Source organism: Neofelis nebulosa, chromosome 6 (genome assembly GCF_028018385.1).
Source record: "Neofelis nebulosa isolate mNeoNeb1 chromosome 6, mNeoNeb1.pri, whole genome shotgun sequence".
Taxonomy (NCBI): Eukaryota; Metazoa; Chordata; class Mammalia; order Carnivora; family Felidae; genus Neofelis; species Neofelis nebulosa.
The window spans coordinates 110,745,699-110,867,594 of NC_080787.1; the positions used below are offsets into that span (position 1 = coordinate 110,745,699).

Here is a 121,896-nt window from a genome sequence, read left to right on the forward strand (position 1 = left end):
AGAGAGAGACAGAGAGATAGAGAGTGAGAATCTTAACCAGGCTCCATGCTCAGTGTGGAGTCCACTATGGGGCTCAATACCATGACTCTGGGATCATGATCTGAGCTGAAATCAAGAGTTGGATGCTCAACCAACTGGGCCACCTAGGCGTCCTTGGATATTTTTAAAATAGAGAGTCCATAGGATTTTCTGCCAGATGGGGTATGAGATACAAGAGACAATAAATTGTCAAGGATGACTCAAATGTTTGCCCCAAGCACTGGAAGGATAGAGTATCCATTTAATTTGCCAAGATGGATAAATCTGGGAAAGGAGCAAATTTAGGGGGACAAAATCAGGAGTATGATTTGGAATATGTTGAGGTTCAGATGTCTTTTAGATAACCAAGGAGATACATTGAATAGGAGTTTGATACCAGTGCCTAGAGATCAGGAATCATCAGCTAACAGGTAGGTTCTGTGAACCCTAAGATTTCGTGAAAATCACGGGGATAGAAAAGAGCCTGGGCCACGCAAACATTAAAGGTCTACAAGAGGAAGAGAAACTAGGTAAGTTGCAAAAAGACTGAGGAAGCCAGAAGAAGTTAGTAAGGAAAACCACAGGCATGTGTTGTCCTGGAGGACAAGTGAGGAAGGATTTCAGGGAGGAGACAGTAAGCAGGTCTATCAAATCAAGTAAGATCAGGGCTTAGAATGAGCAATGAAGGTCACCTTGATAAGGCTTCTCAGAAGCAGCATTAAGGCCAAAAACTTCCACTGGAGTGGGCCAGCAGAAGGGACGAGAACTGGAGATGGGTATAGACAACTCTCCAAAAAAGTTTTGCTAAGAGGGGAAACAGACATAGTGAGGGAAGTAGAGTCAAGCAAGGTGTTTTTATTGTTTTGAATCCGTGGTGGAAATGATACAGAGGGGAGGGGGACTGCTAAGGGGTGAGGGGAGGATGCTGGGGCCATGTTCCGAAGAGGCAGGAGGGGCGCGATCCAGCCCAGGTGGAAGGGCTTTCTTTGCATAGGAGTGTGGATAGTCCCCTCTGTCACAGGACAGAAGGCAGGGCACAGAGGGGCAGGTGCTAGCAAAGGTGTGCAGGGGGTGTGAGGTGGACTAAGAGCATGACAAAGTGAGGGGTTTCTTCTGGGTAATACCTTCCTCTCTCATTTTAGGAATTAATACAGGCATCACATTGCTAACTCTTGTAGGGGATCTCGGTCTACAGCAGAAGGGAGGGTATGAAACGGAGAATCTCATTCAAGCGCCTCAGAAGGACAGAACTTAAGTACTGAGAGCCTGACTTCCTGGAAATGCCTAATTTACAGAAGACAGAGCCTTCCCTCCTGACCAGTGAACATATGCCAAGAATCTCTCCCCATCCTCAAGCCCATGACCTTGCTTTTTGAACTCTGGCTTTTACTCTTTGCCCATAAATACCCCAAACCCTCAACGGACTCCCTGGAGCTTGCAATAGCATGCATTTTCCAAACTGCAATTCCTCAGCTTTTCCCCCATAAACTAGATTTCTGGAAATTCAAGCTTGCCTCAGTTTACCTTTTTATTTAGGTTGACACTAATGATGTAACTTTGGTCAGGTTATTTAGTGTCTCTAGGCTATAGCTACCTAATTTGTAAAACCAGGATAACAATACTACCTATGTTATAGATTGCTGGGAGGATAGAATGAGTTAATACCTTCATCTAAATATTGAAAAGTGCCTAAAAAATAAGCACATAGTAAGAAATATAAATAGATAATTTTTACCCTCGATCAATAGATATTATTTTTAATGGAGCAATAAAAAGTAAGGGGAGTTGAGAAATATGTTCCAGAAACTAATCTTTCAAATAAGGAATGTTAAAGACATTAAAAAAAAAATCACTTAGGGGTGGGTGCCTGGCTGGCTCAGTTTGAAGAGCATGAGACTGTTGATCTTGGGGTTGTGAGTTTGAGCCCCATGTTGGCTGTAGAGATTACTTAAATAAACTTAAAAAAAAAAAAAAGAAAGAAAAGAAAAAGAACACTCTTAAAAAAAAAAAAACCCAAACATCTCTTCTTTAAAAAAAATTACTTAAATGTCTGAGGTTTCCCCCATTTGTAAAAGTATCACCTTCATTATGAATAGTATTGATGTGAAAATCAAATGCCATGTGTTGTGTTTTGAAGAGTAAGTACTAATATTATGATGATTGTCATGTTGTAATTAAAATCTCATTGAAATAAATAAGCACTTAAAACCAATTTAGAGAAGTTTCAGTTGCTATGAATTTAAAATTTAACTTTGGCTCAAGGTTTCTTTGAAACTCAGTTTATTTTAGCATTTTTTGAGAAAACAATTATAACATCCATATATCTAATTATAATGAAATTAAAATTTCTTGGTTTTTGTAACCTTCATGAACACATAATGATATTGGGAAGCGAAATGACTGGACTGTGTCTGGCAGGTAACTTCCCATTCAAGGATAGGTTGTGTTACACTATTTTGTTCATCTTTACCAGTTCTTAGGGGCAGAGTATATAAATGGTGAGTGGGGGGGAGGGGGGGTGGTCTCCAGGGGTTTACCATACTCCAGGCAACTTGTCATTCCCCATCACATGGAGGCCTCTCAAAGGCAGAAAATCAAAGGTCTCCAATATGCTGGATCCTTCAAGGCAGCTTTGGGCTCCCCTTCTTACAAAGTAGTTTAATTTCCCAACAATGGTAAAATAAGATTAGAGATCAGTATATGTATGAATCCTCAATTTAAAATTATCCTGGACTATGTAATTCTAAAAGGACCAAAGTAGGCCTGAGACACATGTATCTTCCTCTCTTCACAGTGGATCTAGTCCCTGCTTTGTTGGCAATTATAAAGTTGAAAATTTGGAAAATGTTAAAATATATCTTAACTGCAGACATTATTTCTAAAGTATATTTCAGATGTCTTTTAATGCTCCTATATATTTTGATTTTCATCCAAGTATTTCTAAACCCTATAACGGAGTTATGATGAGAAATTTATGCGCAGAAAAATGGAAACTTAATAACCAGTGACAAAACAAACAGCGCCCTCGGTGGCCGGTAGCCTGAACTGCACTTCCAACAAGCCCAAAGTGGCTCGCAATCCTTGAAAAACACCTAGTTGCTGTCGGGCAGGAATTTACAAGGCTCCCTTAGGAAAGATGATCCAACTACCTTTAGAGGCATGCTGTCTCAACTCAGTAACTGTAACAGAAACAAAAAAGGTTACAGAATTATAAAACTTACAACCCAAAAACCCTGTGAAGACAGAAGTTTGATAGACTGGCCAATCACGGCCTCTCACCGCATTGTTGGGGATGGACTCCACCCACGGCTCCGGATGCTGTTTGTACCATGTGGCCACTCACTCCCTCACCCCCCACATCCTCTTGAACCAAGTGAACACTGAGCCTGAATCTGTAAGATGAAGATAGGTGAGTCCTCCGGAAAGATCAGAGAAAGGAACAGCAGGGAGCCAGGCCTCAAGGTAGATCAAAAGCTGCAAGGCACCAGAGAAACCCCAAGTTAGCACAGAGAACAGGGCTGCAGAGAGGGACAGTACTTGGGAGCACGCTCACCACGAGAAGTGGCGATAAGGGACCTTGAGAACCCCAGAGAGGCTGAGAGAACTTTTCAGTTCCAGGGTCATGTAGGCTGGTTAAACTTTGTTTCCTGCCCTTAATGAGATTCCCCGCCATACCCTTGCAGTGAACCTTTTATTTCAGCTAGCCTCTGAAGTTTTCCTGTTTTGTAACTCAGTAGTACCTGATTCAGAAATGCTTAATCCTCTTTTATGGACAAGAGCCTTGTAGACAGCAAGGTCATACTGCTGGCTACTGATCACTCGGTTCTAGAAACGAATTCGCCTGATTCTCAATTTGCTAGGCTTCCTGGTCTTCTTTATGTACCAGTAGGTACTGAAGAAGTCAGATCAGATGTGTTAAGTAGTATTACCATACTGGCTTGGTTTATTATGAAAGTCCTAAATTAAACCATGTTTGCCCCCACATAAAAATGCACCTGATTCAAACGTTTGCTTTCTGGTGGTTCAACTTGGCCAACGCTTAAGGTTCTGACCAAACTTAGAGAAGAGTGGCCTAAAAAGCATTTGTGCCCGGAAGATAAATAACTTATACCCTACTTCCTGGGGGAGATCAGGCCCAGTGTATAAATCCTATTTCCCTTCTGAGACTTTATTTTGAATCAGAGTATTTACATAGACACATCAACAATTTAGTTAAGCCTAACTTGACAGAAATGTCAAGTTTCAAATATGAAATACAATATTTAATACATTAACAGTAATGTTAATATTTAATAAAAATTTAATACAAATATTAAATTTAGATGCATTTTTAAGCCTTTAAGAAGGGAACTGATATAAGAACAACAGAAAAGTGTATCACAGGGAGCAATTTCTACAGCTTCCTGTGCATGTCTTCTGAGAAACAGTGAAGGGGGTATGTGGGTAATGGCTCCCCATATACCTGGGGGGGCTATGGCACTTGTTGCATGGGACATAGATGGCAAAACCCCTATGGGAGTACTAACGTGAGCCAGGAGCCTTCTTTTATCTTCTTGAATGTTAACAATGGGAGATATTGGGGCGCCTGGGTGGCTCAGTCGGTTAAGCGTCCGACTTCGGCTCAGGTCACGATCTCACAGTCCGTGAGTTCGAGCCCCGCATCGGGCTCTGGGCTGACAGCCCAGAGCCTGGAGCCTGCTTCGGATTCTGTGTCTCCCTCTCTCTCTGGCCCTCCCCTGCTCACACTCTGTCTCACTCTCTCTCTTAAAAATAAACATTAAAAAATTAAAAACAAACAAACAAACAAAAAAAACAATGGGAGATATTATTCTGAACACTGAGGAATTTGCACTGGCCTCGTCTGCCACCCTGTGAGTTCGTTAGATTTGGAAGGAGGCCGTCTGGAAGGTTAACCTGGCTGGCAGGTAGGCCCTAGTGACCCAGACTTTCAGTGTGGGTTGGTTCTGAATTCCCAAATGCTGTGGACTGGCTAAAAGTGACCTCAAGGTATCCTTGACGTATCCTCAAGGTATCCTGGTTGACCCGCGATTTTCCCTACAATTGTTCTTGCAATAAGTCTACCAGCTAGGCAGCTTTAGCACTTGAAGAAAGCATAGAAATCAGGTACAGTGTTTGTGGGAATTCAAATTTTGCAACCAAGAGGAGATCTCTATTATTAAAGTTTTGGTATAGCTTCTGAAAAAGTTTAAAGCTTAAGCCGAACAGTTAAAGATATCAGAATAATAAGCTTATTCTGTCTGCATTTCTGAGAAACACTAAAAATTATAATAAAATCCCTACTAGAAATTTTAGACTACCACATATACACTGAAGACATTATCTTTTACAGGTTCAGAAAACTCCTCTCTTTTACATAATTATAAGAGAGTTAAAATTCTGGTTTGGTCTCACAAATTAGGTGTAATTCTACATTACTAAAATGTTTTAAAGGAGTTCACTGGCCTGAAATAAAAGTATTCTGACATGTTGATGCAGAATTAAGGGTTATTTTTATACTTTCCCTTATTGACCAGAAATATGATTTTTGAGACTGTACATACTCCCCCAAGATGCCCATGTGCTTCTTTGGTACACGCTAAATACCATATAAGAGAAAGTCTTGTGAAATCACATAGTGTAAGAAAAACAGGACACAGCAGGATAGAATGTGACCTCACGACATTAGACATTTTCAGCTCTAAACTACTACAGGGAGCAAACAGCAGTGGTAGTACTTTTGACCCTGCATACCCTTAAGACCATGAGTTTGGCCTGTAATACCATCGGCCTATAAAGGGAATACACTGCCTTAGGGGGTAGCTGATTCTAAGACTAGAGGCAGGAAAAAAATCAAAATGTGTCTGGAACGTGCTGTTATTTTCAGATACTACGGATACTTTTAGAATGTCAGAGTCCTAGGGGCGCCTGGGTGGCGCAGTCGGTTAAGCGTCCGACTTCAGCCAGGTCATGATCTCGCGGTCCGTGAGTTCGAGCCCCGCGTCGGGCTCTGGGCCGATGGCTCGGAGCCTGGAGCCTGTTTCCGATTCTGTGTCTCCCTCTCTCTCTGCCCCTCCCCCGTTCATGCTCTGTCTCTCTCTGTCCCAAAAAAAAACAAAAAAAACAAAAAAAACAAAAAAAAAAAACGTTAAAAAGAATGTCAGAGTCCTAAAAGGACATCGGCATCAACATAATGGGACTTCCTATTGACCAAGTTGTCAGATTTTGACCATCAAACACAAGCACAGCAAGGTAGTCGTAACCCGAAAGCAGGCTGTGATACAAGTTTAATTTTTTAGTAAGTAGGGGAATGTTCATATTGAACATATTTTATTCCTTCTAATAAGTTTGTCTATTTACAATATTTACAAAGTTATTTCTAACTGGGTAAGCATCAAAGAAATACATGGAACCTGTAATTTAGCCAAATGATCCTGACAGAAGAAGGTGCTAAAATAAAAAATAGGGTGGATTTATTAGCATAAATAATAGGATGCATGATGGGTACAAAGAATAACCAGGTAGCAGGTGGCACAGGTGGTCATATACAATAATTAAGGAAGAGAGACAATTTAACACTGTATTTTAAAACATGAATTATTCAATGTCCTGAAGAGATAAGTACATAAATCCCTCATTACCAAGAAGTGCAAGCTCTAGAATCAAGATTCCCAATAAGGAACACAATCATTTTAAATAATGAAAACAGAACATATCAAAATACCCTAGTGACAAAGCCAACAGGTTACGTACTGCCAGCCATGCAAAGCTTTAATACATCGTTACTGCAAGAGATACCAAGTTTCAAAGACAAACATTTATAAGAGGAAGACTTAAAAGTTTACCACAAAACCAAAAACCAAACCCAAAACAACAGCTCGGCATGGTGACTCAGTTTCAATTGTCCCAGTCTACACAATCAGACTAGACTGTGTCTAGACCAAGATTCAACCTGTCGATAACCCGGATCCTCTCTCTTTCCCTCATTTCTAGTCAGACTATTGAAACTCAGGAAAGTACTAACACTGAGACATTAGGGACAGATCACATTAAGAATCATACTACACTGGGAAGTTATTAAGTACAGAAGGAAGAAGAAATTACCTAAACTATAATCTTAATGTTTCGGAATAAGTTGAGGTGAATGAGCAATAGTACATTTTACAATCACTGCTTATTTATGTCTCTCGCCAGCTGTTTAAGGTGTTATTTCAAAAGACTCATCAATTTGTACTCACAGTTTAACATTTTTCAGAAAATGTAATTAGTCAATTTTGAAATTAATGTTTAAATGCTCAAGAAAATTTGAGGTTCCTTAATATTTTGGTATGAACTTAATGAAACAATCCTTAAACAAAGTACAGGTAGTTTTGGGTACTCTTTACATCTAAAAGCCCCTCAGACAATGGAAGCCTCTATTAATTATTGTTTTAAAAATTCATAATTCAGAAGAGAAAGTCTGTAATTAAGAAATCCTAACAGCTCCTGCTAGAATCCAAAGGAAAAAGTGATTTTAAAAGGACTTAAGAAAGACAAAGCTTGAGATGTCTATTCCTACCAAACACAGCCATCATTTGCTTGGTTCTAAAGACAAATGAATCATAACTTAGTAGGAATCATATTTCCATATTAACCACTTGGGTAGATGCCACGATACATGATTGAGATTACTACACGCTCTCCTAACCACAGGATTTAAGTTGTGTTGAAGGTAGCCACCCCCGCCAATGATACAAAGAATCTGAAGCACAAAATGTTAGCTCAAGACAACAGGGAAAACTCAAAAGGTCAATACTTCAGAAAGCTACTGTTTGACCAGTTGCCAGATCTTTAAGAATACCATGGAACTGTAAGGATGCCTCCTAAAGAAGGAAAAGCATTAGCACATCTAATTTGACACATGAGAATAAACACAAAAATTTAAGAAAAATCACATCATTTTGGCAAATTACAATATTCATCACACTCAGCACATCTTGAGTGAAGGAAAAAAAAAAAGAATATTGTTCACCTAACCTGTTAACTTTATGAGGGCTACCTTCCTGGCATTTGTTCCTAAGTAAATGAAAGAAATGATCTCCCGAAGACCCAACCCCCATTAAAACAAAACAAAACAAAACAAAACAAAACAAAACAAAACAAAACAAAAAAAACAACAGAACAAAACCAACAAAAAACCAACCCAAAGGAAACAGAAACATCTTTGGGAATACAAGTATTACATTTGCAAAATTAAGCACAATTTCAATTAATTCAAGTGCTGGTATGACACTGCCCGACTCTGCCAGACACTGATTATATGACTTTTCAAGTCATGAAGGTAAAGCTGAAATTATAAAACCTGTCGGGGGTGCTGGTATTCTAAATGGAACTCATTATGGCCAAGAGTTTTTGTTCACATATAAACACCACGTCAATATCCCAGAGGTGCCGTGTTGAGCTGGGGAGGCTGAAATTTGACCTGAAAGTTTTTCATGATTATGGTTTTTTTCTCATTTCTTCATCCCAATCAAAATCCAATGCTTCGTCATCTAGTTCTGATAAAGTAAAGAGAGATTTTTTGGAAAGAGCCAATCTCTCAGTGGACCCGTCTAGCTGGAAAGTTCTCCTCTTCTTGCCAGGCACTGGAGCTGCAGTCCCAGGAGGAGGGCTTGGGCCTCTCTCTCCCTGGTTCACACTTTCAGGAGAAGGAAGGGATTCCCGTTTGGATTCAGAGGGGCAAGTAAAGGAGAAGTTTGCCAATTTGGCTAATGTGCAGGAGTGAACCTTGCTGCTTTTGTTACTGCTTGAGACCTCTTCCTTTCTGTCTCTTTGACAAGTAAGATGAGAATGCTCAGTCTTGTTCCCAAGCTCTACTTCAGGCTGGATGGTTCTCCTTTCAGGGACATGTTTGCTCTCCTCTCTTGACCTGTCTTCCTCTGGTGGCTTCCGGGACACCTGCTTTGCCTCATTCTGTGGCTGGTTTGAGTTCCTGCCTCCTGAGGGAGAGCCCAACTTTTGGGGACCCTTCACAGGCGAGGTTGAGTCTCTGCTTGCAACGTGGGGAGTTTCAGGACCTGGGATGGCTACTTCAGTTGTGCCCAGAGACACATGACTGTGGTCTTCAGGGGAATGGATCAGTTTCGACTTTGGTTTGAAAGTAAATTTTGCTAGTTTGGCCAACGGGGGACCTGGACTCTCGGCATGTTCAAGTTCAGGCTCTTCCCTCTGAGCAAGGGATTTCTGTCTCGTTCTTTTGGGAGTTTCCCACGCTCCCTGTGGGCTGTGTACAGGACCAGAGTGAGGATGAGGAGAACCTGTGGGCCGTGAAGGCGCCCTGGAGGGATTCCTGTACAGCTCCTGGGCCCTCACCTTGTGCAGCGTGTGCAGTTTCCTGGAGACGTGATGCATCAGTACCGAGTCCGGCTCACCAGCAGGCACTGCCATTTCAGAAACCATTGCTGCCTTTTTTGCCTCTTTACCTTCCACATTATCTGGCCTTGATGGAGCTTCTGCCTCTCCTGGTGCTAGAAGCTGTCCAGTTTCCAATTTGCTCCTTTGGCCTGGCTCATTCCTTTCCTTACCCTGAGATTTGTTCCGGAAGATTTTCAAAGCCATTTTCCCCCCAGTTGTTTTGGGAGACACAGGAACAGTGTTTTTGGGCTCAATCTGATGAGCTGCTATGCAGTCAAACCAGTCCAAACTCTCATCTTTGCTGTATTTGTGCTCAGGTAAATGTTTTCTATTTGTTGATGTATTAGGCCCCAGGGGGGAGAGGGGACCGGGAAGTGGGCTTCCCTCAGGACTGCCTCCAGCAGAGGACGTCAGCATGCTACAGTTCACTTCCTGCCGTGCTGACCAGATTCTGGACTTGCATTCTTCTCCTGGATCATTTTTCAAGGATCCTGGGTTAGTCTCTGCCTCCACTGCCTGGGGCTGGGATTGGTATGCACTCTGATTCTGTAACCTGTGGCAGAGATAAATAAGGAAAACATGTATTGAAGAGAAGAGAATTTTTAACCTTTCCATTTCTTTAGTCTCTGAGATGCCATCTAAAGGCTTCAGTCCAACATAATTCCAAGTTAATACCAAATACAGTCTCTTAGAGCAGCAGAAGGAAATTATCCTTTCTCAGCAGTACAGAATTTAAGTGCTTTGATCATCATTTTAAAACTGAAATGAAATAAAGGAAATGAAGTAACAGGTTTGTCTACATCTTTAGATCTCTCTGAAAGTCCATTTAATTCATTTAAGATTGCTTGAAGGTCAGTGTAAAATGCTTGTTCTTATCTCTCCTGTTACATGTTCCACTACAACACAGGCTTCTAACTATCTGCACAGTGGACGGCTGCTGATCGGGTGGTTCTTTCGTAGGCAGTCTGCAGGTCAGAAACAGAGTGGAAGCCCAGAGATTATGATCTCCTCACATCTCTTCACCTGAGTACTGAATTTTAGTGCACCTAAAAGTCCCCTTCCTTGGGAGTAGAGACTGTGATCCCGCTGGCCCTGTGGCATCACATTCATGGCACACCTCCCCCAAGCAAGTGTGACATCTTTCCTGCAAAGTGTAGCCATTTCAACACATGTTCTGGGCAGCTACTCTCTATCCAGCTGACACAGAGGTGAAACCTACTGACCTTCCAGAATGAAGGATCTGATCAGTGATAGTCATTTTCAATCTTGGGCATGCCAGAGATGGAAATAATGCCAGAGGATCAACTTCCAACAGAGATGACAGTTTCTCAAAAGGAATAGCTTCGCAGTATAAGGGGCAACATGATCCCACTTCCATGTGTTAAATATGAAAAGAACTAAGCCAAAGAGCAGACGAGTAAGTTATTCTAAAAATCATGTGTAATCACAGAAAAAGGTATAGAAGAAAATACATTATATTTAAATGAATTTTAGATTTAAATATATTTAAATACATTAAAATGTTAATGGTAGGCCTCTCTGGGAAATAAGATTATATGTGATTTTTATCTTTTTAATTTATTACTGTTACTTTTCAAAATACTCTATCAAGAACATGTATTACCTCTTATGATCAGGAAAAAAACCCACAAAAAATTATGATAAAAATACTGGGTTATATTCACTCACTATAGATTTGGACACATCAATACAGCAAAATCCATATTCACCACAGTCACAGCCAAACAAAAAAAACCCAAAATAGCTTGCAAAATTACTGCTATCAAATATACATCAAATTGGGGTCAGAGATATTCATAATTGTTAAAGCTCCATAAAAAATGTTCTAAAAGACAGTGAATTTAAGGCTAGAATAATTTGGCCCTACCATTTTAGTCTTATTCTGACTTTGGGAATTAAATTCTCCCCTACATAAAATGTTTCCAGTTTTACTATACCTTCCTAAAAGACAATCTCTTTTCATATGAATAGAATGACCACCATTTGAGGCCGGCTGTCACTGGTAGGCATTTTCCAGAAGAAAAGTGTGATAAAAGTACAATAGTTTGATGAGTCATATATGACCACTTTAAGGAATAGACAAGTCTTTCCTGAGGGGATAAACCTATATGCTACGTGGGCTTTTCTCGCTTAACAAAATTAGCCTTAGACGTGCCTTGGAGGTCATGCACTGTCATTTGCAGGGCAACCTGGTTTTGTTACTTTGAGGATCAACACCGGGACATGCCCCTGCATTACAAAGATGTATCAGAAGAAAAGGATATTTTAAGGCAGAATCCTATTTTTTTAGATCATTACCTACCCTTCTTCTTCTTTCCCTCCAGGAGGGTCATTTTGAATTTGGTAAGTTCAACCACTGTTTTTCTATCACATAACACTGATTCTGAGCTTCACATTCCTTTCCTTCCTGAATCCAGCATATGACAGCTTTTGGTAGTCCAAATGTCCAGTTTCTGCTCAGTCAAAATGAGCAGCCTTTCCAAAAGCCAAGCCGGGCCCAGGGCAGGTCTAAAAAGGATCAGCTACATCAGACCATAAAAGAACCAAAGGAATATCTTTCATCTTAACACTAGGCTCTGGATCATTAAAAAACCAGACCAAGAGAAAAGGGGGTTGATTTTATACAAGGGCACTAGGTATTAGCAACACAAAGCCAGTCCCCAAACTTCCCCCAGGAAGGCTGTGCTGGGGTTTTATGAATTTGAGAGAGAATGCTACTACATGAAGGCAGTGAGTGAAAGGAGAAAAGCCAGGGAAATAATTCTCAAGGTTATACTTGTTCGGTCAACAATCCATCTCAGTCTCTAAATTCTCCTTCAGCAGCCGCTGTGCTTCCACGGGAACTCCTTTCACCAGCTCCCAGCTTTGAGGTCAACGCCAGCTGCCAGACTCAGGGCAATTATTGAGCCACTCACGCTGATCATGAAGATACCCAAATGGATACCTCTGCCATCTCTCACTCATGTGTCACAGGTACACCCTCAAAGTCTAGCTTTTTAGAAGCTCATGTATGCAGGGAGCATGCAAACATTGAAGTCTGGGCAAAAATTCTCTAGGTAATGCACATGACATGTTCCTTCCCACATTTTAACAAATCATTACAAAGCTGAGTTTTGAAACATTGCTTTTGTCATTCTTGAGTTGTTACCCTGTTGGAGGAGAAACAGGTTTCCCTCTTTAACAAAATACATCATTCTCACTGGAGACTTTTTGTCTGTTAAATATGTGAAATTTTAAAGGTCATGAATCTGCGCATGTAGGGAAGGAAAATGATGATGCTGAAGGGAGGGTCAGAGCTGTTGCTAATGGACCAGGAGGGCCTTTCACAGGTAAAGGTCACTACTAGTTATCTCCACTTCTCAAACTTTCAAAACATCCTATTCAGCTGGCTCGAAAGCAATCTGGGCCTCAGTCTTCTACCTGATTTTCTTTCACCAGGGTTACATAAAGATCAAACATTTATTATGCTTGGAAGAGAGCTTTAAAACCATTAAGAATAAAATTAAAATATTAATAAACACTATGATTCTTCATGTAAACTCCCTTGCACATGGTCCTTTCCTGGCAAGGAAAAATGATAAAGCCAAATTACGATAATATTTTGTGGCTGGGTCTAGCCTGGGGTAGACTGACCTCCTGGAGTTCAACTTCCTCTTTCTTAACAGCATTCCCAGCCACCTTTCTAAATGGTACCACTCTACCTATATCGACCCAAAGAAAGAGAAGAGGATGAAGTAGTGGTAGTGAACAGAATAAATCCCATTTACCAAGGCTTCTTGATTCCATGGAAACTGCATGTCTTGGGTGTGAACTGTGAGTAGCCAACCTTGGTGCTTCGCATGTAATTGGGAACCGGTGGTATAAATTCAGTAAATTAATACACAGTTTACCATATATAGTAAAGAACCTGCCAGTGTTCTCCATGAGGCTCACCAAACCAGCAAGCCAAGGAAATGTAGCTACGGAAGGTGGTCTCCAAAGATGGCAGCCATCAATTCCCCCATTCCTGTATGTTTATGTCACTCCTCCCATCAAGAGGTGGTGTCTATTTTCCCCTACCTTGCATGGGGGCTGACTCTGTGTCTTGCTCTGACCTATAAAATGTGGCAGAAATGATGCTGTATCAGTTCTGGCCCAGCTCATAAGAGGCCTGCTGGCTTCCATTTTTGCTCTGTTGGAGCATTAAGCTACCATGTCAGAATTCTGACTCCCCTGTGGTAAAGAGAGCCCCTGGCCATTTAAGCCACCTCCACTAAGGCACAACACATGTGAGGGAAACCATTCTGGATGTTCCAGTTCCACCTGCACTCCCAGCTAAATTCAAGTATATGAGTGATCCCAGCCGACACTATGTGGAGTAGAGATAAACGAATTTACGACTCTCAGAAAAGTGAGCAATAAAATGGTGGTAGTGGTGGTTTTCTTTTTGTTTCTTTAAGCCACCAAGCTTTGGGGTAGTTGATTATACAGCAACAGACAACTGAAACAATCCCCTACAGATAGTACAGACAGATTTTCCACTTAATTTCCACTTCCTTCATTTCACTAAGTGTCAAACAAGGATTTTCCATTATAAGCCTTTTCTTGGATTTCTCTTCTCACCTTTCAAGTCTTCTTAGCTCTTCACTCAAGAGGTTGTGCAGCTCCAGCTTTTCCAGAATGAGTTCACACTGCCTCTGGTACTGCTGCAGAGGGTTTTCAGGAAAGGAAGTGTGAAGTGCATTCACACCTCCTAGCAGTGCACCTCCCTGAAGGGGTATCGAGAAAATGGAAAATACCAGAGAGTCAACCAGTCAGCCTGCATAGAGGAAGCATACGCTGGAGGCCACTGATCCCAGATCAGCCCTCTCTACTCCCATCTTGACTGTCAGTCAACTGGGCCTTTTGCAAATTTCAACAGTTCTCTCCCTCCAGTTCCTGGTGGCAAGAACTGCTCCAGGAAGCACACTGTCACTAGTGGGACCATGAGCGACCCTCAGACGTGTTGAGGAAAAAAGAGTGACACCCACTGCTGCACACTAGTTGGCAAAAGCAATGCTACTGACACAAAGAATGCTTCCACGACCATGTTTTCCCCTTCTTTTAAATGGTTTCCTTTGGATATATTTCCTGAAATTATTAGATCTAGATTATGATCACTTTTACAACTCCTGATATGCTATAAATTGTCTTTTTTTTTTTTTTTTTTTTTTTTACATGCTTATAGTTAGAGTTCAAATATTAGGTGCAAAATACCCTTACCTGCATCGAGGATTCCATTACTGACACTGCTGTAATAGCATCTTCCAGAGTCACAATGTCACGAAACATCAGGCGAGCATGAGCTAAGAAAATTATGAAGACAGAAATTTTTTGATGCACATCTGAGATGATAAATGTAATACTTTACCTGACCCCCTGAAAAATTACATTTTATGAATGAGCTACTAGTACCAAATTCATTTTACTAAAACAAGCACAAAAGTCTAATTTATTTCCTTCCTCCCTTCTTCCCTTCCTTCAGTAGGCTCCACACCCAGCCTGGAGCCCTATGTGGGGCTTTAATCACAACCCTGAGATCAAGACCTAAGCCAAAATCAAGAGTCAGACTCTTAACCAAATGAGCCACCCAGGCACCCCACAGAAGTCTAATTTCAATTAGTTTTAAAGTTGTTTCTCTAATGATGGGCCTAATCTTTCACAGCCCATGTCAATTCTGGGTATTTACATGAAAGTACTCTGGGCTCCAACAAAGAAAGGGGTTATATAAGCATATAGCTAATATTCAACAACTTTTAATCTCCATTTAAAAAAATGTTTATTTACTTATTTTACAGACAGAGAGGGAGAGAGAGAATCCCAGGCGTTGTCAGCATAGAGCCCAACGCGGGGCTCAATCCCACAAACCGTGAGGTCATGACCTGAGCTGAAACCAAGACTCAGACACTTAACTGACTGAGCCACCCAGGTGCCCCATTAATCTTCATTTTCTAGTCTATTATAGAAATACACAATATTAAAGTCATTTCTCATCTCTGGCACTTCTCTTTATCTGTGAGCTTTTCAAAACTACCAAACTCACAAGCCTGCGTTTGGGATACTTGTCTGAATATTAGCTATAAATCCTTGACACAGTGAAGTGTATTTGTTTTATAAAACTTTTTATTAAGTATATATTCTGTCATCATATGATACAGCCAGTTCACACAGAAATTTTTTTAGAATTATTTTAACAAGGGCTAAATATAAAAGCTAGTATTAGAAAAAAAGTCTTGATGTTTGTTTATTTATTTATTTTGAGAGAGACAGAGTGTGAATGAGGGAGAGGCAGAGGGAGACACAGAATCTGAAGCAGGCTCCAGGCTCTGAGCTGTCAGCACAGAGCCCAACACTGGCTCAAACTCACGAACCGTGAGATCATGACCTGAGCTGAAGTTGGATGTTTAACCGACTGAGCCACCCAGGTGCCCCTAGAAAAAAAGTCTTGAGATACATGTTAGTTGTATGTATGCATGTAAGTCTCATGCCTTAGGGTTGGGGTCATCTGTTATGTTATGGTAGCCTGTGAATGGCAATTAATGAGAAAAAACCAGATATGCTTCACCGGAAACAACTCTAAACAAGGAAGTATTCCACCAAAAATGCTAACAGACCACCACTGAGAAACAAACGTTAGTAAATAAGACTTTCTAAATGAATCATGTCACCAAGAGTCCTCTTAATGATTCTACACTCTACTCAATACTTATAATCTGTCCTCAGAAGAATGCAGGTTTCATAGCTCAGAGACTTTACTTTTCAAGCAACTATGAACACCTTAGAAAATCTTCTTATTCATCTTTGAATCATGGTGCCAAGCTCCATGCCTTGCACGTATTGGGCACCCAATAGAAGTATTATTTGTTGAAAGAAATAAACCTTCTGCCAATCGGATCAAGCTTTCCAGCAGGCGGATGGTGGTCCGGGCAGCGTTTCGGGAATCACTCTGCCTCTGCATCTGGTAGTACCGGAGAAGAACCTGATTACCCACGTCAGACAGTGTGGGCTGTAGATTTCGAATCAGGCAGAAATAGGTTTTCATCTTTTCCATGCTCCAGAGCTTTTCTGATTTGCTTGGGTAACCTGTAAATATTAGGTGCTAGGTCAGCAATTTCTAAGAACAGGCAAACATCTCACTTAAAGGGTTTTGATAATGTTCTTGTGCTCATCTTTAAAAAAGATAACCTTCAGGTTTGTGGCCACTGAAACCTAGACCTGATTCTGCATGGCATATAGTTCAAGAACAAGCAGCCTTAGGATCTAAGCTTAATTGAAGGTAAACTTCCTACAGGCGCTAAAATTATCCAGAATAATTCTGGTCTGTCCTATAGTAATACACAGTATTTGAATAAATCTAATTTAATTTAAAGAGAAACACACATTTAGAGATTTCTGTTTCATAATTCAGTCCAGTTTTCTTTGCGTGCAAGAGGTGAGTGGTAACTATTTACCATAAGGTGGCCCTCTTTTAATCACAAAGAACATATTTACCAACTATAAGATCATCAGCAGACCCCCTTCTTTCTGCTCATTATTCTGGGCACACTCAATGGCTCCTCTTGCTGCCTTCGGTCTAAGCATCTCTCTGTTGCCGGTTAGGTAGGTACCTTGAGTATTTACTTAATTTTCTTCAAAGAGAATTTCATTTGGTTATGTCTACTTTTTCTCCACCAATGTGAATGATTTATCTCCACATACCTTTGTTTTCTAAGATAAAGGAGGAAATTATACGATCCCAGTCTTCATTCTTGGTATCAAGCAAAACCAGGATCAGATCAAATCGACTTAAGAGTGGGCTGCCAAGGGCAATGTTCACGGACACGGACTCGTGGGGGTCATACTGGCCTTTGGGGTTAGTTGCTGCCAGAATGGTGGTCCTTGTGTTCAGCTTGCACACGAGGCTATTAAAAGAGAGGGTACAATTCACTGACTGCTGAGATTCAAATAAATAGCAAAATTAAACTTGTTAATAAAAAGAAAACCTTGTTCCTTGAAAATCTAGAGAAACTGTGTGGAAGAGAATATGGAATGATACAAGGAGGTATCACAAATGCCAAGTTCAAAGGAAGTATATTAAAGCAGCGTATGCTGAAGGAAGTTATTGTTAAATAAATATTTCTTATGCCCCTACTATGAGCATATCCCTCTGCTGGGTGCTAAGAGGTGTACAAAATTAAATTAAACACAGATACTATTTTTAAGGAGCTTGTAATCTACCAGCTATAATGGTAAGACAGGGCAGACTATGATACGTTCTGGAAGGATAAAGTTCCCAGGGGAAGTAAAGATGATGTGTATCCATTTCTATGGTTGGAAGAGATGATTAGAGAAACAATGCAAAGTAGCTTTTGAACTGGGCCCTTCACAACATCTGGACTTTTAAAGTGGAGATTATATATATATATATATATATATATATATATATATATATATATTGTGAGGGAGTGAAAGTAAGGGGTAAGGGTGACTTTGGAGAATGCTGAGTGGTTAAAGCAAAAACTTCCTGTGTGCTCACTTCTTTTGATTTTTCTAAAAGTGAAAGAAACAAGAGTCAGAGACACAGAGAGAGGGATGGAGGGAAAGAGGAGAAAGGAGGAAGGGGAAGAGAGGGAGGGAAAGGAAATTAGGAAAAATAAGGATTGATCAGCATTACTGTTTGTTCTGAGCATAGGTGACACACAATGTTACATTAATTTCAGGTGCATAACTTAGTGATTTGACGAGTTTATACATTATGCTATGTTCATCACAAGTGTAGCTACCATCTGTTCCATTACATCACTATTACAATATCAATGACTGTATTCCTTCTGCTCTGCTTTTTATTTGCATAGCTTACTCATTCCATAACTGAACTGTGATTTACTCATTCCAAACTGAACTTATTCCCTCTCCCTTTCACATATTTTCCCCAAACTCCCATTCCCCTCCCCTCTGGCAACCATCAGTTTGTTCTCTACATTTATAGTTATGATTCTGCTTTTTTTTAATTTATTTTTTTAGATTTAATTTATGAGTAGAATCATACAGTGTTTGTCTTTCTCAGTCTGACTTATTTTACTCAGCATAATACCCTCGAGGTCCATCCATGTTGTCTCAAATGGCATGATCTCATCCTTTCTTTATGACTGTGTAATATTCCAGTGTGTGTGTGCGCACGTGTGTATCTGTGTGCGTGCACACACACGTGCACATGTGCACAGACAATTTTTCTTATCCATATGTATACTGGTGGACACTTAGGTTGCTTACATGTCTTGGCTATTGTAAATAATGCTGCAATGAACACGGGGGTACATATTTTTTTTGAATTAGTGTTTTTGTTTTCTAACAGTGGAATTACTAGACCTTATGGTATTTCTATTGTTAATTTTTTGAGGAACCTCCATACTGTTTTCCATAGTGGCTGTACCAATTTACATTCCCACCAACAGTGCACAGCTGTTCCTTTTTCTCCATATACTCACCAACAGTTGTTGTTTTTTGTCTTTTTGATTTTAGCCATTCTAACAGGTAATATCTCATTGTGGTTTTGATATGCATTTCCCTGATGATTGGCGATGCTGAGCATCTTTTTATGTGTCTGTTGGCCATCTGTGTATCTTCTTTGGAAAAATGTCTATTCAGTAAACTGAGGGTTGATGGGGGGTGGGAGGGAGGGGAGGGTGGGTGATGGGCATTGAGGAGGGCATCTGTTGGGATGAGCGCTGGGTGTTGTATGGAAACTAATTTGACAATAAATTTCATATTAAAAAAATGTCTATTCAGGTCCATAAAATCCTAAATAATTCACCAAAAAACTACTAGAAGTAATAAACAAATTCAGTAAGGTGGCAGTCTACAAAATTAGTACCAAGAAACTTATGGCTTTTCCATACACTCGCAATGAAGTTGCAGAAAGCGAAATTTTAAAAACAACAGTATTTACAGTTGCAGTAAAAAGAATAAAATACCTGCGAATAAACTTAACCAAAGAGGTAAAAGACCTATATTCTGAAAACTATAAAAAAAACTGAAGATGACACAAACAAATGAAAAGATATTCCATGCTCATGGAATGGAAGAACAAATATTGTTAAAATGTCCATACTACCCAAAGCAATCTACAAATTCAATGCAATCTCTATCAAAATACCAACAGTATTTTTCACAGAACTAGAATGAATAATACTAAAATTTATATGTAATCACAGAAGACCCCAAATAGTCAAAGCAATCTTGAGGAAGAAGACCAAGCTGGAGGTATCACAATTCTAGATTTCAAGATATACTACACAAAGCTGTAGTAATCAAAACAACATAGTACCGGCACAAAAATAGACACATAGATCAGTGGAACAGAATAGAGACTCCAGAAATAAACCCACGATTATATGGTCAATTAGTCTATGACAAAGCAGGCAAGAATATACAATGGGGAAAAAAAAAACACTTTTTCAATAAACGGTGCTGGGAAAACTGGACAGCTACATGTAAAAGAATGAAACCGGACTACTTTTCTAGTATTATGCACAAAAGTAAAATGCATTAAAGACCTAAACAAGAGACCTGAAATCACAAGAATCCTAGAAGAGAACACAGGCAGTAACTTCTCTGACATCAGCCATAGCAATAATTTTCTAGATAAGTCTCCTAAGAGCAGGGAGATGAAAACAAAAATAAACTATTGGGACTACATCAAAATAAAAAGCTTTTGCACAGTGAAGGAAATCATCAACAAAACAAAAAGACAACCTACTGAATGAGAAAAGATATTTATAAATGATAAATCTGATCAGGGGTTAATATCCAAAATATATAAAGAACTTATACAAATGAACACCCAAAATACCAAACAATCCAATTTAAAAATGGGCAGAGGATCTGAATACTTATTTTTCTGAAGAAGACATATAGATAGCCAACAAATATATGAAAAGGAGCAGATATATGTTGAGGATCAACAGTAAAGGGAAGACTGAGGAGGTCTGGGCACAGTGGGCAGGTTAGATGGACAGGACACATGGAGAAGATCAGAGCCATGGTCCAGGAAGAGGCACACAAGTCCTGAACAGAGCAGTGGCGCCATGGGTGTGTGGATATGACATAACTTAGATATTGTTGTTAAATTTATCATTGATGGGCAAGTCCTCAAATAGCATGGCATATTCATTAATAACAAATATAGATTCTTTTTTTCTCTGTAAATTTGTATGCTCTCCATTCAATGACTATTTTTAGTTATAGTGGCATATCTGCCTCCGAGTAGTCACAGCCCTGTGACATCAGCAAACATGTGCTACATTTGTTAATCTCTAATCTATTTCCAGTTGGCTCCAGTGACCAGCTCATGAGACTGAAAAAGTTTAAGAGTCTTTATTTGTAGTAAATGGCACAAGAAGACACTCATTAAGGAGAAACACAAACAAGGCACTAAATCCCCCTTTAAAATGAAATCCCTTTTGAAATTTTACTGAAAGGGGAGCACTTGGGTGGCTCAGTTGGTTAAGCATCCCATTCTTGATTTCGGTTCAGGTCATGAGGTAGCAGTTCGTGAGTTCAAGCCCTCCGTCGGGCTCTGTGCTGACAGTGCACAGCCTGCTTGGGATTCCCTCTCTGCCCCTCCACTGCTCACTTGCTCTTTCTCAAAATAAATATTTAAAAAAAATTATTGAAAGGGGAAAATTCTGAATAGTCTACATCTTATAATTTATGTGCCAAAATGGCTTTGTGAAGGCAGTTGTTTAGGCCATGGAATCCAGTTTGCCAAAAAAAAAGGTAGTAAATTGTTCCTAACTAATCTCACAAAGCACATTTAATCCATACTGAAGTGAGGCTGTTTGCATTTATCATAGAAAAGGAATATTACTGAAATACTGGCAATGAAACAAAGTACAATTGCATCGAAGTGATTTTTTAAAAAATATTTTCAATATGAGATAAAACAGACTGTTCATCCTCTCTCTGATCTACAAATATTTATAATACATTTCCTGTGTGCAGAGGACTATAATGACAATTCAGGAAGGTATACAGTGGTCCCTGCCTTCAGTTAGTTTCCAACAGAACTGATGGAGGAGGGGGAGGTTCTACACAGTGCCTGCCAGACAATACGTGAGCCATGGATGATGGCGTCCCTGTCAGCATTAGCATCAGCAAGGAGACACTTCTGTGGAGACTCCTGCGTATCTGTAGGTACATAATCTTAAAACTACCCATGATGTGAGAAGGGAAATGAACAAGCAAAGACAGAAAGAAGGAGGTGAATTATTCCTGAGGTAACTGGGGGGGAGGGGGAACAAATAAGTTTAAGGAAGGGGGCTAAGGACAATTTACATGTGAAGAAAAAAGGCTGTCTAATGGACAGTTAGTGAAAATGTGAGCAATGAGAAACAGAAGAGTCGTTTCTGGTCATTTGAAACAGGGGAAGGCTATATGCACACCTGGTGGTTGCAGATCTGTGACACAAACATTGCTGCATTAAAAACCAAATGAGGTTTTGGTAAAACACACACACACACACACACACACACACACACAGAGAGAGAGAGAGAGAGAGAGAGAGAGGCTAATCCTAAGTACTTTGTGCATAGTGATGGCTCACTAAATATCTACCGAATGAATGAACTCATGGATTAGTGTAGGGTAATAATCATTTTTCCAATCTAGTATGACCTCCACCTTCTTCAATAACAATAATACCGTATTTGTAATACCAAGCATTGTGCTAGGTTTTATGTATATACACTGTTCCTAATATTCACAAAAACTTAACAGGTAAGATAACATATCACCAACTTAGAAATAAGGAAAATAGAAGTTGAAGGTGACAGAGAGCGGCAGAGCTGAGCTCCCATTCAAACCCAAACCTGCTTAGCTCCAAAACCAGTGCTCTTTTACCTGAAGACTGCCACTGTAGTGTGACATCTTAAACAGTTCCTGTGTGGTCTTTAAATGTTTCTGTGTGTGTGTGTGTGTGTGTGTGTGTGTGTGTGTGTGTGTGTGTGTTTATGTTTATTCATTTATTTTTGAGAGACAGCACGTGTGCACACAGGGAGGAGAGAGAGACAGAGAATCCAAAGCAGGCTTCATGCTATCAGCATGGAGCCCAACGTGAGGCTTGAGCTCATGAACCACAAGATCATGACCTGAGCCGAAACCAAGAGTCAGACGCTTAACGGATTGGGCCACCCAGGCGCCCCATCCTGTGTGGTCTTAAAGAATCTGCCTGAATAGTTTAGACATTCATTGACTTACCTTATCTTTTTCCTACTTGATTTGATCTCCTTGAAGGGCCATGACTTATTGTTACCATGCTCACATGCCTGTCACATATTAAATGCTCAATAAACATTCACAAAATACATGACAAAAAAATCTTCACTTAGTTCAGTATTTCTAAAATTCAGAGCCATTTTATACTTACAGGCTTCAACAGTCATAAAATAATCATGCTAATATGTGGAGTTTTTTCTACATTAATCCCAAGGAGTGAAAACATTCCAGTTTTTGAAAAAGCTACTTTTCCATTTTTAATCCACATTTTCACTTTCCTAAAAACACAGTGGTAACTTTTCTATTCTAAAGTTAGGTTACACAAATTATTTGTACTATTACAGGCCCTCCAGATAGTGCCCTTGATTTTGCAATGCTCTCCCAGTAATCCCATTACATCCTTTACGGGGTGATCCCCATCTCCACTCATGGCTTTAATCACCACCTATGTGCTGATATCCATAAATTCAGTTCTCACCTGTGGCACTGGCTGCTATGTGCTCACCAAACCTTGTTTCCCCTTCGCCCCAGGCACAGACCAGACCACGTTTCCCATTCTCTTTTATGGGTGAGTAGAACTGTGGTAAATAAGTTTTGTCAATGGAATGGGGGTGGAGGAACGTATGCCATTTCCAGGTTGGGCACCTACGTCCCTATGCAACCCTCCTCATCCTCTCCCTCTGCCAGCATAGACCAGGATAAGGCCCAGAGTCAGAGAGCCACCTGAGGGACGAAGCCTGGGCCCTGGATGAGTGTGTGGAGCAGAGCACCCCACCCTCAACCCACATGAGACTGTGACATAAGCAAGAAAAACTTCCTTTGGCAAAATATTGCAGGAAAGAGATGAGCACAGGAGAGAACTGATGAATTTTCAAGGAGTAATGAAGAGAATACACAGCTCAGAAATGTGAAGTTTTGAAAGGCTGGAAAATGCAACTGCTTCTAGACCTCAGAGAGTAAAAGCAAGAAAGGGCTTTGAACAACAGAGCCCCAGTAAATTTTCCTAGGTGTACAAAATGACCCAGGTTAAGAGTGAAACCTTCAGTTTAGATGCCCTGAAAGCAGCCAACATTAGGGTGAATAAAAGAGAAATGGAAGCCACACTCATGCTCACAGTAATACTGTTCTCAAAGGCCCAGAGGTAGAAGCAACCCCAGGGAACATGGATGCACAAATAAACAAAAGTGATGTACGTATAGCTATATATACATGCACAATGAAATATTACTCAATCTGGAAAAGAAAGGAAATCTGCTACTCACTACAACAGGGACGAACCTTGAGGACACTATACTAAGTGAAATAAGTCAGTCACAAAAGATAAATGCAATATGAATCTACTTATATGGGATTCCTAGAGTAGTCAAACTTATAGCCACAGAAAGTAAAATGGTGCTTTCCGGGGATGGGGGAGAAGGGAAAATGGGGAGTTGTTTAGCGGGTACAGAGTTCTAGTTCTGCAAGATGAAAAGGGTTCTGAAGATTAGTTGTATAACAAGGTGATATGGATATACTTAACATCACTGAACTGTACAATTAGAAATAATTAGGATGGTAAATTTTATGTTATGATTTTTATTTACCCCAATAAAAAAAAAAGGAGACTACAATGGACTGAATGTTTGCGATTCCCCCAAATCCATATGTTGAAGCCCTAACCAGCAATGTGATAATATTATGAGTTGGGGCCTTAAGGAGGTAATTAGGTAAGATGAGCTCATGAAGGTAGTGCTCCCATAAGGGAATTAATGTCCTCGTGTGAAGAACAGGAGCTCTCTTCATGCTCTCTCTCGTGCTCTCTCTCTCTCTCTCCCACAGACACATACCTGAACACGCACACACACACACCAAGGAAAGACCTTGTGAGCACACAGCAAGAAGGCAGCTGTTTACAAGCTAAGAAGACGGTCCTCACTGGGAACTGAATCTGTCAGCATTTGATCTTGAACCTTCCAGTTTCCAGAACTGTGAGAAATAAATGTCTGCTGTGTAAGCCACCAGTAAATGGTATTTTGTTATAGCAGCCCACACTAAGACAAAGGCAAAGAAGGAAAGAAAACAAAAACCCAGCAAACCAGACTTGAGATATCCATGAAGAAAAGAACTCTGGATACCAGCACAGGCATTTGACTGGAAGCAAAGGGATGAGAGGCCTATGATTCCAGGAGATCCATGCTGCCAAAGAAACATAACCTCGCTCTAAAGAAAGCCTTTGTTGCTTTCAAGTTGTAAAACAACCTGTGGCGGTCATGACACCAAAAGCACAAGCAAAAAAAGACAGATAAAATGGACTTCATCAAAATTAACAACTTTGTCCTTCAAAGAATGCCATCAAAGAAGTGAAAAAAAACCTCACAGAATGAAATTATTTGCCTATCATATAGCTGAGAAAGGACTTTATCCAAAAAATATAAATAACTCTTAAAACTCAACAATAAAAAGGCACATAATCCAGTTAAAAAATGGGCAAAGGATTTGAATAGATGTTGCTCCAATGATGATACACAGATGACCAATAAGCACATGAAAAGATGCTCAATATCATCAGTCATTAAGGAAATGCGAATCAAGACCACAGGCAAGATACTAAAGACACACTAGAACTGTTATCATCACAGACAACTACAAGTATTGGCAAGGATATAGAGACATTAGAACCCACCTACACTGCTTGAGGGACTGTACAATGGTACAGTGGCATTGCAAAGGTTTGACGGTTCCTTAAAAAGTTAAATACTGTTAACATATGACCAAGTGATCTCTCCTATTACATACCCAAGAGCAATGAAAACATATATCCACACAAAAACTTGTATGTGAATCTTCTTAATAGCATTGTTCATAATAACCAAAAAGTGGAAAGCCCAAATTTCTATCAATTGATAAATGGATAAACAAACTGTGGTATATTCATATAATGGAACACTATTTGGCCATGAATAGAAAGCTATTGGTGGTACATGCCACAGCGTGGATGAAACTTGGGAACATTATGCCAGTGAGAACACTTGAGGACCAGTCCCGAAGGCTAAAGAGCTCTGTGATGGAAGGGGCTGTTGTCCTTGAATGATTTCATGGGCTAGAACAACTCCTCTTCCACACATTGATGAGCAAGACACAACCTTAGATTGTGTTAAGCCACTGTTTGCTATAGCAGTTAGCCTCCCCTGAGTGATATCCGGCAAATCTCTCTAATGAGCTCTAGATCCTTTGGCTATAGCAAAGACTACTCCAATGTTTGAGTGGTTTCCTCATGCAAAGAATCAGGCCAAAAAATAGCCTGTGATGTCATACTCACATATCTGTTTCTAGATTATCTAACACTTTCAGAATAGGGCCCCAATTAAAAACAACAACAACTATTTAGCACCCAAAAAGTGGGGCAAAAAGCCTCACAAAACTATACAAAATAAAAATATATTAATGATATTCTCACAATCCATGAATACATATTACAAAACTATTAAAAAATAAGACTGATAAAGTTGACAAATCACCTTTTACTGCAGACTGACTCAATGAAGGGTAACAAGAGACAAGACACAGGCCAGGGCAGCCCATATGGAACATCTAGAAAGAACAGAAACTCTCAGAGTGCATGGCATGAACTTACATTTTCACACCCTGGTGGCATACTTGGATGGCTGTAAGGGATATGTCTCATCCTGTTCCAGAGCCTCCTCAGCACCCCCAGGAGTCAGAGCCATCTCAGTGGGGTTGGGGAGAAGGATTTGTTCCCTGTCTCCTCGCCTTAACCTGAGGCTAATCTGAGGAGGATGTCACCAGAGATGCAGCTTCACAAGATCTGGAGGAAGGGACAGACAGGTTGTCTGGTGTGCAGAGAATCTTACCTGGGAGCAGTGGTTCCTAAGTCTGGCTCATCAATGAGGGCCACGGTTGGTTGTAATAACAGAGATTCCCAGGTCCCACCTCTGAGATTCTGACTGGTAGGCCTGGTGTGGGCTAGAAAACTGAACATCAGTCGAGTGACTGGTGCTGTGGCTCTTCTATGGCTGTTAGAATCACATGGACAATAAATGACTACTTGTCTGTCTCACTGCAAAGTCTGAGTATCTTGGGACGCCTGGGTGGCTTAGTCGGTTAAGCATCCAACTTCATTCAGCTCAGGTCATGATCTCGTGGTTTGTGAGTTCGAGCCCAGTGTCGGGCTCTGTGCTAACAGCTCAGAGCCTGGAGCCTGCTTCCGATTCTGTGTTTCCCTCTCTCTCTGCCCCTCCCCCTGCTTGTGCTCTGTCTCTGTCTCTCAAAAATAAATAAACATAAAAAAAAAAAGTTCTGAGCATCTTGAGAACAAATGCCTTGCCTTTTCATCTTTGTGGTGTGAGTAGCAGACAGCAAGACGTTGTTTAGTGCTCAAGACAGGTTTATTGAGCAAAATGATAAATTGCCATCATGCTTGTTTTTACTTTTTAATTATTTTTTATTTCTTTAAAGATTTTTAAAAATATTTTTTATTTATTTTGAGAGAGCGAGAGCATAAGTGGGAGAGGGGCAGAGAGAGCCCAATGTGGGACTCAGACTTATAAACCACAAGATCATGACTTGAGCCAAAATTAAGAGTCAGATGCTCAAGTGACTAACCACCCAGGTGCCCCCATCGTGCTTGTTTTTGAAATTTAGATTGTGCTTCCTACCTAGACTTCTGAGTATAATTTAGTAGCACCAAATATATAATTGCAACATCAAATTTTCTCCTACAATGCTATTTCTCAGCAAATAGCAAAAGTATCCTTTATTACTTAAGAGTCAACTGATACCCTGCCTTTGAACTCTAACTCTGTGCAGTGTATACAAAGTGACATGTTTCTTATTTTTTTTTAACGTTTATTTTATTTTTGAGAGAGAGACAGAGCACAAGCAGAGGGAAGGGCAGAGAGAGAGGGAGACACAGAATCCAAAGCAGGCTCCGGGCTCTGAGCTGTAAGCACAGAGCCTGACACGGGGCTTGAACTCATGAACTGTGACATCATGACCTGAGCCAAAGTCAGATGCTTAACTGACAGAGCCAGCCAGGTGCCCCCAGAGTGACACATTTAAAAAGACACACACAAACTCTGAGAAATTCCCTGCAGCCTTGGAGGCCAGCCAGATATTGTGATTCAATGATTCATACTATATCCTTAAGCTATAATTCAAATTAAAAAATCCTTCACAAAGCAATCAGACTTTAGTCACTTGAAATGAGAGAGAAAACAAAAGAACACACATTTAAGAATTCCTAAAAATGACACTGTAAAGTGTCAAACACCTTAAAGAAAAACTTGAAGTGTTCTTAGAGAAAGAGCCCAGAACGTCTGGATGATGACGGCCTTTGTATTGCTGGCCAAATTTAGATGGCTTTGAAATGAGGAGTGAGGAATAGGTAAGGCGTTTTAAGGGTAAAATTCAGAGTATTTTTATTTTACTTTGGTAGAATACATGATTAAGTATTTCCTTTTCATACTTAACCCTTCTGATCTGCTTACTGATTAACAACCGATGTGCTTTATGTCTCTGGAGACATTTTCTCAAGAGTTCTGAATTTGGCAAATAACTGTATACTTTGCATTAGGAAGATTAACAGCCTCCTAATTAGGGACAGAATGAACTTAGGATTCTGAAAACTGTTACCCAAAAAATTTGATGAGCTACTGTTGGAGACAGACCCAACTCTTTCTTGAACAGTAGAGTGACACACAGAGAAAGTGCCATGAAAAATGAACATGAGCTATGGTGGAACTTAAAGATGTTTTTGTTGTTCCCACTACCAAGCAGATGATCTGTAAAAACTGTGCCCTGAAGGCACACTGAACAGCCATCCCAAGAGCAAAACCAACGTGTATTATTCTTGCACTGTTCTACAAGTGATACTATGTCAAAATAAAAATTTTTTAAATGTAAAAGGACAACTCCTCCAGATGGAGGGAGAAAAATATCACAGAATTGGTGGTAGATGTGGTCTGGGGAGAAACCGTAAAAACTACTGCAGAGCCTGACCAGGAGTGACTCAGTGCTGTCTTGATAAACCCCTGCCATCCTTTTTGTTCATCTCTTTGAAACCCACTGAGCTCAAGACTTTTCTCATCAAGAGCCACCTGCTATTTAGATTGATTCATCAGGCTATTCTGTCTGTCTAAACTATTGCTCCTCAGCACTGACAAATCCACAAGCACGGACGACTGTTATATTGCTTACGTGATTCTTTCGTCCTTGTTATAGTGCCAGGCAGGCCAACCACTGGAATATCCACCAAGCAGGTAACTCCACAATCTCCTCTTTGTAAACTGCCACGTGGGAACAGCAGACTGGACTAGAGATTGGAAACTGACGAAGGGCAGTCACTCATAAACCAGCCAGAGACATCTGAGCTGCTGTTGCATAAATCTACTTGGGACAATCTAATTGGCCCTCCTTTAAGGGTATATCTGAAATGGACACAAGAGGGAGAACTGAACTACTTCTACAGAGAGCTGCACGAATCTGAAGGCCCACAAATACATATTCACACAAACAATCACAGGAAAGCACCTGAGTCGTAATAATGGGAGAGCAGGAGTGGCTGCTATTTTATATCTACTTGAAGCAAACTTCGATTCTCCAAATTATGTTCCAGTCACCAAAAGAAGCAACTTCTTTTTTTCTGTTCCTCAGTTTCTGCATTTGTAAAAATGGGGTTATAATAAGTGCGGTCTGCTATCAACTATTCTGAGAAATAAATGGGTTATTACATGTGCAAGATTTAGAACAGAACCTGGCACCTAGTAAGTACTAGATAAATACAGATAGCCCTTATTATCTAAACTCCTGTTTTCTGTAAGGAAATTTGAATATATCAAGATATATGTTCCTAGGAACTTGAATATATTAAGATGAATTTTCTGATACATTCCTTGCTATCCAAATTCAGGAACAAAATAGATTTAGCTAGAGAGAGATACTTGCGTTACTTGTTATAGTTAAGTACCTCATCATGTGCAGGATACTACGCTGTGTAATTTACATGTAAGAGTAAACTAACCTTTTTTTTTTTTTTTTTTTTTTTTACAAATTAATTTTTTTTTTAACCTTTATTTATTTTTGAGACAGAGAGAGACAGAGCATGAACAGGGGAGGGGCAGACAGAGAGGGAGACACAAAATCTGAAACAGGCTCCAGGCTCTGAGCAGTCAGCACAGAGCCCGACTTGGGGCTCAAACTCACGGACCGTGAGATCATGACGTGAGCCAAAGTCGAACGCTTAACCGACCAAGCCACCTAGGCGCCCCAAACTAACCCTTTTTTAACTGAATTATATTTAACATGTAACATTGTATAAACCTAAGGTATATAACATGTTGATTGGATACATTTATATATATGGTAATATGGTTGCCATCGAAGTGAAAACTAACACTTGTATCATGTTACAGAATTACCACTTCTTTTTTATAGTGGGAATGATTAGTCTTTTAGCATGTTTGATTATAATATTGTTGTCTACATTCACTATGCAATCATCAGATCTCCAGGTCTAGTCTACTAGCTGCATGTTTGTACCCTTAAAAAATATCTTTTCCTTCTCCCTCAACCTCCAGGCCCTGGCAACCACTATTTTACTCTCTGTTTTTATAAGAGTTTGACTCTTTAAAAAATTTTTTTCTTTAGTGTTTATTTATTTTTTTTAGAGGGAGGGACAGAACATGAGCAAGGGAGGGGCAGAGAGAGACAGAGAGAGAGAGAGACACACACACACACAGAATCCGGAACAGGCTCCAGGCTCTGAGCTGTCAGCACAGAGCCCAACGCGGGGCTCGAACTTAGGAACAGCGAGATCATGACCTGAGCTAAAGTCAGACACTTAATCGACTGAGCCACCCAGGTGCTCCTGAGTTTGGCTCTTTTAGGTGCTATATATAAGTGATATCATACAGCATTTGCCTTTCTGTCTGACTTATTTTACTTAGCATAATGTCCTCACAAGGTCTGTCCTTGTTATAAATGGCTGGTTTTCTTCTTTCTCAGCCTGAATGTACTCCATTGTATATACACATACCACATCTTCTTTATTAATTCATTTGTTGACAGGCACTTAGGTTGTTGCCATATCTTGGCTGTTGTGACTAATGCTGCAGTAAACATGGGAGTACAGGATATCTTGATATCCTGTTTTCATTTCCTCTGGTGTATACCCAGAAATGGGATTGCTGAATCACATGGCAGTTCTTTTTTAATTGTTTGAGCAATCTCCATGCTATTTTCCATAGTGGCTGAACGAATAATACATTCCTGTCAACAGTGCACAAGGGTTTCCTTTTTTCCACATCTTTATCAGCACTTGTTATCTCGTCTTCATGATGGTGGTCATTTTAAAAGATGTGAGATGGTATCTCACTGTGGTTTTGATTTGTATTTCCCTGATGATTAGTGATGTTGAGCATCTTTTCATGTGTCTGTTGGCCATCTGTATGTCTTCTTCGGGAAAATGTCCATTTAGTTCTCTACCCATTTGTTAATCAGATTTTGTTGTATGAGTTCTGTATATATTTTGGATATTAACCCCTTATCCAACATATGGTTGGCAAACATTTTCTATTATGCAGGCTGCCTTTTTAAAATTAAATAAGTTATTATTTTAGAAAGAGAGAGTGCACAAGCAGGGGAGAGGGGCAGAGGCAGAGAGAGAGAATCCCAAGCAGTCTCCATGCTCAGTGCAGAGCCACATGTGGCGCTTGAACCCATGACCCAGGCATCATGACCTGAGCCAAAATCAAGAGTCGGCCACTCAGGCACCCCTCTAGGACCGCCTTTTGAAGACACTGTTGCAGCAAGACACATTCTACATGGTTGAGCCGGAGGCAGGCATGCAATCCCAGACCAAGTAGAAGCACGTGCTCCTCTTTGAGCAAACTGTCACCTTTAGCAAACTACTCAGGAAGGGGTCCTTCACCCTGAACTTCATGTTCAAAAGGAGCATGAAGATGAATTACTTGGCCCTGGAGGAGAACACAGACAACGACCCCAGCAACTCTTCACTCATGAACAGGGAGACTTCTGAGCAGATCATTCTGCAAGCCGCCAACACGGACATCCAGCAAGCCCGGACACAGGACACCAATCAAGTCTTAGAAACACAGTGAGACTCCTTAAATGCTGCAGTGGGACCTCATTCATCAAAGATTACTAAAGGAGAATGAACCAAGGTGAGGTGGTCCAGGTCCTCACGGTCAACAAGCAGGACATGTGTCTCATGTTATCAGCCTGCCAGCAACCATCCTCCCACAGCTGAGGGCTGGGTTCTAGGCAGCAGGCTGGTGTCCCTCACCAAAGCCAGGCTGGAAGCAGAAAATAGTGACAGGAGCATTAAATAAATGCCTCATTGGGGCGCCTGGGTGGTGCAGTCGGTTAAGCGTCCGACTTCAGCCAGGTCACGATCTCGCGGTCCGTGAGTTCGAGCCCCGTGTCAGGCTCTGGGCTGATGGCTTGGAGCCTGGAGCCTGTTTCCGATTCTGTGTCTCCCTCTCTCTCTCTGCCCCTCCCCCGTTCATGCTCTGTCTCTCTCTGTCCCAAAAATAAATAAAAAAACGTTGAAAAAAAAAATGCCTCATTGGCTTCCCCAGAAGAGGAGTGTGTGGATTTAGAAAAGTGAAAAACAAACAACATGAAAGCATAAACACGTGGTAAGGAATTACTGCTGCCTAATCTCAATGGTGCCACTGGAACCGATGTTTTGAGTGTTGGAACCACATGCAGCACGTCATCCAGGGTGGACCTTTCCGATTTTGTGGTTGTTGGTAGTGGTGGTTTCTCCTTCCTCTTTTTCCCCCTACCTCTTTAAGAAACCTCCTGAAACCCTAGGTGATGCAAGGCCTGCCTTCTGTTGTTCTACTGACTGACCGCAGGATTCACTGAACTGGACTTCTATTTTTATTGTTAACATAAATGTGTAAGTTACACATACACACACACACACACACACACACACACACACACACGAAGATGATTTTTTCCCCCTTCAAAACAAAGAGTTTAGACAACAACTAAAGAAGTAAAATGAATCATACAGCATTAAGCATCAGCATGAGCATTTACATGGGAGAATTAAATTAAGTGAAACCACTAAGGAGAGCTGAACAAGTCTGAAAGACCCACAGACACACACACACAAATCAGTCAGAGAAAGTATCTGAGTCACAATGATGGGAGAGCAAGTTTGAAGGTGAATACACTTCTGATGCTGAGGCGGAAATGAAACAATACAGCTGCTATTTTAGATCTACTTTGAACAAACACCCATTTTCCAAATTATGCTCCAGTCATCAAAAGATGCAGCTTTTGCCATCCCGGGCACCCTAGCAGGCCTAGCTTAAGGTGCCCTTCAGGTAACGTGAGCTTTTCTCATTATAGCTTTAAAAGGCCTTTACAGTTATCATCCACCCTGCAGCAATCGAGGTTTCATCCTGGAGCACAATCATGTTCTGGCTCACTGATCAAAGTCCCTGGACACATGCAGGAGCCAGGTGATGATGGTGACAACAGTCCATATTCATTTATCACAACTTCAAAATCCAAAAAGTTCTGAAAAAGCGAGTTAATTGTTAATTAAATTCTTAATAGTTAATTTGGCAGGAAAATCTGACCTGAATTGATGTGTCTTTATTCCATTTAGTGTGAAGTTTTATAGCTTCACTGCAATACGATTAAAATGTTTGATTACAGGTGCTGTCGCAGGCACTGCTGGTAGCTTTCATAATATAGGACATATGCACTGTATTACTTTCCTAAAATGAAAACCAAAAAATCTGCATTCCAACATGTATTTGGCCTCAGGGGTTTCTAAAAAGAATTGTAGGCCTATAACAGTAACACTTAACTAGCATTTATTATATGTCAGGTTATATCATAAGCACTTTATATGGATTAACTCATTCATTTTCATAGTAGCCCTATGAAATGGAGTGATTCTCACCATCTTACCAGTGAGAAAGCCAAGGCACAGAAAAGTCCCGTAAAATGCCAGTAATTAGCTAGTAGGTATTGGAGCTAGAACCTCAACCCAGCCAGATTAGCTGTGGAACTCTTTTCTTATTATAATTCTTTCAATACCCAATGCATTCTTGTGGTCACTAAAAAAAAAAAAAAAAAAAGGTGGAGCTCTTGATGCAGTTTCCTGAACTTGTTCCACGTCTAGCACAGATCATGTTCAATATTCCATGATATAACGTGAAGCCATATTTTATACATGTACACATTCTGCAACAAACCAGCCAGCAGATGAATTCATTTGTTGGCTTAGGTTTACAGTACCTCATAGGTGGTACCTTGAACATTATCCGTTTACTCATTAGATGCTTGAATTCCTTACACAAATGTTTCCTCGTCTACTTTGAAGGCCCCCATAACCATGCAGGCAGTCTGCCTGACAGTTGAAACCTCTAAGAAGTCTTCCTTGTACTGATTCTAAATATGCTTCCCTGAACTTTCTAGCCATTGATTCTAAAGGATACAGAAAAATTTAATTCCATTTCTATATATTTGATCCTTTAAAAATAATTGTAGGTAACTATTTCTCCAATTACTCTTTCTAGAAATGGTTCAAAGAAAACATGGGTAATGTTTTAAAAATACAGAGAAGTTGGTATGGTAAGTTAAACAACAAGAAAGAATAACTTAAAAGTAAAACGTTGATGGCATGCCTAGGTGGCTCAGTCAATTAAGCGTCCAACTCTTGGTTTCAGCTCAGGTCATGATCTCATGGTTCCTGGGTTTGGCCCTGCATTGGGCTCTGAGCTGACAGTGTGGAGCCTGCTTGGAATTCTCTCTCTCCTTTTCTCTCTGTCCCTCCTCTGCTCATGCTTTCTCTCTCTCTCTCTCTCTCTCTCAAAATAAACATAAAATAAAATAAAATAAAATAAAATAAAATAAAATAAAATAAAATAAAATAAAATAAAATGTTGATATCTAGGTTTCCAGAGGATAATGGCAGCTGCTTATATCCACATCTCTCCACATATCCTTCAGAGATGTTACAGATAAACAAGGAGAGCAAATAAACCCATAAAACAAAACTAAAAAATAAAAGTGAGAGAGAATAGTACAAACTTCAATTTACATGGAAATCAACAAATAGACATTAGGAACCAGCAAAACTGATCTAGAGCCCACAATGGAATGGAAAGATCAGTGGAGACTAAGTGAAAAGGAGAAGAGACCAATGGGTTCCTCACGATGGTAGAACATAGACAAAATCACCCTTAGAAGGGGAGAGTCCCACATGGAGTGGGGAAACATTGAGAAAAGGTTTGAGACCTTGTGGATCAAAACACTCACTACGGGGAACAGAAAGAGGGACTTGAAAGTTCTTGAGACCTTCTTGGGAAGGGTCCTGGACTAGATGAAGGTGACCAGCAAGGGGCGGGAGTCCCTTGGAGTCTTGGTGATCAGAGTAAGGGGGAGACAAGCAGTGGATATTAAAGATCCTACTAAACAACTAAGAAACACAAAATCAGAAGACACAGCAACCACCCTCCCCTTAACCTTTAGAAAAAACACTATCTGTTAAGTAATATGCACTCAGCTAACATTACTCTGAACTAAAAACTAGTACACCATCCAAGCTTCTCACTATCACAACAGAGTAACTATTATTGATTTAGTGAAGGATAAGATATTTTATTTTCTTCTTCTTCTTCTTTTTAATTTAAATTCAAGTTAGTTAACATACAGTGTAGTCTTGGTTTCAGGAGTAGAACCCAGTGGTTCATCTCTTACATATGACACCCAGCACTCATCCCTAAAAGTGCCCTCCTTAATGCCCATCATTCCCCACCCAACACCCCACCAGCAACCCTCAGTTTGTTCTCTGTATTTAAGAGTACCTTAGGGTTTGCCTCCCTCTGTTTTTTTTTTTTGTCTTATTTTTCCTTCCCTTCCCCTATGTTCATCTCTTGTGTTTCTTAAATTCCACATATGTGTGAAATCATACATTTGTCTTTGTTTGACTGACTTGCATCACTTAGCATAATACATTCTGCTTCCATCCACGTTGTTGCAAATGGCAAGATTTCATTTTTTTTTTTTTTTGACTGTCAAGTAGTATTCTATTGTATGTTTATAAATCACATCTTCTTTATCCATTCATCAGTTGATGGACATTTGGGATCGTTCCATAATTTGGCTATTGTTGATAGTGCTGCTATAAACATTGGGGTGCATGTGCCCCTTCGAATCAGCACTCCTATATCCTCTGAATAAATACCTAACAGTGCAATTGCTGGGTTTCAGGGTAGTTCTATTTTTAATTTTTTGAGGAACCTCCATTCTCGTTTCCAGAGTAGCTACACCAGCTTGCATTCCCACCAGCAGTGCAAAAATGTTCCCCTCTCTCTGCATCCTTGTCAACATCTGTTGTTTCCTGAGTTGTTAATTTTAGCCATTCTGAGAGGTCTGAGGTGGCATCTCATTGTGATTTTGATTTGTACTTCCCTGATTATGAGTGATGTTGAGCAAAAGATAAGACATTTTAAGAGTAGTGGAAACATATGCAACATCCATACAAAACTACAATAAAATCCTTTATCCAATCTCTTGCCATAAAACCCACAAAGCAAAATAAATCTGTATATAATATGCTCACTTGAATTAAATATCCTTAAACAAATATTTGCATATATAAAAAACTCTCCAAATCAGAAATTCAAAACATAATTCAAAAACTCAAAACATAAACATACAAAAAAGAAGATGTATATCCAGAGATAACTCAGGGAAGAAAAGGAGGAGAGAGAGGAAAACAAAATAATTTTTGAAATGAACATTCAAACAGACAACAACATTCAAACAGACAAGACACGGGGCTAGAAATATAAATAAGGGTGCTAAGAAGAGGAATAAAAACACCATGAGAATAAAAACAAAATACAAAACCGCTAAAAAAGTTTAAGACAAAAACTGGTTGCTACAGAATCTAGGCAAAGAAGACCTAAACTACATGTAGCTAGAATTTCTGAAAAATAAAAACAAAGGACAGATATATAAAACTATCATTCAGGAAAAGTTTTCAGAAAGAAAAGAATTCTATATTTCAAAGGACTCACTAACATCTAGACAAATGGACTAGGAATAATCAAATGAGACACAGCCTAGTAAAACTATTGCAATTAAAACAAAAGAAAAAACATCCTTCTGGGCCTTTAGGTGAGAAAATCAAATTGCCTATAAAGTAAAAGATACCAAAATGGCATCAAATTTGTTAACAGCAACACACAAAGCAAAACTGTAGGAAAGAAAGTGTAAAGCTAGGTCTTTATATCCAGCCAATCTGTTTTCAAGTATTAAAGCTATGAAAAATAGTTTGAAACCTGCATAGATTCAGTACAGCACTCGGGAGCCCTTTCCAAGAAATCTGTTAAGGGGATGAGTTTCATTCAAGCAAGAAATGTTGGTGATGCTCTGGCAAAAGGACTGATGGTTAAGCAATAAATACATTTAATATTAGATCAAAGACAAAAGCATTGGGAGTGATAAAAGTAGAAAATAATGTGTTATCTGTACTGTACAAAGTATTCTGTACAAAGTATAAATAATACAACCATTTTTTTTTTAATAGTAAAGAGAAGGGAGTGGGGGGGGGGAGTAGAATAAGCTCATTGGTTACCACATGGGTAATAGAGTAGAGTCAAAGGTATTACTTACACCTCCCAACCGAAAATAAAGGAGCTATAGGCATTATAAAAGGTATTTTTTATTTATTTTTTATTTTTTTTAATTTTTTAATATTTATTTTTGAGAGAGAGAGAGAGAGAGAGTGAGTGAGTGAGCAGGGGAGGGGCAGAGAGAAAGGGAGACACAGAATCTGAAGCAGGCTCCGGGCTCTGAGCTGTCAGCACAGCACCCGACGTGGGGCTCAAACCCACAAACTGTGAGGTCATGACCTGAGCCGAAGTTGGATGCTTAACTGACTGAGCCACCCAGGCGCCCCAAAAAGGTATTTTTTAAAGGTAAGTCCTACAACAGGTGTTGGCAAACTTTAGGCGACAGGTCAAGTCCAATTCACCTGCTTTTGTAAATAAAGTTTCAATGGGACACAGCCACATACATCCAGTTACATATTGTCTATGACTTTTGTCATGTCTACATCATAGACAGTAATGTAGCCAAATTATCCAAATCAACAGAAGTGAGTAGTTGTAAGAGATAGTATGGCCCTTAAAGTCTTAAATATTTATATCTGGGTCTTTATAGAAAAGTTTGCCAATGCCTACTATATAACAAAAATACAAACCTTCCTAAATGCCAAACATATAGAAAAGGAAACATAGTAAAATTTTAAAAAATGAAACAGTTGACACCATTCATATAGGTAATACCAATAAATATAAATGTGCTTAATTCACACATTAAAAGAAAGAGATTTTTCAGGTCATTCATAAAGCAAAATAAAATAAAACCAACTGTATGCTCTATCTAAAAGAACAAACTGAGGCACCTTTTTTTGCCCACAGGTCCTGTTCCTATGATATAATGAAAGCATTTTATTTTATTTTATTTTATTTTATTTTATTTTATTTTATTTTATTTTATTATTTTATTTATTTATTTTTAATGTTTATTTATTTTTGAGAGGCAGAAAGAGATCGAGTGCAAGTGGGAGAAGGACATAGAGAGAGAGGGAGACATAGAATCCCAAGCAGGCTCCAGGCTCTGAGCTGTCAGCATAGAGCCCGACAGAGGGCCCAAACCCACAAACCGTGAGATCATGACCTGAGCTGAAGTCAGATGCTCACACAACTGAGCCACCCAGGCGCCCCAAAAGCATTTGAAAAATAAAAATACTAGGGGGTTGCTGGATGGTTTAGTCAGTTGAGTATCCAACCCTTGATTTCGGTTCAGATCATGATCTCATGGGTCATTAGATCAAGGCCCACATCAGGCTCTCCACAGAGCCTGCTTAGGATTTTCTGTCTCCCTTTTTCTCTGACCCTCCCTGCTCCCATGCACTTGCGTTTTCTCTCTCTCTCTCTCTCAAAACAAAACAAAACAAAAAAAAACAAAAAAACTTTAAAAATGTAAAAAAAAAAACCCTGAAATCTTAAGATTAAACATGAAGGAATGAAGAAAGATGTATTAGGCAAATACAAATAATATGAAATCAGGAGTTATGATCTGGATACCAGGCAAGGCAACATTCAGACCAGAAAGCTTTAAGACAGAGAAATATAAATGCCAAACCCACAGCAACTATGACCACACAAAGAAAGGAATTAATTCAAATAACCTCTGAATATGCACTCTGACCATATATGGCCTTAGTGAAATATATTCTAAGCACACACACACACAACCACAAAATACAAACCAAACAAACTGCAGAGAAGGCTTGAATATCACTAAGTTTTTTGGTTGTTTTTTTTTCTTTCTTTCTTTTTTTTTTTTTTTTTTTTGGTGGTTGTTACTGGCAACAGTGTTGGTATTGTAATTCTGAAACTATTTTTGCAGACTCAACTGAGTTCAGGAATACAAGGAGATTTGTGAACACTTTCATATACATAGGAAATAAAATAATTTTGGAAAGTCACAAGTATCTTCTAGGCCTGGCCTAACAGGAGTGGCTAGAAAACACAGTTTTTTTAAAAAGTACACAAATAGTTGCACAGTAATTTGAATCTACTTAATATTGAACTGTATGCTTAAAAATGGTTAAGATGGAAAGTTTCATGTTATGTATATTTTACTATGTGGCAGGCACTAAGTCAGGATATTGACATACATCAGCCCTAACTTGAGACTATCCCTGAAAGAAGGGTATTGTTATTCGCCTTTCAGAGATGACTAAACTGAGGCCCAGAGATGGGAATAATGTCACACAAGATCAAAAAGAAGTAACAGAGACTAGACTTGACTATGGGTCTCTTTAATCCCAAAGCTTATATGCTCTTTCCACCATAACCAACTGACTTTTCAAAAAGAATATTAACAATTAAGTTTTACTTTATTTTAAATGCAGGGACATATACTAATTTTGTAATTGTTGCATATTTGTTGTTACTGAGTAGTGACAGTGGTAGTTTTAAGTAGTTTTACCAAGAATTCACCAGACAGGAAATAATTCCAGAGGAAAGGTGTTTGGTCTCTTAGATAGTAACATCTGTCCTTACTAAGGATTATTATTACAGGTCATATCCTCTGCATGAAAAATATAGAACCTAACAACTCAAGGTGGAAGAGATTCAAATCCAAGTTATATGTCTAATCTGTGTTTAAATACAGTTTTAGGGACACCTGACTGGCTCAGTCAGTAGAGTATGCAACACTTGATCTCAGAGTTGTGAGTTTAAGACCCACATTGGGTTTAGAGATTACTTAAAAATAAAATCTTAAACAAATAAATAAAATTTAAAATTTTTAAATAGTGTAAAAAAATGTTAAGTCTAATTGAAATATATTTTTGGGCCAGCATGCATTAGCAACATTATGTTCAGAAGCAAAAGCAGTGACTCCTAAGTGCTCATCAGCATGTGGTGGCCCTGTTATCCCTGGGAATTGCCGTTTAGTAAATTCAGAGACCACAAGAACCTAAGTTCTGTTAGTACAAGGTAATTAAAAAACATCTTCACAATTACATTGCTCAAGAAACCCTTTCAAGAAGATGGAGAAATTAAAAAAGCAAACCACTGAATATCATTACATAATAATACTGTTATACAGTATTTACAAACTATGTCTTAAAATGCATGATAAATATTAAATAGTATAAATGTCTTTATGAATCTAGAAATAGTTATGTAGGGTGTGAAATACATCATAATGCCACCAACATCCAAACCTGACAGTCCATGGATAAGAACTAGTGTAGTGATAATAACTAGAAGAGAACAAAGAGCCTTTTAATTCCTGGAATGTGATAAATTATAGTAATCTTTAAATATACATGGCAAAGTGCTTCCATAAGTAAAAATCCTTACGTAAATGTAAAGAAGCTGAAAGACAAAAATATCAGTCATGATCCATACCACAGTTCAAAGAGGTATTAAAGTCTGGATAGTAGCCAAGACAAAAGAGAAACATTTGAAGAATTTTATTTCAAAAAGATAATCATACAAATACTTAGCATAATAATAACTTATATTAATGCCTACTATGGTATAATGGTCAAAAAAGTAAGCCCTTGAGAAGTTTCCTTGTTTTGTTTTGTTTTGTTTTTGAGAAAGAGGAGCAAGTGAGTGAGGGGCAGAGAGAGAGAGAGAGAGAGGGAGAGAGAGAGAGAGAGAGAGAGAGAGAGAGAGAGAGAGAGAGAAAGAGAGACAGAAGAGAGAAGCAGGGCTCACTTGCGGCTAATGGTTTACCCGAAGCAAGGTTCAAGCTCACCAGATGTAGGACTTGAACTCACAGACTGTGAGATCATGAACTGATGATCTCATCAGATGCTTAAAAACTGAGCCGAAGTCAGATGCTTAACAACTGAGCCACCTAGGCACCCAAGAAAAGTTCATTATATCAGAGCATTCAGAGGTGCTTCTCATGCAAAACTCCTTTCAGCATATATGACATATTTGACAAGTGATTTAAAGGAGAAACAATTAAAAACTGACAGTAAATATGAGTAGCATGTCTTCTAGCTGTAAATTGTGTCCTTTCCCAACAAATAAAAGAAATCCAATCTGTAAATTATTCATTAAAATTATTTCCTTTATATGTCACTACAAATTAAAAAGGGTTTTACTGATAAATGTATTCTCTTTCCTGGCAGAGTTGTTCCTTTCCATCCCCTTCCCACCTATCCTTATGTGGTAGCTTTACTATTCAAGTCCACCATCAGCAGTCAAAGCTTGGGCCTTGAATTTGTACCTGTTCATATATTGTTACCAATCAGGGAAGAGATAAGTAAAGAAAGACTAAGTTTTAGAAGTTTCGACAGCAATTTGACAGGGTAATTTCATGTATGTTGAATCTAAAAATAAGATATTTAGAAAAAATATATAGTACATAGTATAGTATAAGTACATATAGATTTATATATTTTTAAAATTAAGGATTACTGTGGTATAATTTACATACAGTAAAATTCAACTTTTTTGGATGCCCCTCTAAAGTTATCCCTTCTCCTAATGCCCAGTCCCTGGCAACCACAGATTTGATTTCTCTTCTTCCAATTTTGCCTTTTCTATTATTTCACATAAATGGATAATAAACTATGTAGTCATTTGTGTCTGGCATCTTCCACTTCACATAGTGCTTTTAAGATTCAGTCATGTTGTTGCATATATCAATAATCTGTTCCTTTATATTGCTAGTAGTATTCTGTCTGAATTTATCAAAATGTTTACCCATTCACCAGTTGGTAGATTTCTGGGTTATTTTCAATCTTGGGTGACTATGAATAAAGTTGCTATAAGCATTTATGTACAAGTCATTTTTTGGAAATGAATATCCAAATGTTCTAGCACCATTTTTTTGAAATGACTATCCTTTTTCCATTGAATTATCTTGGCACTGTTCTTAAAAATCAACTGACTTTATATCTGTGGGTCTATGTCTAGACCTGTATTCTCTTCCACTGATATATGTCTACCTTTACACAGTGTTACCTTATCTTGATTCCTATGCCTTTACAGTAAATCTTGAAGTGAAGCAACTCCTCCAAATTTGTTCTTTTTCAAAACTGTTTTGGCTATTATACTTCTTGCGCCTTTCCATAAAAAATTTAAAATCACCTGTCAATTCTGCAAAAAGCCTCCTGGGATTTTAATTGAAATTGCATGGATTCTATAGATTGCTTTGAGGAAAACAGGTATTTTAACATTGTCTTCTGATGAGTGAAATTTAGTCTATGTCTCTACTTCCTTAGGTCTTCTTTAATTTCTTTCACCAATGTCTGCAATTTTCACTGTAAAAATATGGAATATATTTTGCTAGATTTATCCTTAAACATTTCATATTTGTGGATACTATTATAAGTAGTATGTTTTATTCTAGTTTTTAATTGCTCATTGGTAGCATACAGAAATACAGTTAGTTTTTATACGCCAACCTTGCATCCTATAACCTTTTAAAACTTATTAGTTCTAACACCATTTTCATTGATTCTTTAAGATCCTCTATGTAAACACACATTTATATAGAGAGTTATAACTTCTTCCTTTCTAAACTGAATGTCTTTCATTTCTTTTTCTTGTATTACTAAATTGACTAAGACTTCCACTACAAACTGATTAGAAGTAGACTGGACATCCTTGACTTGCTCCCATGCTTAAATGGAAGACATTCAGTCTTTCATCATTAAGCATGAAATGTTTCTTGTAGGTTTTTCATAGATAACATATAAATAGGCAGATGGACTTCTCTTCCTGTTTGCTGACAATTTTTATCATTATTTTGTCCAATATGTTTTATGCATCTATTGAGATGTTTTCTCATTTATTCCTTAATACTGTGAATTACATTAATTGATTTTCAAATGTTATAATAACTTTGCACTCCTGGATGATCTCCAATTGGTTATAATGTATAATCTTTTTAATATACTGCTGGATTTAATTTACTAAAGTATTGCTAAGAATTTTCATGTCTGGCTGGCTCAGTTGGTAGAACATGCGACTCTTGGTCTTAGGGTTATGAGTTCAAGTCCTACATTGGGCACAGAGCCTACTTAAAAAAAAAAAAGAATTTTCATGTCTTATGTTCGTGGGGGATATCGTTCTGTATTTTCCTATAACGTCTTGGTCAAGGTTTGGTGTTTCCATGGAATATTTTGTTCCTATCCTTTTCACTTACTTATATGTTTGAATTTAAAGTCAGTTTCTGGAGTTAAGATGGCAGACATGCAGGGGGACCAGGATTTCCTTCAAACACAGTTGTATTGAGGTCAGAACACTTGGAACACCTAAGAAATCTATCTGCAGAATGACAGAAAAATCTCCATAGGTGGAGAGAGACAGCCTGGTGGGACAGAGGTGTGTGTATGCAAATTGGGGGAGATAAAACAGCATATCAGAGGCACACCGGAAGAGAACAGTCCCCTCCGTTGAGTACTGTGGAAAGAGAGTATACTGCACCCCCCCACCCTGCCCTGCAAGGACAAAAGACCCTGCAGGCACCAGCCATATTAGCAGGGTAGAGTGGCACCATCCCAGAACTTGGTCCCCACAGTGCGGGATCCTTTAAGACATCGGGTCTTGAATCCCAGCCAAGTGCCTAGGAGGCACAGGAAACTGTGGAGCAGGGCAAGCTGACTGCCCACACCACTCTGTGAGGAACAGTGTGGTTTGAGACACCTGGTCTAGGGAGGGAGACTGCGGTGTCACCATTTTTCTCCCCATCACCAACACTGTGGGGCTTTAGGGAACAGCACAGTGGCCCCCAGTGGGGGCAGTACCAGCCTACCCCAAACGCCACCCCTCTGTGCCTGGCACTTGCTTATCTGCTGGAGCGGGACTGACACTGAGGGAACAGACAGCCTCTCCTCCCAACCAGGACAGCCACCAGTCCCAGGCACCAACAGACAACTGTCCTGTGGTTTTGTATGTTAGTCTGTTCTCTCTCTCTCTCTCTCTCTCTCTTTTGCCCTCTTTCTTTCCTTCTCTTTTCTCTTTTTCTTTCTACCCTCTTCTTTTTTTCCCTTTGGGATCAGGCATAGTTTCTGATTTGATTTTTAGTCAATTCTTATTAAATACATAAATATTTTTTTTCTTTCTTTCTCTGTTTTGTCTGTTTAATTGGGCATTTTTACTTTATTCTTTTACCCCTTTTCTATATTTCCTTCTTCTTATTTTCCATTCCCTCTCTCTCTGGATTAAGCCTTATAGTTTCTTTGATTCTCTGCTTGGTCTTTTTTGTTGCCCCTTTCATTCTTCTCTTTGTGTGGGATCATGTCCCCTGCCCTTTCCTTTCTTCCAGGGTTACTTCAATGAACAAATCAAAGCACACCTGGTGGAAGATCTAAACAATCCATCACTACAAGTAAGGAGAAGCTTTGTAGAAGACTGACCAGTGGGATAAAGCAGTAAAATATGCAACAAAAGAGTGCAAGAAACACACTCTAAAAACACTTGCTGGGGGCGCCTGGGTGGCTCAGTTGGTTGAGCATCCGACTTCAGCTCAGGTCACAATCTCGCGATCTCGCGGTCCATGAGTTGGAGCCCCGCGTCAGGCTCTGGGCTGATGGCTCAGAGCCTGGAGCCTGCTTCCGATTCTGTGTCTCCCTCTCTCTCTGCTCCTCCCCCGTTCATGCTCTGTCTCTCTCTCTGTGTCTCAAAAATAAATAAACGTTAAAAAAAATTTTTTTAAAAACACTTGCTGAAGTGCCAGGCCCTGGAGAGTCTATGACCCCTTTTTAATATAGTAGTTCTCACAGGTGCAGGACACACAACAAGCTATTAAAACAAGACAGAAACCTAGCCAAAATGACAAAACGGTAGAATTCTCCTCAAAATAAATTCCAAGAAGAAATGTTAACGAATTGCTCAAAACAGATATAAACAATATGTCTGAATAAGAATTTAGAATAACAGTCATAAGACTAATAGCCAGGCTTGAAAAAAGCACAAAAGACAGCAGAGAATCTACTGCTGCAGAGATCAAAGACCTAAAAAATAGTCACAATGAATTAAGAAATGTTATAAAAGAGATGCAAAATAAACCAGAGGCACTGACAAGGAGGATGGGAGAAGCAGTGGAGAGAACAGGTGAAACAGAAGATAAACTTATGGAAAAAGATAAACTTCCTTTTCCTTCCTGAAAAAGGAAGAGAAAGGAAATTACTAGACCATGAGGGGAGAATTAGAGACCTAAGTGATTCAATGAAATGAAATGATATTCGTATCATAGGAATTCCAGAAGAAGAAGAAGAGAGAGAAAGGGGAAGAAGGTTTATTTGAACAAATTATAGCTGAGAACTTCCCTAATCTGGGGAAGGAAACAGGCATCCAAGTCCAAGAGGCACAGAGAACTCCCTTCCAAATCCACAAAAGCAGGTCAACACCATGACATATCATAGTGAAACTGGCAAGTTACAAAGAGAAAGAGAGAATTCTGAAAGCAGCAAGGGACAAACGGTCCTTAACCTACAAGGGTAGACACATAAGGGTAGTGGCAGAACTGTCCACTGAAACTTAGCAGGCCAGAAGGGAGTGGCAGAAAATAGTCAATATGCTGAATAGGAAATATATGCAGCCAAGCATCCTTTATCCAGCAAGGTTGTCATTCAGAATAGGAGAGATAAAGGCTTCTCAGACAAATAAAAACTGAAGGAGTTCACGACCACTAAACCAGCCCGCAGGAGATCCTAAGGGGGAATCTGTGAGTGGAATGCTGCTAAGACTACAAAGGGCCAGAGACATCACCACAAGCACAAAACCTACAGATAACACAATGACACTAAATCCATGTCTTTCAATAGTCACTCTGAATGAAAATGGACTAAATGCCCCAATCAAAAGACATAGGGTATCAGAATGGATTAAAAAAACCAAGATCCATCTCTATGCTGCCTATAAGAGACTAATTTTAGACCTGAGGACACCTGTAGATTGAAAGTGAGTGGACAGAGAACCATCTATCATGCTACTGGATGGCAAAAGAAAGCTGGAGTAGCCATACCTATATCAGACAAACTTGATTTTAAAACAAAGACTGTTAACAGGAAATAAAAAGGGCATTATATTATAATTAAAGGGTTTATCCATCAAGAAGAGCTAACAATTGTAAATGTTTATGCCCCCAATGTGAAAGAAGCCAAATATATAAATCAATTAATCACAAACATAAATAAATGTATAGATAACAATACTGTGATTGCAGGTGACTTTAATACTCCACTTAGAGCAATGGACAGATAATCTAGGCAGAAAATCAATAAGGAAACAACGGCTCTGAATGACACATTGGACCAGATGGACTTAACAGATATATTCAGAACTTTTCATCCAAAAGCAGCAGAATACACATTCTTCTCGAGTACAAATGGAACATTCTCCAAAATAGATTACATACTGGGTCACAAAACAGCCCTCAACAAATATAAAAGGATTGAGATCATACCATACATATTTTCAGATCACACCGCTATGAAACTTGAAATCAACCACAAGAAAAATTTGGAAAGCTCCCAAATTCATGGAAGTTAAAGAACATCCTACTAAAGAATGAATGGGTCAACCATGAAATTAAAGAAGAAATTAAAAAATATATGGAAGCAAATGAAAATGAAAACACAACAGTCTAAACCCTTTAGGATGCAGCAAAGGTGGTCCTAAGAGGAAAATACGTTGCAATTCAGGCCTATCTCAAGAAGCAAGAAAGGTCCCAAATACATAACCTAACCTCACACCTAAAGAAACAAGAAAGGCCGCAGCAAAGAAAGCCCAAAGCCAGCAGAAGAAGACAAATAATAAAGATTAGAACAGAAATAAACAATGTAGAATCCAAAACAAAAACAAAAACAAAAACAAAACAAACAGTAGAGCACATCAATGAATCTAAGAGCTGGTTTTCTGCAAGAATAAACAAAATTGATAAACCACTAGCCAGACTTCTAAAAAAGAAAAGAGAAAGGACCCAAATAAATATAATCATGAATAAAAGAGATCACAACCAACACTAGAGAAATACAATTATCAGAGAATACTATGAAAAATTATATGCCAACAAACTGGACAATCTGGAAGAAATGGACAAATTCCTGACTCTCACACACTACCAATACTCAAATGGGAAGAAATAGAAAACTTGAACACACCCATAACCAGAAAAGAAATTGAATCAGTTATCAAAAATCTGCCAACAAATAAGAGTCCTGGGCCAGATGGCTTCCCAGGGACTTTCTACCAGACATTTAAAGCAGAGTTAATACCTATTCTTCTCAAGCTGTTCCAAAAAATAAAAATGGAAGAAAAGCTTCCAGACTCATTCTATGAAGCCAGCGTTACCTTGATTTCCAAACCAGAAAAAGACCCCACACTAAAAAGGAGAATTATAGGCCAATAGCCCTGATGAACATGGATGCAAAAATTCTCAATAAGATACTAGCAAATCAAATCCAACAGTATATTAAAAGAATTATTCACCAAGATCAAGTGGGATTCATTCTTGGGCTACAGGTTCAATGTTTATAAATCAATAAACGTGACACATCACATTAGAAGAAAGAATACGAACCATACGATCCTGTCAATAGATGCAGAAAAAGCAGTTGACAAAACATAGCATCCTTTCTTAATAAAAACCTCAAGAAAGTTGGGATAGAAGGAACATATCTTGATGTCATAAATGCCATATATGAAAGGCCCACAGCTAACATCATCCTCAATGGGGAAAACCAAGAGCTTCCCCCCTGAGATCAGGAACATGACAGGGATGTCTACTCTCACCACTGTTGTTTAACATAGTGTTGGAAGTCCTAGCATCAGCAATCAGACAACAAAATGCAATAAGAGGCATTCCAAGCAGGCAGGGAAGTCAAATTTTCACTCTTCGCAGGTGACATGATACTCTACACGGGAACCCTGAAAGACTCCAACAAAAAGCTGCTAGAGCTGATACATGAATTCAGCAAAGTCACAGGATATGAAATCAATGTACAGAAACTGGCTGCATTTCTATACACCAATAATGAAGCAACAAAAGAGGTATCATGGAATCAATCCCATTTACAATTGCACCAAGAACCATAAAATACCTAGGAATAAATCTAACCAAAGAGGTAAAAGATCTATACGCTGAAAACTATGAAAGTTTATGAAAGAAACTGAAGAAGACACAAAGAAATGGAAAAACATTCCATGTGCATGGATTGGAAGAACAAATATTGTTAAAATGTTGGTACTGCCCAAAGCAATCTATGCATTCAATACAATCTCATTCAAAATAGCACTAGCATTCCTCACAGAGCTAGAGCAAACAATCCTAAAACTTGTATGGAACCACAAAAGGCCCCAAATAGCCAAAGTAATGTCGAAAAAGAAAACCAAAGCTGGAGGCATCACAGTCCTTGGCTTTATAAAGCTGTAATCAACAAGACTGTATGGTACTGGCACAAAAAAAGACACACAGACCAATGGAACAGAATACAGAACCGAGAAATGGACCCACAAATATATGGCCAACTAATCTTAGACAAAGTAGGAAAGAATATCCATGGAAAAAAGACAGCACTGGGTGTTGTATTAGTAATGAATCACAGGAATCTACTCCTGAAGCCAAGACTATACTGTAAGTTAGCTAACCTGACAATATAAATCAATCAGTCAGTCAGTCAGTCAGTTTCTTGAAGAGAGCATTTAGTTGAGTCTTACTTTTCTATCAAATGTGACAATCACTGCCTTTTAATTGTTTACATAGCTCTTAATGTAATTATTGATATGGTTGAATTTGGATCTACCATCTTGCTAACTGCATTCTGTTTGTCCCATCTACTATTCTGTTTCCTTTTTCTTCTCTTCCTGCCTCCTTTTGTATTATTTCTTATAATTCCATTTTATCTCTACACCTGGTTTATTAGTTATGCACTCTTATTTTCTAGGGGCTGTTCTAGAGTTTACATCTTCAAATAATATTATACCATTTCATGTGTAGAGATGGCCTTCAGTGTCTGTAAGGCCATGACAGTTGATCTGGGTAGTGGCCTTGTTGTTATCTTTACCTTCAATGCACCAGAGATTTCAAATTTGGTCATTGTTGAGTCGCCACAATTTTGTGCATCTAGATGGGGGTTGTAGTGCAATGCTGGAAGATCATTCTCAGTGTGTTTACTCTACCTTCAGCTTTCAGCAGTCACTGCACACCCACACCACAGGGGGTGTCTCTTTCCATACTCCTGCACCTTCCCCAGTGGCAGACTGCTAATTACCAGGTGTTAGGCTTATTTGGGAGCCAGGTTGGTTCTTGGGTCTCCTGGTCTGAAGCAGGGTTTGTGAACCCGCTTTTTTTTTTTTAATTTTTTTTTTTAACGTTTATTTATTTTTGAGACAGAGAGAGACAGAGCATGAACGGGGGAGGGGCAGAGAGAGAGGGAGACACAGAATCGGAAGCAGGCTCCGGGCTCTGAGCCATCAGCCCAGAGCCTGATGTGGGGCTCGAACTCACGGACCGTGAGATCGTGACCTGAGCTGAAGTCGGACGCTTAACCGACTGAGCCACCCAGGCGCCCCTGTGAACCCGCTTTTTGATGGGATGGGCTGGAAAGCTGTAAGCCTCTCTGTCCCTCCAGCCTGGTGGCAGCAGAACCCTGACATGTATCTGTGCTGGTCCTTGGGCAGGAGGAATTGTTCTGTCCCATTTCCCAAAGAAATGGATGCTTTGCCTTGGTTCAGGATCCTGGACCTGATGAGTGTTTCCTGCCCTTCCATCAGAAGAAAAAGGCTTTTGCTTCTACCCTTTCCCCAGAAGCAGCACCATTTTGCCTGGCTCCTGTGGGAGGGAAGGAAGGTGCTCTAACCTCTTCCTGAAGTACAGTGTTTTTTGTTTTGTTTTGTTTTGATCTCTTTTCCTGCTCTATCCCTCCCCTAAGAGGCCCTGGGTTGGAGACTTGTGGAGAAGGGCTTGCAGGAGAGAACTCCCTTTGTGTTTGGATGTGAGTTATTCTACACTGACATGCTAGCTCATGCTTGGAGATCAAGGAATTTTAAAAACTTTAGTCATTTTTCCTTATTTTCTTCTATGGCAGCCACCTCTTCCTCTCACGCTCTGTCAAAAGTGAACATCATCTCTCCTCAGATGGGCCTGTCACACTTTAGAATTAATTCCCTTGATTTCCTTGTAAATTCAGCTCTCTGATATGTTCAAGGAAAGTTATCATTTTTGTGGGCTATCTGGATTTTTCTTGTTAGGATGGGAGTGACATGCTCTTACACCTTTCCACACTCTGGAAGGGGGAGAAGAACTTAGGCTTATGTTCTGTATGTCTTTGCTTTTTTATTTCATTTTTTAAGATAATTTTTATAGGGGCACCTGGGTGGCTCAGTCAGTTGAGCATCTGACTTCAGCTCAGGTTATGATCTCATGGTTGGTGAGTTTGAGCCCCACGTTGGGCTCTGTGATGACAGCTCAGAGCCTGGAGCCTGCTTCAGATTCTGTGTCTCCCTCTCTCTGCCCCTCCCCCACTCACACTCTGTCTCTCAAAAATGAATAAACATTAAAAAATTTTTTTTAAGTTATTGTATTTTATAAAAATATTGCTTTGTGGGACACCCGGGTGGCTCAGTCAGTTAAGATTCTGACTCTTGGTTTCAGCTCAGGTCATGATCTCATGGTTTGTGAGTTCAAGCTCTGCACTGACAGCTCAGAGACTGCTTGGGATTCTCTCTCTCTTTCTCTCTCTCTCTCTGCCCCTTCCCTGCTCATGCACACGTGTGCGCTCTTTCTCTCTCTCAATAAACTTTAAAAAAGTATTGCTTTGTGATGAATTGAAAAAGACAAAACTGGTCCCTCATCACAGTGTAAAAAGCCCTGTTTCAGTGCATAAAGTATAGTAATGACAAGATCGTCCAACCTATGGTTGCCATAACTGAACTGTTTAGCTATAGAACATTTCTTTTGGAACTTATGACACATTTATGGATAGCAAAAAGATTCATACTAATTCACATCTAGCAGAGAGTAAGGTACTAGGAGTGATTAAGCAAATATTTTCACTTTAAAAAGTTTATTCTGTAGCCTATCATATAGCACTGCTAATCTTCTCCCTTTCTAAAAATAGATTTAAAGCATTTGTTCAAATTTTCCCTGATGTAAGGGTAAATTTTTAAGGAATACTTCAAAATGTCCCAGATTTTCTCTGGAAAAGGCATATCAAAATAAACTACAAATCCTGCCAACCAGCAAAGGTGCTAACTAAATGGAGACATAATGAGAAGAGAAAGTAGCCTTGAAGATATTTAGGAAACTATATCTCTAATTTCCCCCTGATAAAGAGTTTAGAAGCAATAATTATTTTAAGTATGATCTCATATCACTTTTATTATGAACTTATCACTTTCGTGCTCTTTTGTTTATCTTCCCCAACAAAATAGCAAACACCTGAAGAATAGTGCTGTATTCATCTTTGTACTTCTCAGTGTCTAGTTCAGTGCCTGGCACATAGCAGGCTCTTAATGAATATATACAGAGTGAATGTACATCAAGTGAAATGAATAGATCTGGTAATGGTTCCACCTAGCTTTTTCTTGTGTCTTTTTCCTATGGGCTATATCCTCTCATCTCCTCCCTTTCTTTTTTTTTGCAAGTGCATAAAATTAGATCTCAGAGAATCTATACACACCAGCATCTGTCTTTATACCCACTGCTGTTTGAAGACTCTGCTGGCAGTCCTATCTGCCTGATCAGCTGGCCTCACATCTATAACAGTAGCATTAGGGCTGAGATAGTTCTAGCTCTGTCCTTTTTTGGATGACCCAGCAGCCTACTTGGTGGTCAGCCTTTGTAGCCAGAGAAGTTTCTCATAATCACCTCAGGGCCTGAATGAATGGATTTCTATCTGACCTGCCTAGTTTTCCTCCTCAGTGGTCATATGCCACCAGTGACTCACATACCTCAACCCCTAAACCTTTTGGAGTCACAAACAGGCACATCATTTTATGTTAATATATTTTATTATTCAGTTTTCCACATGCTGTGATCACCTTCTATTAGGACAGATAAGGAGAATGCCATTGAAAAGAGAAATTATGCTATTTTTCTTTTTGAATCTTTTAAATTTCCTAACATAGTAATATGCCCACAGTAGATAAACATTATTGAATATGCATATACTTTAGTTTTTCATTTCTTTGTCCCCAAACCTCATTTTTACTTCCTCACTTCCAAGGGGATGCTGATGTGTGTCTTGATGAATGTTAACTGATAATACCTGATAAGACCAAACATACCTTGTAGTTCAATAAGGTTCATATTTTTTCATAATCACATATTAACTAATGTCATTATTCCTATAGATTTTAAAGAAAAGAAACTCTTACCCAGCCTTAGCAACACTTATGGTTTGTTGCTCCATTGCCTCATGGATACTGGTTCTATCATGCTCTTTGAGACTGTTAAACTCATCGATACAGCAAAGGCCCGCATCTGCAAGTACTAATGCTCCAGCCTCCAAATTCCATTCTCCTGAGTCTTTCACAGCAGTTACCGTCAGACCTAAGGAAACAAGCAAGCTATGTCAGCTTTTATTTTCAAAAGCATATCTTATATCTATGAGGGCGAAGTACCTATATTTTAAAGGGAAGGGCATAGAGTCAACACTTTTATTTCTATTCTGTATAGAATGGATGGCATCAGACAGAGAGCTGGTAGTTCCCAAGGGGAGGCAGGTGGGAGGATGGGCAAAGCAAATGAAGGGAATTAAGAAGTGTGAAATTATTTGTAAGTCACAGCACGTAAAGTACAGCATAAGGAATATAGTCAATAATAGTGTGATAACTTTGTATGGTGACAGATGGTAACTAGACTTATGGTGAACATTTCATGATGTATATAAATGTCAAGTCACTATGTTGTACATTTGAGACAAATACAATATGGTATGTCAAGTTTACTTCAACTTAAAAAAAATGGATGGCATCAGGACAACTATTTCAGATATCCAGACACTGGAAGGCCTCAGAAGATCCTATGTTCTGAAACTGTAAGATATGTTATTAAATATTTTGTAGCAACCAGAAGTCCCCAAATTTTCTGTCTCTCCTTGGTGGGTACCCTCACTGAGTGATCTAAACTTTTAGAAGGAGCAAACAGAGCTCTGGAGACCTTATGACATCTTATCACAAGATGTTCTGTATTATATGTTGTTTACAGAGAGGGGTCCAAAGACAGAAAACAGTAGATACTACGGTCCAATGATAAAAATGAAGAGTTTGCTCCCAGTCACGGTGTGAGGGCAAAGACTCCGTTATATATCTTCTCTGGTTTTGATTTGTCCTTTGTACCAGTCAGTAAAGCACAGTGGTCAAAACAAAGGCTTTGTAGTACACCAACTTGGATCTGAATCCTGGATCCGTCATTCTGGCTGTCATACTATAGGCAAGTTTCCTAAGATGTCCAAGCTTCTGTTTATTTGTTTATAAAAGGGAGTAACAATGGAATGTATCTTATGGAGTCTTAGATATTCAAATAGAATATAATAAAGCTCTTTAAAAGGTATAGGACACATAACGAGTATTTATAACAACTACTGTTGATAAAAATCGGTAAGCCTCTGGCTAGAATGACCAAGAAATAAAAAGACGAGGGACAAGTTACAAATATCAGGAATGATAGGGGGAGATTACTATAAACCCTACAGACACTGAACTGATAATAAGGAAATACAATGAACAACTCTATACCCTAGGTTTGATGACTTAGATGAAATGGTCAAATTCTTTGAAATATATAAACTGCCAAAGTTTATCTAAAAAGGAACAGATAGCTTGCATACCCCTATATCGATTTTAAAATTGACCATTTAGATCAAAATCTTGCAACACAAAAATCTATAGACTGAGATGACCTCATGGTGAATTCTACCAAACATTTATGAAAGAGCCAATACAAATTCTACACAAAATTTTAAAAATACAGAAAAACAAGGAACACTTCCCAACTCATTTACTGCAATCAGCATTATCAAGATACCAAAACTAAAGACATATTAAAAGAAAACTACAGACCAGTATCTCTCACATAGACGCAAAAATCTTCCAACAGTACAAGCAAATCAAACAATACATAAAATAATAATAGATTATAACCAAGTAAGGTTCATCTTGGGAATGCAAGGCTAATTTTTTAATGAAAATTAACCAATATAATTTACCATATAAATAAATGGAACAAAAAGCAAATGACCACTTCACTACGTACAGAAAAAAACACTTGATAAAACTCAACAACTATTTATGATAAAAAAACTCTCAGAAAACTAGGAATAGAGAGAACTTCTTCAGTCTTATTTACAAAAATTATACAACTAACATATTTAACAATAAAAGACTGAATGTTTACTCCCACCCTCACCCTCATCCCCCAAATTAGAACAAGGCAAGGAGATATGTTCTCATCACTCGTACTCAAAATCATCATGGGGTTCTAGCCGATAAAATAAAGGAAAAGAAGTCAAAACCATCAGAACAAAAAGGAAAAAATAAAATTATTTACATTTCAGGCAACATAATTATGTTTAAAATTCCAAATACTTTACCAAAAAATCTACTAAAACTAATAAGTGAGGGTAGCAAGGTTGCAGAATACAAGTCAATATACAAATATCGGTCACATTTCTATATATATTAGAAAACATTTAAAGTTGAAATTAAAAAATAATACAATTTATAATAGTACCTGAAAATATGAAATACCTGGGTATAAACCTTCAAAAATGTACAAGTTCAAGCCCCACTTTGGGTGTAGAGATTACTAAAAATAAATAAATAAAACATAAAAATGTGCAAGATCTGTAAGCAGAAACTACAAAACATTGATAAAGGAAGTCAAATACAACCTAATCAAATGAAGAGATATTCCATGTTCATGAAATGAAAAACTCAGTATTTTTATTTTTTTTTCCAGTGGACTGTGTTTTGTTTTGTTTTAGTTTACATCCTAGTTAGCATATAGTGCTATAATGATTTTAGGAGTAGATTCCAGTGATACATCACCTATGTATAATACCCAGTGCTCATACCAACAAGTGTCCTCCCTAAAGCCCCTTACCCATTTAGCCCATCTACCCCACCCACAATCACTCCAGGAACCCTCAGTTTGTTCTCTGTATTTAAGAGTCTCTCACTCTAGGGGCGCCTGGGTGGCTCAGTTGGTTAAGCGTCCGACTTCGGCTCAGGTCATGATCTTGTGGTCCGTGGGTTCGAGCCCCGCGTTGGGCTCTGTGCTGACAGCTCAGAGCCTGGAGCCTGTTTCAGATTCTATGTCTCCCTCTTTCTCTGACCCTCCCCTGTTCATGCTCTCTCTCTCTCTCTGTCTCAAAAATAAAGAAATGTTAAAAAAAATTTTTTTTAAAAAGAGTCTCTTATGTTTTGTCCCCTTTACTGTTTTTATATTATTTTTGCTTCCCTTCCCTTATGTTCATCTGTTTTGTATCTTAAATTTCACATATGAGTAAAGTCATGTGATATTTGTCTTTCTCTGCCCAATTTCACTTAGCATAATACCCTCTAGTTCCATCCACATAGTTGCAAATGGCAAGATTTCATTCTTTTTGATTGCCAAGTAATACTCCATTGTGTACATATACATATACATATACCCCACATCTTCTTTATCCATTCATCCGTCGATGGACATTTGGGCTCTTTCCATACTTTGACTATTGTCGATAGTGCCGCTATAAACATTGGGGTGCATGTGCCCCTTTGAAACAGTACACCTGTATCCCTTGGATAAATACCTAGTAGTGCAATTGCTGGGTCATAGGGTAGTTCTATTTTTAATTTTTTGAGGAACCTCCATACTGTTTTTCAGAATGGCTACACCAGTTTGCATTCCACCAGCAGTGCAAAAGAGATCCTCTTTCTCTGCATCCTCGCCAACATCTGTTGTTGCCTGAGTTGTTTACTTTAGCCATTCTGACTGGTGTGAAATGGTGTGGTTTTAATTTGTATTTCCTTGATGATGAGTGATGTTGAGCATTTTTTCATGTGTCAGTCAGCCATCTGGATGTCTTTGGAAAAGTGTCTATTCATGTCTTTTGCCCATTTCTTCACTGGATTATTTGTATTTTGAGTGTGTTGAGTTTGATCAGTTCTTTATAGATTTTGAATATTAACCCTTTATCTGATATGTCATTTGCAAATATCTTCTCCCATTCTGTCGGTTGCCTTTTTAGTTCTGCTGATTGTTTCCTTCTCTGTGCAGAAGCTTTTTATTTTGATGAGGTCCCAGTAGTTCATTTTTGCTTTTGTTTCCCTTGCCTCCGGAGACGTGTTAAGTAAGAAGTTGCTGCGGCCAAGGTCAAAGAGGTTTTGCCTGCTTTCTCCTCTAGGATTTTGATGGCTTCCTGTCTTATGTTTAGGTCTTTCATCCATTTTGAGTTTATTTTTGTGTATGGTGTAAGAAACCGGTCCAGGCTCATTTTTCTGCATGTTGCTGTCCAGTTTTCCCAGCACCATTTGCTGAAGACACTGTCTTTATTCCATTGGATATTCTTTCCTGCTTTGTCAAAGACTAATTGGCCATACATTTGTTGGTTCATTTCTGGGTTCTCTATTCTGTTCCATTGCTCTGAGGGTCTGTTTTTGTGCCAGTACCATGCTGTCTTTATTACAGCTTTGTAATACATCTTGAAGTCCAGGATTGTGATGCCTCCAGCTTTGGCATTCTTTTTTGGGACTGCTTTAGCTATTTGGGGTCTTTTCTGGTTCCATACAACTTTCAGGATTGTTTGTTCTAGCTCTTTGAAGAATGAGGTGTTATTTTAATAGGGACTGCATTGAATATGTAGATTGCTTTGGGTAATATTGACATTTTAACAATATTTGTTCTTCCAATCCATGGGCATGGAATATTTTTCCTTTTTTGTGTGTATGTTTTCAATTTCTTTCATAAGCTTTCTACAGTTTTCACCGTATAGATTTTTCACCTCTTTGGTTAGGTTTATTCCTAGGTATTTTATGTTTTTTGGTGCAATTGTAAATGGGATCGATTCCTTGATTTCTCTTTCTGTTGCTTCATTATTGGTGTATAGGAATGCAGTCGGTTTCTGTGCATTGATTTTATATCCTGAGACTGCTGAATTCATGGATCAGTTCTAGCAGTTTTTTGGTGGAATCTTTTGGATTTTCTACATGGAGTATCATGTTGTCCGCAAAGAGTGAAAGTTTACTTCCTCCTTGCCAATATGGATGCCTTTTATTTCTTCGTGTTGTCTGATTGCTGAGGCTAGGACTTCTAATACTATGCTGAGTAACAGTGGTGAGAGTGGACATCCCTGTCATGTTCCTGACCTTCAGGGGAAAACTGTCCCCATTGAAGATGATATTAGCAATGGGTCCTTTGTATATGCCTTTTATGATCTTGAGGTATGATCCTTCTATTCCTACATTCTTGAGAGCTTTTATCAAGAAAGGATGTTGTATTTTGTCAAATGCTTTCTCTGCATCTATTGAGAGGACCATATAGTTCTGGTCCTTTCTTTTATTAATGTGATGTATCACGTTGATTGATTTGTGATAGCTCTGCATCCCAGGCATAAATCCCACTTGGTTCTGGTGAATAATTCTTTTAATGTATTGTTGGCTAGTATCTTGTTGAGAATTTTTGCATCCATGTTCATCAGAAAAACTGGTGTGTAGTTCTCCTTTTTAGTGGGGTCTTTGCCTGGTTATGGAGTCAAGGTAACACTGGCTTCACAGAATGAGTTTGGAAGCTTTCCTTCCATTTCTATTTTTTGGAACAGCTTCAAAAGAATAGGTCTTAACTCTTCTTTAAAGGTTTGGTAGAATTCTGCTGGAAAGCCATCCAGCCCTGGACTCTTTTTGGGGGGGAGATTTCTGATTACTAATTTGATTTATTTACTGGTTATGGGTCTGTTCAAATTTTCTATTTCTTGTTTCAGTTTTGGTAGTTTATATGTTTCTAGGAATTTGTCCATTTCTTCCAGATTGCCCATTTTATTGGCATATAAATGCTCATAATATTCTCTTATCATTTGTATTTCTTCCATATTGGTTGTGATCTCTCCTCTTTCATTCTTGATTTTATTTATTTTGGTCCTTTCCTTTTTCTTTTTGATCAGTCTGGCTAGGGGTTTATCAATTTTGTTAATTCTTTCAAAGAACCAGCTCCTGGTTTCATTTACCTGTTCTATTGTTTTTTGTTATTGTTGTTTTGTTTTTGTTGTTGTTTTGTTTCGACAGCATTGATTTCTGCTTTAATCTTTATTATTTTCCATCTTCTGCTGGTTTTGGGTTTTACTTGTTCTTTTTCCAGTTTTTTAAAGTGTAAGGTTAAGTTGTGTATCTGAGACCTTTCTTCCTTCTTTAGGAAGGCCTGGATTGCTATATACTTCTGCCTTATGACTGCCTTTGCTATATCCCAGAGATTTTAGGCTATGTTATCATTTTCATTGGCTTCCATGTACTTTTTAATTTCCTCTTAACTTCTTGGTTAGCCCATTCATTCTTTAGTAGCATGTTCTTTAGTCTCCAAGTATTTGTTATCTTTCCAATTTTTTTCTTGTGTTTGATTTCAAGTTTAATAGCATTGTGGTCTGTAAATATGCATAGTATGATCTCGATCTTTTTGTACTTGTCGAGGGCTGATTTGTGTCTCAGTATGGGATCTATTCTAGAGAATGTTCCATGTGCACTCGAGAGAAATGTGTATTCTGCTGCTTTAGGATGAAACGTTCTGAATATATCTGTTAAGTCCATCTGGTCCAGTGTGTCTCAAAGCCATTGTTTCCTTGTTGATTTTCTGTTTAGATGATCTGTCCATTGTTGTAAGCGGGGTGTTGAAGCCCACTACTATTATTATCAGTGAGTTTCTTTATGTTTGTGATTAATTGATTTACATATTTGAGTGTTTCCACGTTTGGAACATAAACGTTTACAATTGTTAGATATTCTTGGTGGATAGAACCCTTAATTATGATATAATCCCTTCTTCATCTGTTGTTACAGTCTTTATTTTAAAATCAGATTATCTGATATAAGTATGGCTACTCCAGCATTCTTTTGGCAACCATTAGCATGATAGATGGTTCTGCATCTCCTTACTTTCAATCTGAAGATGACCTTAGGTCTAAAATGTGTCTCTTGTAAACAGCATATAGATGGATCTTGCTTTCTTATCCATTCTGTTACCCTATGTCTTTGGATTGTTTTGTCCATTGACATTTAGAGTACTGAAAAGATATCAATTTATTGCCATTATGTTCCCTGTAGAGTTGGAATTGTGGTGATGTTCTCCGGTCCTTTCTAGTCGTTGTTGCTTTTGGTCTTTTTAAGTTTTTTGTTTTTTTTTTTTTTTTCATCTTTTCTCCCACCACAGAGTCATGCTTAAAATTTCTTGCAGGGCTGGTTTACTGATCACGAACTCCTTTAGTTTTTGTTTATCTTGGAAAATTTTTATATCTCCTTCTATTTTGAATGACAGCCTTGCTGGATAAAGAATTCTTGGCTGCATATTTTTCCAATTCAGCACACTGAATATATCCTGTCACTCCTTTCTGGCCTGCCAAGTTTCTGTGGATATGTCTGCTGTGAACCTAATCTGTCTTCCCTTGTAGATTAGGACTTTTTTTCCCTTGCTGCTTTCATGATTCTTTTCTTGACTGAATATTTCGTGAATTTGACTATGATATGACTTGGTGATGGTTGGTTTTTGTTGAATCTAGTGGGAGTTCTCTGAGCTTCCTAGATTTTGATGTCTGTGTCTTTCCCCAGGTTAGGAAAGTTTTCCACTATGATTTGCTCACATAAACCTCCTACTCCTTTTTCTCTCTCTTCATCTTCTGGGACCCCTATGATTTGGGTGTTATAAGTCACTGAGTTCTCTAATTCTTATATTGTGTTCTTTTGCCTTAGTTTCTCTCTTTTTTTCTGCTTCATTATTCTACAGAATTTGTCCTTTATATCGCTGATTTGCTGCTCTGCCCCATTCATTCTTGCTGCCATGGCATCCATTCGAGATTGCAGCTCAGTTATAGTATTTTTAATTTCATCCTGACTAGATTTTACTTCTCTTATCTCTGCAGAAAGGGATTCTGTGCTTTTTTTTCAACCCCAGCTAGTATTATTATTGTGACCCTAATGTCTGGTTCAGACATCTTGCTTGTATCTGTGATTAAGTCCCTGGCTGTCATTTCTTACTGTTCTTTCTTTTGAGGTAAATTCCTTTGTTTCATCATTTTGAAGGAAGAAAAAGAGTTAGTAAAGTAAAAAACAAAAAACATTAAAATTAAAAAATTAAAAATAACACAAAAAATGCTAGTTCCCAGGTGTGTTTTGGTCTGGTTGTTGAAAGCAGCTTGATAGAATAGACAAAAAGGGAAAAGAAAAGGAAAGGAAAGGAAAGAAAAAAAGGAAAACATTTGAAAATTTTTAAAAATGAATACAATAAAATAGAATAAAATTAAATGATGAAAGTAAAATTGAATTTGAAAAATTTACAAAAAAGTAAAGATATAGTAGAAAAATAGAAAAATTTTATAAAAACAGAAAGTAAAAATAAGTTTATTCTCTTTCTGTATTCAAGAATAAGAAAAAGAAAAAAAACTGAATAGACAGACCAGCAAACAGAATGATATATGACTGAAATTACAGTTTCCCTTACAAGTCAAACTATGAAGCACTTTATACTCCATAAACTAAGCAGGAGGAGAAATTTGTGGTGTTCCACTAGAGTGTGGTGGCCCAGTGTGTGGGACTTGGTGTAGCAGTTCTGTTCTCCACTGGATGGCGCTACTTACTTCATTGGGGTGGATTGTTGTGGTGGTGTAGGTGTGTATGTGCATGCATGGGAGGGTGAAAATGGCATCACTCAGCTACCTTGCCCCTAGTATCAGAACTCTGTGCTCTCACTGACTGGCAATGAAGCACCCCTTCTTTGTTTCTGGCTCCTGTCCACTCCCCACTTCTACAAAGTCCATGACCAAGCCATCTTGTCAGGAGGTACCTCCCTCCCAAGTTTTATCTCAGATGGGACTATGTTTCCCAACCCCTCACTTCTGAGGGCCCTGCAACTTTGACCCACTCAGACCCTCTAGGGGAGGGTCTCGCTGAGAAATGGCTGGGTGCTGGCCCACCCCCTGGAACATTCTTGGGGCCATGCTACTGCAGATGCCCAGGGACTGTGGCCAGGTGCCAGTCCACCCCAGAAAAAATTCACATGATCATGTAGCAGCAGCAGCATTTCAGGGATTATGGTAAATCACAACACCCATCTGGGCTCCAGGCTTCAGTGAACCCTTAACATCCTTGTTCCAACACCAGTGAATGTGGCTGTTCTCCAGGGTCCACTGGAACTTTGCCTGTGGGGAGGCTGCACAGCCTCTACCAAATGCCTTCCCAGCAGGGAAACTGCCTCCCTCCGTGTGGCCTGAGGACCCCTTGGACCTTGCTGTCTGCTCTTGGGGATTCACCTTTCCCACCAGAGCACCGCCAGGTATCGAGCTGCGGAGTTTCAGACTCTGCACTCCCGCTGTTTATAGAGTCTTAATGGAATTTAAACCCTCTCCTTTCTCCCTTTTTTTGTTCAGTCCCTTGCAGTCCCTTTTTCCTTTCTCCATTTTTTGTTCAGTCCACTCTTTCTTTCTTTCCAGCCACTCTCGGGGGGCGGGGCGTGCTTTTCCTGTACTCTCCCGTCTCTGTCCTCTCTCCACTAGCAAAAACAGCTCCCTACCCTCCGCAGCTTCTCTCCTCCAGTTGACCTCTCGTTCCACGTACTTGCTGAGTTCTGTGGTTCAAGTTGTACAGATTGTTGTGTTAATCCTCAAATCAGTTTTCTAAGTGTGCAAGATGGTTCAGTGTTGATCTAGCTGCATTTCAGGGATGAGAGACCAATACTCAGTATTTTAAAGACGCTTCCCCAAAGTGTTCTGAATTCTCCCTAAACTGGTCTATAGATTCAATGCAATTCCAAACAAAATTCTAATGGGATTTTTTAAAAATAGAAATTGACAGGGTGATTCCACAATGTATATGGAGAAGCAAAGGAAACATAAGAGCAAACCAAGAAACAAAGTAGAAGGTCTCATATGATCCATTTTCCAGATTTACTACAAAGCTATAGTAATCAACTCAATGACACTAGAAAAAGGATAGACAGCAAGAACAATGGAACAGAGTCCAAAAATGTGCCCAAATATATCTGGTCAAGTGAGTTTTGATAAAAATGCAAAAGCAGTTCAATGAGGGAAAGATAATCAGTTCCACAAATGGTGCTGTAATAATTGGATAGCATTATGCAAAAAGAAAAAGACATCAATCTTGATCCATACTTCAAATCTCATACAAAAATCAACTCAAGGATCTAAATGAAAATGTAAAATTTATAGATGAAAACTCATAGCAGAAGATGCAGGAGAAAATCTGTGTGAGTTCTTCTGTTTTCCAGCCCAGCATTTCAAGGGCTCAGAAGTTGCCACAAGTTGCCACCTCTTTAATAATAAGTAAAAACTTGACCAAACTGAAAAATCAATAATTCTTCTAAGATGCATTAGAGAAGTGAGGTCACAGGGCAAACCAATGCCCCAAAATTAGAAAGACAGAAATACAGAGAATCACACCTTACCAGGGCAGATACCTCTATGGGAACCAGTAATGGTATAAGAAAACTTGAACTGTAATTGATGTATTGCTGGAGGCTCAGTGTGGATGACTCTGAGAATTAAAATCTCCATTCATAGGGGGACCCTCACACTTTTGTGAGTTTTACCTCCACGAGCCCTCCCAGGTTCTCCCATTAAACATCAGCAATTTTTCTCTGATACTGTGAGCAATGAGTTGGAAAGTCTAAAAAAAAAAATTCTAGAGATCAAAAACACTGAAAAAGAAAGGAAGAATTCCTTTGATGGGCTCATTAGCAGACTGGACAGAGCTGAGTAAAGAATCTCTGAGTGTAAAGATACTTCACTTTACTACTGAGTGTAAAGGTACAGTGGAAACTTCCAAAGCTGAAAAGCAAACAGGAGAGAAAGTGGAAAATAACAGAGCAGAATATCCAAAAACTTCCTGACAACTACAATAGGCGTAACATACATGTAATGGGAAACCAGAATGAGAAGAAAGACAGAAAGGAACAAGAGTGATATTTGAAGATATTTGACTAAAAATTAGTCATTAATTGATTAATTAATGTCAGACACCAAACCATGGATCCAGAAAACCCAAGGTAACACTGGGCAGGAAAAATGCTAAAAAACAAAACAAAATAAAACCCTCCAAAAAACTTACATGTAGGCATGTCATATTTAAACTTCAGAAAATAAAACATAAAGAAATATCTTGAAAGAAACCAGATGAAAAATACAACTTACCTGTAGAGAAACAAAGATGAGAATCATATACAACTTCCCCTCAGAAATCATGCAAGTAACAAGAGTAGAATGAAATATTCAAAATATTGAAAGAACAAAACCTACCAGCCTAGAATTCTGTACCCTGTAAAATTATCTTCAAAAGTGAAGAAATAATAAAGACTTTCTCCATAAAAAATTTTTTTGAGGTAATTTGTTGCCAGCAGACCTGTCAAAGGAAGTTCTTTAGAGAGAAGGAAATAACATAGGCCAGAAACTCAGAGCTATATAAAGGGCCCTGACTGGCTCAGTTGGAAAAGTGTGCAACTCTTGGTCTTGGGGTGGTAAGTTCATGCCCCACATTGGGTGTAAAGGTTACTTAAATAAATAAATAAACTTAAAAAAAAAAGTCAGATCTACATAAAGGAAGAACAACAAAGAAGGACTAGATAAAAGAAAAACTTCTACTTTTCTTATTCTTAGTTCATCTAACTGATAGTAGTTTGTTAAATATAATAGCAATAATGTATTCAAGTATGTATGTTTATATGTGTTTATGTGCAAGTGAAATGAATGAGAGAAATGATAAAAGGGATGAGAGGGAGGAATTAGAAATATTTTGCTATTTATAATACAGTGCTATACTTGCACTGTATAGTGTTATTTGAAAGTGGACTTGGATTAATTATAAATGTATATTGCAAACTCTGTAACAAACAATTACAAGTTAAAAAGAAGCGCGACTGATATACTAAGAAAGCTGAAAAAATGGAATCATAAAATGCTCAATTAAAACCATAAAAGGCAAAAAAAAAAGAGTGGAAGATAAAAACAAGAACAAATAACAAGGACAACAAATAGAAAATGCTAACAAATATGGCAAGTATTAATCCAGCTATATTAATAATCACTTTGAACATCCATGGTCTAAATACACCAAGTCAAAGACCAAAATTACCAGAGTTGATTAAAACACACACACACACACACACACACACACACACAAAACCAACTTATATTATGTATAAGAAACCCACTTTCAATATAAATACATACAGATTGAAAATTTTTTAAAAAGAGAGAAAGATATACCATGCTAACACTAATCCCCCCAAAATGGAAGTAGCTATATTAATTTCAGACATAGCAGACTTCAGGACAAGAAAAATTGTCATGGAGAAAGGGGAGCATTACATACTGGTAAAATGGGGTCAACACTCCAAAATGACATAATAATCCTCAATGATTATGGACCTCAGAATAGGTGAGGCAAAAACCAGTGGAATTCAAAGGAGAAATAGATGAATTTGTATTATAGTTAGACTTCACCACCGCTCTATCAGAAATGGGCATATCCAGCAGCCAGAAAATCAGCAGGCCATAACTGAACTTGATAGTACCATCAATCAACTGAATATAACAGACATCTATAGACAACTTCATCCAACAGCAGCAGAATGTAATTTTTTCTCCAGATCTCATGGACTATTCACCAAGATAGACCACATGCTGGATGGTAAGATTAACAAATTTATTAGACAAATCATAAATCTTTCCTCAGACTAAAATGATATTAAACTAGAAAGCAATAACAGAGAACTAGAAAATTCCAAATTATGTGAAGATTAAACAACACACTTCTAAATAACACATGGATCAAAGAAGAAAGCTCAAGAGAAATTTAAAAATGTTTTGAACTAAATCCAAATGAAAATACAACTTATCAAAATGTGTGGGATGCAGTGAAATCAGTGCTTAGAAACTTACAGCACTAAGTGCATATATTAGAAGAGAAGATATAAAATTAATAATCTAAGCTTCCACCTTAGGAAACTAGAAAAAGAAGATCAAATTAAATCCAAAGCAAGCAGAAGAAAGGAAATAATAAAGGGGCGCCTGGGTGGCGCAGTCGGTTAAGCGTCCGACTTCAGCCAGGTCACGATCTCGCGGTCCGTGAGTTCGAGCCCCGCGTCGGGCTCTGGGCTGATGGCTCGGAGCCTGGAGCCTGTTTCCGATTCTGTGTCTCCCTCTCTCTCTGCCCCTCCCCCGTTCATGCTCTGTCTCTCTCTGTCCCAAAAATAAATAAAAAATGTTGACAAAAAAAAAAAAATTTAAAAAAAATAAAATAAAAAAAGAAAGGAAATAATAAAAATTACAGCAGAAATCAATGAAATTGAAAACAGGAAATCAATAGAGAGTATCACTGAAACCAAAAGCTGTTTTCTTTGACAAGATCAATAAAATTGATAAATTAATTAAAAAAGAGAAAAGACACAGATTACTAATATCAGAAATGAAAGAGGGAACATCACTACTGATCCTACAGAAATTAAACAGATAATGAAGATTATTATGAACAAGTTTATGCCCATCAATTTGATAACCTAGATGAAATGGACAACTCCTTGACAGGCACAATCTGCCAACTCACAAAAGAAGAAACAGACAATCTGAATAGGCCCATATCTGTTAAAGTAATTGAATCAATAATAACCTTCTAAATAGAAAGTACCAGGCCCAGATGCCTTCACTGGTGAATTCTTAGAGATATAAAGAAAAAATTATAAACATTCTCTATAGTTTCTTGGAGAAGACAGAAGTAGGGGGAATACCTCCTAACTTATTCTATGGTACCAGCATTACCTTAATATGAAAACCAGACAAAGACATTACAAGAAAACTATAGCCTATATATTTCATGAACACAGAAGAAAAAATCCTCAAATAAAATATTAGCAAACTGAATCCAACAATAAGAATTATACAAAAAGAATACCCAAAAGAATTATATATCATGACTTAGTGGGATTTATCCCAGGTATCCAAGGCTGGTTCAAAAAGTGAAAATCAAATGATGTTATCTGTCACATCAACAGACTCAAAAAGAAAAAAAATCACACAATAGATTCAAAAGTCCATTAACAGTAGAATACATTTAAAAAATGTGGTATATTCATACTGTGGAATAACACAACAATAAAAAATAAAGTACAGCTAAACACAGTATAGGTGAAATATTAAAACATAATATTGAGCAAAAGAATACATACTCTACAATTTCATTCATGTAAAGTAAAAATATTAGGCAAAAACAAATTAGTGGTAACAGAACTGACCTACAAGAAATATTAGGGGAATCTTTCAGGCTGAAATGAAAGAACACTAAGACAGTAACTCGAATCCACATAAAGAAATAAAAAGCACCAGTAAAGTTCATAAGGAAATATTAAAGATGTATCAATGTAGGTTTGTTTGTAACTCTTTCTCTTCTGATCTAAGAGAAAATTGAAGAAAGAAAAAATTATAAAATTGTGTTGATCAGCTGGTAATGTATAAAGATGAAATTTGTATTACAATAGCATGAAAGAAGGTAGAGGAAAGATGGGGCGCCTGGGTGGCTCAGTTGACCAGCTCAGGTCATGATCTTGCGGTTCGTGAGTTTGAGCTCCACGCTGGGCTCTGTGCTGCCAGCTCAGAGCCTGGAGCCTGCTTTGGATTCTGTGTCTCCCTCTCTCCCTGCCCCTTCCCTACTTACACTCTGTCTCTCTCCTGTCAAAAATAAACAAACATTTTTAGAAAATTAAAAAAGAATGTAGGGGAAAGAGAATTATATTGGAACAAAATTTTTATATGCTATTAAAATAATCTGAACTGGATTGGTTTCACGTTAAGATGTTATAATAACCCCCAAAACAATCACTAAGAAAATATCTAAAAAAAAAAAAAAAATAGAGTAAAACAAACACTAAGATATTAAAATGATACACAAGAAATTACATTAAACACAAAGGAAGGCAGTAATGGAGGAATATTGCAACAAAGAAGACATAAGCCATGTAGAAAACAGAGTGGAAAACGGCATTCATACAACCTACCCCATCAGTAATTACATTAAATGTAAATAGGGTAAACACTTTAATAAAAAGCAGTTTGTAGAATGAATACAAAAACATGATCCAACTATGTGTTGTCTATAAGAGACATACTTTAGACAGTAACCAAAAGAGGGTTGCAGTGCCTATGCTAATAACAGACAAACACTTTAATACAACTTAAAAAATGCTAATGTGACAACAGTATTCACAAGTGAAGATTCAATCACACTGGCTTCTGTGCTAGTTAGATAACATCTAGAGCAGGAGTCAGTAGACTATGATCTGTGGGCAAAATCTGGCCCAACCATTTGTTTTTGTAAAAATACTTTTTTTGGAACACATTCATGCCCATCATTTACTTATTGTCGATGGCTACTTTCACACTACAACAGCAGAGGTAAGTAGTTGTGACAAACACTGGCCTTCAAAATCTAAAATATTTATATGTGGCCTTTTACAGAAAAAAGGTTGCTGACTCTTGTCTAGAGTATTAGTGTTTACTTTGAGACATCACATTTTAAAAGAAATACTAATGAAAAGGGAAGGGTAAAAATATAATAAAGGACAAGGAAAGAATGCAATTTAAAGAATAGTTTATGGCATAGAGTGTGTTTAGCCTGAAAGAAAGATTTGGTGAAGAAAAAATAATTTTTATATATTTAGAGAACTAACCTATGGAAAAGGAATTAGCCTAATTGGGGGCAGCTTCAAAAGAAATAACAGAGACCAACATGCAGAGTTTTACAGGGAACTAGAGGAACACTTGAGGTGTTTAAAATGGAATTGGCTGAGGCACCTGGGTGGCTCAATAGGTTAAGCATCCGACTTTGCCTCAGGTCATGATCTTGCAGGTTCCGGAGTTCCAGCCTGGCATGAGGCCCTGTGGTGACAGTGCAGAGCCTGGAGCCTGCTTTAGATTCTGTGTCTCCCTCTTTCTCTGTCCATCTCCTGCTTGTGCCCTGTCTCTCTCTCAAAATAAATAAACATTAAAAAAAATAAATAAAATGGAATTGGCTACTCTGCAAAGTACTAACTTTTCATCAAAGTAACTATATAAGCAAAGGTGGAATGTCTACTTGCCAGAGGCAGTGTAGAAAGGCATACGTGCAATGAATAAGTGGCTGTATAAAAAAGGAATTAGACCCCACATTGGGTGTAGAGATTACTTAAAAAATAATAAATAAATAAATAAGGATTAGAAAATACTTTGAGAGGAAAGAAAATTAAAACACAACATACCATAACTTATGGGATGCAGTTAAAGCAGTTATTATAGAGTAATTTATAGCTATAAATGCGTACATTTAAAAAGAAGAAAAATCTCAAATCAATAGTCTATGCTTTCACTTAAGACACTGAGGGGGTGGGGGGAAAGAAAAAAAGAAAAGCAAACTAAACCCAAAGTCAAATAAATATTAGAGCATAAAACTGAAATAGACGATAGAAAAACAATAGAGAAAGTAAAACCAAAAGTTGACAATCCTTTTTTGGTAACTAATCCAATAAGAGAGAAAAATCAAATTACTAAAATCAGGAATCCAGGATGGGACATTATTAATGACTTTGGAGAAAAGAAAAGATACTAAGGGAATACAATGAACAACTATGTGTTAACTACTTAGATAACCTAGCTGAAACTGATGAATTCCTAGAAAGACACTAACTACCAAAACTGACTCAGGAAAAAAAGAAAATCTTTGTAGACCTATAATATGTGAAGAGTTTGAGTTAGTAATAATAACATACTACTCACCCCCCTCCCCCTACACATACAGATAGCTACACTGATGAATTCTATCAAACATCTGAAGAATCAAATACTAATTCTTTACAACTCTTCTTTAAAAGTAGAAGAGGAAGGAATCCTTCCTAACTCATTCTACGAGACCCATATTACCCACATACCAGAAAGCAAAGACATCACAAGAATACTAAACACCAGTATCTCTTATGACTACAGATACAAAAATCCTCAACAAAATACTAGCAAAACAAATACCCAAAATACTAGTGAACCAAATTCAGTAATATAGGAAAAGAATTCTACACCACAATTAAGTGGTATTTGTCTCAGAAATATAAGATTGATATAACATCTGGAAACCAATTAATGTAATATTCCCATATTAATAGAAGAAATGACAAAAAGCATATAATCATCTCAACAGAGGCAGGAAAAGCATTTGACAATTTAATACTCCTTTAATTTAATTAATTAATTTAATTTAATACTAAATTTAATACTCCTTCATGAAAAAACACTCAACAAACTAGGAACAGAGGGGACTTTCTCAACCTGATAAAAGGCATCCACAGAAAACCCACAGCTAAACATCATTCCTAATGGTATAAGACTGAATGTTTTCCTGCTAAGATCAGAAACAAGATAGGGATGTTCACTCTGACTATGAACAATGTACTGGAGGTTCTGGAAAGGGCAATTAGGCCAAAAATGATATAATAGGCATCTAGAGGGGAAACAAAGAAGTAAAACTAACTCTATTTGCAGATAACATAATCTTGCATACAGAAGATCCTACGGAATCCATTAAAAATTTATCATAACTAATAAATGAGTTCAGCAAAGCTGAAGGATACAAAATCAATTTTTAAAAATTTTTAATCAGTTTAAAAAAATCAACTGTATGTCTATACACTTGCATTGAAGAATATAAAATGTAATTAAGAAAGTAATTCCATTTACAATAACATCAAAAAGAATAAAATACTTAGGTGCACCAGGGTAGCTCAGTCAGTTAAGTGTCCGACTTGAGCTCAGGTCATGATCTTATAGTTTGTCAGTTTGAGCCCCATGTTGGGCTCTATGCTGACAGTCCGGAGCCTGGAGCCCACTTCGAGTTCTGTGTCTCCATCTTCCTCTGCCCCTTCCCTGCTTATGCTCTGTCTCTCTCTCTCAAAAATAAATCAACATTAAAAAAAATAATAAAATAAAGTACTTAAGAATAAATTTAATAAAAGAAGTGTGAAACTTATACTCTGAAAACTACAAAACATTGTTGAAATCAATTAAAGATGACTTAAACAAACAAAAAAATTCCCATGTTCACTGACAGAAAGACTTAATATTGTCGAGATGGCAATATTCCCCAAAGGGATCTACAGATTCAATGCAGTCCCTATCAAAATCTCAACTGTCTTCTTTGCAGAAATTGACAAGATGATCCTAAAATTCTTATGGAAATTCAATGAATCTCAAATAGCCAACATAACCTTAAAAAAAGAACAAGAAAGACTCACATATCCTGATTTCAAAACTTACTACAAAGCTACAGTAATCAAGACAATATGGTAATGGCATAACGATACAGACCAACAGAACAAAACTGATTGTTTAGAAATAAACCCATAGATTTATGATCAAGTCATTCTTTTTTTTTTTTTTAATATTTTTATTTATCTTTGAAAGAGAAAGACAGCCCATGCATGCCCTTGTGCACCAAGTTGGGGTGGGGCAGAGAGAGAGAAAGAAAGAGAAGGAGACACAGAATCCGAAGCAGGCTCCAGGCTCTGAGCTGTCAGCACAGAGCCCAACGAGGAGCTCGAACCCACGAACTATAAGATCATAACCTGAGCCGAAGCTGGATGCTCAACCGACTGAGCCACCCGGGTGCCCCTATGGCCAATTCATTCTTGATAAGGGTTCGAAGACAATTCATTGGAGAAAGAATAGTCTTTTCAAATGAAACTGCTGGGAAATTGGACATCCACATGCAAAAATAGAAATTTGGACCCCTACTTCACTTCATATACAAAAAATAATGCAAACTGGGTCAAAGACTTAAATATAAGGTGCTGAAGTATAAAACTCTCAGAGGAAAACCATCCAGCAATTCTATTCTGGATATTTATCTGAGGAAAACAAAAACATTAACTAGAAAAGATACATGCACTCCCATACTCACTGCAGCATTATTTACAATAGCCAAGACATGGAAACAACCTAAGTGTCCATTGACGGATAAATAAAGAAATTGTAGCACATATACACAATAGAATTTTATTCAGCCATTAAAAAAAAAATGAAATCTTGCCATTTGCAACAACATGAATAAACCTTGAGGGCATTATGTTAAGTGAAATAAGTCAGACAGAGAAATACTGCATGATGTCTCTTACAAGTAGAATCTAACAAAGCTAATAGATATAGAGAACCAAGTTCATAGATACGGAGAATAGATTGGTGGTTGCCAATCTATTGGTGGGGAGAGAGAAATGAGAAAACTGGTTGTGTTTTTTTTAGTTCAAACAAATTGCATAATTTATAATAAAAAAGTTTTAAAAATGAAACCATTAAAATCCTGGAAGAAAACAAAAATAAAATAAATGTATAAAACTCTTAGAAGAAACTGCAGGTGTAAATTGTGATGACCCCTGAATCAGGCAGTATTTTTGAGTTCTAGACTTTTTGAAAATTAAAAGCTTCTGGGGCAGCAAAGGCCACCACCAAAACAAAACAAAACAAAAACAAACAAACAAAAAAAACCCATGAAAACAAAAAACTGTCTCACAGAATGGGCGAAAAAATTTCCAAGCCTGATAAATACAAGACTCTGAAAGTGTCTGATCAGTGATTTGTGTTTAAAATATATAAAGAACTCTTACAACTCAGTAAGAAAAAGACAAACAACCCAATTTTTTTAAATGACCAAAGGATCTGAATAGACATTTCTTCACAGAAGGTATACAAATGGCCAATAAGAAAATGAAAAATGCTCAACATCTTTAGCCATCAGGGAAATATAAGTCAAAACCACAATGAGATCCACTTTGGGTATCACCCGTGGCTATAACCAAAAAGGCATAACAAGTGGGTTGGTGGCAGTGTGAAGAAATTGGAATGCTCACACATTGCCGGTGGGAATGTAAAAGGATGCAGCCACTTTGGAAAACAGTCTGGTAGTTCCTCAAGAGGAGTTACTATATGACCCAGCAATAATTAAGCGTAAACCAGAGAAATGGAAACACAGGTCTTGTACAAAAATTTGTAAACAAATGTTCATAGCAGCATAGCTGTTATTTAAAAAAAAAAAAAATCACTGTGTAATCATACTGAGGTTCTGAGAAGTGGATTCTTTGTATGCTGGATTCAAGGCTTTGGCAGTCACAGATTCTAGCAACCTAAAATCTACCAATTACCTAGTAGCTCATTTGTGAAACCTTTCCCCTTCCTATCCTTCCGAGTATTTGGCCTTTTCCACATGATCCTGCATATAAGGCCTCCAATCTCATGAAGCATCCTTGCCTAGCTTCCGTCAAGTGAGTCTCCATCTAATGCCGATTGTCTCTATAGTAACCAGCTAGAAACGCTGCTATGCTTAGCAGTGGCTTTGTGCAAGCAGTGCTCTAGCCTAGAGAGGTTTTAAAGATTTCAGTCCTCTCTCTACTTATCACACATTTCTCCTGGTATCAGGAAAAGAAAGGAGCCTCTAATGAACAAGACAGGTGGAGGGTTAAAGAGAAAAGGACTGAATGTAAAACAAGAAGGAAGATGGATGAGTGGAGACTGAGTTCAAGAGGAAAACGAGTTTAGAAGGATCTCTGTTTATAGGAGAAATGAGAACACATGGTAAAAAAAAAAACAAAAAACAACTAGATTCAAGAAATGGACAATAATTATTAAGCATTTTCATTCATATTCTTCTGGTCAGAAACAATATATCAACATCAACAAATGTCAACAACAAATATAATTATGGTGCTTCAGAAAGCTAACTGATATCATTGATAGCTATCCAAAGGGTGTTTCACAGTAGAGTCCATTTATGGATAAGGGATCAGATATAGTTTATATCTTCAACAAACTTGTAACCTAATGATGGGTAGAAATGAACACAAAACAGCAAAACTGCTATTAATGAGGTGGAACACAGAATGGGGGGTGGGGACATACATTATGTAACAAATATGGAAATCTTACAAAAAGCATAAGGATGCATTCCAGGAGGGATAGCTCTATCCGCCCCCAGATATCCCTTCTGCAACAGGAGGCTTGACACCTGCGGTGCCTCAAGGGGGAGAGGCCCATAGTTTTGCATTGGCTGGGCTTCTTCTCACAACTAGTATATACCTGGGCTAATCTCATTCATGGAACTTTGTTCCTCAAGAGTTCATTAATCAAGACATTACCATGGTGTCTGCCAGCCGGATACAATTGCTTTTTCTACACATAAAGGCCACTTTAAATATCGGACACAGAGGAGAGAGAATAGAGAAGCAAGGTCAGCAAATAAAGGAACGAGTTTTTTTTTTTTAAGTTTACTTATTTATTTTGAGAGAGGAAGAGAGAGAGAGAACGAGAGAGAGAGAGAGAGAGTATGTTCACATGTGAGCAGGGGAGGGGCAGAAAGAGACGGAGAGAGAGAATCCCAAGCAGGCTCTATGCAGTTAGCTAGGATCCCAACACAGGGCTTGATCCCACGAACTGTGAGATCATGACCTGAGCTGAAGAGTCAGACGCTTAACTGACTGAGCCACCAGGGGCTGGAAGGAATGAGTTTCTGAGCACCAGTGTCCTTATTTGTTATGTGGAAATGATAATACCTTACCCTCCTACTATACCAGGATGTTTTGAGCTTCCAAAGCAGGTCATTTAAAAGTTCTTTACAAATGGTAAAGCATCGGGGCTGGTGGGTGGCTCAGTCAGTTAAGCACCCAACTCTTGAGTTTGGTTCAGGTCATGATCTCATGGTTCCTGGGATCAAGCGCCATATGGGGCTCCATGCTGACAGCACAGAGCCTGCTTGGGATTCTCTCTCTCCTTCTCTCTGCCCCTCCCCTGCTTGCATGCTCCTTCTCGCACTCAAAATAAATAAATAAACATTAATAAAAAAAAAGCAAATGGTAAAGCATCATACCATATATAGATATACATACATACCATATATATATCATACCAAATATACGTACACATACTATACACATGGGCACACACACACACAGCCTTTATTTTGATACCATATTTTGCCTCCCACAGAACTTTAACAATAACTGGTTAAAGTTACATAACACTTTCTATTCTGTACCATACAGACTTGATTACACAGTTATCTTTCCTGCCAATAAAGTCTATGAGGATTATGCCCATGTATGTTTCATCTTTGAATACTCCACAGAGCTGAGCACAATAATTTCACATAATAAATGCTCTCTATATGATAAATTATTAAAATCATTACAGTAGAATTTATTCCTTTTAGAAATATCAACTCTAGCAAATCTCAACATTCTACAATTATACACAAAATCTTATCTAAAACTATTATTAAATTTTGACATTCTATAACTAATAAATAATAAGGAGCCCTTTAAACTAACTAAAGAGCATACTACGACAAGCCTTAAATTAGAACTTTTTTTAAAAGATGGGGACAATATCTCTTTAGAGAGTGTTAAACACAGGACTAATGTAATTACCCCAGGTGGAAATCCAGGATTTGAACAAAGGCAAGAGGTTAGCACTTCCATTCCTATAACTTCCGCAGCAGGCAGGAGCTAAGACTTGATTTATATCTTAGTTATAATACATTTTAATTCAATATATTTTCAGTTAATTCAATCTAATACCAGTTCATTTTAATTCACTCTTTCATCTTGTTTTGTGTGTGTCTTCAATTTAACATCAAGCTTAAGATTTTTAGAAGCCGTCTGTACAGGAGGCAAGCTGCATCTTGTCCCTTCAGATTTTAAGCTATATGCCCAACACCAATAGGTACTTCTCTGAGTAGCTACAGGAACCACTCCACACCCCACCACAGCCTACTGGCATGGCTAAATGACCACTTCATTTTACACCACAGAAAGGTGTGATAACAGACCAATAATTGGATTAAAGAAACTCAGATTGTCAAATAAGCCTAATTATGTGGACAAAAAATTATAGCTGTATTAGTTTGCAAGGGCTGCCATGACAAAATACCAGTCTGGGTAGCTTAAGCAATGTAAATAATTTTCTCACGGTTCTGGAGGCTAGAAGTACAAGATTAAGGTGTCCGCAGGGTTGGTTTCTTTGAAAGCCTTTCTTCTTGGATTGCAAGTGGTTGCCTTCTTGCTGTATTCTCACATGGTCTTTTCTCTGTGTATGTGTGCCCTTTGTCTCTTTTCATGTCCAAATTCCCTCCTCTGGGATACCATTTAGATTGGATTAGGGCCCACTTTCAGGAATTCATTTAACTTAACCACCTCTTTAAAGGCCCTATCACTAAATAAAGTCATATCCTAGGTACTGGAGAGTTAGTGCTTCAACATATGAATGGGGGGGGGCACAATTCAGCCTATAACAATATCTAACTAGGTTCATTTATCTCTGTCCTTGGCACTAGTTTAGTCTTCATTGATCTTAGAGTCCAAACAATCTCCTTCAGCCATCCTTCCTCCATACAGAGGGAATTTACACGGAGGGAAGCAATTTTGGGGATTATATTCTTTGCAGCCCTCCAAGCATCAAGTGGGCCCCCTTTGGTACTTAATAAATGAAGATACTCATGGTGACCCATCTGTTACAATATGATCAGCTGCTTGAGAGTCACCAAAAAGTTGTCCAGCAATCTTATAGATTGTCTCTGAAACTAGAGTGATGCTTTTAGAATTTTTTTTTTCCCTCTGTGAAACACCAGCTTATTTAGAAATATGCTAGGGCACGTCTGGGAACCCCTTTGGCCTTTCCTGTAAAGTACTGTAAAAGGTGAAGAAGGAAACTATTGGAAAAGATGCTCAAAGGCTCTTTAATGTTTATGAAAGGCAATAGTAAAAGAGTTAAGGCAGGACACACAACATGAGAGGCCTCGAGCCACTATTTGCGGTTTCCAGTGGCCTATTAAAGAAGGTCACTTTCCCCTTAAATACTGTTGTACATGACATGTTAAACAAACAGTTTTAAAGAAAATAAGTCAAACTAGTGGTATCCAGGTAGATCTCTTCAGTTCTTGATGCTGCATATCCACCAAAAGCAAGTTTTATGGTATAAGGTATACCTTATTATGACACACCTATGGTCAGACTGCAAAATACACTTTATTTTACCAAGCTTATAATGTCATTTTTATAAAGCAAGTGAATTAGAATCTCCTCTTAAGAGAGCCTGCAATAATCAGAAAATTGCATATACCATTCTCAAAGGACTCATGTTTTAATCTTCTATGGCCATTTATCTTACATATCTAGTGTATCCTAACAGCATATAGCAATTGACACTTTATCTTGACTAGTGTTAAGACCAGCACTAATAGAGTGAACAGAGAATATAGTTTATCAGTCACAGTAATTTGCATCTATCACCACACTAAGGCTCCTAGTGTAACATACACAAACAACTGGGCTTGAGGAAGCCTTTTCTGGTAGATCCTATTTTACTGTTTAATCCATTAACAATAAAATGAGAAACCCCTGCTCCAGTTTTTCTAAATATGGGGAGGCCTGGTATTACCTTTTCCATATTAACTTTCAAAAGACTATCTATCAGATAAAGAAGCCTCATCAACAGCAATCTATTTAGTATGAAAAATGCCCAAAGAATGAGAACTCAAAATCCTGGGCACTATACTAAGAAACAACTCTTTCAGCACAGATGATACTTAAGAAGTAATACTTTTCTGAATTTAATTAGTCAAGATCAGTGGTTTCACTCGAAACACTTAAGGAAAAAACTGATGGTATATGAACAGCAGGTAATAAATCATTATGGCACTCTTACTAGGTAAACAGAAATTGTTCAACAACCCCACAAACGTGTTAAAAGCTCTCCCTTTCCCCACAGTGGTAGTTAAACAGCAGAAATGAATCCACACGAATGCCGACGAATCAAGCCGACTCCTCAAAACTTGTTTGTGGTGCCACAAATTTTTATTTACTAGCGGTTTGGGTCATAAATTTTTTGAAAATCACATGCCCTGGTATGCCGCTGTCTTCTTTACTCTTCCTTTCCCTTTCCTATCATATTTTTTGCCCTTTGGTTTCCTGACACTTCCATTTTCTCTTTTTATGTTCCTGTTATGCTCACGAAACGGCAGAAAACGGGTGTAACTGATCACATCGTTGGTAATCTTTTTCTTATTCTGGGGTTTTCCAGATTAGAACGGGAAGACGACTCAGGTGCAGCCCAAATATTACCTATTTAGATTTTTCATGCAAAGTATGCGTGGAAAAGCCTCTCTCTTTGCCCTTCATTTTGTGTCTATTTAACTAACGGCGCTGTAGTGCCCAAACGCAGATATTGACCAAGAACTAGATTTCCAAAATGGCTTTGCTCCGTTCGAGCTGGCACTGGGTCTATAAAATACAATTTATTTCCACCGCAACCAACCCTTTCTACCCCAAATGTACCCAGTACGTAGGAAGCTGAATCTAACCGAGTGTAGACAACCAAATCACATCTATTAAATTCAGTAGAGAGACTGCACAGCAGTTGGACTGATGTTAAAAGAGAGTTAAAAGAGAAAAAAAAATACCCAAAAACCACACGAAGCAAACCCGAGGGGCGGGCGTCGCCCAGAATCGCGCCCTCCCGCCGCCTCGCCGGCCGCGAGCACGCCTCCCCGCCGCGGCCACGCCTCCTCCGACCCCCGCCCCGCCCCGCCGCGGCCACGCCCGACGTGAGGCGCGGGAGCCGCCGGGCCGGGGGCGGGGCCAGCGCCGCCCCTCCCCCCCGCCGCCGGCGGCGGCCTCCGCGCGGGCCTCCCAGCCCGTATTCCACTCACTTTGTTCTCCGCCTTTGTCCTAATCCACACCAGCAGGTGGAGCCGCAGTTAAAGTTTCCGAGTCCATTCCGGGAGCGGGAGCCCATCTTGCTCACCGCCGAGGCCCTCGCTGGAGGAGGAGGGTCAGAGCTTGGGTGCAGCCAATCGCGGGCAACGCTGCTAGTTATCAGAGCAGAATGGGCTGTAGTTTAGTGAAATAGGAAAGCTGCAAAACACTGTGGAGTGCTCCCGTGTAAATAAAAAGAGGAAAAAAAAGTTTCTCAAGTCGCCGCTGCACGACGTCGGGCAGGCGCCGGGGCGGGGGTCTGCGCTCTCCCGAGCGGCCGCGCGCTGGACTTTATTGTGCCGCAACAAGCCCCGTTCCCATTGTTTGTGTTTTTTTCAAAATATGGCAAAGGTTCAGGTGAACAATGTAGTGGTGCTGGATAACCCTTCTCCTTTCTACAACCCGTTCCAGTTCGAGATCACCTTCGAGTGCATCGAGGACCTGTCTGAAGGTGAGTCGGGCGCCCGCCCGCCGCCGGGCTGTCAGTTGCGGGCTGCAGACGTTGAAAGTTTCCCGGGCCCGGCCTCGCGCGGGCGGCCGGTGCTCGGCGCCGGACGGGCGGCAGGCTCGGCTCTGCGGAGGGAAACTTGAAGTTGATGGACGACGGCCGCCGAGGCGCGCGCGGCGTTCGGCCGCAGCCGGGGCGCCTGCCGTGGCTCAACTTGCGAGGAACTTGTTCGAGCGGAGGTAGCCATGTTGTCAGCTTTGTCTGGCGGGCGGGAGGTTCGCTAGACCCGCACTCGCGCCCGCGGCGCCGGCCGGGGGTCGCCCCGGGCTGGCCCCGCGCCGGGAACGGCCTCCGCGGCCCCGGCACGAAGGCTGGGAAGGGAGAGGCATGTGTGTGGTCGCGCCGGCGAGTTAGCAGCGGAGCCATCTTACCAAGAGTAGAGAATTGGGCCACCGACCCCGGCGTCACTACGCCTCCTCTCCGCGCCGCGGGTGACGAACACGGCGCCCCGCCTGCCCACCTTCCTGCCCCCGAGCGAGAGGCAAATCCATTTTTAGAGCTTACGCTGGAGTTGCCCTACTCTCCAGGGTGGCCGTGCCCGGCCGCCCCGGGGAGGAGAGCGAGGCTGTCCTCGCGCTGATTTCTGGCTCCCTGGACCAACCAGCGGGGGAGGCGGGCGCAGGCTCGGCCCCTCGGCGCAGCGGGCCGGGCGCCGGCGCTCCCCGGGGACCGCGGGTGCTCCCCGGCGGCACTCCCCGGCCCGCGCCCGGGATGCTCGGGGCACCCGGGGATGCTGGCGCGCAGGCTCGCCCCGACCGGCGTGGACTCCTGTTCCGTAATGACTGAAACCTTCTCTCCTCTCGCTCAGAAGAAAAATATTGCTAAGCTATAAAGTTACATTTAACCCAAGATCAAAAATAAGTAAAACACTTAAATAATTCCCAGGACTTAAAATCACTGGCTTCTCAGTAGTCTGAAAGACTTTCTTCAAGAACGTGTTGAAATCTAATTAAAATAACTCATCCAAACACCCTGAGCATAAAATACAAAAGTGGGCCAGGAAATAAAAGGTAAAGTTCTAATGGCAATGCAAAAATTTTTACTACTTTTTTCTAAGTCTGTATTAAGGTCTCCAAAAATATTTTTATTATATGCAGTAACAAATATTTAGGAAGCTAAAACTTGTCAAGGCTTTTTTTTTTTTATATTTGCTCGTAAATTTTATTAAAATAACCCAGTGCTTGACTTTTCAAAATTTGAAAAAAAAAAATTAGCTTCATCAATGGTCATTTTACAATTAAACAGGACATACTTATTTGAACTTACAAGTATATTTAGCGAAATGCATTTAAAATTATGCAAATAATGGCATATAAAGCAATTTCACTTTAAAAATTAGTTTTTAATATCCACAAAATGTATTTTATGTAGGGTGTTAGGTTTTCAAATTATAAAAGCAATACATGCTCATTGTAATAAACTTTTTAAAAGTTGTACAGGCGTATATAAAGTAACAGTCCTCTGTACTCATTGCTTTCCACCATCTCCTGTAATTATAACACTTTAATCTGTGCTCTTCAGTAAGTATTAATGAATATATAAAGCATATATGCACATATATAATATGTAGGTCCCATTTTGAAAGACGATTCATTTATTAAAATAAACTAACTTCTAATAGATCACTGATAATAAAATTAAAGGGGATTTTTCTTACTACTCTGAAACCATTTGATTACTTTCCCAGAGTGCTACTGTCACCATTTAACTACCAGGCCAATTTTTCTTATCCAACCAGTTGGTAATCTTTCCTTTTTTTGCCAATTGTATATAAAAATTGGCGAATGCAAGAGAAACCATTGATCAATCCATTCCAACTTATACTATAGCATTTTAAGCTTAAGTTATTCAAAGTACAGGTATTTCTCAAGTGATGCCTTCCATTTTAAGAGCCAGTTTTGGACAAGGGTGATAGATGATTCATGATGTTACAGGGCTTTGACATTGGATGGTTGAAACTCACCATTCATGGAAGCAGAATTACGTTCCATTTTTACCTGGGACCTAATCAGAACTCAGCTGAAGGACATCAGAGTTTTTAGGATACTAGTGTCAACAATACGCTTACTTCCACTTGTACACTTTATCCCAGAGCACTAAGACTGGTTATTTAGCATTTTTAAAAAGAGCTTAAGCTGAGTCATACTGAAAGCTGCAAAGGAATCTTTCAAAAAGGTGCCATGCTTGTGTACTCCACCTAGAGGCTATGTGGATTAAGGAAACTGAGCTTACTTAGCAAAAGCTTCTTACAGGTTCCATACTTTTATATTGCAGATCTCTAAAAAAATCTATTCTTAAAATGAAACTACAGAATATTCTGAAGGGAAATTTTCACTTCATAATTTTGTCTCAAGTCCCACACCAGATGTTGGCCACCATTTTTCATACTTTAATTTGATTAGGAGACCCAGGATGTGTTTGATCTGGTGGTCCCAAGTCTGTACACGTTTTGATTGACCTTCCTGCTAATCTTTGTTATGCCCTCTGTGGACTACTGATTCTTTCTCTACTGAATGGAGCTTTCTTTCTTTCTTTTTTTTTTTTAAGTTGGTCAGTACCAATAATTCTAGCTACTATTAGTTGAATACTTACAATGTACCAGAATTGAATATGGTGTTTCATGCTTTTAAACTTCAGGCTTGTTCTAATTCCCAAAGATTACATACCTTCCACTAGATCACAGATCGTCCCAAGCAGTGTAATTAGTTTAAAATTCACTTGGTTACTTCCCTCACTCCCAACCATAAATGCAGATACTTGCAGGCCGGGATTTCCATGATTAGATGAAACAGTTAACTTTTTAAATGATTAAACTACTTCAGCAGATAACCTGTGCATCTGACTCTATCCCTTCCTCCTTCAAATACAAGGGACAGGAAAATGAAAGCAGAGTTAAAAAAAATAGTAAGAATAAAACAATTGATGATAATTTATAAATAAGTACTGAGCATTTTAAACTCAGTAGCTATAGCAAGGATTCCATCAGATAGAAATCAAGGTACAGGTGTTCCCTGAGTTACAGCCTGTGCTCCTTAAGGGTAGATCATCTTCCTATAGCCTCTGGTCTCACCCATCTCCCCCCTCCCCCCCCCCCAATTAATTTCCTTTATTCCACTATTCATTTGAGAGCAGAAATGGAAGAATGCATCTTCCTAGTTTTGGTTTTGGAAAGAGCCCAGGCTTTGGAGTTGCAGAGACATAGTGTAGGTTCTGATTCCTGAGTTTGCTAGCTGTGTGAATTTGGGTACATTACTTAGCCTCTCAGGGCCTCAACTTTCTTGTTTGCATAATAGTATAATTAAATCCATATGATAAAGCTGTTGAGATTTAAATAACAGGTGTGAAATTGGTAAGACCAATGCGCAGCACATAGTAGGTATTTTACAAAATAAGTTTATAAATTCTGACTATGTTTTCATGCCAGACTACAAATGCCAACTTTCTACCAATTAGGAGGCCAAGAGCACTATATGTATTAGTACAAATAAACACATACAAAATGAACAAAATATGAAAACCTTCGTGTGAGAGTTCCCAGTCTTACTCACACTTGACTAAGTTTAATAGCTTTTATACCCCTTTCTTAAAAGTTTCTCCACTTGGCTTTTGGGTTTCCTATGTCACTAGGCACTAATTTTGTAATTTTATTAGGTATCTATCTAGTAGATATCTCAAATTTAACATGTCCAAAAGAAATTCCTGTTTGATTTCATCCCCTACCCCCTGCAAAAAAGGATTCTTGCTGCCTTTATCTTCAAGATTTATCCAGAGTGTCCTTGCTCTCATCCCTATGGCTACATGTGGTCCAAGCTACCATAATTTCTTGCCTCAGTTGTTAAAGTACCCTGTTTCTTGACCCTCACAATCTCACAATCCATACTGAACACAGGAGCCAAAATGATCCTTCTAAAATGAAAAGTGGATCATGTTATTCCTGTAGTCAGAACCCTCCCAATAGCTTCCTGTGCCACTCAGCGTAAAAGCCAAAAATCTTTACGATGACCTTTAAAACTTTGCATAATCTGGGGCACCTGGGTGGCTCAGTTGGTTAAGAGTCAGACTTCGGCTCACATCGTGATCTCACGGCTCATAGGTTTGAGCCCTGCGTTGGGCTCTGCTGACAGTTCAAAGCCTGGAGCCTGCTTCAGATTCTTCATCACCCTCTCTTTCTCTCTCCCCCCCCTTGCTCACACTCTGTCAAAAATAAAAAACAAAACCAAAAACTTTACATAATCTGGCCATGCCCCTCACACCCAAGCTAAGGGTCAGTTATTTTCCCCTTTATTCAGTCTGCACCAGCCCAGCCTCGTTGCTTCTTCAGCAGATACTTGCTGTTCCTTCTAGCTAGATACTCATATTGCTTCTTTCCTCTTTTAATCTTTATCAACAAATAGATGATCTCGTGAGATGTCAGATGCAGGACCCTGCATCTGGAAATGTGCTAGAAGACAGAAATGTAAGTGGTCTAGAAGAGAGCCATGACTTACATAATAGGTCCTCAGAAAGTGCTGACTTAGTAGAACTAGATTCTCAGTGACCTAGAAACACCCCTCTGGGAGTGCTGTAGTCGCAGCGAAGTGAATCCAAGGGTGGGCCGCACTGTGCTAAACACCCTCAGGACCAGGAGGGCTCGGGTAATCTGTATTTGCAGAGCTGTCTTCTTCCCCCTACTAAGCAGGAAGCTCCTTTGAAAAAGCAGTCATTTTACCCACCTCTGGGTTCTTGCTGCAGAGCACACTGTAGAAGGTGCTCAATAAAAGCTGAATTACATGTAACAGTTGAATTACAGAAAATGTCTTGGGTTGCACTTCAGCGTGTCTTATTCCTCCTGATGCTTGTTCCCACTGTATATAGTCTGTTGTATAAAGTGGCACAAGGATCCTTGGTTTCCTCTTCCCAATTTAAAGAATATATGACATGAAGAGGGACCATGAGGAAAAACCCTGACTGGTCCCTTTGACAGTTGATGAGCTGAAGCCCCTTCTAAGCCACAAGGGAAGTTTGTTAATAACTTTTCCATTTTGGAGTTCTTTGGTGATTTGGATCTGTGCAATATAGTATGGGGCAGCCCTTCCAAAGTGTTTAAGTAGGTTGTTAAGAGATAACATACAAAAAAAAAGTGGGGAGGGATTCCATAGCCAAATAAACTTGGGAAATGCTGAATTAACGTTACCGGTGTTCTTGACCGAAGGAAGTTCCCGAACACTCTGCCAGTGTGCTTTATTTATGAATCCTTAAGACAAGGTTGTAGCATTTCCCAAGTTTTTGGCCATGTTGGTTTGTTTATGAGGAGCCCTGCCCAGGAACTAGTGTTTCACAAAAGAACATTTTGAGAAACTCTGTTAAGAAATGTAAGAATTTTATAAGGAGCAGTTCAGTGCCTTTTTGGACTTTCTGCTGTGAGAAGTCAATTTCAGCAACCAATAATTGGCTTAAGTGGACATTAAAATAGGGTCTTTGATATCATCTCATAATGTAATTACTGAATATGAAATAATGTTTTGGTTTTTAACCCTAGACTTGGAATGGAAAATTATCTATGTGGGCTCTGCAGAAAGTGAAGAATACGATCAAGTTTTAGACTCTGTTTTAGTGGGCCCTGTTCCTGCAGGAAGGCATATGTTTGTATTTCAGGTAAGATTGTTCTTGGTAAATATGTATGCCAAATACGTTTCTAAACTATATATCTCATGGTCCTCACTTGTTTCCTTTTGGGTTAAATCACTCTGCTTCTGCTGCACTCACTTTTTATCTGCTTCTATTGTGTTTTAGGCAGCCTCTGTAGCATAAAGGAATGCCACCTCTTGACTTTGTGTGCTGAGAGGTTAATGTGATGTTTACTCCAGAGTGTGCACAGCATGCAGTAAAGCTTATACTGTGTCATGGCACACGTTGTGGTTAACTCGGGGCTCTTCCTGTGGACAGTCTGACAGTATCAGACCTGTGGCTGTCCAGCAGCCAGTACAGGGGTTGAATGCATACTACTAACTGGTATAGTTAATAATATGCATCTTGGTTTCTGGTTTCAGCCACTAGGAGTACTGACCACAGAAACAACTTTATTTCAGCACACTCCATGATTGAGCTAGGTTAGTTAGGTATGCTACTAGAGAGATCTGCATAATCTTGGATCATTGGAATTAAAGTCCAGTGTTTTACTAAAGCATCTAGTCTACACATTTTATGGAGAATTACTGTTACAAATCTACTACTGTGTTTATTATTTGTGAGGGGAAATTCCAATACAAATTATGTTCTCAGATACCACTGACAGTATTTGGGTCTGTACCAAGGCTTCAGACACTGTCTTCTGTATTCAAAGTGTTACTTCTTTTAATCTATGTTAAATTGTTGTTTAAAACTATTCAGTCATTTCCCAATTATCCATGCTTATTACAGGGAGATATTTACAATAGTCCAAAGAGTAACTACTCATAGGTTTCAAAAAGAAAACTATTAATTTTCTTACAGGTATTTATACACAGCAGAGTCCCATCAGTTAATGTAGAACCCACTGAAAAGACCTCATCCAGAAGGACATTAACTCTTTCTACCCCTGATGTCCCCCCCCCCCTTTTTTTTTCATTTTCAATTTAAATGAATAGTGTTGGTCAGATAATCCCATCTGATATGGGCCATGAATCTGGGCTATGAATCATGTATCATAAACATGGTATCTATAGAGTTGCTACCTATCCTTCCCTTCTCCTAAATACAGAATCAGAATTGTAGTCTCCTTAGTGCTTTTTATTAAAAAGCAACAAATAATTTACTGTATCTAAACAAATGGTTAAGAAAAGCTCAAATATATTAGTTCATATCTATTCATTAAAAGTGCTGTTGACCTGAGTCATGTGAGTGCATAACCTTGGTGAAAGACATGGGTAGGGAGAGGCACTGCAGTTGACAGACTGCTTCACATCCTGCCCCATTGCTTGTAACACACTTGTGTCTTAAGTTCTTGAAATTATTACACAAAGAAGTATTTGCTTTGACCCATAAGCTTGGAAAACCCATAATTCACTGATGATAATTCATGATGTGGTTAAGAAACCTGGATTGATTTGTACTGGTAGACCTTTTTATGCTACTATAAAACCTGCAAATAAATCTTTTGGCTTTGAAACAAACCCTTAAATGATCTTTTCTGTGTGTTTATGTTGTTAAGAACACTGTTAAGCTTTTGGCTGGAGTGAAAAATATATTCAAAGATATTTCCCTCCAGTGATTTTCCAGTAGTTTTACCTTGGTATCAGTGTTCATATTGCCAAAAAGGACAGAGAAAGAGCACCATGCAATGTAAATCAGACTGTCACCCTGTGTATTTAAAAAAAATTCACCATTATCAGCAAAAAGGGGACTAACCTACAGTTTTTGTTTTGTGTTTTAAACAAACTACATAGTATTCCCCTGGTCTGCCATGAATAAACATGCCTTTCTTATGAGTGTGTCAAAGGCTGGCAGGAAGATGTCCAGACATCTGTGTACTACTGCTGGTTGACGTTAAAAATCTCTACCTATCACTTCATCTTTTTTTTCTTACTGTTTATTTATTTTTGAGAGAGAGAGAGAGAGAGCATGAGCAGGAGAAGTGCAGAGAGAGAGGGGAACAAAGGATCCGAAGCGGGCTCCATGCTGACAGCAGAGAGCCTGGTGCAGGGCTTGAACTCAGGAGCCCTGAGATCATGACCTGAGCTGAAGTCCAATGCTCAACTGAGCCACCGAGGCACCCCTCTGTTATTTCATCTTAAGTGATCTGAGAGGACTGTGAGTTTTTCTACTTGAATTTGGATTTGCTCAAGTTGAATTCTTTGGCAATCAAATTTTAAAACACAAACATGGCTAGAACCAATCTACTGAGGGGATGGGAAGCACTATGGGAGGAAAGTTTCCATAGCAGTACTAAACTACCTCTGTTTCCCCATTCTCCACGAACTTCCAGAACATTAGAAGCTCTTTGGGTACCCTGGAAGTAACCTAACCCCTCTCAGTAGGGGTACACAGGACCTGTAAGACAAACAGCATATTCTCAGGACAGGCCTTCATACCCCTGCTGATATCTCTCTAAAATGATCATAAATTTACTTTAGGTCAGGCATTGAGTTATGCAGGAATTTCAAAATACTAATCATATACTGTGCACCCAGAGCTGTGCCAGACATGGAATTATAAAGATGAACTGGACAGGATTTCTGCCCAGAACAAAGCTTAGAATCCCAGCAACAACTGAAAGATAAACACATTTAAATTATTGGACATACATTAAAGAGGATTTGTGTCAAGTAATAAAGTACAAAAACAGTACTATTAATTCTATCTTCTGAATTAGGAAGGGCTTCACTAAAGGATACATTTTATGCAAACTTAGATGAATTTTTTAGGATGTTAGGGAAGAGACTTACAGGCCAAGGTAACAGTATACGAAAAGCACAGAGGCATGAAAGATTACCAGTACATTTAAAAGAACGCTGATTCTAGAACAAGAGTAAGAGGTGTGGAAATAAAGGGAATGTGAATGAGCTGTTGGTTGGAGACAAATTGTGAAGGGCCTTATAAATGAAGTTAAAGAAGGGATTTTTTTCTCAGAAATGGGAGTAATCATCAGGAATTTTTAAAATTAGTGAAGGGATAGGAATGGATCTTTGCCTAGCTAATGCTGGCAACAGTGCAAAATAGCAAGCGAGCTAGGGGAGAACAGTTAGAAAGTTGCAACAGGATTCCAGAGAAGACATGAAGACACGAACTGAGACTTGAGAGATGAGAAGTGTTAGACTGGCTGGATGTGGGAGGTAGGGAAGCAGAAGGTGACTTAACTTTTCGGCCTAGATAGATGTTTTAGACTAGATAGATATTTTATGCTTTTTTGTGTCATCTACATGTAATAACTATACAATAATCATTGGTCTTTGATAATTCAAACAGCCTGATTGAGAATGCTGGACAGGGGTTTTCCCAAGCCAAGGCCACGGCTGAAGTGTTCACCAGGCTCAGGGATGTTCGTTAGTGTCCTGGCAAGAGTAAGCTAATCTGCTGGGACAATCTTTATCCATTTACCATTCAGAATGGCTGCCTCAGGTCTGTGTCAGTGCCCATCAGTCTATGACTCCTTCCAGCCGTACGTAGCGCCACAGGGCCCTAGCCTTTGCTCATGCTGTCCACCTCCTCTAGCTCACTTGCTTCACCTTCTGCACTCAAGATTCAGCAGCTGGATTTAAAACAAGGTCATTGAGTATGTCTGCTCAAACCAATTTTTACCTTCATTGTATTTCCAGTGTGCGTGGTTTAAATAGTACACTATATTTTAGTGCCTATCAAAGTCATTCACAGCAGTTTAATATTTTTGAGAATCTGCTGAATAGCTATTTCTATTCCATTTTCAATTTGATATTAATTTACTATTAGAATATCTGTGACAGGTGGGAGAGTGGCTGTGTGTCCTGGGTATAAGAGAGAAACTGGTATAATAAACATTTGCTGCCAACAGGCTATGTGGAGATCATTGAATATTTACTAATTTAGGTTTGAAGATTATGACTGGAGGGGTGCCTGGGTGGCTCAGTTGGTTAAGCATCTGACTCTTGATTTCAGCTCAGGCCACGATGTCACGGTCATGGGATTGAGCCCTGCACCGGGCTCTGTACTGGGCATGAAGCCTGCTTAAGATGCTCGCTTCCTCTGCCCCTCCCCCACTTGTGCTCACTCTCAAAAACAAAAAGAAAATTATGACTGGAAAAGGGTAGAGTCAATGAGACTACTGATTTAATTATTTGCTATATTTTATAAAAGGTTTTATAATTGAATATTGCACAATCCCTCAGGAACTACCACACAGTGTAGCTAGATTTATCTTCCTATAGAAGTAGTGAAGCTTTCAGGTACCCAGAGTAATTACGTATACCATGGAGAAATATTTGAACTATATTTTCTGGCTTTAAGTCAATCTTAAAAATGAACATTTGCCTTCCCAGTATGATGTCCCTAAGTTTTTGTTGCTGTACCCTTAATTCATGATGCTCAAGGTAACTAAAACTCCAGTCTTGCTTGCCTCTTTGTGACGTGTGTTTCTTTTCTTTTTAAATTATTCTAGGCTGATGCACCTAATCCAGGACTCATTCCAGATGCAGATGCAGTAGGTGTAACAGTTGTGCTAATTACATGCACCTATCGGGGTCAAGAATTTATTAGAGTTGGCTATTATGTAAATAATGAATATACTGAGACAGAATTAAGGGAAAATCCGCCAGTAAAACCAGACTTTTCTAAGGTAATGTTCTGACTATTCCTCTTTCATTACTTTTACTATTAAGCAAGTGCCAATTCATACTATATTATGAAAATACCTTTGAGACAAAATAAATTTGAGGTCTTTGTGCTAACTGGGCAAACTAATTGTTCCATTACACATACTTGACCTCAGACCCTACCTCCAAGTGAATCATGAGTAATTAATGTTGGTCAGGCACCTTGAGAGTCTCTGATGATTTAGAAAATTGAAAAAATCCTCCTGTAAGAAACAGTTGTTTACAGCTTCTGCATGGCATTTCCCACACATCATAATTCTTTTCATTTCAGCCTTTACAACATAGAAATTCATGATTATTCAATGATATTCTTGGTCTGTAACTCTTCCAAAAATTGGCGCGCACACACACACACACACGTAGGTTTTCCTTTATCTGCTATTCTTAGAGGTTAACCTAAAGGTCTTAAATATTTCTGGTTATGGAAAATGGCTTCTGAGTGAGAATCTGAAACCTGTGATTCAGAAATACAGATTCTCTGAAATACTTAGTATTTCATGATTTTTCTTGGGAACTGTAACAGTTTTAGTAACTGATCATTTATGTGAGATTGAACACAACACCCCATCTGCTGGATCATGCAAGAAAAATTACATGGGAGTAAAGTGGAATGTTTTTTCTGGTAATAAGGCCAGAATGCTTAATCCTGGTATGGGACCTTACATTGACTCCGTGTATTAGTTACTTATATGGCACCTTGTATAGCAAAAAGAGAAAAAACTAGAATACTGATTCTGAGAGTGAACCATAATAATTAAAAGGTAGGAAACCACTAATAATGAGATATTATATTTGAAGAAATTTTTCATTTTCTTTGAAAATATTACTGAAGATACCACATCAATCTACAAAGCATACTAGTTTGTGAGATAAAGCGTTCTATGAAGAATTCATCTGCAAGAAAAAGAAGAGATTCTCTCCCTTTTAGGAAACAAGTATAAAGGGGTTAGATATTTTATTGGTTAATAAGAGATCTAGATGAATTCTCTCAGATTCTCCATATCCTGTTTCCATTAAGCTAAAATAATAATGTCTGCTGTAGCCCTGGTCCTTGTGTGTTAGGTTAAGGTGCTTTACTTAATTAGCCTTTGTATATGAATTTGGCCCTTTAGGAGTACTAAGGTAAAGAATCATTCTATTAAGTTTCTATTTGTATGTAGTATCTAACTTTCTTAGTGTTTACTATTTATATATTTCCTTCTTCCTTCAGCTTCAAAGGAACATTTTGGCATCTAATCCCAGAGTTACAAGATTCCACATTAATTGGGAAGACAACACAGAAAAACTGGAAGATGCAGAGAGCAGTAATCCAAATCTACAATCACTTCTTTCAACAGATGCATTACCTTCAGCATCAAAGGGATGGTCCACGTCAGAAAACTCACTAAATGTCATGTTAGAATCCCACATGGACTGCATGTGACCATCTGCCATCCCTTTAGTACAAATTAAGCTATAAAAACATACAGAACTATTTCCCTGAAATTCCGTAAGTACATAGTCAAGACACAATGTGAAGAATTTGTTTAAAAAACATCCTGTAGAAAGTTTATAAGAAAACCAGTATTTGAGCAAATTGTGGAATATAAATACAACTATTTTTAAGTAATTTTTTTCTCTAATGTGTTATTTTATTTGTTCTGAAACTAATCTGATTAAAACATATATATTATTTTCTTCTCCTCTATATGTAATTAAAGCACTTATAAAGAAAAAATATAAATCATTAGACCAGGCTGTAAAGCTTTCTTAGCCTTTTGGACAATAATCTTTGGACCACTATTTTACTGGCCTTCAAGAGAACAAACTTCAAGTAAAATGTTTCTTCCTGTGATAGTTTGGTTTAATGTAAGGGGCAAATTTCCATTTTTTTTTTTTGTCATATCCTTAAAGAAGGGATTTGAAGTCAAGTATATGCTACCAAGAACTTCAGGACCTGATTTTCCAGGCCACCTTGAAGCCTCTTATGGCTGCTATTACATGGAATGTTAGATAGCATTCAGTTTGGTTTCTAAGATGACAACAAATGTGGTTAATTGTTTATAAGGTCCTCTGGCTCTGGTTTTTGTTTTCTAACAGTTTAGGACATCAGAATATTCCTTGAATGATGCATCATTATTACCCATTGAATTCAACATGTCAAGAGCAGATACAAACTCCCTAAGTTTAAGAACAGGATATTATAATGACTTAGATGTTTTCATTAGATTTATAGAAATGCTATGAAATTTTCAAAACTGATTTGATAGATCATCTGTTGTTGGCAGCATTTATATAAAAACAGTGTATTTGGGAAGGTGTATTTAGCTTTATCGTAAGAGATAAGTCACTATTTTGGAAATATATATATTTTCACACATGTGGTACTCTTCTCCATATCCCTGGACACTCATGCAGAATAAGATAAGGCATATTTGTGGTTGACATATTCTAGATAGCCTTTCCAGTTAAGTTTTTTTAAAAGCAATCTTGGAAAGGAATCCACTAAGTGGGCCAAAGGGTTCTTTTTCTTTGATGAAAGCTAGGTCCTTCCTCAAAGTTTCTTATGCTCCATTAAATTAAGTGTAGAATATTCTCATTACTCTTGCTGCTAAGCAAGACATTAGCCATATGATGCAGAGTTATGCAGTGCCTTCATATCTAAAACTTTTATACTGCACTTTTTAAAGCTTTTATTTTGAGGAAGGGAAAAGGGCATTTGTCTGAATATGGATTCTAAGTTGTATATATTTCCTGTCATTCTAAAAAAGTGAATTTGTGAAGCAAAATTTTGCTAAATGTTAAATTTTGAAATTTAATATACCAGGTGATTAAAATACTGTCCACTAACTAGTTCATAGACTTAAAATACATCCAACTGTTAAAACTATATGAAGAAAATTTCATTTTTGTCTAATTGCAATTAAATTTAAGAATATGTTAAAATAATTAAAATGAAAATAAAAGTAAAAATTTCCAACAAAGAGCTCAGTGATTAATATAACAGGAAAAAGATATGTGCTTGTTAGAAATAAAGCATATATAAGCCAAATAACCAAATGAAGCAATTTGCTGCTGAGTTTTTATTCTAATTATAATGATTGATTTTGTATTGACACCAAGGGTTAGGTTTTTACATCAATTTGTAAACAGCTAATTTTCACAGAAGGTTAAGACTTAAAAACTATGATCTCTTACTTAAAATTTTTATGATTCTGTAATACTTAGAATGCAAACATTAGGAGCTAAGAAGCTATAGCATGTGGGTTTTATTTTTCCCCTGTTTAGCCTCATTTATAGACACTATCTGAATTATACCTAAAATGTTTGGAACAGTTTCTCTCCTTTTTGATCACAGTAAATAGCTCTGTCATGAGAATATACACAGGAACAAATTACCTATACCACAGAAGAGAGAGGCAAATAGATTGGAGGGAGTGAGGATATCATTTGAACTGAGAAAACATTCAGGAAATCTGAGGAGCATGCATGCATTTGTTCATTTATAACCTTCTATAAACTTCCATGTGGTCTTATCCTCTGGTTTAAGATTTGGGTTTCTGGTTTTACCAAGAAAGTCTATGGCAGCGGTTTTCAAAACTTTTCACTGTAATCCATAGTTAAAAAACAAAGTATGACCCTGTAATGCAAGTTTTTATAGTAATTTTCATGACAGTGCACCCTTATAGTGCATCTTTATGTGTGCAATATATTCTGGTACCTTTTATTGTATTTCATTTTTTAAAGTGCTGGTTTTTACTCACTGAACTTGGCATTTATGACTCTAAGTGGTTGCAATACACAGTTTGAAGAAAGGCTAATCGGGCCCTTTGAGTAGATGAGAAGTAGCAGTAACTTTCCTATAGTTCTAAAATTCATATTCCCTATACCTGTCTCTTCTGTCATATTTGGATTATGATCTTTACATTTAAAAAAAGAGGGAGGGGTGCCTGGGTGGCTCAGTCGGTCAAGCGGCTGACTTAGGCTCAGTTTGTGATCTCGTGGGTTCCTGAGTTCGAGCCCCGCTTCGGGCTCTGTGCTGACAGCTCAGAGCCTGGAGCCTGCTTCGGATTCTGTGTCTCCCTGTCTCTCTGCCCCTCCCGCTTTCACTTGTGTGCTCTCTCTCTCCCTCTCAAAAATAAACAAATATTAAAAAAAATAATAATAAAAGAGGGAAAAGTGCTAGTGTAGTGTGAATCAGCAGCCATTCACTTGAAAACTGTCCAAATATTCTGAAATTACTAGTAGCCTAGCAGATAGCTTGGACTCATTTCTTGGTACTCTATACAATTAACTTAGGAAACATTCCACATAATTACTTGGCAAACACTTTTATTTGTTTGTTATTGATATCATTTTATACAGGATTCTAGAACACCAGGTCATAGGAAGTTTTAAATGCACATAAAGTGTTCTTTATATATTCTTGCTTACTACCCTTTCCAGTATGCTGCACCTTGTTTATGCCTCTCAATTTACAGATCCCTTCTCATCAATGCTTAATGTACTAATCAGTTATATTTCAATATCTGAGAGCCCCTTAGAATGGGGCTCTCATTATGTAGGACCATTAAAACAGCTTTTGCTGCTTTATGATAAGTTTTATAGTATAATTTCTCCTAAGAAATTTCAGCACAGACCATGGACATTAGGCTTCCCTTAACAGGTAGCAAATAATATTGTAAAATATGTGAAACCAAGAGCCTATAACAGAAGGACAGGAAAGCTATTTCCTAAATCAAAACAGTATAAAATACAAAATGGCATCAAAACATTTTAAAAAATTTTTCCTAAAGTTACTTTATAATCAAATCTTGACATTCTATGTGAAAAAACTTTTGTATGTACTTGTTGAAGAATCATTTTAACATGAGTGAAGCTCCATGTTGTAATGATGAAAGTATGCTTTCCACATATTAAGACAAATTTCCTACCTAAGAATTTTCAGTAGGAGCTACTGTTGCCCATGAGATCTAAGAGCACAAAAATGCCTCAAGCTCTATGCCACTGATCTACTTTTGTAAAGTGAGATTTCTCCCATTTATCTCAACGTTGTGTTTTTTTTCCCCCCAATCAAATAGGATCTTTCAAAACTCAGATGCAAAAAGATATATGGGATGAATTTTAGGAAAATAACTTTAAGTGAAGGTGGAGCTTTTAAAATATCTTCTCAGAGCTACAAAAGTACTGCTACATATTTCCATTTTGGGCAGTAACTCAAGAATTAGCTTGAAATTTATCCTACTTAAGGTACTTTTTCATAAGAAAAAACCCACTGTGTTAGCATCTGTAATAAGGTTAAACTAATTGAAATTGTCAAGTAAAATACCTGCACTAGTAGATCCAATCCCTGTTGTGAGCACAGATCTCGGTGTAATCTTTGCTGCATACTTGAGGAATTGAGATTTCCCTGTGCCAGGATCCCCAACCAATAAAAGATGAGATTCACCTAGAAAAAAGTTAATAAAGTTTTAAATTTCTATGAAAGAACCCATGAATAAGTATAATTAATCAAAAGGAAAATGGCCCACTTGGAATGCCATCGTGATTTGTATTTTATGTTTTTGCTGTATACTTAAGGTCATTTAAGGAAGGATTTAACTAGATATCCTTAAAAATTAGGTTAACTATCATAAAATAACAATCTTTAAGTGATTTCTGAATGTGACATTTAATATCTAAATTAATAGACTTTGTGCTATTTCCAGATGTTTAGGCGTATGTTTGACATTTAAGACATTTTTGGCTTCTAAAGCTGCTGATTTTATTTAATCTATTTTTAAATAACAAACTACTCGATTAAATCTTTCCATACAAGCCATACAGGTATTTTATTCCATTTTTATTTAAGTATTTTTAAGTGTTCAAGACTTTATAAGTGCTTTATAAGTATCACTTATGATTACAACAGTTAAGTGAAGATGTTTTCCTTTAATGAAAATTTTAATAACTTAATATCTCAAAGTACTTATTTTCAAATGTAACATAAATGAATATGTGACTACCCTGTGGTATGTACTGTCTCAGTGATCAAAAAAATTTATTCAGAAATATTCAAGTGTTTCCTAAATATATTAATAGGAAACTCCCTATTTAAGCTCCACATTTAGCAGAGTGCCTTGCAAATAGGTGATCAAAACATAGAATACATACACACGTTATTATACTATCCTATATTGTACCATGTGATTTTAGAATTCTTATTAATGGCCTTATATATGAACAATGTCCTTTTAGTCTTTGGTTATTATGACTCTCATGTGGCCTATGTGAGGGCCATAATACACCTACTCTATGCCAGATTCAGGTCAGTTAAATGTGTTAGCTGCAAAAGAGCTTTTTGCCATTTGAACATAATTATATACTTAGAGTAATCTTTGCTTGAACGTGTGACTTCCAGCAGCACCTCAGGGCAGACTGCACATTTGCTACCTACCGGCAGAAGGGGAACCAGCAGGCAGATGATTGTAAGCAGCAGTCTGAGAGAAACACACTGACAGTCACAGATGGAGAGACACTGACTTGGAGATATTAAAAAGCATTATTTCTAATCTTTTCCTCTTGAAGAAAGACTGGGGATCCAATGAAAACACAGTAATCAAAATGTAAAGATTTTATTTTGTGGCACCCTTATAGGTTAGAGCAAAATATATATTCATCAAAAAAACTTAAAAGATTTCTTTTAGTCTTTGGAATTCTAGAAATTACCTTTTGATATACAGATACTGGCGACGAAGTATTAGATAGTCAGACAACTGACTGTCATTAGGGTTGAAAGATTATGGTTAGAAAATAAAGCTCAACAAGCAATTTTTATTCAAAGAAAAATTCTAGCTTCTCACCTTGTTATGTATTAATATTTCTCCGTTTTAAGTAGGTACTAACCTCTGACCCGTGTTCCTGTAGCATCAGTCCTTTGAATCCCACCAGCCAGCACCATGGCCACAGCAAGCTTCACTAGATACATCCCAAAAACTTGAGGGCACAAGCTGGCCAATATTTCATTCCTTCCTAGGAAAGGCAGTAAGATCAGTATTACCAACAGTTTTCAAGAAGCCCCATCTGAAATTTCCCTTCCAACTTCCTATGAACATACTCTGCCATCTAAAATGATCCATGAGGACCATTTCCAAATGCCTAAAAGGAGTGAATAACTTTGACTTGGTTGTAAAATGCCTTCTTTTACTAATGCCATGATATGAAAAGTCTGCTTTTCATTCCTTTTTATTTTCATAGCTTAAGTTTCCATAAATTTGTCATACTTTGCAAGGGACAGAAAGGAATCTCCTTTACTCCCTTATTAAGCCAACATTATCCCTTTAAAATACGACTACACTTTCTGTGTAATTTGAGTAAAACTACTCCACTGCCTAAATAAAATGAAGGTACTTGAACTCAAACAAGAAGTCAGATTGTAGGAGCCAGTAATCTTTAAATACAAGAAGTACCTGGGGCTCATGGAGCTTCTGCAGAGGTGTAAGAGAAGTAAAATCAATCCACCCTAGAAGTCAATTCAGCATTTACTCTGAAAAGTTTGGTAAAGTCTGTTTTACCTAGAATAAGGATATCAGAGTATTTAAAAGATCATTATAAACTATAATTCTAGCAACTCAAGCCGGAAGTCTTGGATTCTCCTGATCATGTGCTTTAAATAAAAGAATATCACATTTGAGTTTCTGTTTTGAGAAATGTCAAAACACCAAATCTGAGAATCTGCCTATCCCACCTATAAGTAAAGTAGGTATGTTATTTGATGACTGGCATAATCAACCAGCAGGGGCTCTCAGAACCTATGACATCCTAACAAGCTTGTCCTCAGCTTGTCTTGTGTGGAATTCACTATCGTGATGGTACGCTGTATGTATACAGGCTGGAGCTAATATGTATGTTTCAGGATTTCCATGTTTGTACTCATGTTTCAGAGGTAGACGAGGAAAATAATTGTGTAAGTACTCCTTTAGCTGATTATTCCAGTTCCCGAAGCTTTTCTGCCAAAGCATGAAGGGAGAGGAAAGGGGCTTCCTCCACAATTTATGGCCCTATACACAAAGGCCGCTTTTTGTAACATATCAAAATTGATCCAGTGGCAATTAAGGTAGGGTGATATGACCTGGCATGGCAGGAATGGTGAAGAAAGAAAACCTTTTAGTAAAATGGGGATCAGAAAACAGAATTAGTAAATCCTGGAAGGGGGCTCATTAACTGCTAGAGGGAATTCCTCCCTTTCCTGAGGTAGAAAACCCAGAGAAAAAAGATGAAGAAAGGTTTGAGATCTAAGCAAACAAGACCTTACAGCATATAGGTAAATTCTGACCAGAATCCAAAGATTACACATACAAAGGAAGAAGAAATAGCCCCAACAGGTAGGTTTCGGAGCAGGCAAACTGACCTGGGAGACTCCTACACCAAAACCTAAAGTGCCACTTCTGAATAAATGTGGATTCGGTGATTGATGTGCTGATGCAAAACCTATCCCAGTGGTGAGGAGCACAGGCTCTGGGGTCAAATGCCTGGATTCACATCCCAGTGCTATTACTTACTACCCATCTGACCTGGGCAAGTTTCTTAACCTCTCTGCTTCTATTCCTTACCTGTAAAATGGAGATGATAATGGTATCTCATAGAAGTGTTGAGGATCAAAGGAATCAGCAAGTGTATAGCACACAGAGCAAACAACGCCTGACACACTTAACTGTTAAACTATTATATTACCTGTATTATTTGTGCTTATTTCTGATCTCAAGATTTCCTCACAATGTAGTTAACACAAAAGGTATACTATAAAGGCAGGTCTGAAGTACCAGAGAAAAATAAAGGGAAAGAACGATTCCCTTAAATTTGTTGCCTGAAGTTCCTTGAATCATGGCAATAGATGCTCCCATGGCTGAATCATGGAAGAAAATTGATTAGAGTGAATACTACCCGCAAACCTATCTCCCTCCCAAATTTCTGGTTCTAGACCATGTTAATAGTGTGTCTACAGCCAATTACCCCACTCTTGTGGTATGGCTCTCCATTACCCTGATGAAGAGAACCTCTTAGATCTAAGATAACGGAGTCACCTCAGCTTGGGCCCCAGAGACCCCAATCCCTATATCTTGGTTTCTACCCAGCATCTAAGCACCAGGCTCTGAGGATCCCTGAAGTTACTATAGACTAGAATAAAGCCTTCAGCTCCTCCTAGACCATACCCACAGTATGAGGTCTTAATGAAGCAGATCCACCTCCGAGGGAATCTTTGGCTTTAGACTAGCAAAATGAAGATACCCTTCTGGATACACTTCCCTCTCTTCATGCCCTCAACTAGCACACATACACTTTGAAATGGTAAAATACAGTGTACTGGTACTTAGGAAACTAAGCAGAATCCATTCAGACTAAAAAAAAATGTTGCCTCATTTTCTGTCTTCCGTTCTCACAAGGTCATTATATTTACTTCTTCCTCTTATCTAGTAAATAAATTGTATATCCATAACCTTCTGATTGAAATAGACTCTTTTTAATCACCAGCACAAATCACTTCTCATGGTCTGGTTATAGAGCGCTGTATGATGCCCTTCCTTCACTGTTACAGGAAGAGCTGAGCTGTGGCACTGCGATTAATAAGAAATGACTGTGGTCCAAGAAAGAGTTACGGATTTTTTAAGGACCTGGTCCTAAGAAACCATTTCAAATTTAAAAAATTCATTTAAAAATACTTCTTATAGGGCTTGCTTCCTAAAGCCACAATGTGGAGAATTTAAGTTCTTTCTGTACAGATCCAGTAAAAGAATGATCAGGAGCCACTACATTACATGCTATATGCAGAAGCAAAAAAAAAAATCATCCCACAAAACAAAAGCAAACTGCCTAAAGTTAGGCAAATAAGAATTCTATTTTGTGAAATGGTATCTGTCCAGTATGTGACTTAAGAATAAAGTAATCAATATGTATGAGATTTGAGGTGAAGTTTATTAGAAATAGTCTATCACTGGCTTCAGTTTATTTTTCTCAGAAGATGCCTCCAAGGAAGAATGCAAACAGACATTTGAAGGTTTAATTGGTGTTTTATACTTTTGGAATTTTTAAATAAAAAATACTCTATGAACCCAAAGGCTTGTGTGATGTTTTAGTCTATGTAATTATATTTTAACGTCACAGTCATAAGTGTTTACAGTGATGACAAAGCTTATTTTTGCATCTTTCTATCTCTCATCATCTCTTTCTACTTAATGCATATTTAAAAATCTTCAGCTAAAATAGCATGAAGTTGTCTTAATTATCTGAGGTACATCAGAAAAGAAATAAGGCTTTATTAAGATGAGGGTTCATAATAAAGTGAGTTTTGCCTACTTAAGGAGGAACTGTGTATTTGGTGAAAAAGGGAGAAAACTGGCAGTATAAGAGATGTCTGAAAGAATAGAAACGGAAAATTTTTTGTAATTAACTCAGCCTTGATTTTCCAGGAAGATCTCTAAATAGAAAAGACTACATGAGAAAAGAGCTCAAAGGGAAATTATAGCTAGAAGTACTGACGAATGCTACTACCCTTTGAATTCACCCATTGAGTTATGCAGCATGTAAGGCTGCCTCCTGACCACAGACTTTATATTTAACTACTGAATGAAATGCCATTAATAATTATCAGCTTTATACCCTTAATCACAAACCTGCAAAGGGATCACTCTTATAGGATTCCCAAAAATCTTCAAATTCCTTTTGGACCTCCTCATCCATGATGATCCCTGTAGACTGCTCATTATTTACTTGGACATAATTGGCTTTCAGGACTATCTCCACTTCACAGCGTACATCTTGCTGGAAGGGCTTCCACCGTTGCATTACGACTCCATAAATAGTGAGGTCATCACCTAGGAAAGAGCACCACGTAGCAGCAAAGTCCAGTAGTACCACACTGCTTGCTGGGCACAGACTTGCATGACAACCAGAAATAAGAAATAAACCACTCTTGGGTTAACCACTCTCAGTTGGTTAAGTGTCCGACCAACTTTTGATTTTGGCTTAGGTCACGATCTCACAGTCCCGAGTTCTAGCACTGTATTGAGCCCCTGCTGAGCATAAAGCCTGCTTAGGATGTTCTCTTTTCCCCCACTCTCTTTCAATATAAATAAAAATTTTTTAAAAAGAGAAAGAAATAAACCACTTTCCTACCAAGTTTAGAGTGGTAAACACTCGTCCAGAAAACAATTTGAAGCCAAAAGAACACCACAGATTTCGTACTTTTTTCTTTCTTTCTTTTCTTTTTTTTTTTTTTTTTTTACAGGCACTTGTATCTGCACAGCTAAAAGCTAAAGTGAGCATTTTTCTTTTTGTGAATCTGCTACATAATAATCACACCAAATTATTACCCTTCACTGGGAAAACAGTTTACTGGATGATTTATTCATCATTATATTGGGCAAAATGTTCATCTTCTCAGAATCCCTAACCATATAGTTCTCATTTAAAGAACAGGTGGGAACTGCAGCTAAAAGGTGAAACTATCATCAATCTGGTGTCAGGAAAGGAGACAATCTTGTGATAACTGACACTAGCTTTAATTTCCTAGATACTAATTTTTACTTACCATATTAATTAATATTTTACTTACTGACTTAAAAAAAGAACGAACTAAGAAATGAGGAAATTACTGTTACACTTCAAAGCCCTTTTCCCTAAACTATGAAAACACAAGATACAACCCTGCTTATTCCTTCTTGGTTGGTTCCTTCCCACCTGAGGAAACTCTCCCATTCCTGGTGAGAAGAATATTAAACTTTTACAGATATTCCTAACAGGCCTTGGGTAGTTTATAGGCACATTCTCCAAACACTGACATCTGGATTATTACATACAATTCAATGCATCAATTAACAGGTATACATGAATGAATGGTTGGAATTCAGTATTCTGGTACTGGAGAAAAGGGGACCAGAAGAATAGAAGATAATCCTAGTCCTCAAAATCTTGTTGAATATAAGATGTTGGACATACCCCAAACCAATCTGGTGGTATTTATAACTTGCTCAACAAATAGTGTCTCTGAACTAACTGGCAAGTCTTCATATCTAAGTCTGTGTCAAATATACGGTATTTGCTCATGCAAAATGCCTTTTACTCTCTAAATTTCAATGTGTAATCTGCAGAGCTTTTGATTTTCTGAAGAAAAATGTTCTGTAAATGCTAAATGCATGGAACTGGTAGCAGCAATTACAGAATAGAGAGCATATTTCTAGCCAAAGGCAACTTCATAATAAATGGTGAAAACACGTTTTCAAGAGCCTTCCTAAACCACGGCTTGGATGTTTTTCAAACCCAGTCAAAAAACGATCATTTACTATACTGTCTGCCCTCAATTTTTAGATGAAAATGACTGGGGCAACTTTGAGCACTTGGAACAGTCCTTTACTGTGGTCATTTTAATAGATTATGCTTAGGTTATTTCTAAATTAGTCAAACAAGGAACTTAACTTTTAGATACCGCACCCGTAAGTAACCTGATTTCACTAAGCAGTGACAATGTGGAAAATGTGGAATACTGAAGAACGGCCAAGAGCACTGATTTTACCCAATTTGGATTCAAATCCCAGCTCCACCACTCACTGGCTACGTCCTTGGGCAAATTACTTAACTTTGCTGAGCCTATATTTTGACCTAGAAAAATGGGAATAGTTACATTTATATCTCAGAACAACAGTGAAAATTAAGTTAGATAACGTTTATAAATTACTTCATACAATATCTAGAATACAGGAAGTGCTCAACTGGCAAATATTAGCTATTATTATACGAAACCTTGTTATTATACTTAAGTTTTCCCACAATAAAAATTACAAACAGTGTTATTGTCAGGAGGCTCAAGCTCTTACTTTCTATAATCCCAGCTCTTTGTGCCGCTCTGTCTTCTGCAGCTTATTTCCCACTGCAGCCACCCCCAACCAGACCCATGTCTGACCTCCCACTGCACTGGCAGTTCTCAGGACACAAACTCCAACTTTATTACTCTGCATGTGTCAATCTGGGGTTCCCAACCAGACTGTAAATTCCTCAAGGGCAAGGATTATGCCATATATCTTTTCATTCCCACAGAGATTTGTAGCTATGGATAAATGAAAAAAGAGCTGCTGACAGACTGCTTCCATCCATTATTGTTAGTGACGTGTGAAAGAAAAATAGCTTCAGGTTTTTTCAGGGCAGAAAGAATTCAGTTTAGATGAACTGCATGAAAACATCTTATTTTTTTTTAAAGAGGGTTTTTAAAGTATTTATTTATTTATTTTGGGATGGGGCGTGGAGAGAGAGGGAGAGAGAATATCCCAAACAGTCTCCTCTGCATTGTAGGTATGGAGCCTGACACGGGACTTAAACTCACAAACTGTGAGATCATGACCTGAGCCAAAATCAAGAGTCAGACACTTAACCGACTGGGCCACCCAGGTGCCCCAATAAAGAATTATTCTTGACTCTAGATACTGAACTCTTCTATCTCCATAGTGTTTGCCTTATAATTTTAATGAAACGGCAGTTCAGTAAATATTTTATACATGAAGCATCTGGAGATATCTAGGGTTAAAGAAAAAGAGAAATGGTGGAATTTGCAGAAATGAAGCACTTTTGATCTGTCTGGTAGGGGAGAACAAGGATGTGGAATAAGAGGTCAGATATACTTGTTTCTGTCCAGGGGATACACTTGTGTTATATGTTTTCTATTGAGATTAAGGGTGAGTAAGATTAAGGTATGAGTGAGAACAGGAAATACTTAAAACAGGGAATGTTGAGGTGAATCAAGAAACAATTTTTGACACCAGGCTAAGGTTTACCAACCATTTCCATTTTTTGGCCCACTTTCAATGTAACTTAAATGTTAAATAGCAAGTGGAAATCGCTAGGCAAACAGTAAAAGCAACAGTTTTTAAGTTATTTGGAATAAGAAGAGGAAAGAGAAAGAATAATCTTGTGCCGTTCTCACAGGCAAAAGTCTGGTCAAGGCCTAGGAATGTGTGTAGGGAGCAGAGCTGCTGACTTTTAGGGAGACAGGTTGCCACCTGCCTTTTCTAGGGCTGGAAGGAGAAGCCTCAGAGAAGCTGACTAGGACAACCTTTTTTTGAGATTGAAAGTCTGTAAGTCCAAAAGACTTTAAACTGTATAATATACTAGAGTTTTTAGTGCCTGTCAGTTCTGGGAAGAAGACACAGTGAGGGAATAGGATAGATAAGGATACTGGTGCCAAAATACGGAAAACGTCAGTTACTTCGGTTAGAGAAAAAGGTTTTGATTAAAACTGTTAGATTATACATTTGAATGCAGTCTGCTTCTGAGATCTCTACCTTTAGCTGACAGGGCCATGTAAATTTTACAGCCCTAGCCCCTACTAACAGCTGAAAACAATCCCCTTTATTCTCCTTCTTTCTTTTTGCATTACATACGTAGAATAATACATTTGTTTAAAAAAACGTATCAAATTTTATTAAGAACATCTCATGATACTTAAATGTGGTTACTACAGAAAATAATATTTACTCTCTTGAGCAATACTGACTTACAAAACCTCCTAACATCTTAATTTTTCCAATAAAACTCTTCCCTACCATTTTTTTTTTTTGTAAATACAGTCATTTTAAATTTTAATGTAGAACACTTCCATTCTACACATGTGGGCCAATATTAATCCTTTCCCTCCCACTAATACTTTTAAGTTTGATTCTTCCCAGGCTCCCCACTGAGCAGAATAAGAGGGGCAAGATGATTTCAGATGGGGCAAAAAAGAGCTTAGGAGCTGTCTGGTTAGCCTCAAGATCAAAATATAACCAAGAATGACATCACAACAACCCCTGTGAAGTCCTCCAGTTTCCAGAATAGCTCTGAGGTTGTCTTTGATTTGCCTGGAACACTTCAGATCATCCAGATCAATGGCCATCATGAGGCCTAAGTCACTAACAGATGTTGTACACCCTCTGCTTGACTGTCGCTGAGAAAAGAAACCATCGTCTGATAAAATCTACCTTCCTGGAGCTTCAGACTACTCAAACTCAATAGTAATCTCCTCTAACTATAATTCTATTTCTGTATGACAGCTTTCCAATTAACGAAAAGTGAGCTGTCATGTCCTTCCTAAGGCTTCCTCAGGCTAAACACCCACAGTTCTTTCAGCATGGTTTCAAATTCCTTCTCAATTTGGGCAAGTGGCCAACGGAAACACCAAGAACTCTCAGAGGACAAAATCAATGTGACTCCTACTGTGGTGTCACCAGCACAGAGGAGAGAGGAACAATCACCTCCTTTCTTCTAGATACCAGTAAGAGTACAGTAGTATCTGACAGAGTCATACTGTCTGATCCACTAAAGCCACTACAATTTGCTACTGTTAAGCAAGGATGTGCTGAAGAGACTCCTGGACGAAAAGTCAGTGGATCTGGGTTCATGTTCTAGTTCTGCCACTTAACTCTCCATGTGACCTTGGGCAAGTCAGATTCTTCATTTATAAAACAGTGGCTGGACTGGACTAAGCTATAGCTTCTTTCCTGCTGTTTATCACCTCCCAACTCCATGCCAGTTTCTGTTCTCAAGGTGAACAATTAAGCCTCCACACTGAACTTCACAGTGTTCAGGTGAAAATAAAAAATGGCTTTTTCCTAGTCAGTATTTTAGGACCTCTTATAAAAGCCAACAAAAATTCTTACCAGATTTACAACTGTCTACTAGGTCATCTTCCAGGATAACCTTCATAGATCGTGGAATACTTCCAACAGATAGCCTTTGAACCTAGCAAGGAAAAGGAGACACATACTAAGTATGCTTAAATACATGCTAAGTATTCAGAAGCCTAGCAGTTCTTGAATTACTGTTTCTATTTCCCTGGTATTATCATACAATTTAATTGTGATGGGGATTTATAAAGTTTTCTTGAAAATTGTACCTACTATCTGTTTATAAACTCACTAGAGTAAAATAAAAACACCAATATGGAAAATATCTCCAAATATAATCTACCTTGTGAATGCTCAAAATAAACACATGCTCCACCTATTAAACATAATACCAAAGTTATTTACCTACAAAAGACATGCAGTTCTTTCCTGACCTTTAGTCCTAAGACCTGGGCAAATCACTCTGTTCCTCTGATCATTCCTTAGTGACAGAACCCTGGTTTTATTTCACATGGATATGTACCCAGTAAAAAGACTATTTCCTAGGCTCCCCTGCACATGGAATATGGTCATATGGCTAAGCTCTGGCCAATGAAATGAGTGGGCATGCCTTAGACTTCAAAGAGGTCTACTTGAATGGAGACTTGGCTGGTGCTGTTGCCCGTCCCTCCCTTTTCCTGCTGTCTGACTAGTATACAGTGGTGAAAGAGTTGTAACTACCATCTTAGATTATAGAGAACCCTAATAGAGGTCACATGTTAAGAATGGTATATAGAAAGACAGGAGTTTGAATCCTTGACACTGAATATACCTTTGTGTTTCAGCGGCAAGGAAAACCTGGCACACTGTCCCATATTAAAGAGTGTCTATGTATATATACCTCATTTGACACAGCAAATAAAATTGGGCCTAAACCTCAAATCCTGAATACTCCAATGTGTAACAACCACTTAAAACCATTTAATTTTTCTCCTATCCCTTAAATACAACTAGTTTGAACTTCTTAAATATTCCCTTAATTTTAATATAATTATTAATTATGTTAAATATACTACCACCTGCGACACATAAAATCAATAGATGACCGAGTAAACCACAAAGCTGAGTGATAAAGGGAAGGCAGCATAATGACCAGAGTCCTACAGTGTTAGAAGGCTACTGCCTTTTTTAGTTAGGTTCAGAATTTATTAACACACAAATCTGTTTCCAAGCCTTGAATTACCTCAAGGTTTACCTACAACATCGTTTTACCCTTTAAAAATCTTATGTTTTCACCATTAATCAACAGGCAGCTTAAAAGCTACAAAATGCCAAAGAAAATTCTTAGGCAGAAAGGGCCATTCTCATGTTTGGGTGCCATATGTCAATGCTCTCTATACAGAGATGATTACTGCATGGTCTCTAAAGACTATATCCTGGTACATGTGCAACCATACTGTGTGATGACACAAATCTCATTTGTAATCCTTCATGTGTTCCCCACTCTTGGTAATTTGACCACTGCTGAAAAAAAAAAAAAAAAACCTTCTTCAAAGTTGTGATTTCTCTCATTTCTTTGATCATTTACCTGTTCTTGAATTTTGATTTCCTGATAATCTCTACACCTGGTTGGAGATGAAGATAAGCCTGAGAGGCAAGTGAATTTTGAAGAATCACAGCTTTCCGAGCTGGGACAGGAGGACGGCCGGCAGAAGGTATAGTACAGCTCAAAGTCAGCCTTGACCACAAATACATGCTTGCATTTGTTACACATGTAATCCCGCTCAAACTCCAGGATCTTCACCACACTTGTTCGAATCACTGTCCCAGTGACAGATAAAAAGTGTCCCACATCCTTGGTTTTAGGGATGTGCTCCCTCACCAGCTCAGGACAAACGGGCAACCCTGATGGAGAAAAACAACAAAAAAACCACATCAACTTATGTCTTGGGATTTGACTCTATGGAATATATTCCTCTCATATTTCCTGGAGTAGAAGGTATAACTTCAGAAAAAAAAATTTTGAGTTTTACTTCAGAAAAAAATCAGATCAATTCAATTAAGAAAACAGAAAAAGATCATTTTAAATAACAATGATCAGTGGACTCTTTTTAAAAGTACATATCCAGATGACATAATAACCAGGATTTTAAAAAAAGGATTGATTCTCATAAGAGGGCTATCAGTAGAATCTAAATACATTATGTAATTATAACCTCATTCAGTAAAGAATATACTACCACCTGTGACACATAAAATCAATAGATGACCGAGTAAACCACAAAGCTGAGTGATAAGGGGAAGGCAGCATAATGACCAGAGTCCTACAGTGTTAGAAGGCTACTGCCTTTTTTAGTTAGGTTCAGAATTTATTAATACACAAATCTGTTTCCAAGCCTTGAATTACCTCAAGGTTTACCTACAGCATCGGTTTATCCTTTAAAAAACTTGTGTTTTGGGGCGCCTGGGTGGCGCAGTCGGTTAAGCGTCCGACTTCAGCCAGGTCACGATCTCGCGGTCCGTGAGTTCGAGCCCCGCGTCAGGCTCTGGGCTGATGGCTCGGAGCCTGGAGCCTGTTTCCAATTCTGTGTCTCCCTCTCTCTCTGCCCCTCCCCCGTTCATGCTCTGTCTCTCTCTGTCCCAAAAATAAATAAAAAACGTTGAAAAAAAAATTAAAAAAAAAAAAAAAAAAAAAAAACTTGTGTTTTTCACCATTAATCAACAGGCAGCTTAAAAGATTCAAAATGCCAAGGAAAATTCTTAGGCAGAAAGGCCCATTCTATGTTTGGCTGCCATACATCACTGGAGTAGAGAGATGCTAGCTGTGATGGTCAAAGACTGCCTTCTAACAGGTTTACCAAGGTAGCATTTGTTACAGTGGTTCATGCCCAATGGTCCACTGGTTCATGCCCAATGGTCTTCAGAATTCAGCAGCTCTAAAATCTGGAAAATGTACACACTGAAGATGGATCTACAGGATTTGTCAAGTCATGAGAAATAACCATAATAGCTATGATTATACTTTAGGTTTCTATGGTCAGCACACTTTCTCCCTGTTGACAGATCTACTCTGAAAGCCAATTGATGATAATAATGAGGTAGTTTGGGAAGTATGAAATTAACAACAACAACAAAAAAGGCAATGAGTTATATGAACTGTATGTACGCTTAAAGCACCAGGTTACATTAATCTGGTGTTACAGGTTACAACTCTATAGACTTAAATTTTCTCTGCTGCTGGCTAGACTCTATGTATACTGTATATTGTATAAACAAGGCAGGTACTGCCAACATTTGCCACTATAACTCCTTTTTCTGTCCAAGGCTGACCCCAGAGCTGACAAGTGTGCTATTCTTTGGGCAGGAATAGACAGAGAAGTTGGAGCTGGATCAAAGTAGGTATTTTATCCATTAAAAAAAATATGCATGCTATTTCTCATTGTTGATTTCAGGCATCTGTTAATTCAGCTGTGTATAGCTAAATGTCGAGCTACCAAGAACATACGAATATTTCTAGTTACAACCAGGTAAGAGCCATACCAACAACCAAAGCTTCTCATTTAAAACAGGTCTTGTTCTCATGTCTACATTGCTTATATTTTGGAAGTACCATGTCCTTTTTTAGTTTATACCCTAATGTTAAGAAAGAAATGACTACGTGGAGATTTCCCTTCTTATTTGGCCTTAACTGGAATGAATGTATATTATGGCAACCCTTAACACTGCTTTACAGATTCTCAGTTACTTTTGTTTTGCTCCCCACATGAATACTTTTTTCAAAACTGAGATAAAGATAAAGATAAGAATAAAACTCACGGGGCGCCTGGGTGGCTCAGTCGGTTGAGCGGCCGACTTCGGCTCAGGTCATGATCTCGCGGTCCGTGGGTTCAAGCCCCACGTCAGGCTCTTTGCTGACAGCTCAGAGCCTGGAGCCTGTTTCAGATTCTGTGTCTCCCTCTCTCTGACCCTCCCCCATTCATGCTCTGTCTCTCTCTGTCTCAAAAATAAATAAAAGTTAAAAAAAAATTAAAAAAAAAAAAAAGAATAAAACTCACATTTACTCTTTTAAAGTATATAATTCAGTGGTTATTAGCATATTCACAAAGTTGTACAACCATCACCACTATCTAATTCTAGAATATTTTTATCACTTCAAAAAGAAAGCCTGTACCCATTAGCAATCACTCCCCATTCCCTTACCCCTAGCCTCTGTCAACCACTGAGCTGCTGTCTCTATGGTAAATCTACTCTGGATATTCCATATAAATGGAATCATAAATAAGTGGCCTTTTGCGTGTCACTTCTTTTACTTAAGCATAGTATTTCCAAGACTCATTTATGTTGTAACATGTATCTGTACTTCATTACCTTTTATGGCTAAATATTCCATTGTATGGCTATACCACATTTTGTTTATCCATTCATCAAATGATAAACATTTGGGTTGTTTACACTTTCGGGCTATTATAATACTGCTACAAACATTAATGTGCAACTTTCTGTTTATCTGTTTTCAATTTTCTTGGGCATATACCTAGGAGTGGAATTGCTGGGTCATATGGTTAAATACATTTTTTGAAATAATGTTATTTTTGTGTTTGCAAAAAGTCACTAGTGTTCTCTAAGTATACAGAGGACAGGAAAATAGTATTATTCAAGTGGGAAATAGGATTATTAATCCAATTTCCTTCATGAAGTGTAAACAAAATCTACCAACAATTATGAGCAAGGTAAAAAGAATAGAAAAAATGGATTAAGAAAACTCATTTTAATAACTCCTTAGATTTTTTTAGTATCCATTCTCTCTTCCATGGCCCCTAAAAGATATCATTTTGCATCCTATTTCTACTCATTCTAGTTCTGCTTCAGATGCAAACTGATTGCTCAGTATAAGTTATATTATCAATATATTAAAACTATCAATATATTTAATATCAATATATTAAAACTCTAGGAGAGATACAGAAGGAAAACTAAGATCACAAGAACTAGTTATGGGAAGTGTTGTATCACTCTGATTTCTTTCATAACTGCAGAATACCGAGGAAAACTATAGACTGCCCAGTATAATTTATCAGACTCCTTGGATATTTCATATGCTAACATCACATGTAGCTGATGAAGTCTTACATTGTTATTTAGATAGATATTTGCTATTTCTGGCTTACAAACAAATTTTGGTCTGAAAACAAAAGTAAATGTAATTTTATTATAGTTTTCTCCTAGAAAGCAATCTTTAATTTGACAGTATCTTACTGTAAATAGCACCTTAGAATAGAAGAATAAAACACCATACCCTCCATTGCTTCTACAGTAATCCAGGAAAGAAATAAAGAATGCCTAAGTCCAAATCTCCTCTTCTTATAACCTTTCCATGGCTGCCCACAGATCTAAGAATAAGGAACCAAGTCTGGACTGGACTACAAGGCTTTCCTCTCATACCAAGCCCTCTAAGCACTCAAACATTCACATATAGTGTCCCCTTTGCCTCAACACTCTCCTCCCAACTCTGATCCTCAAAAGAGTCCACACTAAGAAGCAACATAGAAGTTGAGAAAACAGATTCTGGAATCAGACTACATGGGTTTAAGTCACAGCTCTATTACCTACTAGCTGTGTGATCTTGGCCCAAATTATATAACCTTTCAGATTTCCCTTCTGTAAAATGGCAATAACAACAAAACCTACCTCAAAGGGTCATAAGACTAACATAATTCATATATGTGACGTTTCTTAGGACAGTACCTTGCATATAGCAAACACTATTTATTATTTATTTTTGAGAGACAGAGTGTGAGCAGGGGAGGGGCATAGAGAGAGGGAGACACAGAATCCGAAGCAGGCTCTAGGCTCTGAGCTGTCAGCACAGAGCCCTACAGGGGGCTCAAACCCACAAACTGTGAGATCATGACCTGAGCCAAAGTTGGATGCTTAATCCACTGAGTTATTCAGGTGCCCCGAGCAAACACTATTCAAATGTTAGTTCTTATACGTGATATTTTCATTTTTCCTCCTTAAAAGATCAGCTTAAATATCCTTTTCTAAATAAAATCTTTCCTTAACCCACCGCAGGTTGAATTTTCTTTTTTATAAGCTTTAACACACTGTTCCTCTCTTTCATTCCACTTATTGCAATTTAAATAATTATGCTTCCACACTTGAATATAAATCGCACAGGAACAGGACAGAGGTAGATTTTATTCACCATGCTTTCTAAATAGTAAATGTTCAAAATATACTTGAAAGAAAGATGAATGGCAAGACTAGGAAGTAGGGGGTAGATAGGAGAGATATTAAGGATACTATGTTGACTTTGAGATATGTAGAGATAAGGGATCAGGAAGAAGGTGAAATGTAGAGTGACTCCCAGTTCTCTGGTTCCCTTAACAGGGAATTCTGCAAGGCACACAGTAAATATCTACAACAGTAGATCTACAAACAAATATCTACAAACAGTAAATATCTACTGAAAGAATAAATAAGGAAATACCATTTTCACTTGGAGTGGGACACAGAGTAGAGAAAAATCCCAAGTATACTTTTTGATACACTGAGTTAGCAAGAAAATATCTAGTGTGAAACCTCTGAAAGCATGGTGATATCTGGATACAGAGCTTGAGAGACAGATTTTGGCTAAAATTGAGAAAAAATGTAGAGGTGGTATTTGTTTCTACGTAGGCGGCAGCTGAAGCTCAGGTCCAGAAACGGGCCACCCTATGAGAGTGCAGGATCCAGGAGAATACGGCCACATCTGAACCTAGCACATACAGTTCAGGTAAAGGAAGGGGCTCCAAAGAGGAAGGAGAGAAGCCACAGCCAGAGAGAAAGGAAAGGGCAAGAGGGTGCTGCCAAGTGGGGCCAAGACTGGAATTTCGTAAGGTGGGAGGAGTCAACTGTATCAAACCCAGCAGGGAAATAAAGGAAGAGAAATACTGAAAAGTGACCCTCAGTTTGACCATGAGACTGTCACTAGCAAGGCTGGTGAGGGTGGCTCCTGTGTGGTGGAAGTAAAACTAAAGAAAGTAAAAGGATGAACGGAAGAAGGAATGTATTCTGTCAGAACATTTACTTGTGAAAAGGAAGAGTGCATGGAGAATGAAGGGGGACACAGAGTTGAAAGACGAGTCTTTCTCCTTCTACAAAATGAGCAAAACCCGAGAGAGAAAATTCAGATTTAACTGCCAAAAAGGATTCACGATCATCCCTCTCACCCCCTACCACACTCCACAGATTCCATGCTCCCCGGGGGGGGGGGGGGGGGGGGGGGGGAGGGGGGGGGTTTGGCCTGACCGGGTGACTGACTTCATAGCACATGGTTTACCCACCTCCCTACCTTGGGTTCCTTTAACCCAAGGGAACTTACACTGACAATATCCTAACTGACCTCATGTAAATCAAGGTTCCGGATTAGGGGACATGGCTGGACTTCAGGAAAGCTCTAAAGTTCTTGAAATTCAGGCAAAATGTTATGTATATACACATACCTGCACCTGCTGGAGAGGGTCCATATCTTTCTCAACATTTAATCCTGAAGAACTGACTTAAATCCTCCATCCCATAATTCTACTGACTTGCATACGATTCCCTCTAAGAACAGAAGGAACTTACACTGTGGCAACAGTCACTAAATTTCCCTCCCCTCCTCTAATTTAACAGTAATGCCCTAACCTCTAGCATGTCCTACTCAGGCCCCTGGTCCTACATCACATTCAAGAAGATCTCTTCCAAATGCTGTAACAACATGACAGTGACATTCATAATCACTTACTGACTGTACCACTCATTTAGGGTCTTAATCTCCTATTGCTCTGCGTTGTTTCTTAACCATTCTATATGTGGAGGGGACAGTCACCTCTTGAGATCCTTTTCACACCCCTGTGCCCAACCCAGTGCTTTAATAAGCACTTTTCAATAAGGAGAAAATTAGTGAATAGAAGAGAAGGGGGAACGGGCTTTCCCTCTCTCTCTCTTGCCTCACCTTTACCATATATGGCCTCAAATCTCCCAGTCAGAACAAAATGCTTGAATTTTGTGGTGCATACAGGGGCTTCTTACCTCTGTACCTTTCCTTAGGCACTTTACTTGGTCTGGCAAACTCTCCCCAGTTCACTCAGCCATGAAGACTGCATTCACATTTTCCCTTCCACAAGAAAATTTCCCTAAGTCCAGGCTAACACATGCACACTCACACAAATGGAATATGTAAGCAAAATGGTCAAATGAATGCACCATTGTATAAACAATGCCTTTCATGTCTAGAGAAATCTTCCGTCAGGAAGAGTAAAAAGGAAGAATCCAGAGACACCTTCCATTCCTTGTAAATGATAACCCAGGCCTCATGATAAGTCTACACAAACTGGTTTTATTTCAGTCAGCATAAGGAGATGTACTGGAGAGATATTACACAGGGAATATTAGAGGGAAGCAGGGCTCACTTCTAAGCATCCCGCATATGCCAACCCAACCTTTTCTGTATTCCTCTACAAGTGTAGCCAGGATGAGTGAATTTCCTACAGCTATGTCTAACACAATTACAACATCTCTGAAGAAAAAACTATATAAAGATTACAACAAAATTTTCTAAGGAAATTAGCTTTCAATTACCTTCTATACTTTTACAATACCGGGCAATATGTAATCTTTAATGTTCTTACATTGGAAACAAAAGAGCAGTTTACATTTACTGAATCATGTATATGGTGCCTGTTTGCTTTTTTTTTTTTTTTTTTTTTTAGAAATTCTGAGCAAATTTGTTCAAAATATGGCAGATTAAATGGTTATTTTGTATAGTAAAGTAACTATTATTTTAAGAGAAAGATAATAAAGGTGAGTATATTTCATCTTCAGATTCTTTTCATTACAGATTATTATGATTTTTAAATAAACTTATAAAGGCAATATGATGTTAAGCCAAACTGACCATACACAATCAAAATCTTAGTGCTAAAAAGGTGCTAAGAGATGGTGTTTGGACAGAAATGACAATTTATTTTCATCTTCCTGTCTTACTATATATGTTACCAAGTAACTATACATGTTAGGTATAACATATGTATCTGTATGTGTTACTAAGTAACACGAAAACCTTTACCATTCTCTGACGAATTCAGTGAGAAAGAACAAAAAGAAATTTTGGAAATAGACAGCGATAGGTTCCTCTCTGTGCAAGAGAGAAGTTACTTCAGGTCCCTGGTTTTCAGCCTGCAGTTCCCCAAACAACAGCATCAGCATCACCTGGGATCTGTTAGAAACGTAAATTCTTGAGCCCCAGGCCAGACCTCCTCAATTAGAAACTCTGTGGGTGGGGCCTAGCAATCAGTGCTTTAACAAGCCCTACAGTTGATTCTGATTGCCATTAATGTTTGGGAACCACTACTTTAAATAACACATGAATGCTATTTTTTCCTTCTCATTTACTTTGATGCTATCTTTGTATTACAAGACCTTTCATCAAAACCACTGGAAATAGCAAGTAAACTGTAGGCTAATAAAAATCCCAGAAGATAAAGAGCAATGCAAATCCTGGAAAAAACAAACTGGAAAATGTCTCAGGTTCCTAAGGAGTCTGAACCACAGAGGCAACCTATGTCTTCATAATCAAATGCCTTGCCTGGAGTCCAAGGTGAAGCTGCAATATACTTAAAACCACTCTATTTCCATCCCTGGTTCATTCTGCTTGGGACACCTCTATCCCTGCCTTACCTTCTCCTCTTGAAATCTCCAGTGAATTTCTGAGAATTCACTCCCTGTTCTATGAAGAAATATATCTTGCACACACCTTAAATGAGGCATGCATCACATAACATAATAACTGCCATTAAAACTCCTTTACAATTATGTTTAATATGTACTTAGACATGTATCTTTGAGCATACAGACACCATTTGGTAAATATTTGACTATACAGCTATCTCCTCTACAGCCTTGAACTCCTTTAGATGAGGGGCTATACCATAGTATTATGGTTTCCCAAGAGACTAGCAAATGCCTACACATGATACGTTTGTAGAAGGAATGCTACCATGGTAGTAACATAATTTGCAATTTACTTTTTCAGAGAACTAGGAAAAAAAAAAAAAAAAACAGGCTAATTTATCAGAAACCAATAGGGTCACCCACCTAGGCAGACAAAATTTTGGTATTTAAACTGAGCATGGAAAAACATCTGAATGTAAGGACAGCCTAAAACCATTCCTAAATATATTTCAGTAACATTAAAGCCTCTTCTAACAATCTTTTCACAACATTATTATAAGGAAACATTTGTTCTTGAACCTACCAAGAGATTATCTAGTGTGCTGATGCATAAAGATGTATAATATTCATAATTTTATTCTAGATAAAATACTATTTTTTTCAATTAAATCAAATGCATGCTCCTTGGGGGAATCTTATTTTCTCCAAAGATTTCTACCATACTGACTCATCTCTTTCGAATCACAGCAAGCATTTTTGTTGATTATAAATCCCCACCTTTCTGAAATGTACTAAAAAACTACTTATTTTTAAACAAATGGTACGTGTGTTCTCCAACTTAATCACAGACTACAGTGATTCAAAGATACAGCTTTGCCACCAGGGGCTGATTCTTAAAAATTAAGATACTTAATCTGTCATTCATTCAACAAAAGTTGAGTGCCTAATGGGTGGCCAGTATAGTGTTAAACTTGATATATAAAAATAATAAATTTCCTAAAATAGTTTTGAAGATCACTAGATAGAATCTGCTACTTTTCTAATTCTTTGTATTATCAATTCTTTTGTTAGTCACATAAGCTCGTAAGGCTGCTTTGAATTATAATTTTATACACACATATCCACATGTATATATGTGCACACTACCATACTGTTGTCTCCACACATTCTCTTTCCCCTTGACTGGAATGGCTAGTACCCCAGCCTTCTAATATCCAGTATAAAATCAATATTCTGCTCTGAAACTGACCATCAACTACACAATATATTTTTAAGTAGAAAGATCAACTGATGTTCTTACATCATTCAATTCTTAGTGCTCTGAATTCAGTATGTGTTGGGATTTCTCAAAATGTTCCTAGAGAATAACATGGCAGTAAAATCCTTAAGTGATTCACCTGATATCCTGGCATGAAGATTCTGCTTCATAGAGGCACCCTCAGGCTGAGAAAGGGACTGGAGAATTGTCAAGGCTGATCTTCGCAGAGCACTATCAAAAACTGTTAGTACTTCATTGGGGAATGTGTTGAAATACTCCCCAATTTCCATGTTGGTCTCAAAAAGGGTCATGGCATTAACCACAACTGGGTAATGAGCATCTTCATCTCTTTCCTTCAAGATTAGAAGAATATCATTCTTATGGTATTCCGAAACATAGGATTCAAACACTTGACCAACCAGTGTAACTTGATCACTATTCATCTTGAATCTAGGTGACTAAAGAAAAAGAAAGGACCATATTATACCTTTGGTATTGCAGACTTAAACACAAGTTAAACAAAAACGATTGGTTGTAAATCATCCTGACTTTGGGTCACACTATAAACTCAAAATATCATTCAAATTAAAATCTTAAGGGGCCCCTGGGTAGCTCAGTTGGTTGAGTGTCCGACTTCGGCTCAGGTCATGATCTCGCAGTCCGTGAGTTCGAGCCCCGCGTCGGGCTCTGTGCTGACAGCTCAGAGCCTGGAGCCTGTTTCAGATTCTGTGTCTCCCTCTCTCTGACCCTCCCCCATTCATGCTCTGTCTCTCTCTGTCTCAAAAATAAATAAAGGTTAAAAACAAAAATTTAAAAAAAAATTAAAATCTTAGATTGGAATTACTTGTTATAGTCACTTAGTAAATGCATTTTTTGAGAAAGTGAAGCTAAACCTAACCAAAGAATTATGTTGGTACTGATTACTGAAATCCAAAATGGTCCAATGCCTTTCCTGTATCTTTTCCCCAAACTATCTCTTATTAACTCTATGGTAAAAGGCCTTCCCTTTCCTTTAACCACAATTTGTATATACATTTGCTCTCAAGTATATCTTAAATAGCGGTCTTCTGGCTAAAGTTACTTCTGGTAGAGTTTTTTGCATGTGTCCTGGTTCTAGGTTTTATTCATATAAATAATGTATCCTCTCTTATCACACACACACACCATATTCATGTGTATTCGGCTACATAAATGGAACGTACATGGATAACCAGGGTTTTTAGAAATTTTCTAATATTTATTTTTGAGAGAGAAAGAATGAGGGAGGGGAGGGGAAGACACTATCCAAAGCAGGCTCCAGGCTCTGAGCAGTCAGCACAGAGCCCATTTCGAGGCTCCAGCTCACAAAGTGCGAGATCCGGACCTGAGCTAAACTCAGACACTTAACCAACTGAGCCACCCAGGTGCCCCCGTGGATTGCTAGTTCTGACTTGAATAGTTAACAGATTCGCTTTAGAAATTTACATTTTGGGGGCACCTGGGTGGCTCAGTCAGTTAAGCGTCTGACTTCAGCTCAGGTCATGATCTCACAGCCCGTGAGTTCGAGCCCTGTGTCGGGCTCTGTGCTGACAGCTCAGAGCCTGGGGCCTGTTTCAGATTCTGTGTCTCCCTCTCTCTCTGCCCCTCCCCTGTTCATGCTCTGTCTCTCTCTGTCTCAAAAATAAATAAACGTTAAAAAATTAAAAAAAAAAAAGAAATTTACATTTTGAGGTTAATTTGTTTCCTATTTTCTCTTTCTAGCCTAGGAAACGTACTGGCCTCAGCAAAAACAGCTATCAAGAATATAAAGAAACTACATAATTAAACTGAGGAAAGGAAAATTGGTCTTTAAATGATGAATAACTAGGACTGAAAATAAATACACTATATTACATTACTTCACCTATCACATTCCCCTGGCAATGTATTTTTTTGAAAATTTGTATCTACAGATTAAAAGGGCCTACCCCCATTCCAAGTTCATGTATACAGGCAGATATCTATCATGTTCACAGTACCATGCTGGGAAATAAAAAGCACAATAAAAGATCCTCAATGCCCTCAGGGAACCAAGGGACAGATCAAATGAAACAGTGCTCTCATAGTGGTAAAAATACAATATGAATAGGAGCACAAAGAAGAGAAGGATTAAATTTCAAGGGGGTGACAATCCCAGACATGGCAATGGGCAGTTAAAATAAACTGTTGAAATTGATCATCTAAGAAAATCTTATTTGGTTTGGAAACAGTACTGGAGGACAAATGTACTTTGACTTATTTAAGCAACATTTATTGTACTCGGTTCAACAAACAGAAAGATGATAAAAGACAACTTATGAAGTTCACATTTTAGCATCCTAACTATGTGTTACAATGCTATTTATTAGCATTATTTTGCTTCTTCTGGGAACCTACTATTCTAGAAGGTGTGAAAGGAGTTAAGATGGGGGGGGGGGGGTGGTTTATGTTACAGGCCAAGAATTCTAACAACTACAAATGCCTGAGACTGACAGATAGGCATGTGTATACCCAGGAGAATGAGTGAGAGCAAATTATGGCCAATACATCGATAAATAACTTGTTTTTATTAGGTAATATTAAATTCAGCCAAGTATAAAGCAGAAAAAAGCACTTGAAAAGTAACTCATCATACAGTATTTCCAGGACGTGGCCTTTGCTTAAAACAAACAGAGAGGGGCACCTGGGTGGCTCAGTTGGTTGAGCGACCGACTTCGGCCCAGGTCATGATCTCGCGGTCTGTGGGTTCGAGCCCCGCATCGGGCTCTGTGCTGACAGCTCGGAGCCCCGAGCCTGTTTCAGATTCTGTGTCTCCCTCTCTCTCTGCCCCTCCCCTGTTCATGCTCTGTCTCTGTCTCAAAAATAAATAAACATTAAAAAAATTTTAACAAAACAAAACAAAAAAAACAGAGAAACTGTACTCCCAAGAGTTGCTACAAGACAATCTTTAAGATTCTGTAAATACATATTAAATTTGGAGTCACAGTTTAGCAATGTACAAGACAGCTCCACATAGGGCAGAGAGGGGGTAGCTGTAGAATGCATGGTTCAAATTAAAGTCAGATTAAATTTCGCCTAGTCTTTTTTTGAAATAGCATGTTTTCTGAAAACAGCATTCCCTTTCAAAACCTGCGCAAAACTATTCAACTGTTTCTAAGCAGTTTGCTAACCCTATAAACATGCCCACTCTTACTGTTCTACAATTTTCAAGTTCCCTTTCCTTTCACCTATTGAGTAGCTCAGGGCAAAATACAACCACGTGCTACTTCATCCTCTGGACCAAGTGAAGCGCAGGCAAGTGCCAGCAGGGCGAATCAGCGGCGGCTTGCAGCCAGACCACCGGGAATCCCCGCCCGCCGAGAAGCCGCCGCACTCACCCGGAGCCACGCCCCCTCGTCGGTCCCCGCTGCGCCGCGTCCTAAGACCCGCCCCTCTCGCCCGCGGCCCGCGTCTTGTGGGCGCCTCCTCCCCGCCCGCCTGCCCCGCTCCCCGTGTGCGCTGGGCGAACACGGAGCCGGGTCGTACTCAGAGGACTGCTTTCCATACTTCCGTCTCTGGACGCAGCCCTTGCCCTACAACACCTCGGCAGGTCTCTGACACTGCCTGGCTCGGCAACCGGGCACCTCGGTCGCCCGACAAATCCCGGAGTTGAATAGTTTGGGAACTAACCAGATGTGGGAGAGACTTGGGATGAACTGCGGGAGAAAAAAAAAAATAGTAACGGTGAAACGAGGCAGCAGTTGTCACTTACTGGCGGACATGCAGTGTTAGAAGTCACCGGGGACGCGCTGCTCCCAAGGCTGAGGGTCGCAGAGAGCTCGGGCCTGGCGGCGGGGGGCGCGAAGAGGCCGCTGGGGGCGGGGCGCGTGCGCCGGCCGCTCGAGGCGTCGCCGGCCGCGGGGGCGCGCAGGCTCCGACGGGTCCTCCTGGCGCCTGGGTGAAGTAGGTGCCGCGCCGGCTGCTTAGCGGGCCCGCGCACCAGACGGACGCCGAGCCGCGCGCCGCCTCGACTTCGCCGTTCAGGAGGCTCTTCCGGGTGGAGAAGCGGGAGGGCGCGCACCCCGCCTGGTGCCGCGGGACGCGAGACGGTGGAGCTGGGCGGGCTGGGAGGGGCCAGGAGGGCCGAGGCGGGGCCCTATGAGTTCCAGGGCGGGGCTAGGCCGAGCCTCCCGCCCCAGGTGGAGTGAGAAGAGGGGGGCTCTGCGAGGACTCACATGGCCTGTATGGGTCGTGCTTTTGGTCTAAGAACTGGCAAATACAAGGTTGCAACGATTTTCTGCTGTGTTGTCTTCTAGAAGTTTTAGGATGAAGGTTTTATAGCTTAGGTCTATGGCCCTTTTGAGTTAATTTTTGTATATGATGCGAGGTATGGATACTAGGTAACATTTTGCATATAGATATCTAGCACCATTTGTTGAAAGAACTATACTTATTCTACTGAAAAGCCTTTGCACTTATGTCAAAAATCAGTTGATTTTGTTTGTGCGGGTCTAAGACTTTTCTGTTGCCAGATCTATGTGCCTACTTTACAATAACGCTATTTTATCTGCATCACTGTAGCCTTATAATGAGCCTTGAAATCAGAGTTTGGCCTCGATTTTTGTTCTTTTTCAAGTTTTTTGGGCTCTTGTGTTTCTCTGGGCGGGGGGTAGGGGCTCTTGTGTTTCTGTATGAATTTTAAAACCAGTTTGTCATTTTCTATTAAAAAGCTGGGATTATTGGGCCGCCTGACTGGCTCAGTTGATGGAACACAGGGCTCTTGATCTTGGGGTTGTGAATTGGATCCCCATGTTGGGTGTAGAGATTACTTTAAAAAATAAAATCTTTAAAAGAAAAAAACTGGGATCTTTATTGGGGTTGCACAGAATATGGGTCAATATGGGAGGAATTTACATGTTGATGATATTGAGTCATATGACCTTTGAACAAAGTAACCTCCATTTATTTGCCATATAATTTCTATTCATGTAATTGATATAGCAGTTGTAGCTTCTGGGATGGGCATGCCACTGGCTGGGCTGTGCCTTCTGGACAACAGAGCAGGTTCAGTTTTCATTTGGGTGCCTGGGCGGCTGCCATTGAATCTGTAGCATCAGTGACAGCAAGAGCAAGAGGATGCCAGCAACCAGTGGGGAGTGGACACTTGGCAAGGCCTACAGTTTCAGAAGCGCCACCTCAGCCATGGCCCCAGTCAGAGTGGGTCGCCATCCTTTCCATGATGGTTTTTGAAGGGGAACCTGGGAACAAGGTGAACCTAACACAGTTGTTCAAGGGCAAGAAGAGAGTGCTATTTGGAGTCCCTAGGGCCTTTTCACCCCCTCCCCACTGCCCCCAGATGTTCCAAGATCCACCTGCCGGGGTTTATGCAGCAGGCTGAAGCTCTGAAGGCCAAGGGGGTCCAGGTGGTAGCATATCTGAGTGTTAATGATGTCTTTGTAGCTGAAGAGTGGGGACAAGCTCACAACTCTGGAGACAAGGTTAGGCTCTTGGCTGACTCCCTTGGGACCTTTAGGAAGGAGACAGATTTGTTACTAGATGATTGATTCATTGGTATCTCTCTTTGGAAATCCACTGCTCAAGAGGTTCTCCATGGTGGTAGAGGATGGTATAGTGAAGTCTCTGAATGTGGAGCTGCATGATAGAGGCTTCATCTGCAGCCTGGCACCCAACATCATCTCACAGTTCTGAGGCCCTGGGCCCAGACATATTCCTTCTACCTCTTTCCTGCCCAGCTCTGGACAGAGGGCCCCAGTCCACCCTCAATGGGGGCCACCAATGGGGAACTTTGCCCAGATTTCTGCAATAAAGATTTGTGGTTTGCAAAACAAAACAAAAAAACAATAATCTTTTGTTACATCTGTCTCTAACTCAGGTTTATGCTTAAACTCTTGGGATGCGGGAAATCATAATTTTTGATGCTATGTAAATGATGTTTTAAATTTCAAATTTGGATTGTTCCTTTCTAGTATATAGAACTATTGATCTTTTTACATTTGTTATTTCAAACAGTCTTAAAAATAATAAACAATTTTTAAGAGCAGTTATGGGTTCACAGGAAAATTGAGCAGAAATTACAGGAAGTTCCCATATAACCCTTCCCCCACCACCCCTAAACTATATTCCCCACACCCCCCACAGTCTCCCACACCATCAACATACATACTGTTACCAGAGCGGTGCATTTGTTACAATTAATGAGCACACACTGACACATCATCATCACCCAAAATTTCATTGTTTACGTCTGGTTCACCCTTGTTGTTGTACATTCTATGGGTTTTAACAGATGTGTTATAATAAGATGTA

General features: G+C 38.7%; 2 protein-coding genes and 1 pseudogene across 5 annotated transcripts; 2 read left to right on the forward strand and 1 right to left on the reverse strand.

The window, feature by feature from the left end:
* Window positions 1–7,735: 7,735 nt before the first annotated feature.
* MCM9 (minichromosome maintenance 9 homologous recombination repair factor) lies at window positions 7,736–119,662 on the reverse strand. Of its 4 annotated transcripts, none has more exons than XM_058735103.1 (13): window positions 119,342–119,662; window positions 115,733–116,051; window positions 106,228–106,544; window positions 104,694–104,775; window positions 99,684–99,884; window positions 95,920–96,045; window positions 94,364–94,483; window positions 52,626–52,800; window positions 17,146–17,348; window positions 16,327–16,530; window positions 14,671–14,753; window positions 14,032–14,177; window positions 7,736–9,961 (listed from the first exon to the last, which is right to left on the reverse strand). In XM_058735103.1, the coding sequence occupies exons 2-13, from the start codon at window positions 116,034–116,036 to the stop codon at window positions 8,494–8,496; spliced, it is 3,429 nt and encodes a 1,142-aa protein (XP_058591086.1). In that variant the 5' UTR covers window positions 116,037–116,051; window positions 119,342–119,662; the 3' UTR covers window positions 7,736–8,493. The 4 variants fall into 4 exon arrangements, with proteins under 4 accessions (XP_058591086.1, XP_058591085.1, XP_058591087.1 ...); XM_058735105.1 differs by lacking the exon at window positions 7,736–9,961 and adding an exon at window positions 10,672–10,805 and having other exon boundaries at window positions 119,342–119,449; XM_058735102.1 differs by lacking the exon at window positions 99,684–99,884 and having other exon boundaries at window positions 119,342–119,449.
* Window positions 78,292–90,664, forward strand: ASF1A (anti-silencing function 1A histone chaperone). Its single transcript, XM_058735106.1, has 4 exons — window positions 78,292–78,697; window positions 84,273–84,388; window positions 88,842–89,018; window positions 90,266–90,664. The coding sequence occupies exons 1-4, from the start codon at window positions 78,589–78,591 to the stop codon at window positions 90,476–90,478; spliced, it is 615 nt and encodes a 204-aa protein (XP_058591089.1). The 5' UTR covers window positions 78,292–78,588; the 3' UTR covers window positions 90,479–90,664.
* A 925-nt stretch (window positions 119,663–120,587) lies between the features above and the next one.
* LOC131515471 (peroxiredoxin-5, mitochondrial-like) lies at window positions 120,588–121,278 on the forward strand (annotated as a pseudogene).
* Window positions 121,279–121,896: the final 618 nt, after the last annotated feature.

Excerpts from the sequence above, each read along its gene's own strand:
- ASF1A (XM_058735106.1), top strand. The coding sequence starts at position 78,589 with ATGGCAAAGGTTCAGGTGAACAATGTAGTGGTGCTGGATAACCCTTCT. Across the intron at positions 84,389-88,841 it reads GGCATATGTTTGTATTTCAG|GCTGATGCACCTAATCCAGG; the intron begins GTAAGATTGTTC and ends AAATTATTCTAG. Across the intron at positions 89,019-90,265 it reads TAAAACCAGACTTTTCTAAG|CTTCAAAGGAACATTTTGGC; the intron begins GTAATGTTCTGA and ends TTCTTCCTTCAG.
- MCM9 (XM_058735103.1), bottom strand. The coding sequence starts at position 116,036 with ATGAATAGTGATCAAGTTACACTGGTTGGTCAAGTGTTTGAATCCTAT. Across the intron at positions 99,885-104,693 it reads AGTAGACAGTTGTAAATCTG|GTGATGACCTCACTATTTAT; the intron begins GTAAGAATTTTT and ends GCTCTTTCCTAG. Across the intron at positions 94,484-95,919 it reads TACAGGAACACGGGTCAGAG|GTGAATCTCATCTTTTATTG; the intron begins GTTAGTACCTAC and ends ACTTTTTTCTAG.